We start from the raw sequence: 144,179 nt of genomic DNA, 5'->3' as shown, positions 1-144,179 counted from the left end.
TTTAGAAGTCAAGCATCTGGATGAAGTAGACCAAAGCAAATCAGCGCGCTTTGCCAGGGAAGCAAGCTGTTCTCTGAGCAGGGCAGCAACCGAAGCCCAGGGTCCTGGGGGGCTGGCAGCCAGTGGCACTCTGGACACTCTTTAGACACATCAGGGCATGTGATTAGCAGAGGACAACGAGCCTCAGGGCTGTCAGCATGGGATGCTGTGGCATCCCTCTAAGAGATGATGGTCACTCATGATGAGTGCCATGTGTACGCCTTCCTGCATTTGGATGACCACCGCGCTTGGGCACGACCGTCCAAAACCAGACACCTGAATTCAACTGCCCTGGTGGTCACACAGTGAGGAACATATTGGGAACAGTGGAAACATGACACTATAATATCAACCTCTCCTTTTCTTTTAAATTAAGAAAACAAAACAAAAACCCACAACCCTTTCCTTAGATTCCTCTCCCTGCCAAAAGATGAGACAAGTTGAAGCCAATTTTATAGCATCCCAGTGAATATTTCAAAGATGAGTGTTTCCATAAGCTAATTGGTGCCCCTTATCATGGAATTAAAAGGCAAATGGATTAAAGGCAATTGAGCATCATCACTTTCATTATTACCTTTTCCCCAAAGACATCTCAGACTTCCAACTCTGTTGACACTTAGGCTTGCTTTTAGACAGGTTGCCTGCTGGCCCTGACACATTTTTGTCACAGGAAAAGACCTCAAAGAAAGGTCCAAAGAATGGCAGAGGGCAGAAGGGACAGCTGGAAAGGCAGCACCTGTGATGAACAGGTCCAGAGGTAGTCAGCAATGCAGCATTAAAGCACCCTTGGAGCATGCTTCCACCAGCCTGCACCCAGCCTCCATCCCCTGCCTTCCCCCATCTTTGTAACCCAGAACATGGGTCTATTGAGCCCACAGCCTCGGTCCACTTGTACTCGCCACACACTTCACTGCTGCTTTCTGGCTGGTTCCTTGCTAAATCCCATGCTACGATTGCTGTTAGCTTCCAAGCCAACATACTGGATTCTCAAACAGACCAACATCTCTGCTACCCAAAAAACATGACTGGCTGAACATTGCTTAAGTAGGACAGACACAATCATCTGATGCAAACTACATAAGCTTCACTTTGCAATAATCTCCAAAATATAGCTGAAGGACCCCTGGGGTTTTATTAGTTTAAAACCTAAAAAGTTTCAGTTTAAAAACTTGAGACTGACACAAGCAGAAGATGAAAAATTAAATCTGCCCTTTCCTTTTGTCACAGCTATTCCACCTATCCAGAGTCACCAAGTTTTTTTTTTCCTTCAGGTCCCCCCTTCCCCCATTTGTATTCTGCCTTTTTTCTGTGGCTGACTTCTCATTCCAAGCAAAACCAAAGCCACCCAAGATACCAGCACTGAACAGCTGCTTGCTTGCTTACTTAACAGCCCAAGCATGGATTGGCACCTCTTACAAACACTGCCAAAGAGAACAATTTGTTACTCATCTGTAAGGTTCCCAAGGAAGCCTTCCTGACCGACATGTAACTTTCCCTCTTTACCTTCCACAAAGGAAAAAAACAAGACAAAACAACTACTGCAGACTTCCCTTTTATTGTCACTTCCTCTAGCGGTGTGCAGGGCGCACTGGGGACTGCTGTGAATAATTACGTGCATTGGGAAGAATTTTCTACCTTTGCTACCCGGACTCAGGCACCAGCCACTGCACAACAAACTAAATGGGGCTGTTGGTCTGTTCTGGTAATGGCATCTCCTTTGGGAAGGCTGTCATGCTAATAAGAGTCCATAATGAACACACAGGTCTTTGAAGCAGGCTTGACTAGTGATTGCAAGGAATGCCAGTCATCCTGAGCTCAGGTTTAATTCCCTCCCACACGTGGCTTTTGTTAGCTTGCTGTTTACAGCTTAACATTATTGACATCATAAATGTTGAATCATGAGGCTGAAATGAAAAGAAAGGATTTCCGCTTTGCTTGTGGTTCCCTCCTTTGCTGCATACCTCTCTCCTCCCCTGCTTTGGTTGCGTACCTCATTCAGCTTATGCGACACGTTTAAGTCTCAGAGTGACGAAAGCTATGGCAACAGGATTTGTGCATCTAATCCCTGATGCAGAGTGCTAAAAACATACCATGCAGCATCACATTTCCTATTCACAAGATCGTTCATGTTTTCATTCACGTTAAACTTGGGAGAGAAGTTACAGAAATTCTGTATAAGGAGAAAAACTCAGGGCAGCAGGTCCCTCATGGGATCAGGGCACTTGGTTTATAATGCTGAAGCAGGTTCATGGGGGCAGGTGGAAACGGGGCTCATGCCTGGAAGCACGGTAACAGCCTGGAAGCATAACAAGAAATAGCATAGCCAGTAGAAGTGTCTGGAATTTGCTAAGGTCTTGCTTATTGGATTTTTGTTCTAAGTCACTATTTCTGCTCATGTGTAGAGGTTGCCAATTCAGTATCACACACCTGGCCAACACTCTCTAAAACGTGATTTGCTTCTGCTGCTCTCACATGCTAGCCACCACCTGAAGCAACACCCTCAGGTGACAATGCCACCAGCTGCCACAGCTGGGACAGACGCCCTCACCCACAGGTAAGAAACAGCTGCTCCACCAAGGACCAGACCCAAAGAGCTTGCTGGGCACAGAGCACTGGCCACTGAGCCCCAGCTCAGTACTGCTACCACCACCAGAAGCTGGGCAGAAACTCCACAGAACACTTACGGTTTCTGGAGAGCCCCTCTGTTCTCTTTCCACTTGGGCAGAAGTGGCATGGGCCCACCTCTCCTGTCTTCAGTAACCAGGATGGTTCCACCTTCCCCAGGTGAGCACTCGCTTTGTGTGCCCAGTGAAAGCACAGCAGAGGCTGCCAGCTAGTGGAACACCAGAAGCCCACTCTGGCCAGACCAGGAGAATCCTGCCAACAAAAAATGATGACTTAGACAAGCAGTTTGAAATACCTAAACACTACAAGCATTTTAAAAAAACCCAAACCACCAACAACCAAAAAACCAAACCTTGAGTGTGCTCACCATTCAGCTCTATACTGGGAATTAATAGATTCACAGTTTCCTGTCTGTGGGCTGAAAAGCTGCTACTGATGAATGAATTTTTGCAACCCAAAGGAAGAGCAGGGCCCGCTCTGGGAGCATGTCCAGGCCGGGACCCCCCCCACCCCCCAGCACAGCCATAATGGCGATGCACAGGCCCCACCTCAGCACATAGCTGAAAAGGCTTCTCCCTGAGGGAGGTTCAGCCACCCCGGGAGGACAGAGCCAGGACCTACAGGATGAGTGAGAACATGGAGGCCTTGTGGAGCTGCAGGACTGCCAGCTCTAAAAGCCCCCCTGCCCCTCCCCCCGGCCTCCCTTCCCGCCCCCCGGCTGGATCGAGGCCTCGGTGCCACCAGGTGCCGGCAGGCCGCGGGGGGCGGGGTTAAAGCACAAGGCTTTTGTAATTAGAGACAGGTTTGAGTAAAGGGCAGCTACGGAGGAAATTATCAGAACAGATGGGATAATAAATAATTTTTAAACAGTTTTCCTGTTTAAGGAAAGAAGTAAAGCTTTGAGGCGCCGGCATCAGGAGCTGCCTCAGTGAGGCCCCCTGCCTCCGCGGCTGCCCCGGCCCACCTGCGGGGGGCGGCTGGGCCCTGGGCGGGCTGGGCCGGGCCCTGAGTGACTGGGCCGGGCCGTCACCTCGGGTGGGCCGCGGCTGGGCCCAGAGTGACTTGGGTGGGCTGGGCTGGGCCGGGCCGGCCTGGCACCTCGGGTGGGCCTCGGCTGGGCCTGAGTGACTGCGGTGGACTAGGCCAGGCCAAGCCTGAGTGACTGGGGTGGGCCCTCCTGCCTAAAGGAGAGAGGGGAAGGAGCTCTGTGGTGGTGGGTGCTGGGGAGCTGCTAGTCACACCATGGCTGGTAGGTGGGGTGACTCCGGAAGAGTTGGAGTGCTGAGCTGGTATGAAGCAACACTGTAAGCTTAGCAGGGGATGGTCCCAGCAGTTCTTCTGAAGCTTAAAGGTATGTTTTATGCACTATTTTTACTTTGGCATAGTTGGTTGGTTTTGTTTTTTGGGTTTTTTTGGTTTTTTTTTTCTCTGATGCTGGTCCCTGTGGTAGCTGCTTGTAGCATCCGTGTTGTCCTACCTACAGTGCCGATCCTGTTAGCAGATTCCTCACCTCTTGCTTGAGGTTGTTACACCTCGTGGGGAGGTCTGTTGTCATTTATGTATGCGGTGCGTTTTCTTTGGAAAACCAGTAACTTAATAATGAAAATCATCCGTGTCACCTCAAGCTGTGTAGTCACATCTTCTGGCCTCAGGTGTGTTCATTATGCAGGAGCGAATTCAGAGCAGTGGGGACTCCCGAGGAGCCTGGTCTGCTCCTGGCCTTGCTGAGCAAGTACCTGCTTACCCAGCCCCGGCCCTGGCCAGCCTCCCTGCTCTGCTGGAAGGCGCTTCTTTTCTCTGCTGCTCTTGAACGGTGTCCAGGGATGCCTCACTCACTAGAGTAGATTACAGGGTTGTTAGTATGCATGCACCATGGCACCCTCTCCAAACACGCACCCCAAGTGTTAATAAGCAAAGTAAACAGCACAAGCCTCCGCGTCCAGCTGCTGAAACTCTTAATAACCAAATCCTTTCCGAGTTAATGTTTGCTATCAAAACAATGTGCTGACTGTGGCTCTCATTCTTTCTTTCTCCCCCTGCCCCCCTCCAGTCTCATTGATGAACCGGTGATGCTGTTATTTGCTTACAGCCAATATTCCGGTGCTGTTCACTCATCGTTCATAGTTTTAACTTGATAAATGCTGTATCTTTTTGCTTATAGTGTGAGTCTTGTCTCAGTCAGCAGGGCAAATGCCTGTCTGTTGGGGGCAAAAGTTAATAAAAGAGTTAACGAGGAAGAACAACAGACTTGTGGCATCTCTTGGAGGGGGAGCACAAAGACAGGCCCTCTAATAATCCCCTGGATGCATAATGGGGTCATTGCGGTTTTTCTGAGGACATCTGTTCTGTGCCCTGAATGAGGAGCACAATCGTTCACCATTAAAATTAGTGAGAGGTGAGAGTATTGATGTGGGCTCTAAATCAATGCTGAGCAAACACAGCACACAGAGCAAATCTTCTCTTAGCTGTGTGAAGTGCTTCCCGGCAGCGCAAGGGAAACAGGACAGAAGTGGCCATGCAGGTATTATTTGGTAATAAACTTTAAGCTGGAGTTGGATGTGAAAAAAACACCTAATGCTGATTTAGCCTTTGTAATTTTCTGTATTGAGATGTTGCTTGCCTTAATTCCAGTTTTGACTGGACAGCTGGAAGAGAAGGGAAGTTCTTCCACTTTAAATGGGAAATAAAGCCAGCAGTGCAGTTTGTCTTACTCCGGTGGTGGAAACTTGGGAGGAGGAAGTTGTGAACATCTGAAAGAATCCCTGATGAACATTTCAGTTTGCATAGAAACATGCAAACAAGGTGGGTTTTGAAGCCATATGGAGAATCCCACTTTGTTCAGGCTGCATCTGAACATCTGCTGGTCACCTCTTAATGGCTAAAACCATAGATTGCCAGCATTATGTTTCTTCTGTGTATTTTGCAATCTTGCTGTTCTCTGTATAAGTGGTGTATTTCTGTTTATATCCAGTGTACCACAGGCACTCCTGGAATACATAGATTTACAAGTATACATGAAAATTTTCAAAAGAGCTGGTGTCACGTAGAAATACATTCCCATAAAGATCATAATGGCATCTTCAAAGAAAGCTTGAACACTTAATTCATTTGTGAACAGAAATGAGACTTGGGGGAAGTGTAGCCACTCGTACACCTTTCAGAGGCACTTAAAACAAGGACAGTTATGATTAAGGTGAGTGATGAGGAACAAGGCTCTCATCCTGAGGCGGTCTCTGTTACAAAGCTGACTTGGGCTGTAAGCAAAGTGAGCAATGGCTAGGGCTTGTGGAGTGGTCCCTTGCAGGAGTGGTTTGTCCTTGCCTGGCCCTTAGTCTTTGGGTCAGGAAAACTAAATTTTACTTATGCTACTGATAATCTTTGAGTTAGCTCTGTATGGTCGTTTTACAAGTGTCAGGATTTGTCTGGGTAGGGAACATTGCAGGTACTGCAAGGCAAGGTACTCTAGACTGTATATTTGCAAACAGCTCTATGTGGGCTCTCTTTTGGAGTAGCGGGGAAATAGCTTGGTTAGTTTACCTGTGTAGGCGAGGCCAAAAGTGCACAACTCGCTTCCTGCTGATGGCAGAGAAGTGCTCTGTGTAATTCAGGCTGTAGTATGTTTGACAGCTTGCATACATTGTGAAGCACCTCTCCTAAATTTTCAGGTGATGAGGCTGTGGTGAGCAAAATGGGCTGGCTTCCTTTACAAGGACTGTTTGAACGTTTTGTTAGATGAAGTCTATAGTTGTGACTGAGATGTTTGTAGCTGCACAAACCTGGCAATGCATCTGTAGGCAATGAAAGTGCTAAGTTACAGAAAAGCATCTCTTCTTCCTGGTACATGTTGGTCCTGAGAGAATCCATTCGAGGAAGCTTCGTTAATCAAGAGAACCCCCAACCAGTCTGAAGATACTTTAATGGAATAGTTAGAGCTAATGTAACGAGACATATTTCAACCCAGAAAGTACGAACTAAATCCAGACATGGGAGTTAACTGAGAGTATATGAGGTAGCTTAATTACTTACCTAATTCTGTGCTTTGGATGTACCTGGGGGCTCTCACTGTTTCCCCATAAGCAAAGAGCAGCTTTGAGTCTGTGTAGCATTTACTTCAGGTTGAGTGAAATGAGAATAAATATAGCAACAGAATTAAAAGCTTTACTAGAGAGCAGGTGTGCTGATGTCCTCTTTAACATGCCACGTTAATTTGGCCTGCAGCAATTGCAGCTGCCCTCGCTGAAGTGGGGCAGTCTGTGGGAGGTATTTCCCATTGGTATTTTTTAGTGCTTTGGTTATTTTGATGCAGTTTTCATTTTAAAGGGGTTGCCGAACAGTTGTACTCGGGCTACTTCAAAGCAACACTCAGAAAAGGAAGGTTCTTTCTTCTCATGTCCTAGAGGAGGTGAGGGAGAGGCTGTTTGGGCAGTGATCATGATCTGCAGCTGAATGTCTCCTCATGCAGTCTGCTATTGCCAGCACTGCTGTGATACAGGATGCCTTTTATTCTATGTTGGGAGTCTGTGAGCAAATTAAGCTTAGGAAACCTCAGTCCCCCCCTAACATCTGTTGTGGGGCAGTCCCCTTTATTGACTCGTATGAGGACTTTGTCCAACACTGTGGTCCCTGGTTCTGATTTACACTTTGAAAATCAGTCGAAAACTGTGTAAGTACTGAAGTGCGGCTTTTGAGGGAAGCCAGACCAGTTGTGCTTGCAGGAAAAAGAGGGTGATGAAGGATACTTTCTTATCTTCTGGTAGGAACCAAAACTACTGGCCAAAATCTTGTTGAAACCTACTAACGGATCGCTTATTTTATTAAGAAACTTTATCAAGGTGTTTTAAGAAACCTTTTACTGTTCCAAGATGAATTATTTAAGCTGGGATCTGGCACTGGGGAGAGGTGTTGGTTGTTTTTTGGCTTTGTTCTTGCTGACCATGTCTGTTATCTAAACTGGTCAGCGAAAGAGGTACCTTTATTTCTGTTGCACGTGATTCCTTGCATTGTAGCTCTTTAGGCTAGAGTTTATTTCCAAAGGGCATTGTTCTGGATAAAGGTGCAGAAGGGCTTTTGTCTCTTCTGTTGTGATGAGTAATTAGAGCAGTAATACACCATGAGAAGGGGTTTCTTGGGAAGTGCAAAGGGTAGGAGAAGCATTTCTGCTTGAGCAGAGAAGAGGAGGGGTATCAGAAAAGGGGTAAGCTTTGTTTACGGGCTCCTGAGCAGAGGTGATGGATATGAGTAGTGAAAAGGTCAGCAATGATAGACTTGTTGAAAGTTGCCCTTGACTGCTTACAGGCATAATTTTAATTTAAATGTAATAAAAAACCTAAAAGGGAAAATTAAGATGCAGAAAGCAGTTTAAAAGCCTGTCTGAAGACCTCTGCAAAATGGTTTTATTCCAAGCAAATACAAGAAAACAGTTTGGGTTTTTTATTGTCAAACAATAATAGTGCCTCCATTTATACAATGCGTTTACAACCAAATCTTTTTCATAGCTTACTTCCAAAACAACACAAAGGTTGATTTATTTTTAAACCCTGTCCTCATAACCCTTTTCTTCCCAGCGGCATAGCGTCTCTTCATCGTGGCAGTGAGCTATCAGAGCTGAGCGCAAGGTTATGTAGCAAATGGGGGGCCTGTTTGGTTGGGTCAAAAGGAAGCAGGGACTCCACTTCTGCTCATCAGCTGGTTTCCCTTTGGGCTGAGCCCAGTGGCAATGCTCTGATGTGAAATCATTTGCTCTGTGGGGCCCAGTGTAACACAAGTTACATTAAGGGTGAGGGAGGCTTGTTCTGCTCAAGGTAAGCTTTATCTCGGGTGGTGTGTTTTTCTTTTTTTTTCTAGGCAGCTCCTTTTCCAGCTGTTTGTCAGTTTTTTCCCAATCCATGTTACGTCCAGATGCTATGTGCTCTCGGCGTTCACAACTCCTGTAGTTATTTCAGCATAGATGGATTGTTAGGAGGTCTCTGGATTCCACTTCACTTGACTTCCCTAGCAGGCCTGGAGATTATCTGCTTGCTGCTGTTGCAGCGGAGACAAAAGCAGAGGTATCTGTTTCCCACAGTAAACCCTCTAAAAATCCCACTGCCCTCCCCAGAGGGTAAAGAATACTTCTGCTGTGACACAAGTCACATAGACACAACCCTATTCAGATCTTAGGATGTGGCAGTATTTTGAAAGGTTAGCTGGCATAATTGTTGGGAGTGGGGAAATATAGGTGTATGAGCTCTCTCAGCTGTGCATGGGTAAATCCTATTGACTTCAGCTGGAGATGTAAGGCCACAGGCTCAGCTGTGCACAGTATAAAGGATTTTGTGTGTAGCTGTGAAATGGCCACTGGTCTAAAGATCTGGATTTTTCTGTCCTCTCCTGTGATGGGAGGTCAGAGCACTGTGAAATAAGGAGGTTTATCTGTTCTGTTTGTTTGGACCGTCTTGGCTTTCTGCTCCGATTTGTAGATGGGAATGAACAAGAAGGTTCTTGATGTGGGGAGGAGCAAGAGAAGCATAAAGGGTACAGGTGGGGGTCGGAGATAAAGTCAGTGTAGTTGCGATGCATCGGGGAGCCTGATCTTCCTTGGCCCTCGCTGTGCTAAGTCTTGTACAGTAGGTGAAGCCTGACTCCTGGGGACTCATCAGATGGCATCAGGGGACGGGACTGGGCCAAGAGGCTTGATAGTATCTGTGTCTTGTAGCTCGGAACATAAGGACAAATAACCTTCCAGTTGTGTGATCACCGTGTAGACAAATCAAGACAAGAAGGGCAAGATGAAGGTTGCCAGCACAATTAGAAACAGAGCAGTTGCGGTATGTCAGACCACGCAAACAAAAAGTTAGTCCTGAACGATTCAGACATGAGAGGCTATAGCAGGTATGCTGCCAGTTGTTCTTGGGTACCTTTTTTAATTCCTTGGGTGTCTGCTGTACGTCTCAGCCAGCCCGAGGGAGCAGCTGGGTGGATGAGCAGTGGTTGAATGCCTAATGTCAGGAAAGCAAATCAATGGCAGAACCTAAAACCAGAACCCCCGAGAAGCCTGACTTCAAGCTTGGTGCTTGAAAGGCAGGAGTTGCCTCTTTCTCTGGGTGAGGAACTTGAAACCTACAGCTAATTAATAACTGCTCTAAAAATAGTGCTTTAGTCTAAAAATGCTGACAGAGAATTTAATGCACCTTATGGAGGGCAGGGGGTTACAGCTTGCTTAATAAGTTGTAGGATGTCTGTAATCCTTGGACAAAGGGCTCTGTGTAGGTGTAATGTGCAACGACTACTACTAATGAAAGCTGTTCTAGTTTTGTATGGACTGGGGACATGAGGTCCTTCTTAAAAGAGAATCGCTATGGTGATGCTTTTTAAAAAGGGAGGGACTGGGAACCTGGCTTACGATGTGGTCACGGTCAAGCCAGAAGACTCAAAGACCTCTGCCGCCTCTGGCGTACGTGAGACTTGGGCTTTTGAGCCTCTTTCCCTGCTGCTTGAGAGTGATCAAACTACTATAGCTGTCAGTCTGTGTCTGTTATTTTCAGCCCCTCAGTTAACTGGCAGTTGGTTGATGTGCGTTCGTTACTAAACAGTATGAGCTTAATCTGTGAGAGGGTGGCTTTACTGCACTAGTGCAACATGCTAGCAGCATATGCACGGTTAAACTTCAGCTGATCAAGCGGTGCCTCATCCGTGACTGTCCACGTACAGCTTTGTCATCTGGTGGCCTGATGGCAATGACAGGTTTGAGTTACAGGAGGCCTCCTGTGTCCTGCTGTGACATCAGCAAGGATGTTGTGGAGACCTGAAGCTTCGTAACCTTGTGCTGAGCAAGTGTGAAGGACGTGAGCTGCTGCGGACCTGGCTGGGGAGCTGCCTTCCTCCTTGGGCAGCTACCTCTCCGCGCTGAGGCGCGGTGATTTGGGTCACCAAGAGATGTCTGTTGGTGCTGGCATAAACAACGCAGGGGCTTAGGACCTCTCTGGAGAGGAGCTCTTCTGTAGTGCCATTGATGTTAACGTGTGTGCTGCTCAAGGAGCTCTCGTGCTGCACATCATAAAGGCTGCTTTTTATCCTCTCTGTTCCCTGGCTGGGGGGTATTAAGTCATGTCACTTCACCCCAGCATGGTGGCCTATTTGTCCCAGGCTGCCCTGCTGCCTGGATTTGAAGGAAGCTGGCTCTGAGCATCGTTTGCTTAACTCTGAGTACATCTTCCCCACTGAGCTAGAGCAGAGAGAGATCACACACACCTGAAGCTTTATATCCCTGCTGCCTCCTGCAAGTGACACTTGGCAGCTACTTTGAAAGCTAGAGGGACAGAAAGATTTGGGGGTGGCCGTCTTCCCGAGATCCCTGTCCTCTGCAGGGTTAGTGCTGTGAGCATGGGGTGCCTCTTGGAGCTGCTTGGAGAACAGTGGGAAGTGGCAGAACTTCCCAGAGCTCCTCGCTGGGGCTAGGCAGGAGCACATGGGCCTGGCATGCATGGGTTGTCTCTGTCTGTTGTTGGAGTAATTGCTCATCTGTCTAAAAGCCATTCCAATTCAGATGTTGAAAAGAAGCTGCTGGTGACACTTTCCAGGTTTCAGTCCTCCCTCTCTCACCACCTCCTTGCTGTCCTAATTAAATTTAATATTAAAGTAAAACATTACAGACATTATCATAGAGCTTTAATCTGACCCACAAGCCTCCTTCTAATTTGTGAGCTTATTAGCAAGGCAAAACAAATACAAATGAGTTTATGGAGGCTAGAGTGTTTGAGGATTCAGCATTTTGAGGATGGGGCTATTCTTTAAGTGAGCGCGTGCTCCGCTGAGTGGGCTTGGCAGCGTGATGATGTCTAAAAGTGGCATTTTAACAGCATCGCGCGCAGCAGTGCCAAATGTGGCAGTTGTACTCGTTGGTGCTCTGGGAGTTTGCAATGCCAATCCAAGAGCTGGGATTCCCTGTTATCCTTCCAACATCTGAGAGTTTCTTAATGTATATCTGAATTTGACTTGTGGGTTTTCTGAGCCTTTTAACTCTTTGCATCTCTTCCCTGCAGTTGTGAGGATTTAGTCTGTCCTGCTCAATGAAAGCAGTAATCGTTTGATTAGAGGAACTGAGGCTTCCAATAAAGCAGAAGGAGCACAGTCAGCTGTAGCGATAGTTGTCTTTCTCCCGCACAGGTCTTATATAATCACTCTGCCACCAACTCCTCAAAAAGACCTTTCAAATGGCACTGAGGCTTATCAGAAAAAAAGGACTGCACAACCTGTGAGGTGGGAATTGCTCTGTTTTTGTCAGTGGCGTGGGAGTGAGCTGCTCCCTTCAAAGCAGCCGTCATGCCAAATGCTTTATCAGAATACTGGGTGATCCTTCAGGAGAGCATTTTGCTATGTGCTAACTCTGAGCCTTCTTGACTGTCTCTCAAAGAATTGTAGAGACAAGACTACTGTCACGTTAATTCCAGGTACTGCTGCCCGCCCTTCAAATGCAGGGGGGAAGCTTGGGGGAGTAAAGGAATGAGGACCCTGCCAGGACTCCCTGAAGTCTTGAACAAATGGCCTGTTCTGTGCGGTTTGGTGTTTAATTTTAGAGTGGAGGTGATGGTGCTTTTTCTGTCTCCGAGGGTTAAAGGCTTGAGGTGATTAACGGTTTGAGTACCACAGGATTTACATGATTCAAAGGAAGGCTTAGATGTGCAGATGAAGGCTTGGACCTTGTTTTACCTACTTAACATTTAACTCTTGTGTAAAACCGCTCTGATTATTGGCTGTAAAGGTGCTAATGCTATGAACGACTTGGTACTACTAGGTTTGATTCATGCCATTCTCCCTGACTTGTATATTAGACTGAGAATAACTAAAGGGTGGAAGAATTGCTGTGTATTTTACAGGAGCATGCAGCATTCCTGCAGTCAGAACAGTTAGAAGGACTAAGGAACTGCAAATCACTTCCAGCTTAATTTACAAAATAAGGCCTTGCTGTGTAGGTTGCCCTGGCTTGAGAGCTATTTTAAAACTTGAAGTTTGGAGTAGAAGTTCAGTTGCAGGTGTGTTGAGAGGTTCACTAGGTCTTTGAACAGGCTGGGGACCAGTAGGTCTAACTCTCCGGTTCAGGGGAGGCTAAAATGTTTGGCTCTGAATTTTCATAGGTTTGTCCTGCTGTATCACAGTCCAGAAAAGATGAAATACTGAGGTGTTATATGGAATAGATGTTGTTATTTCGCCTTACGTTGCAGTGGGCATGTAGTGGAACTGAGCTACAGTGTTCACAGGGTACTGCAGTAGCTGGTGTGAATCTAAACATCATCCTGTCTTGTAAAGAAAAAATGAGCTCTCCAGGAAAGTGGATTTTTTTTCTTTTTGAAACCTTTAATAACAATTCCTGCTGAAAATAGGGAAAAAAAAAAAACAAACCCAACACCCACCCAAACCACCCCAAAACCAGCAGCAAACCTATTTCTGGGGTGAATATCTGCTTCACCAGCCCCTCTGACTCTGTGAAGACTTGGCCATGCTATCACTCAGGTTCAGGCAAGAGAAGGTAACACTTTTCTAGAAGGCAAAAACTTGAGCAGTAGTTTTGCATTTGCTTGATGAATCTTCTCAGCATATGTTCAATGCTTGGATGAATGAGTTATTTAAGTGTATCTGAAGGTTATGACAGACACCTGTAAACAGACAGATATTGATAAAATGTCATTTGGAACCAGATATCTGCCTTTCTTGCAATCCAATTGCTACTGATGGCGAACAGCCCAGAACTAGCAGCAAAGTGCATTAACCAACCCGTGATGGGCAGGCTGTCCTTAGAGGGAACATGGTGAGGGCCTTATTTACCTCTTGCTTTGATGTAACTCCGGGAGTTAGTGGAGGTATTTGTAATTTACACCAGAGCAAAACGACTGACTCCAGATGTGTATCTATAGGCTTATTATGGACTTACTAATGTACAATATATCAGCTAAATGGTGCTAAGGCTGGTAGCTGAAGGGTCCGGTCTTACCTGCTCCTGCAATCGTCCTTCTGTAAGGCTTGCGCCAACCAAGTCAGTTCACCGTGGAAGAAAATTCCTTGGTTTTTGCTGCACTGTAAGTCATGCAGAGAGAGCAGAAGTGCCTAAGCTGTGTGTTCTTCACTATACACACATGAAAAAAAAACCTGTGAGGCTGTGCTTTGATCAGGGGTGCTGCCGTCTTTTGAGTGAAGTCAAACATAAACAGATGTGGGTCATTAACATCTGAATTCTTTGCTACGTAAGCCTCTCAAGATCTCCTCAAAGCTTGTGGATAGGGTTGTTTTCTGCTGTGGGGTGAATTGCTTGTGGTGACTGTAAGTGTTTGATACACTGGAACTACTAACGTACTTCTTCATAGGAAACAGACGCTGGAAGCTTTTGTTATTGAATTTGTATGGAATAAGTTAGCAGAGCTCACAGTCCGGGGAAAACGCCCGTTTAATTTTAAAGTACTGGTAAATGTACTGAAAAGATGCCTGCCTCTGCCAAGACCAGCATCAGTGGTGGGGGGATGGGGAGGAAAGGACAAAATTTGCTGTGCGGAGCACAGGAGTCCCTAGTGGCAGCTTTAGTGGAGGGATATCCCAGAGAGGCATCCTCTGGTAAATGCGTCTGCCCATCGCCTGCTGCTGTGATCAAGGGGAGGGAAGGCATGCATGTGAGCTGTCCTGAAGCTGGAGGGTGACTGTCCTAGCGTAATGAATCCTGTGTTGGGACTGCAAGAGTTTGTGTGTGTCTGAGAATGTGTAGGAGGTGTAGAGTCTAAAATTGCCACTGTCTGAGCTGACTTGACCCACACCTATATTTTTCCTGTTCCCCTCCTAGCTTTTCGAAGAGTAGCAGGCTCCATGAGTGGCAATTTCAGTGAATATCTTTTGGAAGTGATGTCCCCACTCCCCCCCCCCCCCCCCCTCCCATTTTTACAAGATGCTTTCTATCTCAGCGAATGGCTCGACTTCAGCTTACAAAATATGAAGGGAAAAGTACTAAGTCAAGAAATTCTTCATTTGCACACATTTAGTTCCCAACGCGTTGATAACTGCATGCTTCTGAGAGTGAGGCAAAGAATGGATGTAGCAGAGAAGTCATGTTAAAAAAGAAAGCTCAAAAAACCGAATGCTATTTACAGGACTCTGTGCCTGTGGTTAATAAATAGTCATTCATGAAATCACACAATAAATCATAACCTGCATTGTCAAGCTCTGTCAGAATGACATTGAAATGTGGCAAGGTGATGTACAGCAGGTTCAGGTTACACCTTGGGAGTTAACAGTATATTAGGGTAAAATTAGGCTTTGGTTTTCCTCTTCAAACAGAAGGTAATACAGGCTGGAGCAAAGGAAAGATTGTAGCAGTATTTCTTATCCTGACAAAATCAAGTTAATTAAGACCTAACTGTTCTGTTCTTTCTGGCAGAAGGATCTAGCCACTTACCGTGATTGTTTTTACTAGTATAAGCTGTATCTCTGTTAGGCTAGGGTTCACTAAGAGGTTGTTTCAGCAAGCCTGTAAACGGAAGACCAAAGCTAGGCCCAAACCTGAATTCAGAAGCGTCCTGACGCTTATGGCAATTGTGCTGTAGGATACCCGTACGGCTTTGTAGCTCTTGTTTGTCCCTAGCTTTTGTGGATGATGTAAATAGCTACTCAAGTCCGTGTGAATCGAAGGGGGCTTTAGGTGGTTGTAAATGAAGCCAGTGTCACCACTTGGCCCTAAACTGGCAGCGTACCCTTCAATGTTCAACTTGGTAAGTGGGTGCTGGCACAGGGACCTGAGGAGTTCCCACATGCTAAATAAGTGCTCGGGATGCTGCTAGGAAGATGTTTCTTTCAGACTTTCCTGTGTTCACATGTACTAGGTTTTGGCCAAACACCACTTTTAGTAAATGAACACTTTAATCAAATGTAAAATTGAACTGAGTGACTCTAATTGTCTTAGTGTGGGGCATCTTGATCACAAAGGCTTTTCCTCACTTGATGGGGTGGATGACTCTTGCGTTTCTGGCTTTGGTATTCTTGGTTTGCTCAGCCCACTCTATAAAACATTTCTACGCTTTCACTTTGTAAAAGGGTATTACAGTTTGTTCTTGCCATAATGTGTTTATTTTTTGCTTCCTTCTAACAGATGTTAAGCAATTAGAAAACATGGCAGAGCAACGTATTTATACAAATGAAAGGAAGTAAGGAATAAATGCTCTGAATATTATACTTCCTAACAGGATTAATTTGGTAGCGTACAAATGGTGAAGCACAGCCAGAGCAGCAAGTGAGCATTTATCAGTTACTTGTGTAATACGTAAGATATCTTACTGAGGCAGGGTAGTAACGGAACGCACCCACCTCCTGAATCTCAGTTTTAAGCACACACAAGTGAGTGGCAGAACGCATCCACTGGAAGAGGATGAGTGGTAACAGATTGTATAGAATGGTTAAAAAAAAGCCCACAGAGGTAAAGTGGCAAGACCAGCTGACCTGGTTTTTTCTGAGCTTACCGTTCCATTGCCTACAGTGATGTCACACTGTCTCGTGAAGCTTTTTTGCTCCTCGAGGCTTGTGCTTTACTGTAAAACTAATATCTTACTGATGTGTACGTTAAGAATTATTAGCAGTCTGAGCTAGTTCTTTTTCACGTGTAGCCAAACTTTTCAATTTTTCAATTCCAGGCCCTGGAAGGGAAGTCTTGGAACAGGCGTGGATCCTGTGCTGAGCACAACGGAGGGGTGAGCTGGGGGAGAGAAGCTGAGACAGTCAGCCCTTCAGCCTCCTACTGCTACTAAAGGTGTGATGCAGTCTGTTGCAATCCGTTTACAATGTGTTAGAACGCATGGGTGTTACAGTGAGCTGCTGGAGTAAACCTGTGTATGAGCAATTTTAGCAAGGAAAGAGATCATGGAGTTAAAGAGCTCTGGAGAGAAAGCTAAAGAGCAGAGAGGGCTTGGAAGAGTGCCTGCAGCCTGTATAGGTTTATGTCACTTCGGAGTTGTGTGTTTGCGTTAGTGTTGTGTGCTAGCTGAAGTCTTGGGAAAGACTTTGTGACAAAGGCAATTTCCTGGCTTGGGAAGAGTAACGTAGCGGTTTCTGCCAGAACAAATCCGGGAGTACTGCAGTACGTCTCCCTATCCCTGAGCCGTGCCAGTATCTGTGAAGATGTGCAGAGAACTGGAATGCTTAAGTGCCCATGATTAAAAAACCCTCCTTCCCCTCTTCATTCTTTGGAATCCATGCCAGGTTCTTCATAACCAGTGGCAAGAAAGTTCTAACAGTTTCTCATCAATGCAAGAAGGTGGCATCAAAATCTTTCTTTATGGGCCAGGAGTCTGAAGTGAAGCTGGTAGTAAGCTTTCAACTGAAATTCATCTGCTTCCATTTGAACAAATGAACTAGCGAAAACAAGAGCATTAGGGGTGTATTGAGAGCACTGAATTCTGCATGAAAAGTAGGGCTTGAATTAGAAACCTACTATTTCTATTACAGAAGATGCTATAGGAAATAGGTGGACAAACCACTGAACTATTAATCCCTAACTGAGTTCCCTTTAAGAAAAATACCTAGTCTTGTTTTAATTTTAAAAAGCCCCCAAACCAAGCCAGTGTTCCCCAATTAATTGCAGCCTTTGGTAAAATGCTTGTGGGAGGATGTGTGCCTAGTTTAGTTAACTGTTCCGTAAACAGGCAGATTACAAGACCTGTGGGGGGAAATTGCACAGAGAGGGTAGAAGTTGGTCTGAACAGTCACATGGGCGGTAAAGTCTAATAGCAATGGCAGTGAATGTTTGGAAAGGGATGCTTCGGTGAACAGTTGGTCTCCTTTTTGGTAGTCTCTCTCCTTTTGTTAAGAAGACATGCCATATAAACATGAATAGCTTCTATGTGCAATAAACTATCTAGTCAATCTCTTCGCCCAAGGCAGGGTCAGCTCTACCTGTGTCAACCATGTATACATCATCTAGGCAGAAGTTTCATGTAACATTGATCCTGCCTTAGGGTAGGAGATGGACTAAGGGACCTTTGTAGTTTTCTTCTAGCCTTACGTTCTGTGTCTGTCTGAATGCTGAAGCAGAGAGCACCGTAGATCATGCCAAAAAGAACAGGAAAGCCCAGTGTGAAACGTTAAAATATATAGAGACTGCTTCCTGCTGCTCGCTTCCTCAGCAGGATACTTCCTTCATCCCAGGAGACAAAATCTGCTCTCAGAGGTGAGAGAGGAGTGGGTGTTCAATAAGACACTTCATTCCTGATGAGCTCTGCTTTTGCAGAAGCATCTGTGAAAGATTAACAGGGCCATGTTTTGAGAGGTGTATGAAGAGGAGATTAAATCCACATGCCAGCACATTGGATTTGTTCCTAACTATGTTTCTCCTAACCTTGGGCTGTGCCTAACCATAGCGTTCTGCCAGATGGATTTACCTGGTGAATAGCATAGACACCCCCCATGCAATTGCTGTTAAATTGATAAATACAGACTTCATGTAGTCTGCTCCCTACCAGAGATCCTATAGTACAATGTACTTATCAATGTCTGTCTTTGCAAGACAGTTTTTTTGAGCACAGTATATAAAGCACAGCTGAGAGACTGAAGGAATGTCACGTGGAAACTGGCTTCTGGTTCATCAACATAAATGAGCCATCTCAAACACGTAAGCCTTACTGCTTGTGGCATTCTTAAGGGTACGGGTTCAGAATTTCACGTTTATTTGCTACATGCTAGACATGCCACATGTTAAATCGCAGCACAGTATCTCTTGGTAGCGTTCTTGAGTCTTGTTCCCAGAGGAAAGAAATTCAGTTCATCAGCAGTATTTGGGCATTTTCTGTGGAAGCTTTCCATCCAGATAACGCGCATCAATTGGCAGCTTGCAAAAGCTGGGATGGGTGTGCTTATGCGGAATCACAGGGAAGTCTTGGCGATTGAGAGGAAGTAGGACGGTGGGAGAATAATAAAAAATGAGGTAGTGTTGGATTCTGGTGGGCCTGGGGCTATGCAGAGGGATGCTTCTTGACCTGTTAATTAAGAGGTAGAAACAGCTGAAGAGGCTAAGCAGAAGGCGGCTGTCCCTGCTGAAAGGGTGGATAGTGAGCAGCGACGTTCTTCATGTAAGGTTTCACACGAGCTGTCTGGCCTTGGAGATGCTAGTAATGCATCTCCTAGTTCTTGGGATGGGCTGCATCTTGGTGCAGGGCAGGGGTTTCTGGCCAAGTTCCCCCCTCCTCTAGACACCGCTGCTGACCTGTGACCTGCTGCTGCAGTCCGTAGGCAGCCTGGTACTCTGCTGCTTTAGTAGCATCTGCTAGACTTGGGTGCTGCGGTGAGCCCAGGCTGTGAGGGTGGTGGTGGAGCGCTGACAAGGTGTGCTAGCCAGAGAGCTTTCGCCCTCAAAGACGGGCCTGCCTGTATGAGACATCTGGGTTTTTGATATTCTTTCTTAGCTAATTCATGTGAGCTTTTAAGCTTAGAGACGGTTTCTTATCTTGGAATTATCCCCCTTCCTCTCCCGTAGGCTCTGAACTACGGTAATCTCACACGTTAGCAAAAGAAAAAACTTTTTAGCCTAGAATAATTGTATTCTCTATCAGTGACAGAATCTATTTTGGTTTTTTCTCCTTTTAAACAGAAATTTTATACAGTAGAAAACTTTTTAATTCTCTTCTGCAAGCTACATATAAAATGTAACAGATAGCTTTAATAATACATTTTTGCCTATCTATTTTTCTTGGCATTCCTGTAATTTAATAAACTGCTAGAGCTCTATTTCTGCAGTTTATGACACCACAAGAATAAAACCCCTCCTTTGATTAATAGCTATTCAATCAATCCCCCTTCCTCACATTATCTTAAGTTTAATGGACTTGGGACCATGCAAGCTAATTTTGTAAAGGTTTTTTGCGTAGCTGGACTAAATTACTTGGGTGAAACTGCAGTGGTAGCAGCACAAGCTGTGTGAGGCTTTTGGAAGAAGCAAAGCAAGAGAGAGGCTGTTTTTGTGCCTGCAGATGGAGATGGTTCTGCCTCCAAAATAGTATTGCAGCTCCGGGTATCTGCGGCTCCTACAAACGTCTGTTGCATCCTCCAGTTGATTCTGTCTTTAGCAGAGCAGCAAGGGTAGGATTTTTACCCAGGAGGGAGGTGATCTTCAGCACACCTTTTTATTAGTCAGTGGGGCGTTCTGCAAATCTGATCAGCAGGGCAATACAAGGGCATGTTTGAAAGGGGAAAAACTGTGTCTGAAGTCAGTGACGGCAATGGCTTCTGGCCGGTAATGAACACAGCCAGGTTCTAGAGAATCTGATAATGCTGATGTGGTTTTGCATACTAAAAATCAATGCCAGTTATTGTATGTGTAAACAAATACTTTCATGATACAGAGTTTTTGTAAAGTAATACAAATTGCAAAAACGGTTCACTTCCCCCTTTACAGTGAGGGAAGATGACCTAGGGCAAAAGAGAGGAATTCTATTTTGCTATGATTAAGCAAAATAATAGCAGCAGATAGATAAGAAGTTTTTACAACCCCAGATACAAGGTTTCCATTTTCACTGTCATCCCATCTGTAAGTAATTGGGATCAATAGAAGTTGAACATGAGTCTTCAGATTTTTAAAGGACGTCAGGTAAGCTTAGACTATTTGAAAACACTTTTGAGGAGACTGATGCTAAAGAAAGAGAAGGAGGGGAAACAGCATGCTCAGCTAGGCCCTGGGTTTCTGACTCGTATAGGCATGATCAGTCTTGAAATTATCTTTCTTAGGGCAGCATTTGCCTGTATATGTCAGTTCTTTGAAAAGCTGTATGAAGCTTGTGTTGGGACTTGGTTCAAAAGCAGTAAGGCTGGCTTAGGACATGGGAGCAGCTCCTGGTAATAATCCAGGTAGGAGTTTGGTAAGGAGCGGTGGCAGATCCATGCTCACTGTACTTTCAGGTCTGGTAAAGCTCTGAAGGTCTGCCTGGACCAGAGGTGCGGCTAGGCGGACTCCACCATCACCATGCTGGGCCTGGAGTTTCCATCCTCGCTGTGTTGCAACGTGAGGCTTTCAAAGATAGAACAGCATAGCAGATTATTTTTGACATTCATAACTAGTTTGGGTTGGTTAATTGCCTGAGAAGGGTCCAGTTGAGTAGAGGCCACAACAGGGCTTCTACATCTATTCTGCTCTGAGATTTATTAAAGCCCTGTGTAAATCTGCTGTCTACAACTTTTGTGGATATGTGGAAGAATAGGACCACTAAGAATGTGTCTTGGACTAAATCTGTAAATGGTGAAGAGTCAACGAGAATAAAATTGAACTGACCCTTTTGAAGCGGGGTTGCTCTTCTGAGACTTGTGTTAAACACATGCAAGAAGGGCACCGTAGGTTCATAGCAATGCCGTGTTACGGATGACCTTTACTCCCAACGAGCTCTCTCTGTGGCACTGAATGTTACCTGGAGTAATCTTCCTCTTAAGTGCCGTGTTACGAGACTTGAAGGATCTTGGAACAAATCCCTTGAGCCAAGGCAGTGCAGATGGTTTGCCTGGATTTTGGTTACTCAGCAAGTGAGCTGGATGCAGAAAGGGAGGCACGTTTTCTGTCAGGAGCCAATATGGCTTGTTTAGAGCAAAGGACTAACACTGATCCTTCTGCTCTCTCTTCCCAGAGTTGCTGCTGAGAGCACAGACTCTGCAAGTCAGAAGAGCCTTTATATTTGGGATTCCTGGTTGGCGAGGCTGGGAGCAGCGATGCTCCTCCACTAGGATATAGTAGTGCTGCTTCAGCCTTGTGCATGGAAGCTGGGGGCAGAAAATGCAGCCCCGCTCCCATCATCATCATCACGGACCATTTGATATGTTGGAGTGAGGTAGATATTCAGGTCCCCTGATGATACTCTGGCTGCTGAAGCATCTCATGGTCTGTCACACCCTTAGCCTCATCATCCTTTTCCTGGGAAAAGAGCTATTGCAACCGCTATAATGAGGGAGAAACGGGGCTACCGTGGGCATAATCTTACTTCGGTCATGCTACAACTGCGTCTAAGACAAGGGTCTTGAAATTGGCTTAGCATGCTGGTATCTGAAACGTTCCTAACTTCCCCTTTTCTCAGTCCTTCTCCTTGCTCATATTGACTGTTTGAGCTATAGAGGGCTCTAGAAAATAACCAGCTTTTTCGTTAAGTGGATTTGGTCTATCCTTCAAGCTGACAGGCGATTCTTATTATGTGCTATTACTTAATGAACTCTTTTGTGGCAAATGTAATTCAATACAGATTCTGATTCCCGGTTTGTCATTAGTCCTTTTATAAAGGAAGAAAAAAGGAAAAGGACTTGATTCCTTTATCTCGTTATGCTAATTGCATTAGGAATATGGGAGAAAAACAGCCAGTGGATTTAACTGTAGGAAAATCTAAGCTTCTATTTTACTTAAGAGAAAGGGAATTTACTGGGGCAGAACATACCTGACTTTAGCCAAAGCAAATTCTGATCCAAGTTTAGGGTTTGAAAAACCTAAGTAAATAATTATATTGTTCTGTAAAATTCTTTTTGAAAGGAAGCCTGTAACAGCTATGGTAGAAGATACGTAGTGTTGCAACAGGAACTCGGGACGAACTCAGGACTAAGTTATGGAAGAAATAAGGGTTTGGCTGGAAAGTTGCATATGACATCAAGTAGTAGCGGTATGTCCTGGAAAGGTGTTGCAAAAAGGGTCAAGTATACGTGAATTTTGTGCCCTCTAGATTCTGGTTTGTGTTCCTGAGTATCTGTTTGACTGCCTGTAGCTAGTGTCCTTAAACTGCATGGATGAAATCTTTGAGCTCTTACTTCCCAGAATTCAGCTTTTTTGTTTGCAAAATGGGGATAATTTCCTTTCCGATCTCTTCTAGAGGTTTGGGAGAAGTGTGCTGTGAAAGGCCGGAACAGTGGATTTCCAAGTAGGAGCAAAAAGCTCTTGAAAACTGGAATACTTCTGCAGCTATACATGGGGCCCACAGCCACTTCTTGCGTAATGAGGAAGAAATAAAAATATTGACAAGCATCTTCGTTGAATATCTTTGATTCTGGGCTGAAAACAAGCATTTTGGGTAGAAAAACGATGCAGTCTGCCTTACTGTGCTAGCGTTACTGACAGAGGGATGCAGCTGTGGTTTACACCGCTTGTGCCTTGATGATCTTACAGCCCCCATTCCTGACGGGACTCTGGAGGTAGCTCATTTTTGCATCTTGGCTAATCTTCAGTTCCCTGATTTCTAGACTGAACTGTGGTACAGTAGTGGTATGTCTGGCCCAGATTGCTTATCTCCAACAAATCGAGTGTTGGTGGAAAGATATAGGTGGTCTCTGTACTAGCGTCCCCTTTTCTTCGGGTATGAGATGCATTGGACTGTAAGATCGTTGTTGCTGGTAGTGCTGGGAGTTCGTAAGCAATACACGGGCTTTGGCTTTGATTTCTTCTGTCTGCCTTGGTATTACTTTAACAGTCTTTCAGACTGTGTTATGTTGTCAGCCTGTCACCTTACCCACAAGGCAAGGAGAGTGAAGAACGTTGATGCTTTGTGGAAACACTAGAGGTTCCTAATTGCTTGTCTGGCTTTTCTTAGTTGAAATTTTGGCCTACAGCAGTACGTAGAGAAAACAGGGCTAGTTGGCACATCTTGCCAAGGTATGAATTTCTTATTACAAATTATCCTAGATCACCTCGGCCATCTGGGTAACCCAAAATAGATGTTGATGCAGTGTGGAAAGAGGAACACTGAGGAGCAGACTAGTTATAATGTGCAAAGTGTCACCTGAAGGATCGCTGTAAAATTGCTTAACAACCTTATAGGGAGTAAACGTACCCTGTGAATTCTTTACTAGCTACAGCTAAGTCTATACAACTAGGTTGTATTATTTACATTAAATACAATTAAAGGGAAGGAGGAGCTAATTTTTTAAAAGTGACAGGACTATTGTTATTTACCAGGAGAGGAAAAAAAGCTGGTATTTATGTATCTGGGGCCAAGTCTAAAGCTCGGTGAATGGACGTGTGCTCCATTTTTTGCTTGTATTGTGAGCTGCTATTCAAGCCTGTCCTCTTAGAAAGAGCTTTGCCCACAGAGGTTAAGCGTATTTGGTCCTCTTGGCTCCTCCAGGAATGCGTGGTGCTTTGTATTTCTTAGGACCTATAACTATTTGTGAAATACCCAGGCTTTTGTTAAGCGGTGTAGAGTTAGTTTCAAATCTTGACTTGTATGGGTGCAATATCCTTCTTAAGCAAAGTGTAAATACGTCTCCTTGAATGTAAAAGCAGACTGACTCGCATACTGCTGGGTGTAGGGCTGGATGATTGCAAACTGTCAGATCTTTGTGGCTTGGCACCTTATTCACTAGTTTTAAGGCTGGGAGAGACTTTTGTGATAATTTGTTCTGACGTGTATCATGCAGGCTGTAGAATCCTGTCTAATCACTCTTCTACTTCCAAACCAGCAAAGTGTGGCTGAAATGGAGCAGACAGATGGCCACAGCCATTCTCTAGAGACTCCTTGCTGCTCTCCCTTCGCAGGAAGGGTGCAGGCTCCAGACAAAGCAGAAGCTGTTTTGCAGGGGCAAAGGCTCCTTGTCAAAAGTTAGAGCCTTGAAATTCCTGAGTTAAATAACCAAGGGAATATAGTTAAGCAGGATTCTCCATACAAGCTATATGGCTTGATCTTCTTTACTATTAAGAGTCAAATTAGCATCTGGATTAGCGTTAAGAGTTTGAGGTAATAAGACAGGAACATGTCATGCATGGAGCTGCACCACTCAGCTGTTAATCTCACTTTGAATATACAACTGAAGTTAGTATCTCTGAAATTTGTGGCCAAGACTCTTCTATCAACCATCTTTACTGCACCAACACTCAATTCAAAGCAACTTGGGCGGCATTTGTCGTATATAAACATTTTTTATTATTTGTCTCAGTCTTCCAAAACAAAAAAAGCCCCTTCTTATTCTGTCATCCTAAAAAAAAAAATATTTCAGTTGAATTGTCATGCAGCTGTTTCTTACCCTATAAATCATAGGGGATTATTCTAGATGGGAATGTTCACATCGGGCAAAACATGAAATCTGTATAGGACCATAGAACCTATAATAAATAGACAGTAGGTCTTCCTCTGAATGCTAGGATAGGAAAACTCTGTTCACTTAAAATTTTACGTAGCACTTGCTGGAAGGTAGTTGAGGTTAGTTGTCGCAGATCCTCCAGGTACAGAACTAAACCTAAAACAGAAAATGTAAGTTAGTCAAGCTTCAGGAGATTACATCTAACTTCAAATTAATTGTTCTTCCTAATAATGGAGCTCTTGGAAGCATTTATATGCTGGGGTTTTTTTTTTTTTTGGTTGGTTGGTTGGTTTTTTTTTTTTTAATGTGTAATCTGGTTTCTGGGAAGGTGATCTAGGGGGGAAGTATGTGCTATTCCTGTCTATCCCATAAGCATTGAACAGAAGATGATATATAGAACTTGAATCTCCAGAGATCATTTTACCAGATTTTGCCATTATTTTAGCAACCTCGGAATATGTTGATTTGAACTACAGTTTTCATAAGAAGGTATCAAAATGAATCCTTTAGTTTCATTCTGACAGTGTTAGAATATTTTGGTTTCTAGCCTGTTGAAGCGTTTCCTTTTTAAGTTAAGGGTGTTTATACTTTTGATCCATAATATTGATTGGAAGTTGTAGGTGGCATCTCGTATAGCACAGTGTTTCAGCTTCATTCACCCAAAACTAATTACCTTGGTTTTGTACCAAAATTTTAGAATTTAGACCTTATAGTAAAATCTTGTATTTTGTTCAGATTTGGAATTTGGTGAGAATGTAACTGGGAAAGCCACTGCTGAGTAAGTCTTTAGCCTCACGCAGGTTCACTGTCCTTAACTCTCCTTAAAGTACTGAAAAAACCAGAAAGCAAATCTGCATCGCCATACCCATAGGAAAGAGAAAATGGATTCTGGATCCCATTGCCTGCCATTGGTGGTAGATCCTGGATGTTGCTGGATGTTGCTGGTAAGGTCATCTGCTGGTATGGATAACCAGGTGGATGTAGTTCAACATTGGAGTGTAAGGTGGCTGGAAAACGTGCTGTGGGCTGTATAGAGCTACCTGGGGAGGAAAAAGAAATAACATCGATTTAAAACAAAAAACAAAACAAAAAAGGTGGGACGGGAATACTGACAAGGTCGTAGCCCCATAAATGGAAACTGGAGTTGTTGAAAATGTTTTTTTCAGACACACACAGTGGTCTCTGCCAATTTTGTACAAAACTGGAGTGTAAGCAATCAATGTTTTCAGTTAGAGGCTCAAGGCCATCTCCTGAGCTCTTGGGAGTGCACGGTGCTCCAGCACGCTGTATGAACTTTATACCGGTTCAGCATCTTGTCCCCAAATCTATTTTTGCAGTGGCACCAATGTCAATCTGGGCACTTGACAAACTGCTCTGACTAATCTATTGTGCTTAGCATCTGTGTTCTGCAAATTAAAGCATATTCATAACCATTTAAACACACCTGTCTTGAATACCATCCAAGGAAAGAGTGCGGAGCTTGCTGACATGGCATCCTTGTGCTCTGGTGATGTGGACCCTGTTAAGCATACGTAAAGCATGATTTTTTTTAAAACAGTCTGAATTGGTCCATTAATTACTTTTGTGTAAGCTTTTTAGGGGTATGTTATGCTCAAAGAAACCAGGTTGAGATAAGTATTTCTTAGCTTTGGGCGAACTTCTCTTTGTCTCCTTAATCTGAGACCTCTGCAATAGGAATCTGCTTTCCACTCTGTAGCTCTGTTCTGCCCGGGGAAAAATTCATGTGTTTTTGCTATGCTAAGTAAGTATCTGTTGTGCTAACTAATCCTTGACATAATGGAAAAAGGGAAAATTCTTGGACTGTAAACTTCCGAGGGAGCTCAGCCCAGCAAAACGCCTGTGCTCTGGGTTGTGTGTCTCCACCCTCTTTCTTTTTTTATAGCAGGCTGCTGACAACTTTTGACAGCCTGTAGGATGAACTGAGTCCTGCTATAGAACCATAGCTTTGTTTCTGGTACAGTTTTGTGGATTGCTTTTTTTAGTGGACGCAAAGGAAACTAGGGGAGCATAGCCCATAGAAAACCATGGCTACGTGGCTTTCCCAGTATTCATTCTTTTATTTCTTTCAACTGGAGTATTGGGCTTCTTCCTGATCTTAGTTGGCTTTTTTACTTTGCTGTGCGGTCCTGTTTCACTAGACTAAGAAAGTAGTATCGCAGTCTGTAAACAGGGAGTGACATTAAGCATTTGTCCTAAGTTATTATGTCAAAATATTTGTAAATACAAGATAAAATATTTGTAAGTACAAGATAAAAATGGAAACTAATGAAGCCTAAGAGAGATCAGCATTCAGTATCTGTGTCAATAATACACCATCCTTTGATACCATCACAGCCATCTCAGAGGACTACACTACGTGTCCTGTTAAAGCTTTGTTTGTGACCCCAAAGCCACTTAGTGTAACTTACTGTAGTAGAATAGCAATCTGGTTTCTTGCTCTACCCTACAAATCAGAAAGCAGCTGTCAAAATAGGAGCAGGTGGTGCCCTGTGTCTGTCAATATAGACCTGGGGGTGTTCTACTATCTTCTCACAAAATGAGGGTCCATTTTATGTTACCTGAAACTGTGGAAAAAAGTTTGAGTGGTTGGTAAAGATGGAAAATGGAGGGAAGCTCAGGCTCTGCTGCGCCAGCTGATGTGATGCTGTGGTCAGTGAAGTAGTAGAAAAGCCTGAAGTACTTGCATTGCGTTCAGCATTTTTTTTTTTTTTTTTATCCAGTGCTGTAGTAGTTACTGCAAAACAAAACAAGGTTAAAGATATTAAGAAACACGCATTCTGTAGAACATTTGCAATTAAGAGGATGTGATTTGCCTGTAAAGCAAAATCTGTTTAAGATACCGGTTACTTTTGCAGGCTGTAGTTCTGTACCGCAGCAACCCAAACTCAACAATTAGCAGTTCAAATTCACTTGTAGGGCCGTTAAACTCTTGACCCACAGGGCCTGGAATAAAGCTAATTACCTGAGCCGTAAGAATGAATGAAACTGTAAGACCAGAACAAGAACCTTTGCCCCTAGTTCAAAACTCTGAGATAACAATCAGCTTATTCTCTGTTGTAGTATCCTTATCTTAAGTCTCCAGACAGATAAATCTAATCTATAAATTTAAACAGGAGATCTGAATATACCATTGCTTTTGTCTGTTCTAAGATATCCTTCAAGGAACGTAGTTACGAATACTCTGTGAAAATCAGGTTCTTTTTAAATGTCTCACAAACAGAACCCAAAAATCATGATGCTACAAAAAAACACACCACCCTGCCAAAACCCCCAACTACTCAAAACCTAAAGAACCCCCAAAACCCCAACAACGCAACCCCCCCACACCCCAAACCCAAAACCCCAGCTCCTAGAAAATACTGACCAAACAGAAATGGTCATGACCTTCCTATATGTACTTGTATTCCCGCATGTGAGAAGGACATTGGGTAGGTGCTAGTTAGAGGGGAGATACCAACATCCTAGTGTAACACGGGAATTCTTGAATGGAGAGGATTAGTTCGGTCTCTTACACAGGGCTTGGAAAGGACATCACCATCGAGCAAACGATGCAGTGATGCCGGACCAGCTCCTGCCACGTGCTTTTCAACAGCTTTGAGTTTACGCTTGGGTTTTCCCGTGGCTCCCAGCTGATGTTCAAGGACCATGCCCAGCTCCATACCTGGATTCTTTGTGACTGCATCAGAATCTGTTTTGGAGCAAATCTCAGCAGATGGTAGGAGCTGCTGCTTCTGTCCTGGAGCTTGACTTTGTGCTGCTGTTGTTAATGACACAGTTGTACTACTGTTGGCAGAGCTGGACGTGCTGTTCTGTATCAACTGCTTCGCTTCCTTTGTTTCCTCAGCTGTTACCTGATTGTCTGCACCTTGGCAGAGTCTGTGTGTTTCAGTAGAAATGGCAACTCCAGCTTGCTGCCCTCCACGCTGTGAGCGCCTGTCACGCTGCCACCCTCCAGCCCCTTGGAATTCTTCTGGGAATTTACTGAACGCAGAAGGCTGGGGATCATGGGTTTAGCAGAAAGCTGAGCATTGCAGAGAGCTCTTAATTTCATCTCCCTTTCTCTGTTTCCAATCGTTGCTTTGCGTATACTTTTGAGTCCCTCTGGTTCATCTGGCAAGTAGTTGCTGTAAGAAGATAGAAGATGGCTGCTGTTAAAAGAGGTTTGATTTAAGATTGAGCTCTGCTGCTCTTGACTCCTCCTAAACCCCGCATTCCTATCTCATTAGTGTTCTATGTAAAACTCAAGTATTCCTTCTTAACCAGAATAAAATTTCCTAATTTCAGCTTTGATACTGTTCTTTTCCAAGAACCACATAAAGGGGGGAGGGGAAATATCTTAACTTAGTTAATGCGTTTATCCAAGAATGACTAAAGCAAAGCTGGATGATAGCATTATAGGTGTGCAAAGAATCATTATAGAATATATGCTTAAAAATATTTGTGGGTCAGAATATATTTTGATTGTAAACAAAAATCTAAGGGTTTTTTGTGTCAAACAAGGTGATTCTTTGCAGGCACTGGGTGTGAATGAAGTAAACAAGCTTCGAGGTGGGTTACACTTGCCACAAGGCAGAACTAAAAGGCTTCCTCTGCCATTGCATTAGAGCAGCTGGTAATAACTAAGTTCCCTCACAACAGTTTGTGGAGAAGCCTTACCTGCACAGTTAAGCCCTGTGGTGGTTTTCATGTTGTTTGTCAAACACTGTAAAATTAACCCAACGATTCTGGATGTGGAAAACAGTTTTCTGGTTTGTGCCTTGTATCCCAGTGTCCCTAATGGGAGAGACCTTGTTTGTTCTCCAGGTTCCAGCTATTTTCAACCTTCAAGACTCAGTGGAGCCTTAAATCTTTGCAGGGTGAGGGCCTGAGTTTCCTTGGACTGACTGGTCGTTACGATTCCCTTATCCCCTGTAAGGCTTTAACAGAGCTGGGTGTTGTATTTGTAACTCGTCAACCATTTTTGATACAGGGAGATAAGACTGTCAGATGGTGTAATTGTAGGGTGCATCACAAGGCACCTCTGTAGCCCCCCAAGGTCCTCTGGGACCTTACTGTGGGGCTGCTGTCAGAGCTGAACAATTTTGTCTTCTTTTAAGGCACACCTAAGTACCTGTAATGGTTACCTGCCCAAAATACTGATCAGTGCCGATTGTGGTCACCTACTCAAAACTCTGCTTTAAATTCCAGTTTGCCCTTTCACATCCAGCTATGTTCAATAACTTTATTATCACTTTACTCCTCTTAGTTTGAGAAAAGACTGATGCTTTGTGCAGACACTATATAGATACATAGATGGTTCACAAACAGCTAAAATTAGGAAATTCTAAATTGTAAATGTATCTAATTATCTCTAATCATAGGATTACTATAATTAGTATGGTGCTGCTTCCCTCCTATTTTTAAAGAACATAGATACTCTCTTTACCAAAAACCTCAACAGATTTATACTGTAGATATGAAAACAGAAAATCGTTAGGCTATTTCTGACTACAGCTTATTTCACACAAGTTTTTGCCTCCTCTTTCAGTGGGATTCCTGTCTCTGATGGCTTCACAGGCTGCAGCCTTGATTCTGCAGCTTCTCACTCAAATCTTGTACTGCTCAAATCTCGCGGGTTTTTTTGGCTCCACTCTTGCTGCCTTGCAGAACCTGTTGATATTTGTGCTCTGACTGTAGTTAGAGAGACTTAAAGTTGAGGTGGCTACTATGCTCCTTGTCTCTCTCTTGGACTTACATGTTAGGTTATTGGAGCCCCTGTATTTGAATGTGTTTGAAGATGCTGCATGTCGTGTTGCTAGCTCTGATGCTTGCCTATGAAGCTTGTCCTCTTCTCCTGGAAGATTGTAAGCTCCTTATGTGGTAAATAGTGACCCCTCAACAAACGAGGTTCCTCATGTCACCACCTGCTCTGGGTGTTCTTAATAACTTGCTCTTCTGTATCCAGATGCTCCAGAATGAAACCAGGAAGGTGAAACTTGTTGTTTGTTCAAAAGATTCCAGATACATTTTCAAATGAGCATAATAGCAATTTGCATAAGTCAATATTTTAAAATAATTAAGGATTGCTAAACTGAGCAAGGTCATGTGGTATCATTTTGGCCACTGATGCTATGGCAGCTGGTGAATTGGGTAACACCTTTTATTGACAGTTGGTATATACGGAAAGGCTTTTCTCAATCGGTCTTTCTGTAAGTCTTTCAGGACTATTACTAGAGGTAGCCGAGGTAGGGTATGGAAGCTTCTACCTCAAAGGTAAAACCCAGACCTGGGGCTGTCTCACCTGAACTGCTTCCATTTTAAAGCAGTTCATTGAGTTCTGTACAGTAATTTGGTTTTAGCACTTCAGTTTGGCTGTTGTTGGAAGGTTCAATGACTCTGATCCCAGTTGCTCAAAGACCCTAATGTCCTCTGCTGTACGAGTGTGTGTGCAGAGAGTACTTCTGTCCTGAAGAGCCTGCTAGCTAATTACAGCAAAACGTTGCTGAGAAATGGCCAGATGAATTGCCAGAGGTAACTCAGCTCAGTAGATCAGCAGATGAACAAGGAGTAGAGGATCGTTACTTTGAACCCAGAGATAGTCCTTTAACCACTGGACTTTGCAGCCTTTTTAATTTCGTCTCAACTGAAGTTGCTGAGCTTGTCTCAGGTCCTTGTAGTTGCGTCTTGGCTGCTGCCTTCATTCCGGGGGTCCTAAAGTTCACACCCTCCCGCTAAAGCAGCAAAAAGGAAACTATTTTCATCTGCTGGCTCTGCCCAGTTGCACTGGCTTCAGGGTAATTGCAGGTTGAGTGGGCTAGAAATCATGTCCGTTAGGCTGGCCTTGCTGCAGTAGACTTACTGCTGAAGACCAGATCTATATTCCTGTAAGAGTAAAATACGTTGCTGAAGAATGTAGTTAAGATTGTTAGTAGTTCATAGTTCCTCAGTGGTGTGTGTAGTGCCTTTTTTCCTAAGACTTCTTAGCAGCTGGCAGGACCAAAATATGTGGTTAACTGAGCATGTGCTAATTGTAAAGATATCTCGGCTGTATAATTTCATCTACTGCTATAGGCAACTCCTTGGGCTTCACTGGTTATTCTTGATTCAGCTGGTTTTCCTCTCTTACGATTTTAGCTTCTTTAAGACATGGAGGAAAAAGGAAAGGAGCCAGGAGTCCAAGATGTAATTCCTAGGTTTCTACCTGACGTAGTGTTAGGTAATTCCCCTTCTGTGCCTTGGTGTCTTCGTCTGTAAAATCATCAGTTTCCTCAAGTGTGAGGTTATTTTTCAAAAAGCTGGAATAACTGTTGACGCTTTTGTGTACCAAGCAAGACGGGCCAGGTTCGCATGGTGTTTTGTTTGGACTTTAAGAGCTGGACATGTACTAATGCTTGCTGATTGTTTGCTGGATTTATGAATTTTACTTTTTCTCTTTTGGGAGCATAGAGTAAATATTATCCTATTAATCTGAAGAGCCTGCTTCCTTCTCTGACTGTTATTTGTCCTGTGAAACATGACTTGGCATAAATTTTTCTGTGCGAAATCCAGCCTTTCTTTGTAAAGATCAGCTGTTTACAGTAGCTTCCTTACAACACTTTAATTTTCGATTTTGCTCTTTTTGAATGCTGCTTTCACTTCCCTGTAAATATTTTGATGTGTGTACGGTTGTTTTTTCTTTAAAATGTTGTGGGGAAGCAAATGCAGCAGCCACTTAGGGTGCTTCAGAATTTGAAGTAGTCGGACTTCATGGGCAAAGAAATTTTCTTGGGGAAAAAAAAAAAATATCGTGGAAAAAGTGGGAATAATTTGCCTCATTGGGAGGCTGTCAGACAGCAGTTGGTGTACCCTGCGCCCCGGGCTTTCAATTCGACGGGTTACAGGAGTGTAGTTTGGGAAGGTGTGAAAAGGGAAGCAGCAGCCGCCTTTGCTAGAGCTTGGGCGATGCTTGAAGGTCCCTTACCTGCTCAGGGAGTCGATGCGGTGTTTTTGAAAGGTCGCAGACAGCTCGGAGCAGAGGATGTGCTGCAGCGGCGGCACCAGCACCGGCGCGTGCAGCCTGTCAGCGAGCAGTTGAACCCGTTTCCAGATCTCGTGGCAGGCCTCGTCCAGGCTGTCCGGGGGAGTGTCCTCATGGATCCAGGTGTGCCTAGGGACAGGTCCCAGGGGGAGCTGACCCTCAGATATGATGACTGGAGTTGGAGCCATGTTCGTACCGGGGAGCATCTTGCGGGCTCTGGGTGCTCACCCATGGTCTGTCTCCCTGGAGGAGGCGGTTTGTGTTGGTAACGAAGAGCCATGGCAACCGCGGGGCCTGGCAGCAGGGCAGGGTGACAGGTGGCAACGGCCACTGGGCTCCCAGCAGCAGGCATGGAAACGGCAGCGGTGCGGCCTTCCACACGGTTGGGAGCCTTCCCCCGCGTCAATCTCTAAAGAACTCGGGTCATCTTCAGGCAGCTGTCCCTGCCTCCCCGTGGCTGGGCTCTGTGCCGCTTCCCGGGTGTCTGCCGGCGGCCGAGCCCTGTGGAGTGCACCCAGCACTGTCCCTCTGGGCCTTCTGCCTCCTCCTGCCCTCGGTCCCTCGTCTTTCAGTGACACCAGATGAGGGGCAGGGGCTTTGTGTGCGGGAGGTAGTACAGGCAGGAGGGGTGGCCCTGCCCATTTACTCTTGCTTTTCCACAGCCCCAAAAGGAGGAGCTACATCCCTGTCCGAGGCCCATCTAGCGACACGTTCCATGTCTGCTCGAGCGATTTGTGGCCCTGAAACTCTTCATGGCCCACTCCAGATCCGCCATCGCTCGCGGCGAGCGGCACAAAGCCTGCTTAGCTGGGCCCGCAGCGCTGCTGCTGCTGCAGTGTTTCTAGTCATGAGCGTTTCCATGCTTCCAGAAGCACGGTGGCACTTCTGCCCCACTGTCATGGAGGGCAAAAATACGTCTTGCCACCTTGTAAGCCCTTCCACTGCCGTGGAAAATAAGCTCGTTTTCAGTTTTGGAGCTTGCATATTTTTTCAGCGTCAGGGCTATAGAATTTTGCTCTGTGTACTGTTTCTTTTCAGCATCCTCTGAGGCATTTTGGGTGCTGGGCTATAAAACTCGATTCAGGTATGAAAATACAAGACATGTTAAATATAAGGGAGGTGCAAACCTTCAGATATAACAGCTGTGTATTGAATTCTTTGCTACCAAAATCATTACTCTGTACACTAAGATCTTGGCTCTGTACTGATCTCCTTTCAGATAATCCAGAGCTGGACTCTCCTGTCATGTAAGTGAAATAGTGACTGCAGTTTCTTGCTGATAGAGGTAGTATTCATAGCTACCTCTCTCTCGACTCATGGTTATGCCTGGGTAAATGCTCTTTCCCCCCCCAATAGTGATAATACATGATTAAGAGAATAAACCAAATAAATTGTGGGGCATTCAGTAGGACGTTTTGGGGTTTTTTTCCCCCATACCAAAGTACTAATTGTGGTACTTAGAATTTTAGGGAATGCGATGATGCTCCCCAGTGTGAATACCTTCTACGGTTCCTCCTATCACCAGAGTGGTTGTATTTGCGAGCAGCCAGGGTACTGTCCGCATTCTTTGGAGCGTGATGCATGTAGGAGAGAGGAGGGAGAGAGAAAGAGCCCCGTGGATGTGGCTTTGTGTCAAAACTTGAGGGAAAACCAGGTTTTGGCACTCTGTTTAGTAAGTCCTTGATTTTTGTCCGAGTCTGTTTCCCTTTCTCCAGGAAGGTACTGTGAAGACTTGGTTCAGACCTGTGAATTGCTCTGGGCTCCGTGGATTAAACTGAAATTCGGGGATGCTGCAATCGCTGTTGTTTTGTTTTGGAGGAATCGCAAAACAGATCAGACTCTTCTGGCATGGAGGGTGAGGTGCTGTGTGATAAATGGAGTATCAAAATGTTGGCTAAGTGTCTGCAGAGAGGTGGAAGGCCGTGAAGTCTGAAGGCAGCGGACTCCTTTCAGCGCGGGCTCTGACTGCGGGTGGCATTGCAGAGCAGAATTTGTCTCCTGGTGGGTGCCTGCGCTGAAGACAAGATTTCTCTTGTAGTAGAGAGGTAGTTTTGCAAGGTGAAAAGCAAAGTGAGCGGTAGGGGTTAGAAATGGCCTGTTGACCAGAACCTGCGCGCGCTTCCCCGTTGGAGATGGGTTGTAATCGAAGCAGCGGGCGATTGGAGTGATGGTTTCTGCTGTAGTCATCGGTCTTGTCCATTTAACAAACAAATGCAGTATTTTTTGGAGGGAGTTAGACCCTGAAACTTAGTGGTTTTGAGAAGGAAACTTACTTGGGAGGAAACCCTTGATTTGAAATAGATATGATTTTGTTAACCAGGAATAAAGTGGGTTTGTATCTCCTCAATGACTTTACGATGCCTGTGGATTGTTCTTGATGCAGGGCTAGCTGACTTTGGCTCAGCCGATACTGTGCGGGTGTGCAGCAACCAAGTCGCATCTTCAGCTGAATGCAAATTCAGGGGGATGGGGGGGATGCTTGGAGGCGAATAGCTGTATAAGGGAAAGCCAATGGATGGAGCCGTGAAGTGTGGTACCCTGTTCTCCGATCCTTTTATATTTGGATCTGTGCCTTTGAACAATAAGGTCTCTTTGAATAGGATACTGCAGTTTAAACGGACATGAAGCAACTCTGTCATGTAACAGCCCTGGTCGCCTTGGCTCTTGGCATCGGTGCACGATGTAGGCACTGGAAGGATTGAAATGCAGAGGGGACACAGGGAAAGTGAGTGAGAAAGGAGATTGATGTGGGGGTGGAGGGGCAGATTTGCAAGCCCTCGATATAATTTGGTTTTGAGCTGTCAGATAAGCTCATTGAAGGCAACCGGAACAAGACTGAAGAAGGGGGTTTTGCAGCAAATGCCAAACACTCGGGCAGGGGGATGGGCGGCGAGTGGAGGCGCCGCCTTGGCTAGTGCACGGCTGGGCGAGCCGGGCTGCTGGAGCGGCCCCGCCCCGCCCGGGCTGCCCCGCCCGCCCGGGGAGCGAAGGGGGGTGGGGGCAGGGCTGGAGGGGGGCGCTCGGGCTGCTGGGCACCCCCAGCTCCGCGGGCAGGACGGGCGGGTCGGGGCGAGGGGCTGCTCTTTGGCTGTCAAAAGGGAAACGGCGAAGCAGGTTCTGGCCGAGAAGGGCGGGGGGGGATATTCGAGTTTTTTTGTGTTGTTTTTGGTTTTTTTTTTTTTAAAGCTTTGCTGTCATGTTGGAGTTAATTTTGTTGTCCGTAGGATATAAGCATCATTACCAAGAGAATTAAGTTCCTGAATGTGGCTTTAGCGGACTGCATTTTTTTCCCCCATCTTGCACGCAGCTGCAGGGACAAATGTACTAATAGATGTTTTTTAGTTTTTCTTTTTAAAAAAAAGGGGGCGGTGGGGGTTGGGGGCGTGGAGAAATACTGCGCTCGCCAGCCCTGCGAAGGGGTAGCAACACTACAGCCAAGCGTGCCTGGTGGCTTGGAGGGGGCACAGCCGTCCCCACCTTCAGCCGAACCTGCCCCACCAGTCTCGGGGTATCACTCTTGCTGGGGATCCGACAAGGCACAGGCTGGGGAAGGGGAGGGTGGCTCTTTCGTGATCTTTCTTGGATTTGTAACCATTTCCTTCATCACAAAAATTGTGTCAATATCATCAAGTTGTTTAGGGGGGGGGGGGGGGGCACTCCGGGAGGCTGCATTGCTCTGGCAGATGTCTTAATAGCAGAGATGCTACCGGTGTGTGTACGTATGCATACTGTGCTGTGGTCCACGCACAACAGGGGGCTGTGGGACTTGGATTCCTGTACGAGAAACGTGTAGTGTGCATTAAAAAGAAATACAATGCTAAAGCACAATTTGTGGTTTGTAGGTTCTGGTGGGGCGGGTGCTGCTGGGAGGATTGTGCTCGGTTTGGGGAAGCAAAACTGAGGCAGATCTATTCGGTGGCTGCACAGCAGCCCCTTACCACGCTGCCTGTACCCTCGCCCCTCCGCAGCGTTTAGTGAAGAGGAGGACAAAGATATGGGAGCAATTAATCAACTGGCTAATAAAAAAGTATAAATCCCTGAGGACTGCGTGCTGCTAATGCCGAGGAGCTGGCTCTGAGCCACCGGGAGGGACAAGCCAGCCCTCCTCTCCTTTCCTTGCCTCTCCTCTCCCCGAGCTGCTGCCACACTTGGTTCATTCCATCTGCAGAAGCTCTATCTTCCCCAGATAGCCCATCGGTAAATCTCTCTCTTTTACACAGAAGAGTTCAGTATATAATTACCTATAGCACCAAAAGGGGAAGCAGCCAAGGTGACACACCAGGCTGATGGCCCAGAGCCCAGGTCCCCAAGCCCCAATCAGGTGGTTTGTGTTGTTGGTTTTTTGGTGTGTGTGGGGTTTTTTTGTTTTGTTTTTTTTTTTTATTCGTGTGCAAGCTGCTTAAAAGTCTAGACGAGCCTGTGGTAAGACCTTGTTCTGGAAGAGTCTTATATACACACAGATTTATTTGTTCTCATGCTTCCTGTATTTTGTATAGTATACAAAATATTTCTCTCCCCAGCTTCTTCTAGGTGTAGAACTGTATTCGCCCAGAGATGAGGGGCTGAAGAATAGATCAGTTCAGCATGTGAATGCTGAACATTTCAGGAACTCCTCACAATTTACCAATGCCATCAACCACATCAGCCCTTTCCACTCACCTGTGACCCAGCTGGGTTCCACGTAGCATCAGGCATGAAGGCTCCTCTCACCCCAGCTCCCTCTTCCCTTCTCCCCCAAGTACATCAATCCTGCCCTTATAAAAAGCCAGTCTTTTCCAGACCTCCTTCCTCCTCTCCAGAACGGCAGCACTGTCACTGCTCGGCTACGCTAATAAATAAAAGACAGGCAACAAAAAAGATTATCTGTGGAATCGCTGAGAGGAATTTTTATGAGGGAGCAAAGATTCAGTAATGATGATGTTGAAGAAGCAGTTGTTTGTGCAGAGTGGTCCCCCTGGTAATTTCCACAGTGACTACAGAAGTATAATATATAGTATTATTGCAGGGAAATCTCTCATAATGAAGCAGATCCTTAACTTGGTTTGACGTTGTCATTTTATACCACGCTATTCAGTGAGAGACCTACGAAGTAATAAATACTTATTTGGCTGGGATGTCGGAAGCCCTGTGAGAGATGCCAGCTACCAGCTACGGCAACTAATTGTGAAGTCAGTTCCCATTTTTGCACTGAGTTCTGCCTTGCTCCCATCACCTCTGCAGAAAGAAAAGGAGTTCCCTCCTTCAACTGTGCGGGATGCTCTGAGATTGCGTTCACTGATCGACTGATGCTTGAGCTTTATTGTAATCCAGCTGCCGAGACAAGAAAGCCCCTTCAGTAACGTGCAGTCAACAAAGCAAGGGAAGAAATGAGACTTGTTTTCTCTCTTTGCTCACCCCAACACTTTCTTTCCCAAGCCCACATTAACGGCTTTAGCTCCTCCTGTCAACAGCGGTGTTGTGAAAAGGCACATGCAGCATCAGGTCTATTTACTTAGCAAGCAACTGAATAATTGGAGCAGAAGAGCATAAAATAAGCCTGTCCCTATCCTTTCTGGTGAATTATTTAAAAAAATCCATTTTCAAGGAGCTGGTGAACAGAATAGTTGGTTGCTGAGAGAATTCCTAGCATTCGATCCAAGTAAATACTTGTTTCTGAGGATCAAGTGGCACATTCTCACCAGCAAAGCAAGGGCTCTGGCATCCACCTTAACGTGCCAGCATATCCAATAACTCAGTAGTAGCTACTTCAGGCATCCCCTTGGTGAAAGCTTTCAGAAAAGGAAAACAAGTTCATTTTAAATGCCACCTGCTGCTGTACTCCCACCTTTAGCCAGCAAGATACTCACAGTTCGGTTAACCCAGTCACCAGTGATGCCCGCTGACTACTCGGATAAGAGGCCACCCCTCGCTGGGGTGTACTCCGGCCCTCATCTGGCCCTAGAAAGGACCAGTTTGTCCTTCAGAAATCCCAACACACGGGGCTTTGCTGGGCATCTGCTGGTATTGCTTTATTTTTGCTCTCTGCACATCACCTCCACTGATAAACGGGGCATTTGTTCTCAGGACTGGCCAGCCTACGGTCGTCACGTGCAACACTTTCATCTTAAGAAAGATCAAAACCTTTACTTCTGTGCTGTATCGTTCTTGTCAAAGACATTATGGTATTAGCTTCAAGAGGAAGAAAGGGCTGGATGCTGTTGTTGCAGTATTTATTAGCCCCAAGTACTCAAAGCCGTGAGTGGGTTTTGAAGAAAAAAGAAGTCTTGATGGATGTTGGAAAACACTGACAACCGGGTTGTTGCCAGTATCATTTTATCATGCAAATCACAGCACTAAACCCAGATCTCAGCCCTTGAAAATTCAACACCTGCAGAAGTCATTTGACTTGCTGAATCGACTGTATTTAAGAAAACATTGCAAAATTATCATAAAAAACCTCCATCATATGAGCAATTCCTAATACAATCTAGATGGTCCATCGCAACAGACCCCATGGCTACAGGCCGTGAGCAAACGGCAATGGCACAACCTGCTGTGTCCCCATGGAACTCGCATCCTCCACAGGCAAAACAAGAGAAGTAGGAACTGAATTAGCCAAGGTCACAGAAATGGCTTATAACAAGCTGTACAGTAGTAGTGAACCAATTACGTGACTTCTAAAATTTATGTACAGAATATACAGTACAACCATGCAACGGTCCTGTGAAAAGCATCTGATGTTATAAAATACTGTGCTCAGTCAAGAATTTGGAGGAGGGAGAAGGATTGTTAATTTAGTTTGTTTCATGCTGTCTGCTCAATATCAATGGATTTCGCTTGTGTTGGACAGAGAGAGTAACAGAGATTTAATTGGCATGGATCCCACGGCAGCCTCTGCCAGGAACAGCTGCTATCTGTCTGGGAGAAAAGCCATTCTTTTTCCCAGAGTCCTATAGTACCAGGATATAAAAGACTCGGGGCGGGGGGGGAGGGGGGAAGATAAAAAAAGGAAAAAACACAAAACCAACAAAACCTCACAAACCTGTGTGGTGCATTCCTTACCTTACAGACTATCTCAGGGTTATCAGGCGAGGGATGAGGCTGCGGAGAGGGAGCCCTATTCGGCCCCAGGGTGTAGGATGCTCTTAGGAAGCACAGGGCTCAGCACCGCGCTGCTGGCAGGGCTACGGACCAGCACCGGCACATCCACTAACGGGATCTGCGGCAAATCTGCCTGAGCCCAACTAACCAGCAACCACTGGTAGCAGGCAGGACACCCCAGGGAGGGGGAGCAAAGGCCAAACATCTCCACTAACATGATTCCATACCCACTTCCCATCCCCCTTCTCTTCCAGTAAAGTCCCGCCACACACCGCATGGAAAAACTTCCTGAATGGGGAAAAGCTTCACAGAACACGTCAAGGTTGGCTAAATGTTGCCTTATATCTAAATTAATTATATAATCCATACCATTATTATATTATCCATAACATAACAAATATGAATGATAACATCCAGCACCTTGTCCCTGGGCTACAGCAAAAAACCATCACTGCAGGGAACCCCGATGTCCGACAGCGATGGTGGGGAGGCAGCAGGGCATTGAGGGAAAGATGTGCAGTGGCCACCTTCCAGCGGGACTTGCCACCATCGATACAGGGGTTACTCCCCAGCATCACCCAACCGGCTCGAGATCACACTAGAGCCAACCTGCTGGAACTGCCAGTTGGTAGCGTCAGATTAGGACCGGTGATCACAGACGCCTTGAAAGATCCTGCTCGCCTGATGTCTAGATTTCCAAGGTACCACACACAGCGCCAGCCATCCAAGCTTGCAATTCCTCCATATGCTTAAAAAGTCTCTATCTTTACACACCCAGTCATACAAACACACCCTCCTATACAGGTACCCCAAGGTACCAATTTCACAAGGTACCCAGACATCAGCCCGACAGATGAAAACATCAAATCTTTGGTTCTGTTGCAAGTGATAATTTCTGTTCCTTTTCTAACAACAAGAATCCTAGATCTCCTCCCAGTACCCAAAGATTTCATCTGAACTCCTGAAACCAGCTGATGACAAGACCCCAGCCACAGAGGTATGTTCTAGCTCTGCCCTAGAAATTCCTTGGAAGAAATCCACCCTGCATTACTGATATTTTTTCCTTCTCTCTAGATATTATGTCTGTTCCAAAACTGATCCATTCCAGGTCTTTCACCTCTTGTTAGTTTTTCTTTTCTTAAAACAAACCCAGTATTGTTTAATGGAGCCTTGGCCAACTGTAGGCGAAAGTACTACAGAGAAGGCAGTTGTTAAAAACAAAGTAAATCTGAGTGATGTTGGGGCAGAGGGGAAATATCAATATAAGAGAATAACTGGGAAACAAACCCGATTGTCAAAGTTGTTCATAAGATGTACAAACTTTGAGCAATTTTCTCTATCTGTTGGTATACATCAAACTTTGTTATGATAACTCCATTAAAGTGCAGTTGATAATATTAAATATTTGCTGTGACACAGTTAAATTATCAATAAGTACAACCAGGAATGGATTTTTACAGCTGCAAGATTAAATTACACACCCTCACTTTGTTCCCCTGGAGGACTCACTTTCATGAACTGAAAAACTGTAGTAAGAACAAACAACAGGTGCTTTTTTTTTAAAAAAAATAATATCAAGGCAGGGATGGCAGCAGCATTTTGTCTGTTTTGATGATAAATATTACCAAAATATAAAATACAAACCACAGTGGGAATGAGAGGAAGGTGATCTCAATATCAAGGAAGAACAGGCAGCGTATTCAATCCAAACACAACTGCTATCAAGAAATATTCCAGAGATCAGTACTCCTTGAACTTTTGTTATCTTATCTGGGGATGCACAGCTCTTCAGCATTTACATAGGGCATTTAAATAATTCCTGTAAAATAAACTGCTTATCAGTTCCACACTATCCCTTTCCCCTCACTTACAAGACAGCTTTGCAGCCTGTCCTTTATTTTTCCCTGTATGACCCAGCGGAGCTGTACTTCACGTGAAGAGAAGCCATGTCTCAGGCAAAGGCAGCAAAAGGCTCCTGACAAAGCACAGGCAGCGCCAGCCCATGGCAGGGCTGCCCCAGCGCCGGCAGCCACGTCATTGCGACGATAAAGCGAGCGACCAGCTTCACGTCTGAGTGTGTCACCTCCCCCGACGGCTTCACGTTGGCTGACACAGAGAACAGGGGACAGTCGGGAGCATTTGTGATCCTAGTAACCCAGCAAGATGATGTCCTCGGTGATGCCACCAAGAGAACGCAGTAAAATGAGTATATTCCCACAAATTAACCCAGGGTAAAAAGGAGAAAGAGCTTTATAACACCGTCATCTGGGCATCAGGCAAATGTACCTATTTGGGGGAGATGAATTGTTCAGTTCTCACTGAAGTCAACACCTAGATCCCAGCTGATGCCAGCCAGGCCGTGTGAAGACCCTCCTCCATTCACCCCTTGGTCAGAGCAGAGATGCAGGGGTCAGAAGATCAGGAGAGCCCTTGCTACCTTCCCCCAGGCACCCTGGGTGGGGTCAATAACAATAAAACACGCCTACAGAGGTTTTCACCTAAAACCCAATTCTCTATGCGGTATCATGCAGTTACTCTTTAATAGCATTTTTTTTTTTTACGGCATGGAGGAAAGAACTTAATATTGCAATTACTTCATTTAATACCATGTAATGGCTGAACAAGCTTGTCAGCTACCTGGAAAAGAGAAAAGGCAAAGTATAGTATAATTGCATTAAAGTGGAAAACATGAGTAACTACTCATATTAAAAAGGACCAGAAATAAAAGGCAACATAGCGTGAATTATGGAGAAAATAAATAGTTTATGACATGCAGCTGAAGATCTGGCATCTTTTAGCAGCATTGTGAAAGCCAATTCAGCACGTGAGAGACCATTCTCCTCCCAGTCACCTCTGCTTGCCAGAGGCAGGACACCAAGGGGGGGGGGCGCTGAAGGCACACACGGCACAGGGCATGCGAAGGGGACACACTGGGCTCATGTACAGAGTTAGGAGGTCGGGGACGAGGCACCTGAGGAAATGATCTGCCTGTGATGTCGTCGGAGAGGTGGTGCATTGCAGCACCAACGTCCGCTGCGAGCCCAGCACCAGCGCTTTGCATTCTGATAGTCTGGCAGCCTGTCTTAAAACCCTTCAACCACCAGCACCCCCCCCACTTACACAGCCCCCCCGCCAGCTGTGACGGGACCAGCCCGCTCTCCTGATTTTATGGCAGGAGAGAGACTAAAAAAAAAGCAATAAAGGCTATCCCTTGGAAAAACACCTGCGATGACCCTTGGTACTGCTGATGGCAAGCATGCCAGCACATTTCATGGACACATTTCATGTGTTCCTGAGGGTAAGTACTCCTTACTCCAGCTTGCAAAAGCCAGAAATCAAGTCTCCCAGAGTCTGGAATTAAGGCATGATGATGATCGCTGCCGCTTTCAAAGACTGGAGTGAAAGCGCTTCACCTGAACAAAAGAAGAAAAGGGCAGAAGTGGCAAGAACGGGTCCTATCCCCAGCTGCTTGGCCAACATCTGTGCACCAGGGAAGGCAGCAATATTTGCCACCACAGAAATAGCTTCTGCGTGAATATTTTGCTAGGAGGACCTATGTGCACGTCAGCTAAAAAGGGAGCCATTCCAATGGAGTCTTTGACCTTAGCTTTATACAGCCGGGAATACCTGTAGCTCTAATAAATGCAAAACGTTGACCAAAATGTCATCAGATGATGAAAGGTAAGTATCGCTTCTATTTGCCTTGCGACTTTTAAAATAACATTACCTGGTTGGGACCTTCTTCTGCAATCGCAAACCAGAGTCCCAAGAAAGTCTCCAAGAGATGAAGCCTTTGTATCTCCAGATTCACACGGTATAATTACAGGAGCCAACAAAGACAGGCAGCGCTGAACCTTTTACTTTCTTCTGCCCTTACATAAATGGTAAGCTTTCAGACATTACACAACTTTTCTTCTCCCTACATCATACTTTACATAGATCCTCTACACCTTAGTGCGTGTCTGATCTTTTCAGCTGAACTTTCAAAATGTCAACATTCATCTAACTTATAATGAACATCATTATGGGCAGTGACATTTTTCTCATCTTCCTGCTTTTTTTGTGTCTTGATAGCTTCTGTCAAGGGGCTGGTGAGACTTTCAGGTTTTTTTAAAGAAACAGTAAAAAATTGTTATTTCAAATTAACAGCTAATGAATATTACAAAGATTACCACTGTTGAGGCAGCAACTTTGAGCGCTGCTGGAAGCACTCCGGCAGCAGGTTTACCTTTACATTAATTGCAGTTCATGTAGAGTCTTCTACTTTTGTTAATTTTCCTGTGTTGCCTTTACATTATTCCTTCCAGCATGAAATTTTCATGCACCATGGGAAATTGGAACCAATTTCATACCTTAATCGACTCTCATTAGCTAATAGGCAGAGAGGTAAGGTGTTAGATGAGTGAGCCATTTCAGTGGCTGAAGTCTGTGAGGGTTTTATTTGGTTTTGTATTTTTTTTCCAAATGAAAAAAATTTGTGTTACATGCAAACTTCATAAGATTCTGCTTTTCACTGGAAACCTGAACAGGTCCCCAACAAAAATTTTCTCCTGCCAGGACTGACAGCAAAATCTTTTCATTTTTAAGCATCTGCAGTCTCAGGACATGTTTCTATCTACTGCGCTGAGTAGATAATGACACTAAGCAGGCACCTTGAAACAGCCAGAGGCCTTGTTCAGGTTCGGTTAGAAAAACGGACAAAAATCCACTTTAAGGAACAATTTCAGCATGCCTTCACATTTAATCATACAAGAAAACAAACACCCCCACCCCAACCACTCTGCAGTCTCCTGACTGCTCTGAAAACCACCGTTTTACACCAGGAGACATATCAAACACTCCGTACCGGCGTGTAGGGGTTCATCCCCAGACTTTCCATTAAATTATTTGAGAAATCTATGCACAAGCGCATAAGGACAGCAACACATTTACCTTGGAGATGTTTGTGATCATCAGGCAAAGCAGCTTCCACCGGATTATCCCAGTAGCCAAGCTGCAGGAAGGAGCAGCTTGGAGCAAAGTGTGCTTAAAAGGGGTTTGAAGCATGAGAATCTCATTTTGTGTGCTGGCTATACTCATGTGCCAAATGCACATGCTAAAAATCTTGACCGAGGGAATTCAGGATGAATTATTCCTTTCTGATGAGCAGAGCAAGCCAACAGAACACCCACCTGCCACTACAAGCATAACAATTGCCCTTCGAAGGTAAGGAAAATAACGCTATTTTTGAAGGCTTAAAAATCCCACCTACTTTGCAAAAATATGCTTTAAACTAGCAGCATCCACAACCTCAGTGATACCCAAAGGAATTTCTGCAAGAACGGTGCCACCTTACACCTCAACTGTTTTCCAGCCACACACCACTAAGAAGCAGCAAAACCACCAAATACCAGCTCAAGGTGAGATGTTGAAACAAGAGCAGCGTAGGAAAGCTCCGATATTTTACCTAGGGTGAAATTAAGTCATGTTTTTTTGGTTTTGGTTTTTTTTTGTTTGTTGGTTTGGTTTGGTTTGGGTTTTTTTCCAAGCTACATGACATGCTTTTGGTGCACCTTTATGTACTGCCCCCCCCCCGGGAGCCCCTTCAGCCTGCTGACCTGCAGGCACTGCCCAGGACCGTAGGGATGCTCGCAACCAGGAGGAAGGCAAGAACTGCCCATCAGGAGTGCAACAGCTAGGAAGCTTCCATATCCCAGGTCCCTGAAAGAAATTTATCCTGAAATAAAAAGTCAGGTTGCTAACAGAGACAGAGCAGAGCTTTTAGGTAAATGCTGTCAGGTGAAAATAAAGACTGGAAGCTTAGTAAGGCATGGAGTATCTCTGCTATTGCACTGGAGTTTCCCTCAGCAACACTAAATTGATGTACCGTGCTGTGTTATCAGGAAGGGACAGTCGTTTTTAAGTTCTAACTCCTATAAACTCATCAGATAACTGGATGGAGCACTGGAAGGGAAGGGATGCTTTGCTTTCCCAGGGGAGCACTGCTCCAGCTCTGAGGGATGAGTTGCAGAGGACCAGGAATCCGCTGCCTCTGCAACTGGGAGCAGGAGAACCAGCCGGGCTTTGCCATCCCCCCCATGCTCAGCAAGGGCACAGCCTTCAGTCCCAGGCTCTGCTCAGGAGGATGACACCGGCTGGATCAAGCAGGCACCGACAACTTTGCTCTTCCATCAGACTTAGCCAAATACTTGACCTTTTCAGCTCAAGTCAGGATGGAGCAACAAGCCTGCTCCGTTAGCTTTCCACAGCGAGCAAGCCCGCGCCGGGACAACAGGGCTCCTGGCTCCGCCAGCACCCCCCCGGCACGCTTCCCAGGGCTCTGAGCCCCTCAGCCTCTCTAAGGTTCTAAAAACCACGCTGTGTAGTGGAGGGCAGATGCTCGATACACCCAGGAGGAAAAGGTTTTGCCATCAGACCCCGGGGAGAAGAGCAGCGGCCACAGGCGCATGCAAAGCCGGGCTTTCCTGCCTGCAAATAATTTGCTCTTAACCATTACTTTTCCGCTTGAAAACCCTCTATACTAAGGGAAGTTACCGTAATAAAGCCACTTTGTTATAGTATATTTGCCCGCAGGGGCCCCATGGAAGCGGCAGCGTATTAAACCCTACTACAACTCTCCACGCTGGAGAAGAGAGGGACAAGACGGATGGTTGTGTCCCCACGCCAGCACTGACCTGTGTTTATTCCTCACTCCAATCCCAAGATTTATCTGAACAGAGTTGGCCTATTTTGATGAATTATGTAGGTAATTCAGGGACATGAGCAAACATTCTACGGAGTTCAGATTAATGGCCTCAATTCAAAGTGAATTTTATAAATGACCTAAACCAAGCGGGACACACACTGTCTCATGTGCATTTTAACACAATGCACTCCTGTTGGGGCTCTTGCTGTATTGAATGATTATGCTGAACTCTGAAGCAAGTGGAAAAATACTGAAGAAATAAGACGAGGTTACGGCCAGAACAGTGGGATGAAGAAAAAGGAGCAAATTGCAGATGTTTGCACAAAACCAAGGCCAACGGGACGTGATAAGAGGAGCTGGGAAACCGCAGAAAGGAGCCTACATGCCAGAACAAGCAGAAACAGAAATCTTCCCAGTAAACAATTGTTAACCAATCATATTATTATACGCTTGTAAAATAGCCAATCACATTATTGCATGCTTATAGAATGCCTTATAAAAGTCTACCTGGTTTGTACAATAAACGGATCAGATCTTGAACTCTGTGAGTATTTGAATCTGACTCCCGCTCGCCCGAAATGCCCGCAGCATCTGGTGACCCCGACGTGATCCGATGAGGGTCGACAGGATCGGTTAAAAGGTCAGGAGGATTCATTAAGGATCGTGTTACGAGCTGCGGAGCCAGCGAGGATCCTGCTGCCAGCGGAGAGAGAGCTGGGCGCCCGAAGAAAGGCGGAACGTGCACGGCTGACCGGTGAGTCAGGACATTTAAGCAGGATGGGAATCACTGCATCAGTGGTGGAAAAAGCAATCGTAGACAGTTTGATGAAACTGGCAGAAAAAACTGAAACGCCAGTCTCACGGCAGGCAGTAGTTGATCTGCTATGTTGGAGTCGCCGCCGTGGTTACCTTGCTTCTACGCAAGATGTATATAATAATGAAACATGGAAGAAAGTAGGAGAGGACTTATGGGAATCTGTGCAAGTTGGGACTAAGGGGGTAAAGACTTTGGCTCGCACGTATCGAGCTGTACGGGGTATGGTCGCGCAGTTACACGGCGAGGCTCAAGTCGCTGCAGCTGTTAAGGCTGCAGTGTGGTCTCCCGGCGATCCTACTGCTCAGTCGGAGGAAGAGCCAGAGGGACAACCTCCGTGTGAAAATCCCCCCGATTATACATCCAAAGCTTATCCAGTACTGACCACTGCTGAACGAATAGCGTGGGGATTAGATGATGAATTACCACCCTGGTGTCCTGAAAAGGAACAAGCGGCGAGCGGCGGCGTGCGGCCCGGCAGGCCCCGTCCCGGCCGCGGTTTCTCTCCAAGGCGGCACCCCCCCCCCTCCACCCCCCCCCCCCCTCCGATCGGCGCCATGGCAATGCAAGCGGCCAAGCGAGCTAACATCTGGCTGCCCCCAGAGGTCAATCGGATCCTTTATATTCGGAACCTGCCGTATAAATCACAGCGGAGGAATGTATGATTTTTGGGAAATACGGACCTATTCGACAAATCAGAGTTGGAAACTCTCCTGAAACAAGAGAAACAGCTTAAGCTTCTCAAGGAAAAATACGGACTTGATTACAAACCCCCCCCCCAAAAAAAAAAAAAAAAAAAAAAAAAAAAAAAAAAAGAAAAAAAAAAAAAAAAAAAAAAAAAAAAAAAAAAAAAAAAAAAAAAAGAAAAAAAAAAAAAAAAAAAAAAAAAAAAAAAAAAAAAAAAAAAAAAAAAAAAAAAAAAAAAAAAAAAAAAAAAAAAAAAAAAAAAAAAAAAAAAAAAAAAAAAAAAAAAAAAAAAAAAAAAAAAAAAAAAAAAAAAAAAAAAAAAAAAAAAAAAAAAAAAGAAAAAGAAAAAAAAAAAAAAAAAAAAAAAGAAAAAAAAAAAAAAAAGAAAAAAAAAAAAAAAAGAAAAAAAAGAAAGAAAAAAAGGAAAAAAAAAAGAAAGAAAAAAAAAGGAAAAAAAAAAGAAAAAAAGAAAGAAAAAAAAAAAGAAAAAAGAAAAAAAAAGGAAAAAAAAAGAAAAAAAAAAAGTGCTTCAGATGTCACCTACAAGAAATGCGTTTCTGCTTTGAACTAGCTTTTGAGCCTTTGGGAGTAAACTATACGGCTATAAATCAATCATATTGGGGTTGGTTAGATAAGAAGTATAATGACACGAATTTTGGCTTTGGAGATAACTGTACCTGGTAGAATACTACACTTGTTAAAAATACGTATTTTTTGCAACAGTTGATTTACCGTTTAAATGTATCAATTTATTTACCTCAACAAGAATTGAGGGTGGTTGAGGGATTTATTGAAACAAGGTCTGTCTATATTGTTGTTTGTTATTCTTTTGTTACTTTTAGTGCCTTGCCTTTTACAATGTTTTCAGAGCTGTGTGGAACGCAGTATTAATGCTGTATTTAAAAAGAAAGGGGGAGGTGTTGGGGCTCTTGCTGTATTGAATGATTATGCTGAACTCTGAAGCAAGTGGAAAAATACTGAAGAAATAAGACGAGGTTACGGCCAGAACAGTGGGATGAAGAAAAAGGAGCAAATTGCAGATGTTTGCACAAAACCAAGGCCAACGGGACGTGATAAGAGGAGCTGGGAAACCGCAGAAAGGAGCCTACATGCCAGAACAAGCAGAAACAGAAATCTTCCCAGTAAACAATTGTTAACCAATCATATTATTATACGCTTGTAAAATAGCCAATCACATTATTGCACGCTTATAGAATGCCTTATAAAAGTCTACCTGGTTTGTACAATAAACGGATCAGATCTTGAACTCTGTGAGTATTTGAATCTGACTCCCGCTCGCCCGAAATGCCCGCAGCACACTCCTTAAGGCAATTTTACAGAATATCATCAATTCCACATTTAAATGAAATTCCTGGGGAAGATCTGGAAAGAACGCAGATAAATGAGGCTAAATAAACCAAGTCAGGGAAAAAAGACGAAGAGTTTTATTTGTAGCTCCTGAACTCTGGGAATTGGGGAATCTGAAAAGTCTCTTGGGCTGAATTATTGAGATAATAAAGCACCTGCTGAAGATACCGCTGAATGCTGTAATGAAATTATTTCATTGCCCCAGAATAATCACAAATGGAGGTTCTCTTCTGAGAGTAAAAGAAACAATGGAAGGGAAAGTGGGATAGATAAATGGAATGCACATCACCCTCTCCACTCAGGGAAAGCAAAAAGGAGCCGTGACATGAAAGGAACAAGCCTTATGGTACTACAAACAGGCTGAGTTTGTTCCAATTTTATCTGCTGTCGTGGGGTCACTTGAAAACAACTGAGAGTAAACACCGAGGGGGAAGGGATGAGCACAGAAGTGCCACCACACTGAATTTATTTCATCCCAGGCTAAGGTTTACCCAGTCTCCCTCTCAACCCAAGACTTCAAACCCAGTTCCTCCACCTTACATACTGCACACACACAAAAGCAAACAGTGAAAGTCTCAACGAAAGCAGCACTCCAGAACATTTCCACATTATCCATTACGGAGCATAACACACCAGAGAGCCGTCGTTAAATGCCACCTTCCTACCTCCTGTGCACAGCAAGGGGAACGCTGCAGCTCAGAAGTCACAAGCAAACTAGACTCCAAAGATGTGCTTGTCCCTTAGTCCACAGGCTGGATTTTGTCAGGGTCTTAGCACCATCTACTGTAGTACCTGGAGATGAAGTCAGTGGTCAGCAGCTCTCACTGCTGGGAAACTTTACACACCCAGGATACACCCCTTAGTAAGCGATCAGTACAAATGCTGACAGCATTAAGTAAAAAAAAATAATTAAAAAATACTCTGCTATGACTTGGTAGCGGAGTGTTTAAGTGAGCAGAGACAAGAAATATCACTTTAATGGTTCTCATGACTGCATGGCCGCTAACATCTTGACAGCATCCATCAATTAAAATCTATTCCCAGCTGCACTAGTGATGGTCACAGCAGACTGCGCACCTATTTTTGGCACATTAAAAATCTGAAGTGGTTAAAAAAAGACGCATCAAAAAGGCCAAATATTACCCATCCAATTATACTTTTAATGACATCTTTGTGCCTTCCATTCCTCAACCTGCATACTTCATAAACAACTGGCATTCAAGCAAAATCATGCTCTATGAAGTTGGCACACAGATTCTACTCAATTTAGCACATCGCAGTCTGTTCATTAGGAATGTCTTCAAATACCTGCAGCGCTGCCTCAAAACTTACACGTCTTTGCAAACATACACGTCTTTGCAAACACACATGCCAATAAACCCCCGCTATGGCTATTTCTGCCAGCCTCTTCGGCTGACACGCAGCCTGAGAGGCTGAAGGACAACTCTGACTGCCAGCTCACAATATACAATAAATTTCCCGTTACCCACAGTGGGAAATCTTGGACTGAGAGGGAACAGGAGAGTCTGGAAAACAGCATGCTTGAAATCGGCAGTTTTTCACCTGTATCTGATTTCACGCAAATGGTGTATAGACTACAGATGGAAATAATTGTTAGAGCTGAGCATTAACAATGAAAAATTGACACTTTTGGAGGTGCCTTACAGTAGCAGCAGGGAAGCTACCGGCTTTGAAGAGCCCATGGGCAACTGATGGAGAAAGGGTGTATGTGAAGAATTAATGCAGTTATCATGGGGGTAAGATGTCCAAGAGGCCTGGGGTAGGCTCCTTCACCTGCTTTCCATGCTGTAGTGAAAGCATGCAAAGAAACCAACTGACGCCTATGGTTTCTTTCAGTATTAGAACAATTTAGGCTCACTGCGAGCCTGTGCACACTCATGTACTCAAAACTAGTATTAATGACATTATAACACATCTAGGAACATAATTTTTATTGTGATGCTACCTGTGTTGTCACTGCAGAGGGAAAGATGAGTAAAGAACACCTCATAAATTCTGTGGGAGAAAATTAGCTGGACTACCTTCCCTTCAAGCCAGCTAAATGGATCCATCTGGGTAGCGGACAGAGAGGGACAGGGCTTGCTTTCCCTGTCACCCCGATGGGGGGGCTTCAAAGGGGCTGAATTTCAGAGTGGAAGAGAATACCCAGAAGTGTTAGATCTTTAGCCAAAGCCTTCAGGAATCTGCTTCCCTCTGCTCTGAGCAGGAGCAAACACGGATCTGACACTGCAGCCACAGCGGCACTTCCACACATGGTACCAGACACATCACATGCTCGGGTCAGACTTCAAAGTCTGACTAAACAAGCAAACCCCAAAGCCAAAATATCACTATGCCCCTACTGTCGTAAAAGTACCCCAACAAAATAAAACACACCCCCAACCACTCTGTAATCTGAGCATAGAAGCATAAAGGATTTGTAAGGAGACGTGGATGCTATGCTCACACTGCTGCTGACATCAAGAAAAGTCTATCACTGTAGATATTCCCTATTTTACGTGTTAAATGGGAACAACAGCAGTTCATCCTACCTCCACCATCTCACCTCCACTCTCCTTATGCCAGCAATTTTCTTCTGTGTGTGTAGAAGACATAGTCCAGAACATCTCGTATTGCAGCAGTAGTACTGGAAGCACTACAAGTATTTCTGAATAGCTGTTTTACTTAACAGATGTTCTCTGCAGCAATACTTCTACACCCTTGCCTTATCTGCTGTGTAACACAACCACGAGAAATCATGTTCACAGAAGCTTACCGATGCACTGGATGTGTCACACAGGTGGGGAGTAACAGCAAAACAAAACCCAGAAAACAAAACACTGCAATTCTTTCCAGATGTTGCAGTGAGGAGCTGAGCCTTTCAATGTACTTGTTTGGGGCTTGTGTGGTTTGCACCCCTAAAAAGACGCACTGCTAAAAAGATCTGGCATCCCTCGGTGTGTTTAATAGAACAATCCACGGCAGCCTGACATCAGGCAAGCCTGGCAGAGACCTGCCCATAAACTCTGCTTAGTCAGGAACAGATTAATTCTTTATGACTTTGAGACTTTGTAGAAAGGGCCCTGTCATGAGTTAATTGAGATGTTACAGCCTAAACACTCGTACAAAAATCAGAAACTGGAATCATTCTTTGCTCGTTAACTGGCTAGCAAAGAATCTTTTTGTTTTACAGGATCAATAACTACATTTCTCCACAGTTCGATTTTAACATGACCAAAAAAGACACCAAGTTACTAGAAGCAAAAAAACAACAACAAAAACAAAATCAAAACCAAACCACACCACCAAAACAAACCACAAACCCACAACCTACCAGGACTGTAGTAAAGAGAGCAACAGCTTGCTTCTTTTAAGCCCATTTTACAACAAAGCACAGATTGAGCATTACAGAGCACATACCCATCTGTACAGATTTGAGAGAGAGGCAGTACATCCTGCCACCCTTGTTAACTTTGTTTAGATCACAAATCACTGCAGTAACAAACTCATCCTCTGCATGCCGGTACAACGCTTAGCACAGCAGAGCCCTGCTTTGCGGATGCTGGCTACTACAGTTTTAAGAGCTTCCCCCGTTCCCCCCCACCCCAAGGGAATGTGTTCAGCACAGATCATGCCCGCTGACCTTGCAGTTCTTGGGGAGAGGGAATCTTCATTCCACATTCCAGTGAAGATAATAAAACAGGTCTTCAAAAGGGTGCCACTCCCACCAAATGGCAAACCCATCTGTTTCTTTTATTTGCTAATAGTTAACAAAAAAAGCAGGTGCTAAGCGCAATTTGAGCAGCAGTTTGACAGAGCCAATTTTGTCTTTCGTGGAATTCATCATTTAGATTGATAAAATAAGTATTTGCTTGTGCTCTTCCTAACCTCACATAAAACCACAGCAGTTGTGTTCATTTGGGCAGACAGGTAAGACTTGCAATTCTCTAGGGGCGTGATACTATGCATAAAATACCAGAGAACACTGACATGCAAAATATGGTTAAAATATTATCTTTTTTTCTACATGAAAAATATATCATCAGACTACCATTTAGGAGACCACAACCACCAGCAAGATACATTGCTTGATTTGCCAGTCTATTTTCCATCACTTTCACCGCAAAAAGTTTTATGCTTCCTAGAACAGCAAATAATAAAAAAAGTACTCACCGAAGTTTAAGTAAATTAATAAATTAAAGATATTAATACCTACCTGGGAATCTACAAGACACCCAAGAACTTACTCAACAAAAACTGGCAATTAAACGTCAGCTGCAGAGTCCCAGTGGTTACTTGTAAAAGAGGACTTGACCGAGACAGGGATGGTAAAGCTGTCATCTCAAAACTGCCTATTACTTCTAATTAATTTATTGGATGATCCACCATATTGGCTAGATCAGGGGGATGAAGGTATTAATTCCTCTTCTGGGCACATGAATACTAGTAGTAGTAGAGGATGCTATTACATGTGCATGAAGAGAACGACACCACCCGCTTGGTTTCAGCCAGGCTTACGCTTTCAGGTGGGGAATCCCAGGATGACCCAACTCTTGGAGATATCAATGAAGAGTAGCTGCTCAGCTTCATCCCAATGCTGAATGAAATGCAGCCTCGCATCCAACACAGCTAAGACAAAGCAAACGTAAACCGTTCCTCGCTGCACTCCCGAGCAGCTGTCCTCGGTGGGACGAGCCCCGCTTTGCTGTGGGACCTTGGGCCAGTCCCTTCCAGCACCGATGCCGGCAGCGCTGCTCAACATGCTTCCTCGGGAAGATGAAGAGGCTTGTAACCTGAGCAACAGCCAAGTTGCCCAGACAGCAGAATAAGAACCTACAAGGGCAAAACGTCCCTTTTTTATAAAAAGCCCGTGCGTGACCTTAACGTGACGTGTCCAACTGCAGAAACTGTAGACTACTTGAAAGCACTGCCGGTGGGTTTTACTTCATTATGTTTTATTTTTTAAACCTACCTTCTAGGTGCTCTTTGCAGTTCCTCTGCCTCTTCCAGATTCTCCGAGGAGATCAACCTGCATCTTTTCTGCTCAATCTTCAACTGATGTGAATCGTGTCACCGGAGCCGATCGCTCCATGCTGCCTATCATTCTGTACTTCCAAGTGGTTCATCAGATAAAAAATCCTGAAACACAGGCTTCAGTCTGACATTAAACAGACTATGACAGCAGAAAGGCAGCATATTAAGAGTCCACTTTCTATTGGGGAAAAAAATAATAATAATCCACCTTGGCTCAGCCGTTAACATGGGGCTGACACTGCTCCGTACCTTCGTCAGCGATCCAGATGATGGGATGGAGCACAGGCTCAGCAAGCCCACGGCCAACACAAAACTTGGGGGGCAGCTGCCACGCCAGATAGGTGCCCTGCCATCCCGAGGGACCTCAGCAGGCTGGAGAAATATGGGGACAGGAATGTAGGGTTCCCAGGGAAGCGCAGAGCACTGCCCCAGGGGGGGGGGGGCAGCCCCACACACCAGCAGAGGCGCAGGTAAGCAACAACCTGGGCTGCAGCCAGCCCTCATTTTGTGAAATCCCACTATTTAGGAGGACCTGAGCACCTCCCTCACAGGAGTTCAATGTCAAATGAGCCAAGACAGCTGAAGGACTGACCCACTAAGTGGTACAAAGACACCTTGCAGCTTGACCACCCAAAGCAGCAACGTATGTTAACGGGTTCATTAGCATTGCTGCTTGTAAGTCAAAGCTCGGTGCAGCAATTACAGCTACACAGCACTCAAACTCGCAAGGAAATTACCAGAACTATCCACAGCTTAGATGAACTTTCTACCCTTTCAATCAATACAGTGCCATTAAGAACCCATTCCAAGCCCTACATTGTTTATAGCGTTAGAGGCATGGCAGAGCCTGCAGCCTGTTAAAGATATTCTCGCTTGAACATATTAAACTTCAGTTCAATAGGACTTTGCTGGGAAAAGCCTGACAAACCACTAACTCTGCAAACTCCGGCATCTTCTAACCTGCAAGCCAAAGGGCATTTCAAAGCTCTGCTGAGGTCGGGTTCTGGTCTTAGATTTATTACGGCAACCACATACTCAGAAATAGCTTCCATTACTTTTATTGCTACCTATAAAAATGCTTAAGAAAAGAATCCCGGGGAAAACAATGTTTAGGAGAGGAACAAACATGAAGTTCACAATTCCAAATGTTTCAGACTGGTTTATGTCTCAGTTAATGAAACAACAGCACTTCGGGGTGGATGTCAGGATACAGCCTCCAGTCCACCCCAGACTTCTACACGTCCAGATGCAAGTGTCTGTTAATGGAATGTTAGAAGGAAAATTTAAAAAATCAATTTGAAATCTCCTGAACTTCACAGCCACAAATGCTGTGGAGTCAGCGGAGGTAAGCAAGCATCAAGTCCTTACCAAAAACTCCTTGCAGTCTTTCAGAGATTTCAAAACATGGTCTTGATTCCATGGCATAAAATTTGGCATAAAAAGCAAAACACTTACTTTTTTGGCAACTTATTAAAATCAGAACTTGTGTAAAGAAAGAGGAAAAGCACTAAAGCAAAGCAAGAGCTAACATCCACAGCAAATGCAGAACCTATTATTTCATCTCTTTGGACTCAATTAGTCCAAATTTTACAAAGAACGGCACCTTAAGATGTTAAACATTAACAAAACTTCACTAACTTGCTTCAAAATTAATTTTAATTGCAAGCTCTGCTTTATACACATTCAGGGTTGCGAAATTTAACGAGCATCTTATTCTTCCCACAAAAATCCAATATATTAATTTCATGCTAAAAATCTATAGTTCCTTAAGAGGTCTAAGATTAAAAAAATAATAAATCAATGACAACATGCTTTGGATGATGGGTACTTGAGGTCCTTCTACTTTTAAAGTTTCTTGTTGGGGCAGTGGGGGCAGGCAGACAGATATGAGCAGCAATATACAGACCTCCTGCTTAAACAGAAACATTTTAAAACGTCTTTTTAGAGATGTGACAATACAGATGCGACAAGCTTTCTCTTTTCTAAACTGGAGGCGAAGCCGAAATCAAGTGTGCATTACCCTGTTTAAAAAGACCAGAAGTTTTTTACCGTGAGCTTCCTCCACCTGCAATGACCGTCCTCACGTCGAGCGGCGCAGACGGAACTGCCCAAGCTTTTCACACCGGCTGCTCTGACTGTCAGGATCCACCTCCCATAGCCCCCGGTAACCACAACAAGAGAGCCACCCCAAGTTCCTCGGAATAAAGGGCAGCAGCTTGAATTAAGTGCTTGTCAACCCATCCCCACTGCCACTGCTCCCCTGGGACTTCACCCACCCACACCAAGTCAGTTTTCAGCACCCAATATCCAACACCGCATGGGGCTGGCTTTGAAACGTCTGTCAAGACTTTCCTTTCATTCTCCTTTCCCTTTGACTTTTTTCCAGGCTCCAGAAATTCCAGGGTGGCTTTGAACAAATACCCTGTTGGTTTCTAAAGTCACACAAAGTCACACACTGTGACTGGGGAAAAAAAAATAAATAAAAAAAGAAAAGAAAAGAAAAGGAAAAAGAGCACTGCCCTGCCCATCAGGCTGTTTGGAGCACCGGGCACCCCTCCAGGATCAATGGTGTTAATTTATTCTGTTACATTACAGAGCAAACAACCTTATTTCAAAATTCCTTCATGCCAGATTCCAGCCTGAAGCACTTTTTTTTCCCCCCCCCTTTTAAGAACAGCTGACTTATCAAAAACAGGTTTTTCTAACAGAAAGCCAGAAGCTAAGCCACATTATTATAATTGAAGCAATTAATTTCTTTTATGCCTGCCTTTTTAAGGGAGATCTTTAATGCAGGTAATTCTGACTAAAAGAGCTAATTTGAGCAGCTCCATCATTTAAGAGATGATTATAAAAATTAATACAGAAAGTGTAGAAAGAAGACAAAGGCAAGCAGGCGGAGATGGGTATTCGCCCTGTGCCCCAACTGGGCAGTATCAAACTAAAAATGCCTATTTTAAAAGCGTGGGAAGCTGATTGAGTTTTCAGGTCTCTGGTGAACAGCAGCTCATGACCACGTGCTGACACGGACGGTCGGTGGGCCGCTGCAGCGCAGGGGGGGAGCCTGCTCCCGTTTGCCTTTTTGGACTTCCAAAGGCAGAATCGCCCTTTACCCAAAACCACATCAGCGAGCACTGTACGCCTCTGGTTTTCCAGAGCCTTGGAAAACTCCCGCTAGCTGCACCCAGGGAGACGGTCGTTAGATGTTGGCTGTTGACAGCATTTTTGTCTATTACTAATCCTCTGATATTTACTGGTGCCCTGGCATCGTCCTGATCCCTGCTACAAAGCCCGCCGCAAGAAAGGTCCCTGTGAAGAAGAATCCAAACATCCACACTGCAAAACAGCCAAGGCTGTCAAAAATAAACTCAGCAGGAGCTGAAAAGATCACGATCTGCCATGACAAATCAAAATGCCACCAAGAAGCAGCAGCAAAACACAGTAGCCACACGAATCCAGAAACATCATTTCCTGCCCCCACCTGAGCTTTGGGAAGGCTGATCAGACCTCCATGCAAGATAGTGGAGACATTAAGAGGCAAGATATTTCAGATTAAGTGTCTGTATTTAATAACTGATATTACTAGATTTGCAGCCTGTGCTGGAGTCAAGGAGCATGCAAGACAGAAAAACATCCCCGTGCCAAACCCCATCCCTGTGCGGAAAGAAACCACTGGACTGGGAAGCACTGGGAAGCACAGATAACCCAGGTGCAAGAAAACTTGTAGAATTCATTATTTTCTTCTTCTGTCCCACAACAGAAATCATTCACATTTCTGCCTATCAGCTCATTCTTGTCCCCTGAGCTCAGCACCAGGTTTTGGACTAACTTCTTGAAGAGCCTTTGAGCCCTCGGCAGGAACATCTCACCCTGAGGATGAGTTTCCACAGTTCAGGTTTCCACAACTTTGATCTCAGACAGCACTTCACGAGCAGATCCTGCACTAACCGGCACAGAGCTGCTATTAGCCCTTTCGCCAACGCTTTTTGCTTCCAGCTCCCTTTCTGAAAATCCATTTCTGACTTCGGGAGCCCCTCCACGCATAGCTCACTCCCAGAAGCATCGCACAGATCTGGAATGGAAAATAGCCTCTGTGCTCTCCTGCTTATCCCGTCCGCTCCTGATCCTGGCTGGGGCATCTTTATTTTTTGAAGGAGCAGCAGGTCCGGCCAGCAGTAAACAAACCACAGGAACAGAAGTTAGTTTTTCCCACTTTTGCTGAAAGGTTGTTACTCAAGGACAAGAGGCTTCCAGGACTGCACTACAGCTATTAAATTGCCAAAGTTTGGCTAACCTAAAACTATATATATGGGTTTTTGTGCTCCATTGTATTTGTCAGGACATGTCGCAGATATAGAGATATATTTTAACAAATACAACAGACCAGCTGTGAAAACACACTTTCTCATTCTTCACCGGAATAGTTCTTCCATTTCTATGGCTGTAGTAACACTTTATTTAATCTGTCCTGTTGAGAGCAAGTGTAACAAAACACATTAGTGTTCCTCTAATCTTTGAAACACTGAAATTTTCCTCCCTTCACATCTACTCCCCGTCTCAGCCTGTTTCTAAGAATACCCGGGGAAGGACGATGGAGCTGCTCAAGTGTGAGCATGCAGGGGCCACTTACATTTCTCTGCCGCAATTTGTCACGACTGGAAGGTGCTGATCCCACCCGTCTATCTTGCTGGAGGGCTACACTTGGTCTAAAAAGCAGAAATTAACACACATGTACTTCGCATTACTCTCAGCAGCCAACAAACGTCTCCTAAAGCAGGCTCTCTATAGGTATTTCTTCCCTGTATTTTATGCACTTCAATATTTCTAGAGACAAGTGGAAAGATCAGGTTGAAGAGATGCCCGTGACCTGAAAATTACCAAAGAATAAATGACGCTTCTCCACAGCTTGAGCTTATACAAGCCGTGCTAAATGCAGTTCTTGCTCAACTTCAATAAATTAGCGTGTATTGCAAATTAGAAGGGAGTTGTAGTTTAATCACAGGAAATGAGATATGTTAGCATTAGACATGCAAAAAAAAATATTTAAACACAAAAGATGAATTCAGCACCAAAAGGCATCTATCAGCTGCAGAAACTGAACGCAGGTGAGCAAACACCCACCTTCACACGAGCAGCAGCTGCAGGGAACCTCGGGAAGGAAACCCAGCAGGCAAAGACCATTTGAAATGTATTTCGTAAAACAGGTGACATCTGAAAACAAAGTACTTACATTATTTAACACAACTTGTAAATATAAGCAAGCACCCCTGGACAGGCCCACAAAGGAACCCCCAAAGAAAGAGGCCTCTGAGAGGATGGAAACAGCTGCAGAGCTGCCTCCTCACTTGCACTTTGAAGCTGTAGGTAAGGGTGAGCGGTGTAAAACACGACTATTACCAGCTCTGGCAGACGGATTCTGACACATAAATGCAACTGTGGAGGATAGAGGGAATACGTCTGTGCAGGCAGACCCCACTGCATCTGCATATCCCCCGGCAGCTTCAGTGACGGTGAAGCCCTGCACCGAAAATGACACGAACCATTTTCTGAACACACACAAAACCCCCCAAAAACGCCATGGGAAGGCAAAGACACCTCCTAGAAGGACCTTGAAGTCAAGTCCGTCGTCTTTCCCACCAACATCTATTTGTCCAAACCCTTGCCTCTCCTGGGGAAGCTCAGTGTCCCACTCTTAACAGTGGAAGAGGAGACACGGTGTTTCAAAGAGGACCCCAGGTGTCCAACTTTTTACAACCTGTGACATCAATTGCACTTACGTACAGTCTCCATCCCCTGCCAAATAGAAGTATTATTCACCATTTTACAATCTAAATGGTCACTTAGATTTTTGGGTTACATCCAGAAGGTACTCTTGAGATTACCAATATTTTTTTCAGCTTTCAGCCCATTGTGTTATACTAATTTTCACGAGGTCTGTCTTTCAAAAAAATTCCTTAGCTTGCAGGTATTGAGTGTTCTTGCAAACAAGCCTGTCTTTTTTACTTCCAATACATGCTTGCATCCAGGACAGAAATACCTAAATATTACTTTCTTCATTTAGTAACCCTCAAGGATTTTTCGCACACCCCACAGGTCTTCCTGCACCTCATCCCTTGAGGAGCAGGAGCCTCCACATCGGGTTCTCTCTGCCTCAGAGGTGATCAGCAACAAAGAAGAACAAATTGGGATAAAAAGGACAATTAAAACATGATCAGGGTAATTTTCAGCCTGAAAGTATCTTCTTCCTTGGCTTAAAAAGCTAGCCTGAATATTCATGAAAAGCTCTCTACTATCTAGCAAACAGAATTAATCATATTAATGCATGGGAAAAATAAGATTAGCAAGGAAGTGGTATACGAAATCTAATCATGTTTTATTGAATGAAACATGAGTGGGAGAGGTTGTGAGACCCTTTTGGTGTAATTTGTCACCGAAGCCTCCCTCCCTGGCAGACTGCTGGCAGCAGCACAGCTCAGGCTTTTGGAAGCACGCAGCTCGCGCCTCACAGGAGCAGGATGGACAGCTGGAGCAAGGGAAGGGGAGTTCTGCTGCCAAGTGACCTCGGGAAGGTCTTGCACGCGCTGTCACAGCTACATCCTGAGCTGATGAGAGCTAATGTAATCTGCACATTCTTCTTCTCAGCCGGGGTACAGTCAAGATCTTCCCTTCCCTACCAGAAACACACATACAAACCACAGAGCATCTTTTAACATCTTGCCCTGATCAGCCCTTTCTTCCAGAATTTCCCAGTTATTTCTGCGGTACAACTGGCCAAGGAGCTCTAGGACAATGTGCAATACTATATATTGTATATTATATAATATATTATAGAAACCACAAAGCATCACCAATCCTTTTAACTTCAAACCAGCCATCAATACACTCCCGGATCATTCGCATCCAGGAGGGAAGCAATCAGCTCTCCCTCTCAGCCACCACCAGGAACCGAGGGCTCCCAATGACTATTTCCCACCAAAGCAGTATTTTGCAGCTTAAAGCCTTTGTAGAATATTTTTCCAATTAAAAGCACTATAATGCTTAGGAAGAAAGAAAAAACCCAACCGTACCAGTCACTACAGAAGGCTATTCCCAGATCCCAACGAAGATGTAACAGAAATTTAAATAAGTATTTCAAAAGCCACTTCATACACATCTTTTATTCATTCCCAGTCCTATGGAAAATATTACCATGGAAGAAAAACATCTAAGTATTACAGATAAATTATCTGTAGGTAACTAGCTCTTACAATAAGGAAGCTTAATTAATCACACAGGAAAATAAAAGTTTCACACTTGCATTATCTAGGCTTTAACTAGTGATGGAATAAGTTATTTCAAGACACAATAATCTTCAAGCCTTCAGCCTCACACATGCACCAGGGCAGGATAATGCTTATCAACTTGCAAATAAAAGCAATTACTGACTGGAAAGAATTCAAAAAGTGGCAAGTGTGAGCTGAAAATCGTTTGAAAGCAGTCACCAGGCAACCTGTTCTACAGAACCGCTGCAAAGAACCAGGCAGCTGCAGGGGAACGGGGGGGAGGACCCCTTCTAGGCTCCCACGCAGGTCGGGGGGCATCGGAGTTTCACCCCAGCTGGCAACCACAGACCACGCAGCCAGCACTAACCTGGAGTGGGAGCAGCATCGGTGTAAGCGGCAGCAACATCAGCGGGAGACCCAGGGCTCCCGAGCTGCAATACAGCCAGAACGCATGGCAGCGAGTGCCAACATGCCAAAGCCTGACTCGGCAGCCCTCTGCAGCCAAAGCCTGCCCGTTGACTTCAGCAGGCGTCGACTGAGGTCTGAGATGAAAATACAGGCTGAAAGTTCCACAACAACTACCCAAGGATCAGAAGCTGCTTTGATATAAAGAAAATAGGTTGGTTCATTAGAAGCACATACAGGGAAGAGTTTTTCACCACCAACATTATCATTGTCTGAACCAGCCACCTTCAAGGACGCCGGTACTCTAATCTCTTAACGGTAGAGCAGAAGATGTGCGAACAGATTAGCCTGGCCGGTGGCACAAAATAACTGGCATCAAGAGGGAAGCACAAAGCCGATCTCACATAGGAGAACTTTAATGAGTATTAGAAACCACTCAGCAGATAGCCAAGGCTAGTGAGGAGGGAAGGGTCAACTGCAGATAATGACAAGGAAAGAAATGAAGTCAGTTAAGAGGTGATTCTCATAACCATCCTTCCCTCTGACTCAACTCCCCGCAGAAACGCAGCAAGAGAAAACTTGGGAAATCCTTTTCCAGAAAGAGTTGATGTCCAAAAGGGGTCTCCCCTGGGATCAGCTCCAGAAAAGAAGATATTACAGAATTAACCAGAGGAACCTTGAACTCAGAGGTCCTCAGTTCTCCTTCCAGGAGAGCTGAAGCAGAGCAAGATGCCTGCGTTGCCTTCACATCAGGCACAGTTGTGCTAGAAAAGTAATGCCAAATAGCACACACGTACACGTTAAGGCATGCTCCCCCACTTCTAGGAAATCAAGAGACAAAGCTAAACCCAAATTCTACCAAAATTCAGTGCAAAAACAGCCCTAAGGAGGAGAAGGAAAACATTTGTGCAAGACAGACATGCAAAACATAGCTCCAAGGCTGAAAAGGCAAAACGAAGATGAGACACTGAAGAGGAGGAACCAGATTCAGACAGAAATAAACTCCATCGATTTGGCAGTTACTTGCAGCCTTGCTTCTCCCACTGCATTTGCTTCGCACGGGATTATTAACAGGAAGGGGGGAAACGTTTCACGGGGGAAAGCACTGGGGAAGGCTCAAAGAGTGGGAGGGCAGCAGAGGGGCAACTTGACAGATGATGCAACCCCCCCTGCTAAAATAAGACTTCTGTTCCAGAACGTGGAATAATTAAGTCAAGAGGAGGATCATCGGGAAGAAAAATACCAACGACCCAAGACTCTGCATTAATACAGCAATTCAGTATGTGCTCATGTCCTCTTGGAACAAAATATAGAATTAAGGAAGTTGAGAAGAAAGCAGTTTCTAAAGGTCCATGAACCAGATTTAAAAATAATAATAATAAATAAATAAGGGAGTGAGTGGCAGCTTCATTTCTTTTGAAGATAAGCATGTGAATTTTAAAAAATGTAGCCACATTCAGTAAATAAAGAATAAAGAAACCTAATTAAGTTCAAGAAGAAATGCACCATTACTGGTTTGTCATTCAGAAGGGTAGACACAGCCTGGATTGCTCCAAGGAAATCGATAAAGCAGCTGTAGCACTTTCCATTCCCAAATTAGGGTGGGATTTTATAGGTCAGGCTAAACAGGCTCAACATTTGGACAGAAACCCAAGGATCCAGTGGCAAACGAAGGAATACAAAAGCAAATCATATTCCCAGGTCACCATACAACTTCTCAGTGCAGGACTATGAGGTGCTTTGCCAGGTAACATTCTGTTGCAGCCCGGTTCAAGCAAAAAGATTATGTGAAATGAGGTTATGGAGGGCAAGAGGTTAATTGCTACACTAGAACCTAATACAAGGCTAAAAAACAACTCAAAAAGGTTCTGAACCTTCACATATTGAAGTATTTTTTGATCTGAAAAAACCACCATATGACTATGTAACAGCAACAGGAGCACCTTTCCCAACTAAAATCCCAGTCTCTCTGACCAATTTGGATTCCGATAATCTACCATACGCAGCTGCAAAACGCAACATAGTTATGAAGGATTTGAAAAGCTTCATTATTAAAGAAGTCATCTGCACCTCAAAGTAAACGTCCCATCGGAAAATTAGAAACATCTAATGAACTTCAAAACATGCCAGACAGGCTGTCACAGACAAACGAGATACTTGTTAAGATTTATCTCATAGAATTAATTCATCTGGCAGGAGCAGAGGTTTCTAGTTTCATCAGTGGAATGAACAGCTATGGAGCCCCACACATCGTCTGAGGGGAAAGGCTATCGCTAGCCACTGACCTGGCCAGCAGATGGGCTGAAGCTTACAGCATCTCCACTTTCTCCCGGTCTTCCAAATCAACAGCACAAAATAAGCTTTTTATATGGCAAATATTAGACCGTCTTCCTACGTTTCCACAACTTTGAAGATCCCTGCTCTAGAGGAACTTAGTTGCAGGCGGCTCTGCATAGCCTGTGAACAAGGCTTTGATCTTTTACCTATTCTGCCCGCTTCAGCTGTATTGGAATGGCTGCAAAAACCTTCTTTTCTAAATATCTGCATCATACCCAGCAAAAAGCACATTTGATCTTAGTCAATCCCTGTAAACACACACAAATAAACTGGATTATTAGTCATCTCCTCCATCACCACCTTCTCTGACAACGGCACCATAATGCTTTAATAATTGTAATCCAAGCCATTACACCTAATATTAGATACAGGTCCCAGACCAGCTAGGTGGGATCTAAACAGATGACAGAAGTGCAAGAGACAGACAACCCCATTTTCATTGTCTGCATGTAAACTGCAGCAGCCAGGCACAAACACGGGAAATCCAGACCTCTTCCACCACAGGCAAAGTAAAAAGTTACCCCCTCTGAAGTGTGCTCAGAGTGCAGCCACGCAATTGCTGCACCACACACTGCTCCTTTCTCTAAACCTTGGGGGGGGGGGGGGGGGGGCAGGGCAGGCATGGAGGTACGACAGGAGGGTACGGCCACCAGTCCTGAGCTGTGGTACCCAGGCTCCCACCACCCCTGCTGGAGTCCCCATCCTGTCACCCCAGGCATCCCCCAAGCAACTTCTCTAAGGACTCACGGAAGAACAGGCAGGGGATCAAAGACAGTATTTTACACCAAGTCGAACCCTACCCAAAGCTTCAGAGCAACCCCCGAGCTGTTAAAGGGAAGCTGAGGCTGGGAGGCATCTGCCCCAGAGCAGGTTCAGTGCCAGCCAGGACCACCTTGGAGGTTTCCTTATCATCACAGTCTTGGGATGGTTTAGGTGCTCAGCTTGAAACACTTTGGTATTTTCAGCATAGCTGAGCACCCACGGGGATGCTTGCCACCAAATAAAGCTTTAAAGTGGGTACCACAACAGCCATAATCAACAGATATTCCTGAGAGGTGTTAGCCAAGGGATTTAGTCTGCTCCGAGCAGACACTGACACAAAGCACATGATCAGCAGAGCTCAGTCGCCTTAAGGGCTGCAGCCCAAGCTGCTTGCAGGGGGTTTCTTTTTTTACATGTAATTATAGAGAAAAAATTAATTAGTTCTTTCAGATCCCTCAGAGCTAGTAGAAAATAAGGGGGGAAAGAACCCCAAGCCTTGAAGACAAGAAAAAGTCTGGGGATAACGATGCAAGAGACCACATCACTGCGTATCCTGCTCCAGTTCCAGTGCATCCTTGTAGAGAAGGGATGTGATACGGATGTGATAAGGATGGCCACTCCAGCTAACCTCCAAGGAGAACAGGGCAGCTACTGCCATCCTTCCCATTTTTCTTTTTAGCCTGGAGACCCCCCCCATTGTCATTTCCAATCTGACAGGCTCTTTTTCATACTGCTACTTTTTTTCCCCTTCCTCTTCTTCGCTCAGTAGAGTTTTATTTCTCACCTGTCAAGGAAATCTAGGCCCAAGCTCTCCTGAGAGAAACCACGATAGCGGTTAGAAGAGCTGTAAATGTGTTATTTTATTAATACGTCTCAAATAGCTACTGAGCTCTATTGCTCGGCTTGACGTATGGATGCTTAGACCTGCGATGCCCTTTCCCTTTCAAGACTTTACTGCAGGATTTGCATCCAGCAGGTCAAGGACCAAACGCAACCCGTTGGGGGATTCCCCAGGGAGCAGTTGTGCGCGCCGAGATCAGCGTGCAGCGCGGCTGATCCAGCCGGGGCGACCGCCCAAGGCAGGAGGGTTAAGGGAACCCGGCTCATAAAAAAGCAAAGCAGCATCTATTTTTAAAGAGGGGAGGGTAAATGACCACACAGGAGATTTTTAGTAAGCCTGCTTGCTGCGCTGAGCTGTACTGCTGCTGTGGTCTCATAAACACCATCGTTAGATAACATTCCACAGCTTGAAAACACGTACAAATTACACTCCAGATGAAATTTAGTTTTGGTTGGGTTTTTTTTTTTTTTTGAGTACATCTCTGGACAAGATTAAAACTATTTATAGTGCTTAGGAAATGAAATATTTAGCTGCAAGATACTTCAATAGAATGGTTTATTTGGTCACTAGTCTCTCTGCCACATTACAAATAATTAAAACTAGGTTTGGGGGGGGGGGAAAGGGTTTTAGCTATATTTTCAAGCTGAATCATATCAACATGTTTAAAGAGGAGATAGGAGCTCCAGTTTTTTCCCCCTATGGGCAAAAATTATTAAAAAATGGGAAAAATGAGTCATCTGAATTTAATTACCAAGCTTTGAGTTGTGAAGGCTGGCTTTGAAAAATGCAATTCAAAACAAGACTCTTTGTAATTCTGTTTATGGGACTGAAAAGTTTCCTTCTCAAGAATACTAAATGAGATCCCTTTGAATTGACTGCCATGTTTATCTCGCCCATGTGTATTTCACGGGACTATAAAAATGCAGGATGAACCTCAAAATGCAGGAACAGCTTCTTCCGGCTGCAATGTGTTTGTGTGACCTGTTTCACTCATTAACACAGCGCAGCTCACCTGGGCTGCTCCACCAGCCGATTCAAACAGGAGTCCACTGCTGCTACAGCTTGCAGAGTTCATCCAACTCCCAGTGAAAATCCATTTGAAAGAAAGGCATCATTAAAGATGCAGCACATGGGCACCTGGGGGGCAAGGGGGAAGGAGGAAAGCAAATATATCATTATTCCCTCTGACAAGGCCCCCAAACCCATGTCTGTAACTTCAAAACTCCATAGCTACTAAATCTCCTTTTTTAAAAAGAATCCATGTGCATGTACGTGTGCTACTGAAAGTCAAAGGGCTTAATTTTCTAAGACACATTTGCCATTTTTAAAGGTCTACCATGCTGTATTTATGGGGAGTTTACTAATTTATTTTTTTCCCCCCAGCAGTTCACTCTGACAGGCATTGTTGTATTTTTGATATGACAAGGCACAGCACTGCAGTGGCAACAACTCCAGGCTGAATAATGTTTCTTAACTAGCGACATTCATCTTTACCACACACCACAGATGACTGATCCTCACTGCAGTACGTAATGGCTAAAATCTAACAGTGCCCTAAAATATTAATGCATGCTAATAAACAAGGGTTTTTTTCCACGAAACAGCAACATCTAATTTTCAAAGGGGTCCTGGGCACAGTAAACAACTGGTACATGGTAAATGGCAAGTTCTCTCACATCAATACATTCTAGACATTCAAATCCTATTCCCCCATAATTGCCAGGCAAGTATAAATCACTTAAATGAATGTTATTTGTGGCTGTGACAGAATCCTCATAAATAATTGTAATTTAACTTCCTGCTGATAATCCCAGGCAACACCTAATTATTTCAAACGCTTAATTCTTCCCTTCTGGAGGGATGTTGGGTTTAAGACTACTCCCTTCCATTTGCTGCTAGTTAGGACTTCTAACCATTTGTTAAGTGCTACCACAGTGCAGAAGATCACAGTGTCTAGATTGACTAGAGGCAGAGGTGTCCTTTGCTGTAAAAGCAACATAAGCAATACATCACATTCCTTCTGGAAGCTCTCACTTCAGACTACACAGCACTGATCATTTGGGTAGCTCTTTTATATCTGGGGGAAAAAAATATCAGTGTGGCATTTATTATACGTAAAAGCAATATTTCTGAAAGCAGTGCTCTAACGATGGGATGAGAGGTATTGAAATTCTATACGCAGCCTTCTGTCTAAAGGACAGACTGTCTCTAGAAACATTTGCCAAAAGTTCATTAACAGTAAAGCCAACCTGTCAGCAACATATTTAGCAATAATCAGAAAACAATTCAGGAAAAACAAGGTTTGAGCAGGGTTTCCTGGGTTTTGAAGTATTGGGTCTTCCGTGGTGAGGTTTTTTTTTTTTTTAATTCTTTATTTCTTCTAACCAACTAAACTATGAAATCTTATTGCAGAGAATATGATTTAAAGTAGATTAAAACAGCCACTGCAAAGTTTACCAAGCAAATAAGCATCCCAGGGAGTTTCATTAGAAGGCAGCAACAACCTGTGCCTGGGGATAACCACAAACTACCCTCATTCTGGCACAAACCCTCTTCACTCCCAACACCCTGTGAAGTCTGGATCTACGCACACAAACACCAGCAGGTACGACACGACTATACAGATAATAACGAAGTATGGCCAGCAGCAACCTACCAGGGTGAAGATCCCTCCGTTCCAGCAACTTCTAAAACATCGTATCCATCTTCCAGCTGAAAATCCATGAAAACCAGAGCAATAGTGTCTCCAGGTTCAGCAAGGATAGTCCACGTGCAGTCCGCGTTACTGCCGTACTCCAAAGGAAAATGAGGGCTTGAGATAATTCCACTCTGTCCCCGCAAAGTCCCTCCACAAGCATCATCAGCTGGAAAGAGAACGCAAGTTACCAGATTTTGTTGGAATGTGCAAAGCAGTACATGAAAAAAAGAATGAGCCCGAATTCAAAGCAAAGCTTTAAAACACCCATTGCTTTTGTCAGGATGTGTTTTACTACATACTATTATTAAGAGACAAATACATTGCAGGATGCAAAATCCTATTAGGTCAGCCAGTGTCCCCTGGCAAGTGCCAGCTTATTCCCCACTGTACACTTACTTGTGATTTGTTTAGTCTCACTCTAAACACCCAAAGTGACAGTTTCCACCACCTCCCTGGGGAGGCAGCTATCGGCGTAATGCCTCTCGCTATCAAGACACACTTTCCTCACATGCTCTTGGCCAAGTTTTCTGTTTCACCCCTTTATTCCTGAGCAGGATCCTCCCCAGTGTTTCCCACAAGTTTCCTCACATCCGCGCAGCCAGCCAAGCTGGAGGAAAACCAGCAGAAAGGCAGCGACTGAGAGGGTTTTGCAAACCTCACGTCACAGCGGGGAGAGGCTGGTCTCCACCTCACGTAGATCTCAGCACCTTCATCAGCCACAGAAACATCCCCAACATCCCGGGACAATAGGACTTAAGAGTACAAACACTGTGTATATATATATATATATATATGTGTGTATATATATATGTAATAGAAAAGGAGTGGAGTTCCCACACATCTGCCTCATGGGTCTTTGTTGACTCTGTTTTCTTAAGGAAGTATGCGGTTACCAGAACCATAGTGGTAAAAATTTAACACTTTGTTCAAAAACCTAGCAGGCACGTTTCCTGGGCATTTGCCTGGTCATACACTGGATTTCAACTTTGCTGCAGGTTCCTTCGTTTTTACAACCTGACTTTTAGCAGCAGGTGCAGTTAGAGCAATTAAAGGAGGAGGATCTAAAGAAAACATGGGCAGGAAGATAAAGGAAACCAAGAATTAATGTAACCAGCATTGGGGCAGCTCACTGCTCTTGTACATGCAGCATCAGCTCAGCATTTATTTGGAAAGCTGCTAAGAAAAGCCGGTTAACTTTACAACATGTATTACTGAGCATTTCAGATGCTTTAGTCAAGGGGCTTGGGGCTTTACATCACGAACACTTATTTTCATTACAAATATTTTTTTTAAAAAAAACCTTCCAAACTGAAATTTAACACAGGTGAGAACAGGAGTTAAGTGCAATGGGTCATTGGCACCTAAGGAAAGGGCAGGATGGCGCTGCAGGCCTGCTCGAGAGGACCCTTCAGCTTTTAGACCCATTCAGGACTTGGGGTCTTGTGCTGTCAGGTTTTCTCAGCAGAGCTGAAACCTGCAGTCTCTAACTCATGAAACTTGAAAGACAAAGTCAGACAAATACACATGCCAGCTCTTCTCTCCCCCGGCCATCTGCTGTCCCAGCACAGCCAGCCACCCGAGCAAGCAGAAGGCACAGGCAGGCACAGGCTTCCCAGTGACAGATGGCAAGCGATGGTGATAGGAACACCCCAGGCTATAACGTCTTGTTTGTGTGGCATTAACACACCGCGCAGGTTGCACCGGCACCTCTGAGCCTCAGCAGAGACCACGGCCCTTCGCAACCGCTGCTGTGCTTAGTTGGGGATGGCACATCGCTCGTTATGGCGGAGCTCCCAGCAAGACAGAAAAAAATAGGATAAAAATCCCCAGACCTGTAGGCACACATGCAACTGCTTCTGGACCATTCCAGCAGCCAAAACTAGGACTGAAAAAGGCCGCTGAAATCCAAGCATAATGCTCTATTCCTGGTATTCTCTTACGACAAAGTTGTTTATCTGCTGCAGTTATAATGTCAGTGAATTGCAGTTTTTCAGACACTGAAGTACAGTTAGAATCCTCAATAAATTTAGGCTGAAAGATCTCTCGTCTAGTCCAAGCACCAGAAAACCCTTCAAACTTCAAGGCATCATCCACAAGATTCACAGTGGAACCTCCAAAGGAGGTCCACGAAAAAAAGTAAAAGGGCTATTTCAACCCCGCCCCCCCCCCCCCCGTCGAGCAGAATGCAAATGCTTTTCAGAGGATGAATGGATCCTAGCCAGAGAGGATAAGCACAATTCACCAGTTTACTGGTATGTTCAAATGTAATTTCTCATGAGTAAGTGCCCTTGCAGATGCTAGAGAGAACCAGATGCAAATAAGATTCTGGGGCCGCGAACTCAGACCACACGCCCAGCAGCAAGACAGAGCAAGAGCAAGGTCATCAGCTGCTTCAGCAACACACGGGGATCTGAAGAGGCAATTTATCCTTAAGACAGACTTAACTCCAGAGGGGCAGCTATCTCCTGCATGACGTGTTAAAACATTGTCTGCTGCTGCTGCTGGCCCTGGGCAACCATTCCAAGCATCTTTGCAAATAAGGTCCCGCACCGCTACCACGAGACATCCTCAAGCAACCCAGCCACTGGATGCGAACCCCGCGGGGTCAAAGGGCACAGGGGCTCTTGGCCAAACACTTGCTCCTAACTACAACCATGCATTCCTGCAGCTCAGGTCTACACAGACCCCCTAAACACACACCCCCAACAGCAAACACAACAACGTTTTCAAAGAAGCAACTCCTAATGCCAAGTTCTCAGCCACGTTCACCATCAGAGCCTGATCTGGTCCATGAAAGCTGCTGTCGTACTAGAAAGAATGCAGGAGGGGACAGCGAATACGCTCAAGAATTTTGACTCAGTGCTATAATTAGATTTCTTAACTATATATAATTTTTTTTTTTACAGGACTAACCTAATTTTAAAGGAGAAATTTACACAGATGTGGGTACCACTAGGCTTGCTTTAATCACAACTCAGAATTGGGCCACTCATGTCTGTGTAGATTTTTCCTTGAACACTAACTTAGAGTAGCTGAAGATCTAGCCAAAGGTATGGTGATTTTGGCTTTTTTTTTTTTTAATTGAAGGGGAGTTTTTAATTCCTTGAAAATTTTTCATTGCAAAAGGCATTTAATGGAAAATGTATTCTTCCTATCCATCTCTAAATACACACTTCCTAAGTTTGTAGAGGTTGTTACTGTGTAAATATATCCTACAATCTTGTAAAATCTTCTTGAACAGCCCTTCAATTATTTTGGGCACAGTGCAGTCTAAGCAGCTGTGTGAGTTAGGAAGACAGACCACTTTTAATGAGATTATGCATATTTGATATGCTTAAAACATAGCTTCACAAATTTTCTCAACTTCTCAGCTGGCTTACTAAATTTTTACTCAACTGCCTACCAGAATCATAAACCTATCAGTTCTACTTAAATTCAGCAAACAACCTGGGCAAGACTTCTCTCCGCATGCGTGAAAGAGCTTTACAGAACAGATTCAGATGTTTCCAGATATTGTTTTGGTGCTTCAAATGCACCATTTTGCTTTATTTGAAATTAAATGACCCAAGCAAGGGTTGTTCCTTCTGTGGCTACAGCGTAACAGAAGACAGCATTCTGAGTCCACAGGGGTTTTTGCCTCCAGCGCACCAACTGTCAAGATAAAAACCCAGCTAGACTGGCAGGACTGGGCTTAAGGCCCCATTTAGATCAAGATAAAGGTCTTGGTTTGTTCTGTGAATACAGAACAATTGTGCAGAAAGCGTTTCCAAAAAACCAAGATGCAACGAGGAAACCATTCCAGATATTTCTGACACACATTATTATAGCTGGGATAAATGTCAGCTTAGCCCAGGTTTTACAGTCTGACCCAGACTCGCTGAGGACTCTCAGTCCTCCAGGTGAATTTCCAAGTTACACACGGTCCACCAGGCCCAGCCCAGCTCCTCTGCTGGGCAGCCACAGCTGCCACCCAGTTCTGCGCGCTCCTCCTTCACCGATCAGCATGGAGATGTCACTTCTGCTGCTTTGGTGCTCCCTGAATGAGATCACGCAATTTTAATCCTTCCTGCCACGTAAGCAAGAAACATAACTCACCAGAGCAGAGTCTGTGCAGACTGAATTTATAGTCTCTTTTAGCTCAGAGTCCAAGAATCAATTTTGATATAACTGTGCTTTCAAAACCACTGGTGAGCCACAGCACTAGCTACTTTCACCGGCTCTGCAGAGACACATTTCTCCAAGCCATTCCTTCTGCATCTGGAATTCCTTCCTCCTTTCCTTTCTTAGTGAGATTACACTTAACTTATAAATCCCAACAAAAGGATGCTACACAGACCAAGAAAAATAACAAAAGCATTGACCTAAACTACTTGGCTCAGTCATCACCACACGCTCATTTCCAAATTAATCTCCACGATGCTTTGTTCATCTGTCTTCCCATTATCCTGCACTTGCAGTGGTAGTTGATGTCTTGACTTCCAAGGGAATAAACAGAAAGGTCTCTGCTGCTAGAGATCCAGGCTGAGCAGGGCGGTATTTCACTAAGACAATCTGCACTGTATTTGTTGCCTTCCTAGAAATTCAAGGCAAGAAACGGATTCTTTAAGAGGACACCTCCAAGACTGCCATCACAGCGTCAGAAGCAACCCCAACACCGGTGCACGACAGCGCGCCTTTGGCCAGCACAAATGCCAACGCCAGTGGGACGGGGAGATCCACGCAGACCGGTGTCCTCTCCCCTCTTCATCTATAACTTTTAGGCCAAGTACACAGGGATACTCCATGACCCTCAAATATCTTTCACCAGTGTTTTAGTGCAATCTGTTTTCATTCAGCAGAGTTTTAACCTTCAGAATAAGTGTCCAGTGTGTGCTACAGAAAAGGAAATAAATGGTGTCTTTTTCACTTCATTTTATCCTTTTTTATGTCATGATTCATTTCCAGCACAGCCAAAGATAAAGCTAAATGGAAATTATTTTTTCCCCTCTAATATTTTTTTGTTCACTAAAAAACAGCCAGATAGTTACTTTTGGATAAAAACAGACCAGAATGGTTCACCATCCATCATCTTTGTGGTAGTAGTTCTAGGGCTTTTTTTGAAATTAATTTTCAGTTTTCAATTTACCTTCCTGGAAATGTGCTACAGCAACTTCAGTGAAACTTCCAAGAGTACCATGTGAGCTGAGAGAGGATTACTTTAGATTTGATTTAGTAATCCCACTACAGAAATAGCAAAAGATTCAAAACATGAAAGCAGTAACATCACAGGAGATACAGCAACAAACAATCCCTCCTATCTTCAGAGATGCAGCGAGCAGGGATCCTTAACATTTGGGACTTTACACTGCTCATTTATTATTTTTTTTTATACTTTCAAATAAATGTTGTTACTTGCTGAGCACAGTAGAGGAAGCCTGGCTAGAATGAAGATACAGATACTGAAGCCTGGCTACAGAAATCTTTTGCCAGGCCCTGAAGAACAACATCAGACTGGCAGATGCTCAGACACCAGTAGGTGCTCACTTTGCAGAACCAGTGGTCCTCACATCCCCTCCCAACCTGGGATGCTCTCCTGCATCAGCAGCCTAATCAGCGAGGTACTTGAGAACGTGCTTTATCTTTTATCTCTAGTCCTGCTGCTTTTCAGTGCCACAACAGCTTAATTTAAAGTATATGGTTAAGTGTTTTGCTTAGCAGGAATGGATTTAAGTGTATGTTTAAAGGCTTCATTGAACTGGCATTTAACAGCTGCAGAGTAACTTGGAAAAAAAAAACAACTTCCCCAGGGAGGAGGGTGGTTTTACATTTGTTTTCTCCATCTTCCTCCCTGAACTGAGGTTAACCATTCCAAGGGAAACAAAGACCTGCATCTTTTTGTAACGTAAAAGACAAGCCAAGAAAAGCAATATTGCAGTGGTTATCAGCACCAGAAGACAACTGCAGGAACCAAATGAAAGCAGAATCAAAACTGCAGCCCCAGAGAGTTCGGGTGCTGTCCCAGATGAAGCAGCTTGCTCCACTGTGCACACCAAGACAGAAAGCCAAGGATCCGTGTGAAAAAAGGGTGTCAGACGTGCAAACCCTGATTCGAACTGATTCCATCTAGACACTGGGTGCCAGCGTTGATCCGCTCTGCATTTTGCTGGAGAGTGTCCCTGGCCAGGGAACGCTCTTTGTTCTTTAAAAAAACCCCGTGTCCAACTTTAGAGACCACATTGTTTATCCACTTATTGATCTTCTCTAGCTATTGGCTGATTACCCAGAAACAGAAATCGTAGCCAACTACATCTGTTTTAATAAATATTTCTCAGCAGAAGAAAGGCATTCACCACAACACATCATGCCTAGGTTTTTTTCAGCCGCTTCTCTGGAAGCAGCAGGTAGCAAAGCACAGGGCAGCAGCCCAAGCCCGCGGGGATCCCTGCGCTGCTGGTGCTCCTCGTGTCTCACCTACAGCACTGCCTGATCTCTGTGCCCAGACACACGGACCTGCCAAGTCTTCCCACCAGCATCACAGGCAGCTTGATTTTCTTTCTTCTAGCGGCTTCCACACTTCTCCCCCACCCCTCACTCCTGGCTTTCAGAAGCCTTTGGAGGGGCCGCAGGGGATCACACCCCACACTCCTGCTCCAAGCAGCAGCCCACCCATCTTCTCAAGCAAGACTGCCGGAGTTAGCGCCCAGAAGTATCAAGGTTAAACCATGAGTAACCCATTCTCTCAGAAGGAGGGCCAGAAACCATTAACTCACAGATTCCAGTTACTTCAGCTTCCACTCAAACCACAGAAGGTCTGGCTCACTCCCACAAAGATGCATGGACAAATGACTGTTTTCCTTTCTCATCTGCCTGCATAATGTATTCCTTCTAATTTATTCCCTCTTACAGTTAGCTTTCTGTACCTCCTTTAGGAAGCTTGCTTACTTGATCCCACATCACGGCCAATACCGTAGGCATAACTGAGCAGGACATCACCCTTAGGGAGCAGCACATGAACTAATCCCTGATATCACACAGTTTGTGGGGAAGCGCCCTTGAGAACAGGCAAGGAGAAATGCTATATATACCATCGAACGGCCAATAGTAAAAGCAACCAGGAATGCTGAGCTCGCAGCGTGGGCACCTCCTATCAATACCCAGAAAGCAAACACGTTTCAGCCATGGTACCACGGAAAGAGTCCACTGAGCTGCCGTAGCAATTAGGTAGTCTTCTGCTTCTGGCACTACAGATTCATTATTAATTTGCGGTCATAACTGATTAAAAAAAAATAATCTAGAAGGTAATTTTATCCTCCTTGCAGAAAACAAGGCAATAGTAATCTAATTATGTCACAAAAACATGCCTAGGGCTCAGTCCTGGTTCCTGAATTCACCGGTGCCTATCTTGCAAAATTATGCTTGTGGCAAGTTTTGCAAGCTATGCAATAACACGCACTCATCTCAGCGAACAAGTTTTTAGCCCCACATGGAATCTCCCCAATGCCTGAATACATTCTGAAGCAAAAGCTTATTCTGATTTCAGGGACCTTACTCTGATTTCAAGTCCTTGTCTGTTACTTAAAAGGTAGATTATGTAGATCTGGGTGCTCAGACCTGCCCTATCTTTTCTTTCATACATCCCAACCTGTGATGGACATTAAAAGGACATTTATGCAAGCTAAGGTTAAGGCAGGCAGGGAAGGTGAGAGGGGAAATGCCCATGAGACTAGGGTTTGGTGTGGTTTGTTTTTTTTAAAAAAGAAAAATAAAAAGAAAAGCAGCTGCCAAAAATCCTAACTTAGAGAGTTCAGAGTGGGTATCCAGAAAATATCCTTCAGTAGAAGGGAAGTACAACGTGCTGATGGGCTTCCCCGAGACCCTGCAGAATCACCATCCGTGGAGCTTTCCATGGTCCAGCCAAGCAGAAGCACAGGTGACCCCACCTAGTGCTGGTGGACACTTGGGCGTTGAGGGGGAGCCTGCAGCAGAGCCCCCCTGCAGTCCCCTTGTCACTGCCACCAGGAGAACATCTGCTGCTTCCAGATCCATCGGCTCATTACAGAACCACCAGACGCCCGCAGAACCAAAGCGTATCAATAAAAACACCCCACATACTTCCAGCGAGGAGTTCTTTTGCGTGTGATATAAAGACTAGTCACTTGAAGTAAACATCTCCAATTCAAGTCAGAAGGTGACTTGCCTGTCACTTCTGCGCATGTGGCCTGAAGGACGTGGGTGTAATTCTGTCCACTTTTGAGATGAGACGTGGCTGGGTTGCTCTGTACGCCTCTCACGCTGCCAAGCCATGCAAGACGAGCCCTACAGGGGCACTTGCAGCCTGCCTGCCAGTTTAGATCACTAACCTCCACCTTGGAGACCTTGGCACTGACTTATGGATTTGAGAGGGAGAGAGAAATGTCCAGCCACCCACTTAGCATGTCTCCAGCTGCAGTGGCTGCTGGCCATCCTTCACTGATGAAAAACCTGCCACAATCATCAGCATGAGTACACAGCTCCAAACAACCCCCAGCTTCTAGTTGAAGAAAACAAGATGGGGGATGCAGGGAAACCTGGAGACACCACCTATCAAGCCATGAATGTTCCTGTCCTTCCACGTGACTCATCAGCAAAATGGAAAAAAATTCACCTCGTGCACTCTTCTCGCTAGACAAGATGCTGTGAAGCTTTGCTCAAAGGTTAGGACTGTGCCAATCCAGAAATGCTCATTTAAGTTCTATCTAGAATAGCATGATGATCCCAGTACTTCAAGGAGACCTTAAATATACCAGGAATTGATGCAAAGAGACATTACAAATGAAAAATCCATATATACATGCTACAACAAAGCCATCTATTGTATAAGTATTGTCATGGAAACAAGACACGGCTTTGCTTTAAAGGACACTCACAGCCCATGAATAGCAAGGACTGGGACTAAACCAGGATAAAGCAGATACCTCAAGATCTTGGAACTGGCCTGAATCTTGCTCCACTACATGGGACAAACCTAGGCGTTGCATAGATTTCACAACACTGATCTAAAAGCTGAATGTTTGGGCTTTGATAATACAACTCTACACTGAGAAAGGTCACATTGAAAGAGCTGAAATGCAGCCACAGAAATACCACGTTGGGTTTCCACATGCAAATAACAAGGAGGAAAAAAGGTGCACTTCACTATTTCAACATGACATAGCTCAAAAATATTTTTTTTCCTCTTCCATTTTTCCATGCTACTTTAATTATGCTGTTTATATGCAACACAAATCTACCCTCTAAGGGCAAAGATGCAAACTCTACTTAAACTTCAGGTGGGGAAGTGCGAGAAACAGCCACACTCACCCACCCAACCTTGCATTCTCTACTGCAGATGCTATTGCTGCTGAGAGGAAGGCAAAGGAACAAAACCTGTTTATTAAGATAGTTCCCTTAACCTGTCTGCCACAGAAGAGAATACTACTCAGCTTCTGCCAGCAGTTTACGCCTTGAACATTTTCTATTAAGAAAACACTAAATCTTAATCTAAACAGTCTTCAGCTCTTGAACCCTGCAAGCAGGCAAAGCATGGAAGCTCAACCTCTTTGAGCAATCACGCTGGAAATAACATACACAGCACCTATTAGACATGCAATCCCATCTAAAAAAACCTAAAACCTCTTTTCTCTGGAGCTACGCACCAGGCACTGAGAGAGGAAACCCTAGGGAGTCAAAGCAACACGAGCAGCAAAAACAGGACCTGCTATGATCTCTAAAAGATCAACTAGAGCAAGGTGACACAGGAGCCTCACACTCAGCAATAGCTCACTAAAACTTGCAAGAGGTTCATGCAGTGGACTTCTCTGTGACTGCCACCACAGTCTTCATCATACTAGCTGAGCTGAAACAGTATTTTTAGACTAAAACCCTTTATGAGCTGTTCATCTTATTACTGCTTCATTCCATTCATTAAATTTTTAATCATGTCCAAACAACTGAGTTATTAAATAAATTCCAAAGCAGCACAGCAGGCTGTGGCTTATGCAAGCTAAGGATCAGAGAAGTAGGAGAGAAAGGCTACTTTGGCTGCAGATTAAACCTTCCCATTCTCACAAAGCAACTGCCACACATTCAGGATTACGGCCACTTCTCAGTCCTGTACCCTGCTGACATCTTAAAAGACATTCAGGATATGATTTACTTGATAAAAGTTACAGGCATCTCACAAAGGAAGGAGAAAGTTATATAAGTAACCTTTCGGTAATGAAGTCCCTGGTGCAAACGCTTTTGTTAGTCTCCACTGGAGTATTTTTAAGTGCAGCTTTGTACGCTGCAACACTTGAAGCTTTCCAGACAGCTTCAACATCTTTAAACTGTCTTGAAAAAAGCAACTCCACACTGCCGTGACCCCAGGAGAGATGCTAGACTTCACACCTCGCATCGCTTACAACAGATTAAATGGAAAACTTCTAGTGATGTTTGAAGACATCCATCCACCTGCTTCTGTAAATACCGAAAGGCTTCACTGAAATCAGGGAAATTGGTGGGCCACAACCAGCATTACACGGTAGAAGACCGGAAGGAATTTGATGTTGTCCTGCAGCACGATTCTTTCCGGCTTCACCAGGCAATTCCCACAGAGGCAAAAGGTGCGTCTCCCTTCTTGCAAACCCTGGAAAGGGAGTCCTTGGAACAAGGTTTGCTGCCTGTGACAGCACAAATACATCATAAGTCTTGTGCAATGTTTTGTTACAGGACACCTACACACAGATTAAACAACTAAAGAATACAGGAGAGAAAAAAAAAAAAAGCATTTCATAAGCCAGGATAAACATACTTTCCCAGTTACAGGATTACACCTGCCATTCAACCCCATCCCACCTCAGTTTTTCATCTGCCAAAGGCAAGTAAATTAATGCTGTTGGTTCTTACAGCATCCTTGCCCCACAGGCTAGTACCTTCACGCAAGAACCCCCACCTTCCTGTCCGAATCACTACCTGATTCTTCCAGAAAGGATCATTTTCCAGCAGATCATCTAAGGCCTACCAGATCTTCGCCTCCAGCCAAAAAATCTATTCTCTTGATCAAAGGCTTCAAACCCCCCTTCTACTCACGGGTTTTCCTCTGCCTCTTTCACCCACCCCAGGGCTCCCAGTGGCTCCCAGCCCCAGGGCTCCCGGGCTCTGGAACCAGAGCAAGAAGCCTCAGCTGGGCTTGGCCCAACACCCTTCCAGGGATGAGCGGCACAGGCGAGCCAGCAGTCAGTTTTTCTCTCGCTAGGATTACAGACTGCTGTCTGGTAGAATTTGAGCCATGACAATGTTTACTAGCACTGAAAAGCTACCCAAGGCTCAAGTGAAATTGGATATATTCCACAGTACAGAGACGTAACAGAAAGCTTAACAATATGTGGCATTTATATAATATTTTATATGTTCAAAGCATCACTCAGGCATTACCTGCAGCTCAGGGGACTGGTCAGCCAGGCTGGAAGTCTTTTTAGCATTAGTTCTCACAGGATTTTCTGATAATGGATTCTTCACTTGTGCCAGAAATGCCATAAAAAGATCTGTTTAGGGGGTAGCACAGCCTGCATGCTTTCAATGCAACCTGCAGTCCCAGAAGAATACCAGCCACCCTTTTACAAGCTTTGAAGTTCTCATTTTAATTGATTTCTAAACAACAGATTGTGATAGTCCTCCTTTTATCAAAGACACTCATTGACTTCCAGCACTATAGCCCGAGACAAAAAGCTGGGACAAACATTCCAGGGAGAATTAACAGCCATCATTTACGTACACACAAGTTGCACCAGGCTTCCTTGCACTTTGGTCCAATGCACTTTCAGCGATACAGATTTTTCTATAAAATATAAAAGTTACAGCTGGTTTGCGCACCGAGAATCTGCTTATACATAATTAAATACCTGGAACAAGAAAACTAACTTCCATTAAAGTTTTTGTTTCCACTGATTTTCTTACCTACCAGCTACCTGAGGCTACCAGCTCAGGAGGACACCAACATGCACCCACCATCATTAAAAGAACAAGAGATGAAGATGCTGGAAGATAGTTTAGGACAAACGCATCAAGAAAGCGCAATGCAGACAACTTGGTCATGTACCCATAACAGAGCTACCTGCTAATGAGATTACTACATGAAATATGCTAGCACAAACTCATTTTCCTCCCACTGCATGTTTCTGCAAGGCTGGTCTAATTTTATAGGATGAGAGTCTGGTGTGGGAAGAACAGGATAAAAGAGAGATCCACGACTGTAAGAAATTTTAATAGCATAAAGGTTATCCTGTGTTAGTTTACAGAACTGAAAACAACATAACAAAATGTCTGGGAGATTAATTTCAGGAGAGTCTGGGACCTGGATCTCTGTCCAAGACTCTGAAAAATGTATGTACAACATTTCTGACACAGCATGTAGAACAAACTGCTCTCTTTTCTACAGACCTACAGGACAATTTTGGAATCACCTTTATGTCATTTCCATTAGGACTATGGAAACTCTTGTGCATCAAATACAGTCTGTTTTCTTAGTGAGCGGGGCTTATGTAATTTTTAATATCACATAAGAGTTCACTGGATGCCAAACTACAGGATCTATTCTATTAAAATCCAGGACCATTCCAAATGCCCAGTCTCAGACATTTCTGAGCTCTAGCCAAGATGGATGAAGCGTAAGCTCTGAAGTGATTAGTCTGCAGGAGGTGAAAATTCATGGAATTTAATGACACCACTGAAAAGAAAGCTCCAGCAGCAAGTGCTCGGGCTGAGCAGAAAAAGCAAACGGTCTAAAAGGGATAGAGGGGTCGGCAGAAAGCTGAACCATCAGACATTCCCATGTTCAGAAGATAAATGGACAGCCATTTGCATCTTCAACTACAGACGGTCTTCAGTCGAACACACAGTCACATAAAAACATATCACCTTTGCTTACAGAGCAGAGATTTAAGTACAAATGGAAATAAAAGAGTAAAAAAAATTATTGTAATAAGGGCAAGGAAAATCATGAAATCAATGTGTTCTTCATCAAGCAAGTAGGAGATACCATTTTCACAGAAGCATTTCCAACAGGGCGCAGAAGAAAGTTATCAATCCTAACAGAGAAGTACACTAGTTATATTTCAGATGTGACATGGTACATAAATACATATTTGAAAGACTAATCTTAAAAACCATCAGACAGAAATAACAAAGAAAAAACGCTCAGAAACTAGCCACTTCTTGCAGCAATGAGCTCTAATGGATCAGTTGGAACCCACGGTTTTGTGCTTTTCATACCCACCATCTTTCTTTTCTTCAGCCTTTTTGTTCTAAGCTGAAAAGATGCAGCCATCCCATCCCTGCTGTTTATGGGAGCAGCAGCACAACTGCCAAATCCCCCACCCTCCATTCCCAATTGCTTATTATCAAGAATGGAGACCACAATATTGAAGAAGCAGTGTGTATTTATATCTCTTTGGCAGAAAGATCTATTTAGAATGCATCAGATCGTCTTCTTCCCAGTCTGAAATACACCAACAGCATGTGATTCGTCATCTGAATTCAGTGTTTCCTAATACAGAAATACCCGAGTAAGAAAATCTGACCCATCAGAGAAGAAACACTTTGATGTACACCAGTGCTATGAAACACTTCTCATAGCTAGAACGGTTAAGTTCCTTTATTAATTTTAAATAAAAGCTGCGTGTTGAACTGTTTTGGCCTTGAAACCAGTGGAAAAGTTGGGAAGAGACAGCTACAGCCTCTGGGGGGAAAACCCAGCACCGAAAACGCAGGGAAGAGGAGTCCAGTGCATCCCACCTGACCCACTCAGATGGTACCTCTCTGCTGCAAAAGCACAATGGGGCTGTAGCGAGAGACTCCTCCTGGCTGAGTCAAGTCAAAACAGGTGTACGCAAAGCGCATGAAAACAGTGCGAGTTAATCCTTCGAGTGAAAGTTATTTTCAAAGACCTGGTCTGTCAATCAGGGCAGAGGGAGGCTCCGGTGAGAGAAACAAAGAGGAGCAAGACCAACGGTTCAGTTATATCCTTGCAGATGCGATCTCTGACTGTGAAATTTCCAAGATAGAGCACAGCACAGCACTTCCCCAGGGGCAGAAGGCAGTCACCGTGACTTTATCAAGTAACTAGCTATAATTTTCATGCAAATAACAAGAATAATCAAGTGACCATCGCAGCTGTGTCAGCCTGAAGAAAGTAACATCTATGAGCTGATCAAAGCAAGCAGATGACCTCAGAGAAAGCATGTTCATGATGTTATCCATCCTTCTACAATTCATTTGCTTTGGTGTGAGCTAAATCTTAAAAAAAAAAAAAAAACAAAACACCACAAAACCCACAAGACCTCTCAGACTGCTTATAACCGCACTGTGAGACTGCCACAGTCTGTGCACACCAACCACCTTCCACAAGTGCAATTTATATTTACTGGTCAATATTCACGTGTAGCCACTTGATTATTTTTACTCAGTTTTTGCCAGCACAGAAATATAGGCAAAATGCATTCGCTGTCCCTCAAGGCAAAGCACCAGACAAGTCTGTGTGTTAAGGAATAGATGAAGCTGTTGAATAAATGAGGAAAAGATCAAATCATCACAAAGTGCTCTTCAACGGGGTTTGGTGTTTGGGTTTTTTGGGTTGGGTTTTTTTTTTTGGCTTCCAAAGCAGAGGTGGTTTCTTTCCTCCTCTGATTGTCAAACCTCAGGATAGCATGACACAAAGCTGAGCTTTCAGATGCTGGCAGATCTATTTTTCCTACTGGTTTCGTTAAAAAAAAAGCTTCATCTTTCCAAACTGGTCATGGCTGTGGTGTTTGTTCTATGTGGCATTGTTTTTAATGTAAAATTCACAGGACATGAATCTTCTTTTACACCACTTCATCTCTATTAAATTTAGTTGAAATACCGGGTTAAAAATTATGAGTCCACACACAGGGCATAATTGCATTCCTTCCATCTTTTGGAAACCAATCTATAAACAAAATGATGAATTTTATAAGAGAGGTACTCAGACACAACTAATAAAAATTTACACTTAAGGAAATAAATGCCGTAACACAATTTACTTTCCATCTATTGCATAAATTAAAGGTCACACACTTAACTCTTACAAGCTAAATGATTTCTCTTATAATGAAGTTTACACAGCATATTGCAGCGCTGGGCTGGGCCTGCAATGATGCAAATCAGGAACTTCAACTGAAATCATCCATTCTCACCAGCTACATTTGGCATAATTACATTCACTGCCCAGAAAAAAGGGAAAAAAAAAGTTTTCCAAAAGCATCCTCTTTAGTGAGCGCTATCTGGATAGCCGGTAATTTGATGTTAGGAGTTTCAGGATGCACAGAGATAGGCCTGTAAAGTTTACAGGGGGCAGTTCTCCAAAAAGTTTGGATCTGCTTTCACACTATCTGCATGAGGACATTCGGTGCTCCTGTCGTTTAAGCTCCCTCCACAAAATATGGCCCAAATGTGCACGATACTTTACATTAGAATCTGGTCTAATTCTCTGAGAGAGACAGTCTTGTTTCATTCCTTTCAAGTGGGCATTGGTCTTGTCAGACCAACATATGTAATCATTATGCACTGTTAAGTAATTAAAGTTTTTGCAGTAAAAATGCAGAATTACCAGACAATCATTAGGGATTAAATATTCCCGGTACAAAAGAGAATGTGTAAAAGCCATTTTTCAGGAACAAATTGGAACCTGTTGCAGTTTTTCCATATAAAATTAGGGAGGGCAGAGTCTTTATATTGAATTTTACTATTTTCTGTGACTTTCTCATTTTTCCACCAAAGTATTTCTCATTGACCAGAGCTATCTGGTAAATGAAGCAGGTTGAATCATTTTCCCTACATATTTTAATCTGGAGTACATTTAGTTCAGCTTTTCCATTCCATTTTATTTTTAATTGTTGGATTGCCCATTATTTTATAGCGGGCATCACTATCATCTAGAGAAAAACTGCACTTCCCAAGGCTCAGTACGGCAGAGCTACAAAGAAACATGGGTCAGATCTACTCGTATTTCCACAAGGTGAAAGCAAACCAAGCCCTGTTTATTTTGCTCTACAGTTCAGGGATTACTGATTGACAGACCCTATTCTTAATAACAATATCACTGAGCCTTTCTGTGCTTGAATAATCATTGTTTTTCCTCTCTAGTAACACGATAGGGTTTATATGGAAGATTCAAGGCATAAAGTTATGGTGACCTTCCCTACCTGAGAAGATGCTGCTGAAAGTGACAGCTGATTAAAAAAAACCAAACCCACAACAGACCAAATGAGATAATGCTCCAGCCATTTAATCTCCAGACACATCAGCCCATAATAAACAGAATGATAACCAACTCAGATGACACTCCCTCCTCCCCCCAGTTCTCCCCCTTCTTTAAAGAGCATTTCATCTTGCCATTGCTAATACTGGGGGAAAGAACCAATTAGCACTTTCTGCACCAGTTACATGCTCCGAGTCTCCCTGAACACAGCCCCAAACACCCCAAATATGAAGTCATCCCTGATCTGGATGCAGATATCCATGTAAAAGTATGTTTGCATCTAGATATTGACAGCGTTGCAGGCACTGTCTCCTGCTACCCTAAACCTGTTGTCAATGGTCTCCTCACAGCAGCAGCAGCTCATGCTCCGAATGAAGCATCGTTGCTTTTCCTCAGCCTCAAATAGCTGGATGGGGCATCTTCCAGATGCATGACCTGCAAGCACATTCAAGTAAATGCCTTTTCCCCTACCCATTTTTTAGATGCAGTAATGAATAGCAAGAATTGTAAAGGCAGTTGATACTTGGGACATGAAAAAAATAATAAGCCAGGAGAAAAAAAACCTTCTTACACATGCGCGCATACACCCTTTTTATTTATGTATAGGGAGCTGAACCACTCTCAACATAGCTTGTATCTGCACGAACAGCTTTTGTGCAGTGTGATACATAACACCTGGGTTCGAGTCAGGGAACAGAAAAAATTAGTATTACAGAAGCGAAGAATTACTCTGTGCACCACTACAACTGCTGGAGAGCCCTAGCAGGGACCAGGACCAGCATCATAAGGCAAACCCCAAGATCATTATTGAGCACCCTCCCATACAGGCGGTTTTGCCAGGCTCAGCCGCAGTAGTCAGTGTTTGACTGTGATTTGGGGACTCACTAACTCAAAGCAGAGTCATAGAGCGAAGGACTTTTTGCCACACCGATCCCTTAACACGCATCGTGGCCAGAACTACAACTTGATTTTCCTTTAAGCTCTATTCAGCTTTTGAGACTGAATTCCGAGCGCCTCTGCTGAAGGGACCACTGCATCCAAGCAAAGAGCAGCCCATACCCTCCCAGCTGCACACAGATGGAACGGCCCCATGCTCCCAGGTTTGAAAATTACCGATTTCAGTTGAACACAGCCTGCACAAAGGGAAGTGTTTTGAAGGAGAAGGGACTTTTTTTTTTTTTTCCACACATCTCAAATGGCTGACAGCTAATCATACTGCTTTCTTCATCAAAGTATTATTCAAGGTGAGAACGCATGGTAATCAGAGACACAGATCACCACGTAGCATGCGCATTCACTTCTGGAAGCAGAGATAAAGTTAATTAAATACTCATTTAATTTGAATTAAGATAGATTCACTCTACTTGAGTTGATCAAAACCCTAACCCAAAAGGTACACTGTACAGAGTAGTAGCCTTTTGTTACTTAAGCTTTCCCGAAGATGCATTAATTGTATAGCCTGGTACAAACGTATATCCCCTTTTCATACCATCTGCTGTAGCTCTCAACCTCTCTGCCTTCCCAAGGGCAGCCCAAGTGGCTGCACAACAGGAGAATCCTGCCCTGTTCCTCAGCAGACAGGACAAGTGCTTGAAGAGCTCTTCAGATGCACAAGGGACACCTATATGACACCAACTATTTTGCAAGTTCCACGCACACAGTAGTGACAAAAAGACCAAAGCGAAGCAATACAGCAGAGGCGGTAAGAGGTCAGAGCAGAGAAGTACAAAGCTAAGAATCACCCCCGTTCCTGCTGAGGGTCACTGCAAGAGCGAAGCTGACAGACCTGGACACCGACCTCCTTGTGCATGATCAGTCCCCCAGCCCAAACATGATGCTTCTGCTTAACGTAGGTCAGCTCTATGAACACCCAGGGGAGAACACCTCTGTCCTCCACCATGAAATCCCTCCTGCTGCTCTGCGTTCCCATCACCTGAAGAGGGGCTGGGGGGTCCTTCCACTTTTTTTTTTTTTCTTCCAAGAAGCCTCCAGGACTTGCCAGCAGTTCAAAGCTTAACCTACAGATAAAGCAGGGCTCTTCCAATAAGGTGAGCCCCAGCAAACTGCCTGGAAGTTATTTATTTATGTATAGTCAGGTTCTACTCCAGACAGATGACATTTTAATCTCAACACTGGAAAGAAATACCACCAGGTAAAGAAAAGGGGATGGAATTACCATCCAGGCTAGGTGGATTTGAATGTATTGAGAGGAGATGTCTCACAGGAGCTTAGATCCAATCTGCGCGTGTCAGAGAATTTTGTGGGATAGGTTCTGTTACTCAGCCAAGCAGGATTCCTTTTGGTGCCTGTGCAAACTGCTGTTTCCCAGCCATCACTGCTATGAACAGTCAGTCCAGTTCACAGCAACCACTAAAAGCAACACCGGTCAGCCAAACTGCCTCCTCTCCTCCTGCAGTAATTGCTTTGCCTACATAACCAAAAGCAACTGGGCTCCTGCTAATGGAAACCAGAGCTTAAGGCTAATTCTTCCCATTTAAAATGCTGCAGATAGCTTTAGTCTGTATTTTCAGCAATCCATGCACACATCTTCCTCTAAAGTATAACTCATCTGTGTATCAGATGAAAGATTTATTTATGTGCCTAAATCAAGATGTTGACACTCACATTCCCACTAAAGAAAAAAATATGGACCACTGAAAGCAGTTTAAGATTAAGAAGATGCTTGCTGAAACCCCAGCTGGTGCAGACGCAAACTGATCTCTCCAGCTAAGGACCAGCCCCAGTGTTCCTTTCTTTAAACACAAACATAAATTCTATAAACTGTTAGAGAGTGACCTCTAAAAGTGCATTAGTGAATCCTGCGGCACAAGAAACATTTCCCAGGCTGGTGGATTTCTACCGGCAGCTCCAGGACTGAACTAGTGTTCAAACCCCTGGTCACATCAGAAGCCCAAAATAATAAAACCTGTAGTTATAAATAGCTCCTTCCCCTGCCAAGGTGCACAGAGTTCTGTACCACATACTAAAAGCAAATGAAAGCATAATAAAAACCAATAAACATAACAACCTCTCGGAATGCAAGCAGATAGAGGAGTACAGTGAGGAGCCCCGACCTCAAGAACACAGAAACTGGCTCAGATGGTGACTGTGGACCCTTGGAAATGTCATTCCACAGAGGGAACACAGGATGGGCCAACAATTAAGACTGGAGACTGGGACTCAGGTCAGATGACTTACAACACTTTCCAAAGTGGGAAATGAAAGCCCAGGATTCAGACTTTGAAAGTTAACAGATTTTCAATGGCCATTGATTTGGAAGACAAACTGACCAAAAACCTCCTTAATATGGCTATAATCAGCAGCTGGATCAGCCAATTCTAACCATGAAAAGAAACTCCACAGCTCTGGGGAATAGCTGTCTTAATTCTCACAGCCTTGGTCCATTGATGAGGCAGCTGGGAAACCAACATACAGAGATAGAAAAAAAGAATAGTAGCCACACATGAGTAGCAACAAGGATTTTTTTGGAGATGTGACACTATCCTCAGCATCTCACCTTCCTTTTTATAGCTACCATGGCTGCACCTGCTTGAGCACGTTGTGCGTGTGTAAGGATCCAAATGGCAATGAAGGACAAACAAGCCTTTTAACCAAATTGGCTTGGCAGTAAGTCTGCAGTTTTCACACAGCTCATTAGCGGTGACTTTTTATGGAAATGTATGCTGAAACAAAACCAAACGCATCTAACAACCACATGTTCTGCAAATAGATTCCTTGATTGAAAAGAAATGTTTCTCTATTATATGCGAAAGAAAAAAGGGACAAGAAGGCAGGAAAATGAAGGTTTTCAGAAAAAAACACCACAACGAGAGTCCTTCATGATGTGCCCTCGCACTGCTGTGCTGACATCTTCAGGTACTGATTTTCAACACCTTTCACCGGTCCAGTCACATACAGCAACCCACAGGTCAGGCAAGCGCACCTCCAGCACAAACAACCCTCCATTTTCAAATGCCACAAAAGCAGAAGCAATATTATAATCTTGTAAATTCCTTCGTGTTTTCTACGCTACTTCTGTATTCTCTTCACTCAAATGGGCTGATCGGAGCAGCTGTACTGCCAGGGAGTAGCAGTGGGACCTCCTTGACAGCAAAGGGTCCCCACATTGTAGCTTAGCAACTGTCACTTGATGTTAGTTTAAATGCTTAATGCTCGATCCTATCTGCAAATCATTAGCATGCCTGCTCTCCTGCATCTGCACTGATTGATCTCATTTGCATATGCAAAACAAATGCCAGTATGAGACACTTAATATTCCCTCAACTTCATTCAGCGCTGCAGCAACAAGGGTCAATATCTCACACCATCCTCTAGCATTCGAGGAGGGTTCTAGCCGAGTCAGCAAATGCTAATAAGCCTTGCTGCTTTCAAGTCTTAAAATCAATTAGTAGTATATTAAGGCAGACTTGCTGGGAGCTCATTTAAGTAATAAAAATCTTTTGTATAGCTAAAAAGAAAAATAATAGGAAGGTTGACTCTTCCTTCCCCAGGGAGTTGCTTCCATCTGAAGTCACGGCACAAAGCAACACATCTGCCACAGCATCCACTGCAACCGGGAGTCGCTCTGCCGGTTTTGCTGGCATCAGAGGGGAAGTAAGGAAGGATATCCAAAACCCACCCAGTCTTTAGCACAAGTTTTTCCCCTAACCCTCGTTTGAACAATTTTTACACAGGCAGCAAGAGGAATTCAGAGCAGCATATCCACCGCCACCAACCCCTGCTCCTGTATTCATGACATGAATCCGACGCTGCAACAGCACCTCGCCTGTAACATTTACAGAGCGGTGACTCCAGGCTGTCACAGCACAAGATGTCCTACCAAGGAGCACAGGCTCTCCAGTACTAACACCGCAAGCTTCTTGGAACACAAACACTACCACAAGAAGCTGCACGATCAGCGTAGGCAAACAAATGGTCCAGCAAAAGCCCAGCCTGCAGCCTCCCCACTGCTACAGGCATCATCCACCTACAGCAGATCCACCGAACCCCCAAACCCACGTGCTCCAGGTTAGCTTTCCCACTCTGATGGGTGCTCAGCTCCAGAAATGCTCTGGCATTAAGGGACTGCACCAAGAAGATGCATTGAAATCAGAGCAAACACAATTTACACTGGCTGAGGGCCTGGCCCAGAACCTCTCTGCCCCTTACAGCCTCACCCTGACTGACAGCAGATCAAGTACAGACAAGACAACTGACTGATGTGAAGCTTTTAAGGTATTTCCCCTCACGCAGATGCAGCTTCTGCGCATGTCAGCAGGGCCCAGAGCTCGCTGCTTTTGCTGCTTTTACTCAGTGCTACAAACAGCACCAGCCAGCCACACCAGCACTTGACCTTGAGCACTCCCGAGGGGCTCTCACTACTCAAAGTGAGCACCAGAGCTCATTTCAGCTTTATGCACTGGGAGGTATTTGCACCTGAACGCTCCCCCCGCCTGAAGAAGTGCCCATTCATAAAAAAGCATGAGCATCCCCAGCCACACCACCCAGGGAAAGAGTGGCCAGCACAGCTATATACCTTTATTTCCTTCATCTACTAATCGAGGTTTGTTTTACAAGCACCTGACTACCTGATGTAGCACCGAGCTCATAAACACGGCAAGGGGCAAACACCTGGCTTATTTGCTTGATTTGCCTTCAGCAAATTTATTGGACATCATCTGCAGGCATTAGACTGAGCAGCACTTAACACCGGTTCCTGCCAAGGCTGCGAAAAATAATTGAATCGCCACTGTCATGCCAATTTGCCGTTCATTTCCCTTTCAAGGCTGAAATGCCACTAATGACTGGAATATGCTTCTGACCATGAGAAGTTTCCTCTGTGGAACAAAAAGGAGTAAACAAATACAGATTACTGGAAATAAATAGCAATAAAGGGTTCACAAGCCAACTTTAGATTTCTCAGGTGGTTTTTTGCCCTTTAAAAGTTGTTCATAAAACAACTGCTCTTGTCTAAACCACTGTCAAATTCTGAAGTAGTCTTTTTGATTGGTTGGTTTGGGTTTTTTTCTGAACATCACAGCTAAGACATCAAAGGTATGTGTTCACTGTCAGGCCAACAGCAGTTCTTCCAGCGCTAGCACAGGCCAGGAGCAAAGGGCAGCAAGAAGCACAGCAGGACTTCAGGCTAATCTGGGATCTAAAGACTAAAAAGCACTTAAGAGGTGACTGACTCCCACCAGCCAGATACTTCACTATTTGTCTCATCAAGTTTGGATCCGCCACTTCAAACACATGACTGAACACAACAGCTGACTGCGCAAAATCACTTGCTTCCAATATGCATATGGTACATTAAATGAAAGAGTAGCTGCACATTGCAAACAGCTGATGACAAACAGGGACACAGCTACAGAGCTGTGATATGGTAGAAAAATTCCAAAGAGCAGCCATAAAAAAAAATTCTGAAACCATATGATAGGGAAATTTACTGCCAACCGAATTTCTTTTGTGTTAGGTAGAAAACACTTACTTGGAGACAGAATCAATGCAATGCTTTGCTTTAAATCTAATTATAAAACTACTTCTCTTCCAGACACTACACTGTGTAAAACAATCCTGTCAGTCAATATTATTGACAATACTGTATTGCCTTACTGCTTATTTGGTATCTTGGTTTATCATGTAGTCCAAATAGTAATACCTTGCAAAAAAGAAGTGAATTAAAAGGCACTGTGCTGACTGAATAGCTGCATGGTCTGGCACAGCTTTGACAGCTCTACGTACACGTTCCTAAGCGTAGTGTTACGAACCCTAAAATGAGAGCAGCAAACACAGCAGTGCACAGTGTTCTCCTGCTCCTCACCTCCCCACCACACTCTGTCACAGTGACATCACGCCTGATGTACCAGCAGAGAGGAGCAGTAAGCCGCTGCACTGCCTCCCTCTTCCAGCAAAGACCCCGGCTCTTTCCGCTTCCCTCCAAGTTTATTGATGCTTAACAAGACAAGGGATAACGCCCCATTTCTGTTCCCATCCTTTCTTTCAGGCATGATGTTCATTGTGATCAATCATGCTTTTTTAATCACTGCATATTAAAATGGATTGGGATGTTTCAGACATAGGAATATCAACGTTCAAATGCAACCTGTGCAGTTCTTGCTTTTAGAGTCGTTTGGAAACAGCAATGTGACTCAAAACAAGTCAACTCATCCACAAACCTGTTAAGATACAAACATTATCAGTAAGATACAGTGACAATAGGTATTATTAAGAAGTGCACGAGGCCACCAGAGCCAATTTAGGATCTCAGCTGCTGATCTCTTTGGCTGGTTTGAATGCTCTAAGCAAGTTACCACAGCAAAATAAACTAATAAAACAATTTTTGGTATATAGGATTAGATGAAAACTCACGGGCCATCTGCTACTGTACTGCGCTGTTTCATTGCTTCTCCGTATGTTGGGCCTACAGGCAAAATATGGTTAATTTCTCTTTACAGCACTCCACATAATCTGCAACAATCAGGACTTAAACTCTTTGGGAAGGTTTTTAGGTTCTGCAGTTCCACAATACAACAGATGGGAAGTTTTCTAAAACTTAAGATTAATTATAACTTTGAAAAAATTGCCTATAAAAAGAATACTATGTAACGAGCACAGAAGTCTTGACATTAATATTTCGTCATCAGTTCAACACAACTAATTCCATCAGCATGTTTCCAGACCGGTAATGGCATTCTGTACCAACATTGCAGAAGATGCTGGAGTTCAGGCGGCTGCTCCCAGATAGCAGCATGAACCATAGCCAGGTTTCCCTGTTTGCAAACAGACCAGAGACAGCTGAAAAATGCTGAAAGGAACAAACCAACTATGCAACTCCATGCAGTCATCTCCTGTGAATTACTTTAAAGCAGTAATGAACATCTCAAAGTTACAGTGTTAAAGCCTCTTAGAGACAAAGGGGCATTTTGAAGTGTTGGCACATTCAGAGAACCACTATTTTATGGCTTCCCAGGCTGTTCTTGTCCATAGCGTTATCTGAACTGTAGGGGCTACAAACTTCTTTTAATTAAAAACTTCAATCCTTGAGCACAGCTCTCTAACAATGAAAAGTAACAGGGTGGATTCAGCATGGAGCTCTGGCCATCTGTGTATTTAGGAATCATTTCACCAGTTACAACCACCACTGAAGCAGAATGTCAAGCAGTACAGTCCAATACAGAGCACTTCACCCAAAACTCAGAAGAAATTTTAAAACAATAAATATTGTCTAAATGTGAAGACAACATCACTATGCTAGAGTCACACTCAAATTTGGTACACACCCTTTAATATTCACAGACACCAAGCCACTTGGATTGTGCACCTTAAGCTAAAGAAAGCACCTGCAGAAGCAAACCAGCACCGATTGTCACCACATTCCTCAGCCCAATATGAATTTTCTTCATTCTTTTTAAAGGAAACATGCAATGCCGTTAGATTCACTACTAACTCAGTACTACGTGCCGACTCACCAAACCTACCTCGACCAGCTCACGAGATTTCCCGGGGAGGTCTCCCATCCAAGCACCGACTCCAGCATCACCCTAACTCAGCTTGTGAGACACAGCAGGAGGAGGGAGACAAAGCTAAGTCTTCCTCAGGTCACAACTGATACTAAAATTAGGAGGCATAGTTTTTTTAAAATAAAACAAAAAAAAAATTAAAAACCACTAAGGGAAGGTACATTGAGCACAGCTGGGAAGGATGAAGTGGCAAAAATTGTAGGAGCAGCTGACTGAACGGGAGGTAAAGAACTACGTCTATTATAACAAAGATGTCCTGAAAAGTATTGCACATCCTTGAAAGCTTTATGCCACACAGTCAACGTGCCCAATATTCAGCAGACCAAAGTAAAAGTAGCTGTTAAAAAGTCCATACACTCTAGCATCCAGATCCATGCACCCAACTGCAAAGCCACTTTAATTTTGAATACATTAAATCATCTCTTGCAGAGATTGAATCATCAGATAAACAAAGCAACTTCCAGGAAAAAAAAGGAGCAGCAGAGCAAGACTCAGAGCTGTCATCCTTCCCACTGCCAGCAGAACAAGGGTTAATCCGTACTTCGCTGCAACTCAGGATTCATATTGCTTTGTTTTGGTTTGAAAAAGGAGAAAAGCATCAAGCCCGTAAATTTACCAAGAACCCCGTGTGTTCAAGTTATGATTTAGGTACTGAGAGAATTGGGACACAGCTGGATCTTTAAATGAACCCAATATGGTGCTTGCACAGAAGGCAAATTGGCATAAAAAGCACATTTGATTATGGCTTTAAAAATTTTCGCCTATTCAGTACTAGTCTGGCAGTTCTGAAATTTATTTACACAGATGGAGAATATGCTTTGAGCAGCCGCTGGACAGGCACGGGTCCCCACGTAACCACTGACAGCCCACACACCATCTCTGGGAGGCTGCTCCCAGCTGGTTTACCACCCTTTCACTCCAGCATCTCCTGAAGCCTTAGAGACTCTCTAGTCCCCCTAACAGCTTTGACCCCCAGTGTCAGCTGCAAGCAGGCAGGACTGAAACCTAAACTGTTACTCAAGAACTTTCTTGCAGCCCAGTGAATCTCATCCAAACCATCACAGCCCAAGTCATATGCATAGCACAAGCAAATTAGAGCCAATTCTTCAGAAACTCTTCCCAGAGTTTACATTGAAGACTTTTTTTCAGAAAACAGCAGGTTTGTGTATCCAAATTCCTCCACTCTTTCAGTTGAAAAATGGGATCATTTTTTCCCAGTTTGTCAGAGGACTTCCAAAAAAAGGCCCATTGCCCAAGGCCTGGGGGAATCCCCGTTTTTTTGTAGGGGATTTTCGCCCTCAAGAATAGTGTTGGTCTTCATAATCAGAAGCTGATCTGGACAGTTACCTGCTTTTACAAAAATTTTGAACACTCTATTTCCAAAGACAGAGAGTGCTCAAACTGATCTGTCTGTCTTCCATTAATGGGGCAACTGTTACTGTAAAGTCAAATGACAGATGGGAAAACTGAGAAACGAAGCAGTTTCACAGCTGGTGCACAGTGGCAGCACATCCACAGAGCAGCACCGGATCAGGAAACCTCATTTGGGTTTAACAAAAGGAACGGTCAAGGAGGGCTAGGAACCAGTTTTTAATTGTATTTTCTAAATATGTATGCACAACTTCACAAAGAACCCTCTAAAGAATGAGATATTTGTGCTTGAGAAAGAGGACGGTATTAGGAAAACAGCACCATTTACTTGGGGCTGTTTCCCTCAGTATTTAAATGCTTCTAATTTCTTAAAATAAGCAGTGTTCTTCTAGGCATAATTGTTTCTTTTCAATCAGAAATTCAGTGTTTGCAGCTATCAAGTTTGTTGCAGCTGTAATCAAACTCAATGTCTTGGGAAGGAATCTTCACCTCATGTTCAATTTTGCTGCATCACACAGCACTGCTTCTGCAGCAGAGTCCAGAGTCCAAAACACCATCGCTCTCTGTGGAGGTTTCTAACTGAGCTTTGCTTTTGGAGGGAAAAATTAAAAAAATAATAATAACATTAAAACTCTGGAAGTTACATAGATGAGGATTCCTAAAAAAGGTATTCAACATCATCACATCGCTCTTCTTTTATATAGCGCCTCCCTTGTTAGAACACAAACACCACAAATGAAAATACAATCCTATTTGAGAGAGAAACCGAGGCACAGGGCAAAACTGTGACTTGAGAACATCAATACAGCAGGACTAAGTTAACACGACAATCCAATTCCTTCCCGTTCCTGCTAGAAATCCCCCGGACAACACTGCCCTAGCTGCAGCAGGACAAGTCTCAAGCGAGAGCACTGTGCCTCTGATGGATTTCTGCAGGTGAAGGAAACACCTGGCTAGCAGGCTAAGGAAATATCAGCTATCCCCCCTGAGATGGAGAATAAAACTGTTTTCAGCCTGCTGTGTTCCTGAAACTCAGCCAGCCACTGGTCCTTCCTCTGCTTCAGCATCTCATCTTGGTGCTACCTGTCCTCCTTGTCTGCTGCTTCTTTTGTCTGCATCCTGAGCACAAGATCCAGCCGTGGGTCCAAGGCCAGCATAAGGGGCCCACTGCACTGTTCTCCTCCTCAGCCCCATCCTGTGCAGCCAGGATTAAACCCCTGCACAAGCACCCTGTCCCCGCCAGCTGCCACAGCACCCCCAGTCCTGGCAGCAGCTGTAACACACACCACCGGAGCAGAAAGACATTTTATGCTAGACACCCAGGCCCTGGCTGCTTGCTTAGTGTTCAACGAATGCTCCAGAGCCTCAGAAAGAAGGACCAGTGCAGCCTCGAGCATCATTAAGCTCACCAGCCTCAGCAGTTTCTAGAACTGTTCTGTACTCATGTATGATAAAGAGGAGGTTCTGCAGTGGAAACAAAATGCAAGACTCTACAATGGCTCATTAGGATTTTTGAGAAGAATCATTTAGTCTTAAAAAAGGAAAAAATCCCACAGTCTGAGGGTGAACAAGGCTAATTGTGAAATCATGTTGAATTCAAGGGACAGTGGAACAGGGAAACACAAACTTAAGGATGCTAAAAGCATGAAAGCACCTAATTTAAATAATTTCTAAATTATACGTTCTGAAACTGAGCTTCATAAAAACTGCTTGTATTTAGGAAAAGAAATTCTTAAGTAAAAAAAATTACCTTCAGATCAAAATACTATACTTAAATGGAAATGAAATTTTCTGTTCTTCCAATTCAGCATGAAAAAGCTGACAATTTTTCACTCCCAGCCATCCTGCAATGGTTTCCCCCATTTCTTTTTCCAGATCATCCACTTAACAACAGTTACTTGTAATAATCTAATCACGTCCCCTCTCAAACTGCGCTATTGCTGCAGGTTTTCCCACAGCCACAGGGCCATACAGTAGCTCCTGAATGCTCTGCGTGCGTTCATGAATGCAAATTCCTAATGGCACGTAGGACAAGGAGCCGTTCTGACCTGGTTTTGCAGCTGGGAAGCTGGGAACCCAGGAACCCAGACTACAGAGCCAACGTGAGACCACGCAGAACCATCTGCACCACAACCAGGAAGAGAAATCAGATCTCTGAGGCTGTGACCTGGTGTCTTAAACCCAGAGATGCTGCAGCCTCAGCACCATCATCCTCAGTCGCAGCCATGCCCGCTGCTCGAGAGATGGCTGGGCTGGGGAAGGACAATAGCAGCTTCTCTGCTCAGTCTCAAACAGCCTTCCACAGCAGAATCACGGAAGAATTATCCCTGCTGTTTCCTGAGCTTTGAAACAATTTTTAGCATCTAGAGAAAAATCACAACAAACAGTAAGAGATGAGAGAACATGAAGAATCAGACAACGAGAGCAGACAGAAGCAAGCTGGCAACACACACCAAACCAAATGAAGAAAGATGAGCAAGTCAGACAACGAGGAAAAGAGGATTAAGGAAGATCTAGCAGCCAGGCACAATAACATATAATGAATTCAGAAGACTGTGAGGTCAAGAAGGAGACAGCACAGCACAGTAGCCCTGGAGCTGGCTATTCCCGTATTTCCACGGCCACTGCTGGCACCTGGCTTACCTGGGGCTTGAAAAAAAATCTCTGCAGACTTTCAGAAACTCACTCTGCCTGTCTGTTATTAAAGCATCTCTAACTTCTCGTAGCAGAAATGTTATTTAATAGATTCCACCACCACTGTGTGCAAGCTTTCCCTTTTTAAGCCAGTGAAATGTACAGCTGAACTGTATGTCCTGAAACAACCAGAAATTAAGAAACATACAAACAGGTATCAGCAGATGTCTGCTGTTTTCAAGAAACTGCTTGTAAGAGATCTTATCGTGCAGGCGTCATGCTAACTAGATAAGCTAGGAAGATGTTAACTTAGATAAAGCCAACCTCAATTTATGTATTTCCCAGAGGATCAGGGGAGAGCAGGCATCAGTGTAAGCACAACGTTTTTGTGTCACTTTGATGCCTCCAACTACATACTTTCTTCCTGTCCTCCTTTTTAAAAAGAGTTCCTGAGATCTTTTGTTCCAATTTTAAAATTCTGTTTCTTTTGGTGCTTTTCCTAACGATTGCTTAAAGAGAGAAGAATAATGAGCATGCTTTGATAGCAGATCATAAAGGAATCATTTACTGCAAGGACTCCAATGCATTGTTCTGTCTTTAAACATGAATTATCAAATCACAAGCTATTCACTGAGTTGTAGATTACCAATTAACTGAAACAGCATTACAGCAGCCGTGTGTCCCTTTGATCAAAAAACACACTTACCTCCTTCTTCAGTCTTAGTTAACAACAATCCAAACAGCAAGCAAGCAGCTTGTTTCAAGGAAGGCTCAGAGCAGCACTTCCAGCAAGTTTGCCCCTCTCTTCCTCAAAATGAAGCTTTCATTTACACCAGCGCCCTGGGTCGCCCTCTTACACCAGCGCCCTAGGTCACTCAGTGGCTCAGATTAAGTTTTAAGTATATTTTGTTTTTCCCCCCTACAGATGCACTCAAGTTACCTGCTTGAAAGCCTCCTAAACACCAGCAAAACTTCAGGTAATCTAAAATACATGTGACTAAAGGGTAGCCCTGGAACAAGCCTTTGTTCAAGATTACCAGCTGCATCAAAGTAACAATAAAAAATTAAAAAGTGTGCAAGTAATTGTGTGTAAATGCCAAAAAATGAACTCTAAATGTCAAGAACTACAAAACCAGCTACATGTCCTCTATCACACAATTTGGGAGCAACGTACTGTCATCTCCACGAGACACAGCAACTGACATATGTTCTAGCAGAGGTTTTGCCAACAGGCACTAGGATCTGCCTTTCCTCACCACACTGCTGTGCTCAACTGTCCTGCCAGCCAGCACACACCACCAGCAGGCACTTACCCAGCAAACAACAGAGCATGGTCTCCGACTGCGATGAACTTTAACACCATCGCCTAGCCGTATGGAACACCTGCTCACACACTGATCACTTCCAGACTAATAAAAAAAAAAGCCTTAATGCCACTGGCACCTCCAGGCAGAGCAAAGGTTTTAATCAGAAATTAGAGGGTATTTAAACAGAGCTCCCCTGAACAATTGTCAAGTGCAGAAAATGTTGAGAGACTTCAACATCATCTAAATGAAGGCACCTGCTTGGTTTAATGCACTGGGTAATTGGCCAGTAGTACTTACTAGCAAAAAATACCATTAAGGCCGAGGAACTTCCACAGACTTCAAAGAAGAACTTTTATGCAGATACAAACAGCTTCCTAGGTGCAATAATCAACATAAACGTAACTTGAATTTTAACATGGTTTAGCTGCCATTTGCCCAGCCGTACCAGGTCATATCACAGCCCTGACCTGCCTACTACTATGAACAGCTCTTTCACGTATATGAGACTTCCACTGTCCAAGATTTTCTGAAGCCACCAAGCCTTCACATAGAATCCTTTACTTCTACAATCACCAACCACTGGCCATTATTTATGACCAGAAACACAGGAGGCGAATTTATGTACTTGGGAAGGAAGGTGCAGGGCAAAGAAAAACAACGCATAAGCAAAGAGACTATAAAAGAAAAATGCAGTAATCTGAGCATCCTATGCACTGCTCCACAGTCCCCAGTGTCTCAGCTGTAAATCCCAGTAACTATGCAGGGTGCTGCGCTTGCTGCAACCCTGCACACTCCACAAATCCCACATTACCCCTCCTTCTCAGTCATTCCAGCTTTGCTGTTAGAATAAGCCTTCAAAGAGGTTTTAAGCACAGATGCCGAGAGGAAAAATTAACATTTCACTTGAAAGGAACCAGCAATTTGAATTCTGTATTCTGAAGAAATGAATCAAATTATACAAGAACCAGACACTCCTGTCTTGGATTAAATGTCTGCATATGTATATATCCCGGTGGAAAACTCTGCACCTTCATTTTGCATCCTGTCACATGCCAAATGCAGATACAATTCAAGACAATTACTGAACTGAGCAGGCTTACCTTCATAGTTAGCCTGGAAGCCTTGAGCACTGACTGCGTAATCACTCACAAGCCACAAGGACAGCCCAACCCCTGTACTCACAATAGGAGCAGGCAGCTGGAAACCCGTTAACCTGGAAGAAATCAAGGGGAAGGTTACACTCACCACTTCTGCCTTTGACCTGACAGCAAATCCAAGAGATGCCACTCTGGCCAGTACACACCACAGCCTGAAGCAGGGAGCATCAGAGCTGAAGGAAACAAACCGGTACAGCTTCAACAAATCCTGGTCTTTTAACACCTTCTGGCTTACCAGAGTAACTACTAATGTAGTTCTTTGTAAGCTGGTTTCAAATAGGGTCAATCTGCTTCACACCTCGTTCAGTAACAACACTGGCTCTGCAGTGCTCTGCTAACCCCAGCCCTGTGATCTCAGAGCAGTCACTGAGCCCTTCAGAGAAACTTTCCCTGTCCATGAAATGGAAGCAATATTTAAGGTTGTTGTGTGAGCCCAAGACATTTTTCAAAAATGCCTGTAACGTGTTTTGAAAACCTTGGAGTAAGAATATCAGGTAAGGGTCTGAAATACTACACAAGCTATGTTAAATTGAACACAACCTAAAATAGCATAAGAGAACAGGCAAAAAACCTGATGTCCCAATTAAAGCCCATCAAGGTGGCTGTCTTCAGAGTATTTGTTCTGTATTTTACAATGGATAAGGTTTGAAGTTTCTAGGAATCCTCCCCAACCCCCACCCAACTGTCCCTGCGAGAGCAATCCCAAGGATGGCACTTTTCATCCTGCTACCTAATATGTGCCACAGCAAAGATTGCAATGGTTAACACCTCTTCACTCACTGAGGAAATCAAAGCACAGGGACACGAAATCATTTGCACAAGATGATCTAATAGATGTACTGCAGGAATTGCCTAGAACACAGACACGTGCCCACCGGTCAGGGTAGAAAGAACTACAGAGAAATGGGACAAGCCTAGCGAACAGACCAAACCCAGCACTGCAGAAGCCCCTCACCCAGGTGTCCTGCCGTCCCACCCACTCTCCTTGAGCTCCTAGAGCTAAATGACAGCTGTTAATTTTATTACAAAAGTCTGTTCAGTAAGGATTTTAAACCCACATTATGAGATTCTAAACACTAAGTCCCGATACTGCGTTGACATAGCCCAAGAACAGCTAATGTACATTTCTCACAAACAATTACCGTTTTATAACTTACAAGCCTTCGCCTTACACTCAGCTACAGTGATTTACATAATTGCTTTAAAACAAATGTTCCTTATGTAAAACTCTCATATTAGATTCTTGCCTGCCATTATCAAGGACAAATTCAGATGCAATCCCCCTTGCCTGCTAACTGTCCTAAACCCAGACTTTTACAAAACCACAGAAGCAGCAGCAACTGAAGGTGCCCACTGCCACGAGGTCTCATTTGAGATCAAGAGTGTTCAAGCCGGGAACCAGATGATCTTCAAGGTCCCTTCCAACCAAAACCATTCTACGAGTCTATGATGAGGTAGCACGAGATAAACTGGCTACAGTAAGGCAGTTTGAAGCTTCTTACATCCTCAGAGGTTTATCCCACATCTTTTTATACAGCAGCTAGCCTTTCTTACAGAAAGAGCAAAAGATTACTTGTGACACAAAGCACTCTGACCTCTTAAGAAATACCTGTAAGCCTGTGTTTGATTCAGAGTATCTCCTCTCCTCGTATATTACATGGAATGAAAAAAGCACCCATAGAACAAAAATCAGATCTTTAATTCTGGGGGGCCACCACCCTCTCCCTGACCATGGGCTCAGGTACTAGCACACTGCAGTTCCCAGCCCAAGCAATTTCTCCTTCAAGCAGCCACCAGCCCCTGGCAACTTCCAGAGACAGCGACTGTACTTCCCTGCAGTTCTTCCTCTCACCTTAATTTAGTAAGCCTAAAAATTATTTAAAATAGATTTAACACTGACAAATGAAAGCTGACATGCGCTACCCAAGAACCTTATTAAAGCAAAATTTCCAAACTGGCAAAGTTCACACAGTTCCTAGTCAATGATGGAAGTCAAATTTTATGTCAGCAAAGTAGTACGTTACTGGCTGTCAGCATAAAATCCACTGTCTGTACAAGCTGGAAGGACAATTGTTCCTGTTTATTAAAAAAGAAAAGGTTCCAGGATGTTTTAAGGATCCAAGATAATTTTACCATGCACAGAACTGAGGAAGAGCGCCATAGTTTTTATTAATTTATTTTGCAGTTTAATTAAACCGCTCTACTGAAACCTTCATGCACTCAAAAAAATCCAGGTAAGGCATGGACCAGATTAATAAAAACACACAATGGACAGCAGAACCTGTCAGTTGTTTTTCCTCTAATCACCATCCACTGCTTTATCATTATCTAGGAATTAGTTAACAATAGGCTGTGCTTTTTATATCCAAAATAGATCTGTTCCCTCTGCACTAAGCTTCCTGCATCACGGATTCTGTTCACAGTCTATGTACCAAGAGGACCTCGCTTCACAGGTGTTTCTTTTAATTCCGGGCAACATTTATACATCTGTTTACCTGTAAGCAACTGCACATTTCCCATAGGAGTCAGTGGGAATTAACTGCTACCTGGAACAACACTGCCCTCAAGCATGTATTCATATTTTCTAGTTACAGGGCCTTAAAAGAAAAGGATGGCCTGTGCATAAGGGCATGAAATTGTAAGTGAGGGTTTGCTCTCAGTCCTTCTACAGATTCCACATTGACTGAAGACACAATTTTCATGGGAACCTCTGGGCTTCCTGAACCTCTAAAAATTAATAAACCCATCCATCTCTCCAGGCCCTTAACTTCAGAGGTTCATTTGTGTCTATCGAGTGTCCCTGGAGCAAGCAGAAGAAAATGGGCTGCCTGCCTGCACAGATGGTGACCAAACACTGTCTTCCCCTTCAGATCAAACAGCCTTTCTGCCCACAGATGATGAAAAGTGCCCCATTAGCGCTAAAACCATACTTGTTCAGAAGGAAGCAGGAAATACTGCTTCAAAAAGAAAAAAAGAAGAAAAAAAAAGAAAAAAATTCTATGTAGCAGCTCCTACCCTCTAGGCCACTAATTTCTGTATCTTCGTGTGCAGTGAAAACCTGCACTGGAAATGGGACTGAATTCCTCCCGTTCCTCACTGGAAGCAGCTTCAGTCAAAATAAAAGGTATTCCTCCTCTTAGGCCTTCAAAAACGCACACAATTAAAAATTTTCTGATGTTCTCTTCTCCAAGCAGGAGCACAGGCAGCGTCCTCTTTAAGAAACACTAATTTAACCAGGCTCATGCTCAAATCACTCCCGTAAAACCTCAGTGCTCCTGTTCCAAAGACCCAGAACAGCCAAAAGCTTAGCAAGGCACCCTGCCTTGTTTTGACCTGGGTGGTAAACCCTTCCTCCTGCCTTCCTCCCTAAACCTGCATCCCAGGCAAATTTAAAGCACAGGAATCAACCTGATGGCAGACAGAATGTGAAACCATTCCCCTACAGCCTCACGCAGGAAGCAGCAATTCTGACATTGCTGTTATTTAGTGTAGCAAAAAAAAAATATATATGCTAATGAGAAAGAAAAGCAACAAACCCTGTTTCTTGTTTTTATTAAGGGCGATAACAAGAAGGTGAGGGCAGTAATAACAACACAAACACCCAGAAAAAAGAAATCATCTTCCATTTCCTTCCGTACCTCTGGCCAAATGGATTATTGAGTCATTACTCCCTTAAGTTGCTCGGAGCCAACACTGATTGTGTGAGATTTTCAATGTGTTTTTCATTGGCTTAATTCTGCTCCTACTGCGAGGCACCAAACTAAACCAGTGCCAGAAATACCACTTCATAAGCTTGCCCTTGCTTCACAGTACGGCAAAAATCAGTATACCAAAACAAATCAGCACAGAAATCCTCTCTTTTCTTTGCATCCTTCTTCATTCTTCACCTCTGGTTTGCCACCAACATGGCAATATTTCTGGTGCATGGCTCCACGTTTGCAGAACAGCTTTGCTAGGACCAGTGTCAGTAAAAAATAGCTGCTGTTGTAACCACCATCCCTTCACAGGTTCTCCGTAGTGCCACCAGCACCAGTGCCTCCCAGCACACCAGCAGGTGCTGAGGCTCAAGGATCATGCACTGGGTTCTAGGTGTGCTGCTCTCCACTCCTCACCGAGCCCAGCTGGCTTGCCTCTGTGACCTACCACCACTGTCCCTAATGCCACAAAGTCCTTCCCCAGTGGCAAATTATCCCACTGAGCACCAGAGACCCACTGACTGCTGGGCTCAGCAGGCTCAACCCACAACTGAACACTTCTCTTGCCCTAGGAAAGGAACAGTCAGACAGGACAGCCCACCTCTTAGTCCTGTTGCAAATGCTCTCACCTCCTTCTGTTGCATATTATACTGTTCCACTGCCTCAAGTACAACTGTATCATAAACTGTGACGCAGGCTCCTGTTTTGGAGTGCAGGTGCCATAATTAAAACACAGCACATTATTTTTCTGGTAGGATGCCCACCATCAGCTCAGGCTGCAATCAAAATAGTTATTGCAGCTGGCAATCCAACAGCCTTTAAAGCATAAATGCTAGAGAAGAGTCTCAGAACATCTAATGAAAATGCACTGGATTGCATCGTTTAACCCAGCATTAAATTACACTACACCATACTTCAGTGATTTTTTTCCTGCATGTAATTTAAAGGCACCTATTAAAGAAAATTTCCCATCAAATGAACCACACTCATCACTATATACAGTTTAAATGACATCATTCTGTTAAGTACTAGTCTGACACCACTGCACTATCCCAGGACAACAGTCGAGCCAAGTCAGGTGTAAGGGACTCATTGAGAAAACAGCAGCTCTGAGTGGGAGCGGAGGGGTCTTCCGAAGGAGCCAGTGAGCCCCTTGCACACTGCGCACCCAGCTAACAAGGCAGCAAGTCAACCTGAAGTCATGTGAAAGGTGCATTCATGAAGTATTCAGCTAATCCACTTTCAACCGGGGTCAACAGAAAGAGCCCAGTAACTCCCAATTGCCTTTCAATCAAGTTTTATATGCCTTATTCAGCTAGATGACTGGCTTGTGCACGCAGAAATGAGGAAACTCACTGGCTTCAGTGAAAAGCCAGCTGTATGCTCAGCTATTTTTCAGAGGAAAGACTATGAGTGAGAATTACTACTTGCAACTTCCTCAATGTTGATGAAAAGGATGTGTAAGCATCGTACTCCAGTTGCTGCAGGCAGAACACCATCAGAAATACGTATGTATGTATGTTTAAAAATTAAATGTCTTAGGGGAAACTAGAAACAGCCACATGCAAAGTTAGTGGTCGCTCACAAGTGTCCTCCTCAAGGCTGCCTCATGGAACGTAGATCAAGACTAAGAGAACAAATGTAAGAGATGAGGGAATTTACCACAGCAATCCATCTCATCTCGGACCTCGTTACAGGTAGCAGAATTTTTCTTTAAAGACGCAGTTGCTGGTGGGTGTGGGGTAAAGTAGTCTAACAGGGAATAAAACATCTTGTCACTCCTATTAATATCTTAGTTTTAGAAATCATCTTTCATCCTGAAGAAGTTTAACGTCTGCTCCAAATCACGGGCCAAATCCCGAAAGAACCACTATGCATTTCAAATACTACTTTACAAAGCTGGAAAAAAGCGACCTGCAGATGCCCTAGGCACACGGACTTATCTGCAGTAAAACTGAAGCTGACAGGTCTTTGTTCGTCACATATCATTGTCTGCAAGATTCAGTGGTAGCCCTGACTCCAGGAGGGCTTTCTCTGCCACCTCACTGCTGTCCCAGCCTCCTCCTCCTCCCAGTGCCCCAGTACGCCTCCGCCTCGCTCATCCCCTGTGGCTGTACCACAGGCTGCTGCTGCCACGGCCCCTTCCACACATCTCATCCCTTCTATTTTCAGCAGGGAGAACTGTGCAGATCTTTTCCCCCATTTTCAATAAGCATGGATGAAAGGCACACGCGAGGAGGCAGCTAACTCTCTGCTAGCATTTCCACAAGCTTGTTTGGTTCAGAATTTTTTTTCCTCAGTGGTTCTGTTAGTTTTTCTCTCTTTCTCTCTTTATTTATTAACAAAACAAGGAGTTACACTAAGATATGAGCTTTTAAAAAAAAAAACCCACAAAACTATATTGGCAGAATAACTGGTACTATGAATGTTCTCATTAATCATCAATAAACCAAGCAGAGCATATTCTGAGAATACTTCCAGCTCATTCATGCTGCAGACACTTAAAAGCCAGTTTTGTCTGCAAGGTAGAACTCACTGGTGTTACTAAGACAGTTGTCCTTTGATTTTAATCCCTGTAAGGCTGAAATGATGCTCTGGACCAAAAAAAAGACTCAGCCAGCTTAAAAGGGTACTGTAATGATGTAAGAAAAACTGTATCAGTTCACATTTGGATTTACTCAACTTGCTGGAATGATATATGCTCAAAGTCACGCTGTTTTTATTTTCAAGTCAAGCTACACACGTAAGGACAGTCCCTAAATATTTGCTGTTTACACCAGAAATAAACTTCAGTCCATAGATATGATTTTGCTACAAGGGCAGTTGTGGAAACTAGGGAGGAGACATAGGCAAACTCCCCCCAAATTCTAGTTATCTTTTGCTATCTTTCAAGTCAATAAGCACGTATTTCACAAAAAAACATGATGCTGAGGCCGAAGAGCTCATATGAAGAGATAATCAACTTGAAAGGTAGGAGAAATAAGAGAAAAGTGCTTCCATCTTCACGCAAGGCACCCTACATCTATTTCATCAGCTATGGGCAGATACTGGGGTACTGAAATATTGAGTTAAGATGCAAGGCAAAGATAGAAGGGGAAACCATGATGGCATTTTTCAGAGTGATCTTGCATATTATACAGCAACTGTGCCCAAATGATTTGACCCACGAGAGAAGGGGAATGAGATCAAATAAAGCCACCTTTTATCACCCCATTGCTTAATATTGCTACTCCCAGAGGATACAGAGGAAAACTATCTTGTACGAAGCTACAAAAGTCTGAAGAAAATATACTCCTTATTGAACACTACAGGGAAGCATGTGCTGACATACAAGTGCATGCACACACACAGAGTGTCATATCCCCCACACACACACACCACACCACCCCGAGGAGATTAACACTGGGTCCTTTGATCTAAGGAGTAGATCAAAAAATCATCCTCAAGTTGCCAGCTTTCTCCATTACACTTACCAGTCACCGAGACAGCCAGCAGCCCCACGGAGAGCAGCAGCACCTGGCTCCAGGAGCTCACTTCCACCTTCATGAGAGCAAAGATCCCCCATTTTCCCCAGTTCCTTCCAAAGCCGCAGCTGCATCCCGACTTGTCCCATCTCAAGGAAGGTTGCATGTCAAAGGGCAGCAGGAATGGGCGTGCTGGGGGTTGGTTGTTGTTGGTGGGTTTTGCCCCCTTTTTCCCCTTAGCAATTGGGATAGTCCTTAGCTTGGCTGGATGAAGAGGAGAAAGGAAAGGAGGGAAAAAAGCAGGTCAGGCTTGAGATTATTTCTATTTTATTTTATTTTTTCAGCCCAGAAAAAAATCCCACCGCATGGAAGGCTCTGAGCTTCTGCAGCTGGAATGAACCAAGTGTGGCAGCAGCTCGGGGAGAGGAGAGGCAAGGAAAGGAGAGGAGGGCTGGCTCGTCCCTCCCGGTGGCTGTCTCAGAGCCAGCTCCTCGGCATTAGCAGCACGCAGTCCTCAGGGATTTATACTTTTTTATTAGCCAGTTGATTAATTGCTCCCATATCTTTGTCCTCCTCTTCACTAAACGCTGCGGAGGGGAGAGGGTACAGGCAGCGTGGTAAGGGGCTGCTGTGCAGCCACCGAATAGATCTGCCTCAGTTTTGCTTCCCCAAACCGAGCACAATCCTCCCAGCAGCACCCGCCCCACCAGAACCTACAAACCACAAATTGTGCTTTAGCATTGTATTTCTTTTTAATGCACACTACACGTTTCTCGTACAGGAATCCAAGTCCCACAGCCCCCTGTTGTGCGTGGACCACAGCACAGTATGCATACGTACACACACCGGTAGCATCTCTGCTATTAAGACATCTGCCAGAGCAATGCAGCCTCCCGGAGTGCCCCCCCCCCGTAAACAACTTGATGATATTGACACAATTTTTGTGATGAAGGAAATGGTTACAAATCCAAGAAAGATCACGAAAGAGCCACCCTCCCCTTCCCCAGCCTGTGCCTTGTCGGATCCCCAGCAAGAGTGATACCCCGAGACTGGTGGGGCAGGTTCGGCTGAAGGTGGGGACGGCTGTGCCCCCTCCAAGCCACCAGGCACGCTTGGCTGTAGTGTTGCTACCCCTTCGCAGGGCTGGCGAGCGCAGTATTTCTCCACGCCCCCAACCCCCACCGCCCCCTTTTTTTAAAAAAAAAAAAACAACAAAAAAACAAAACCCAAAAACATCTATTAGTACATTTGTCCCTGCAGCTGCGTGCAAGATGGGGGAAAAAAATGCAGCCCGCTAAAGCCACATTCAGGAACTTAATTCTCTTGGTAATGATGCTCATATCTTACGGACAACAAAATTAACTCCAACATGACAGCAAAGCTTTAAAAAAAAAAACAAAACAAAAACAACACAAAAAAACTCGAATATCCCCCCCCGCCCTTCTCGGCCAGAACCTGCTTCGCCGTTTCCCTTTTGACAGCCAAAGAGCAGCCCCTCGCCCCGACCCGCCCGTCCTGCCCGCGGAGCTGGGGGTGCCCAGCAGCCCGAGCGCCCCCCTCCAGCCCTGCCCCCACCCCCCTTCGCTCCCCGGGCGGGCGGGGCAGCCCGGGCGGGGCGGGGCCGCTCCAGCAGCCCGGCTCGCCCAGCCGTGCACTAGCCAAGGCGGCGCCTCCACTCGCCGCCCATCCCCCTGCCCGAGTGTTTGGCATTTGCTGCAAAACCCCCTTCTTCAGTCTTGTTCCGGTTGCCTTCAATGAGCTTATCTGACAGCTCAAAACCAAATTATATCGAGGGCTTGCAAATCTGCCCCTCCACCCCCAAATCAATCTCCTTTCTCACTCACTTTCCCTGTGTCCCCTCTGCATTTCAATCCTTCCAGTGCCTACATCGTGCACCGATGCCAAGAGCCAAGGCGACCAGGGCTGTTACATGACAGAGTTGCTTCATGTCCGTTTAAACTGCAGTATCCTATTCAAAGAGACCTTATTGTTCAAAGGCACAGATCCAAATATAAAAGGATCGGAGAACAGGGTACCACACTTCACGGCTCCATCCATTGGCTTTCCCTTATACAGCTATTCGCCTCCAAGCATCCCCCCCCATCCCCCTGAATTTGCATTCAGCTGAAGATGCGACTTGGTTGCTGCACACCCGCACAGTATCGGCAGAGCCAAAGTCAGCTAGCCCTGCATCAAGAACAATCCACAGGCATCGTAAAGTCATTGAGGAGATACAAACCCACTTTATTCCTGGTTAACAAAATCATATCTATTTCAAATCAAGGGTTTCCTCCCAAGTAAGTTTCCTTCTCAAAACCACTAAGTTTCAGGGTCTAACTCCCTCCAAAAAATACTGCATTTGTTTGTTAAATGGACAAGACCGATGACTACAGCAGAAACCATCACTCCAATCGCCCGCTGCTTCGATTACAACCCATCTCCAACGGGGAAGCGCGCGCAGGTTCTGGTCAACAGGCCATTTCTAACCCCTACCGCTCACTTTGCTTTTCACCTTGCAAAACTACCTCTCTACTACAAGAGAAATCTTGTCTTCAGCGCAGGCACCCACCAGGAGACAAATTCTGCTCTGCAATGCCACCCGCAGTCAGAGCCCGCGCTGAAAGGAGTCCGCTGCCTTCAGACTTCACGGCCTTCCACCTCTCTGCAGACACTTAGCCAACATTTTGATACTCCATTTATCACACAGCACCTCACCCTCCATGCCAGAAGAGTCTGATCTGTTTTGCGATTCCTCCAAAACAAAACAAAACAACAGCGATTGCAGCATCCCCGAATTTCAGTTTAATCCACGGAGCCCAGAGCAATTCACAGGTCTGAACCAAGTCCTCACAGTACCTTCCTGGAGGAAGGGAAACAGACTCGGACAAAAATCAAGGACTTACTAAACAGAGTGCCAAAACCTGGTTTTCCCTCAAGTTTTGACACAAAGCCACATCCACGGGGCTCTTTCTCTCTCCCTCCTCTCTCCTACATGCATCACGCTCCAAAGAATGCGGACAGTACCCTGGCTGCTCGCAAATACAACCACTCTGGTGATAGGAGGAACCGTAGAAGGTATTCACACTGGGGAGCATCATCGCATTCCCTAAAATTCTAAGTACCACAATTAGTACTTTGGTATGGGGGAAAAAAACCCCAAAACGTCCTACTGAATGCCCCACAATTTATTTGGTTTATTCTCTTAATCATGTATTATCACTATTGGGGGGGGAAAGAGCATTTACCCAGGCATAACCATGAGTCGAGAGAGAGGTAGCTATGAATACTACCTCTATCAGCAAGAAACTGCAGTCACTATTTCACTTACATGACAGGAGAGTCCAGCTCTGGATTATCTGAAAGGAGATCAGTACAGAGCCAAGATCTTAGTGTACAGAGTAATGATTTTGGTAGCAAAGAATTCAATACACAGCTGTTATATCTGAAGGTTTGCACCTCCCTTATATTTAACATGTCTTGTATTTTCATACCTGAATCGAGTTTTATAGCCCAGCACCCAAAATGCCTCAGAGGATGCTGAAAAGAAACAGTACACAGAGCAAAATTCTATAGCCCTGACGCTGAAAAAATATGCAAGCTCCAAAACTGAAAACGAGCTCTTTTTCCACGGCAGTGGAAGGGCTTACAAGGTGGCAAGACGTATTTTTGCCCTCCATGACAGTGGGGCAGAAGTGCCACCGTGCTTCTGGAAGCATGGAAACGCTCATGACTAGAAACACTGCAGCAGCAGCAGCGCTGCGGGCCCAGCTAAGCAGGCTTTGTGCCGCTCGCCGCGAGCGATGGCGGATCTGGAGTGGGCCGTGAAGAGTTTCAGGGCCACAAATCGCTCGAGCAGACATGGAACGTGTCGCTAGATGGGCCTCGGACAGGGATGTAGCTCCTCCTTTTGGGGCTGTGGAAAAGCAAGAGTAAATGGGCAGGGCCACCCCTCCTGCCTGTACTACCTCCCGCACACAAAGCCCCTGCCCCTCATCTGGTGTCACTGAAAGACGAGGGACCGAGGGCAGGAGGAGGCAGAAGGCCCAGAGGGACAGTGCTGGGTGCACTCCACAGGGCTCGGCCACCGGCAGACACCCGGGAAGCGGCACAGAGCCCAGCCACGGGGAGGCAGGGACAGCTGCCTGAAGATGACCCGAGTTCTTTAGAGATTGACGCGGGGGAAGGCTCCCAACCGTGTGGAAGGCCGCACCGCTGCCGTTTCCATGCCTGCTGCTGGGAGCCCAGTGGCCGTTGCCACCTGTCACCCTGCCCTGCTGCCAGGCCCCGCGGTTGCCATGGCTCTTCGTTACCAACACAAACCGCCTCCTCCAGGGAGACAGACCATGGGTGAGCACCCAGAGCCCGCAAGATGCTCCCCGGTACGAACATGGCTCCAACTCCAGTCATCATATCTGAGGGTCAGCTCCCCCTGGGACCTGTCCCTAGGCACACCTGGATCCATGAGGACACTCCCCCGGACAGCCTGGACGAGGCCTGCCACGAGATCTGGAAACGGGTTCAACTGCTCGCTGACAGGCTGCACGCGCCGGTGCTGGTGCCGCCGCTGCAGCACATCCTCTGCTCCGAGCTGTCTGCGACCTTTCAAAAACACCGCATCGACTCCCTGAGCAGGTAAGGGACCTTCAAGCATCGCCCAAGCTCTAGCAAAGGCGGCTGCTGCTTCCCTTTTCACACCTTCCCAAACTACACTCCTGTAACCCGTCGAATTGAAAGCCCGGGGCGCAGGGTACACCAACTGCTGTCTGACAGCCTCCCAATGAGGCAAATTATTCCCACTTTTTCCACGATATTTTTTTTTTTTCCCCAAAGAAAATTTCTTTGCCCATGAAGTCCGACTACTTCAAATTCTGAAGCACCCTAAGTGGCTGCTGCATTTGCTTCCCCACAACATTTTAAAGAAAAAACAACCGTACACACATCAAAATATTTACAGGGAAGTGAAAGCAGCATTCAAAAAGAGCAAAATCGAAAATTAAAGTGTTGTAAGGAAGCTACTGTAAACAGCTGATCTTTACAAAGAAAGGCTGGATTTCGCACAGAAAAATTTATGCCAAGTCATGTTTCACAGGACAAATAACAGTCAGAGAAGGAAGCAGGCTCTTCAGATTAATAGGATAATATTTACTCTATGCTCCCAAAAGAGAAAAAGTAAAATTCATAAATCCAGCAAACAATCAGCAAGCATTAGTACATGTCCAGCTCTTAAAGTCCAAACAAAACACCATGCGAACCTGGCCCGTCTTGCTTGGTACACAAAAGCGTCAACAGTTATTCCAGCTTTTTGAAAAAATAACCTCACACTTGAGGAAACTGATGATTTTACAGACGAAGACACCAAGGCACAGAAGGGGAATTACCTAACACTACGTCAGGTAGAAACCTAGGAATTACATCTTGGACTCCTGGCTCCTTTCCTTTTTCCTCCATGTCTTAAAGAAGCTAAAATCGTAAGAGAGGAAAACCAGCTGAATCAAGAATAACCAGTGAAGCCCAAGGAGTTGCCTATAGCAGTAGATGAAATTATACAGCCGAGATATCTTTACAATTAGCACATGCTCAGTTAACCACATATTTTGGTCCTGCCAGCTGCTAAGAAGTCTTAGGAAAAAAGGCACTACACACACCACTGAGGAACTATGAACTACTAACAATCTTAACTACATTCTTCAGCAACGTATTTTACTCTTACAGGAATATAGATCTGGTCTTCAGCAGTAAGTCTACTGCAGCAAGGCCAGCCTAACGGACATGATTTCTAGCCCACTCAACCTGCAATTACCCTGAAGCCAGTGCAACTGGGCAGAGCCAGCAGATGAAAATAGTTTCCTTTTTGCTGCTTTAGCGGGAGGGTGTGAACTTTAGGACCCCCGGAATGAAGGCAGCAGCCAAGACGCAACTACAAGGACCTGAGACAAGCTCAGCAACTTCAGTTGAGACGAAATTAAAAAGGCTGCAAAGTCCAGTGGTTAAAGGACTATCTCTGGGTTCAAAGTAACGATCCTCTACTCCTTGTTCATCTGCTGATCTACTGAGCTGAGTTACCTCTGGCAATTCATCTGGCCATTTCTCAGCAACGTTTTGCTGTAATTAGCTAGCAGGCTCTTCAGGACAGAAGTACTCTCTGCACACACACTCGTACAGCAGAGGACATTAGGGTCTTTGAGCAACTGGGATCAGAGTCATTGAACCTTCCAACAACAGCCAAACTGAAGTGCTAAAACCAAATTACTGTACAGAACTCAATGAACTGCTTTAAAATGGAAGCAGTTCAGGTGAGACAGCCCCAGGTCTGGGTTTTACCTTTGAGGTAGAAGCTTCCATACCCTACCTCGGCTACCTCTAGTAATAGTCCTGAAAGACTTACAGAAAGACCGATTGAGAAAAGCCTTTCCGTATATACCAACTGTCAATAAAAGGTGTTACCCAATTCACCAGCTGCCATAGCATCAGTGGCCAAAATGATACCACATGACCTTGCTCAGTTTAGCAATCCTTAATTATTTTAAAATATTGACTTATGCAAATTGCTATTATGCTCATTTGAAAATGTATCTGGAATCTTTTGAACAAACAACAAGTTTCACCTTCCTGGTTTCATTCTGGAGCATCTGGATACAGAAGAGCAAGTTATTAAGAACACCCAGAGCAGGTGGTGACATGAGGAACCTCGTTTGTTGAGGGGTCACTATTTACCACATAAGGAGCTTACAATCTTCCAGGAGAAGAGGACAAAGCTTCATAGGCAAGCATCAGAGCTAGCAACACGACATGCAGCATCTTCAAACACATTCAAATACAGGGGCTCCAATAACCTAACATGTAAGTCCAAGAGAGAGACAAGGAGCATAGTAGCCACCTCAACTTTAAGTCTCTCTAACTACAGTCAGAGCACAAATATCAACAGGTTCTGCAAGGCAGCAAGAGTGGAGCCAAAAAAACCCGCGAGATTTGAGCAGTACAAGATTTGAGTGAGAAGCTGCAGAATCAAGGCTGCAGCCTGTGAAGCCATCAGAGACAGGAATCCCACTGAAAGAGGAGGCAAAAACTTGTGTGAAATAAGCTGTAGTCAGAAATAGCCTAACGATTTTCTGTTTTCATATCTACAGTATAAATCTGTTGAGGTTTTTGGTAAAGAGAGTATCTATGTTCTTTAAAAATAGGAGGGAAGCAGCACCATACTAATTATAGTAATCCTATGATTAGAGATAATTAGATACATTTACAATTTAGAATTTCCTAATTTTAGCTGTTTGTGAACCATCTATGTATCTATATAGTGTCTGCACAAAGCATCAGTCTTTTCTCAAACTAAGAGGCGTAAAGTGATAATAAAGTTATTGAACATAGCTGGATGTGAAAGGGCAAACTGGAATTTAAAGCAGAGTTTTGAGTAGGTGACCACAATCGGCACTGATCAGTATTTTGGGCAGGTAACCATTACAGGTACTTAGGTGTGCCTTAAAAGAAGACAAAATTGTTCAGCTCTGACAGCAGCCCCACAGTAAGGTCCCAGAGGACCTTGGGGGGCTACAGAGGTGCCTTGTGATGCACCCTACAATTACACCATCTGACAGTCTTATCTCCCTGTATCAAAAATGGTTGACGAGTTACAAATACAACACCCAGCTCTGTTAAAGCCTTACAGGGGATAAGGGAATCGTAATGACCAGTCAGTCCAAGGAAACTCAGGCCCTCACCCTGCAAAGATTTAAGGCTCCACTGAGTCTTGAAGGTTGAAAATAGCTGGAACCTGGAGAACAAACAAGGTCTCTCCCATTAGGGACACTGGGATACAAGGCACAAACCAGAAAACTGTTTTCCACATCCAGAATCGTTGGGTTAATTTTACAGTGTTTGACAAACAACATGAAAACCACCACAGGGCTTAACTGTGCAGGTAAGGCTTCTCCACAAACTGTTGTGAGGGAACTTAGTTATTACCAGCTGCTCTAATGCAATGGCAGAGGAAGCCTTTTAGTTCTGCCTTGTGGCAAGTGTAACCCACCTCGAAGCTTGTTTACTTCATTCACACCCAGTGCCTGCAAAGAATCACCTTGTTTGACACAAAAAACCCTTAGATTTTTGTTTACAATCAAAATATATTCTGACCCACAAATATTTTTAAGCATATATTCTATAATGATTCTTTGCACACCTATAATGCTATCATCCAGCTTTGCTTTAGTCATTCTTGGATAAACGCATTAACTAAGTTAAGATATTTCCCCTCCCCCCTTTATGTGGTTCTTGGAAAAGAACAGTATCAAAGCTGAAATTAGGAAATTTTATTCTGGTTAAGAAGGAATACTTGAGTTTTACATAGAACACTAATGAGATAGGAATGCGGGGTTTAGGAGGAGTCAAGAGCAGCAGAGCTCAATCTTAAATCAAACCTCTTTTAACAGCAGCCATCTTCTATCTTCTTACAGCAACTACTTGCCAGATGAACCAGAGGGACTCAAAAGTATACGCAAAGCAACGATTGGAAACAGAGAAAGGGAGATGAAATTAAGAGCTCTCTGCAATGCTCAGCTTTCTGCTAAACCCATGATCCCCAGCCTTCTGCGTTCAGTAAATTCCCAGAAGAATTCCAAGGGGCTGGAGGGTGGCAGCGTGACAGGCGCTCACAGCGTGGAGGGCAGCAAGCTGGAGTTGCCATTTCTACTGAAACACACAGACTCTGCCAAAGGTGCAGACAATCAGGTAACAGCTGAGGAAACAAAGGAAGCGAAGCAGTTGATACAGAACAGCACGTCCAGCTCTGCCAACAGTAGTACAACTGTGTCATTAACAACAGCAGCACAAAGTCAAGCTCCAGGACAGAAGCAGCAGCTCCTACCATCTGCTGAGATTTGCTCCAAAACAGATTCTGATGCAGTCACAAAGAATCCAGGTATGGAGCTGGGCATGGTCCTTGAACATCAGCTGGGAGCCACGGGAAAACCCAAGCGTAAACTCAAAGCTGTTGAAAAGCACGTGGCAGGAGCTGGTCCGGCATCACTGCATCGTTTGCTCGATGGTGATGTCCTTTCCAAGCCCTGTGTAAGAGACCGAACTAATCCTCTCCATTCAAGAATTCCCGTGTTACACTAGGATGTTGGTATCTCCCCTCTAACTAGCACCTACCCAATGTCCTTCTCACATGCGGGAATACAAGTACATATAGGAAGGTCATGACCATTTCTGTTTGGTCAGTATTTTCTAGGAGCTGGGGTTTTGGGTTTGGGGTGTGGGGGGGTTGCGTTGTTGGGGTTTTGGGGGTTCTTTAGGTTTTGAGTAGTTGGGGGTTTTGGCAGGGTGGTGTGTTTTTTTGTAGCATCATGATTTTTGGGTTCTGTTTGTGAGACATTTAAAAAGAACCTGATTTTCACAGAGTATTCGTAACTACGTTCCTTGAAGGATATCTTAGAACAGACAAAAGCAATGGTATATTCAGATCTCCTGTTTAAATTTATAGATTAGATTTATCTGTCTGGAGACTTAAGATAAGGATACTACAACAGAGAATAAGCTGATTGTTATCTCAGAGTTTTGAACTAGGGGCAAAGGTTCTTGTTCTGGTCTTACAGTTTCATTCATTCTTACGGCTCAGGTAATTAGCTTTATTCCAGGCCCTGTGGGTCAAGAGTTTAACGGCCCTACAAGTGAATTTGAACTGCTAATTGTTGAGTTTGGGTTGCTGCGGTACAGAACTACAGCCTGCAAAAGTAACCGGTATCTTAAACAGATTTTGCTTTACAGGCAAATCACATCCTCTTAATTGCAAATGTTCTACAGAATGCGTGTTTCTTAATATCTTTAACCTTGTTTTGTTTTGCAGTAACTACTACAGCACTGGATAAAAAAAAAAAAAAAAAATGCTGAACGCAATGCAAGTACTTCAGGCTTTTCTACTACTTCACTGACCACAGCATCACATCAGCTGGCGCAGCAGAGCCTGAGCTTCCCTCCATTTTCCATCTTTACCAACCACTCAAACTTTTTTCCACAGTTTCAGGTAACATAAAATGGACCCTCATTTTGTGAGAAGATAGTAGAACACCCCCAGGTCTATATTGACAGACACAGGGCACCACCTGCTCCTATTTTGACAGCTGCTTTCTGATTTGTAGGGTAGAGCAAGAAACCAGATTGCTATTCTACTACAGTAAGTTACACTAAGTGGCTTTGGGGTCACAAACAAAGCTTTAACAGGACACGTAGTGTAGTCCTCTGAGATGGCTGTGATGGTATCAAAGGATGGTGTATTATTGACACAGATACTGAATGCTGATCTCTCTCAGGCTTCATTAGTTTCCATTTTTATCTTGTACTTACAAATACTTTATCTTGTATTTACAAATATTTTGACATAATAACTTAGGACAAATGCTTAATGTCACTCCCTGTTTACAGACTGGGATACTACTTTCTTAGTCTAGTGAAACAGGACCGCACAGCAAAGTAAAAAAGCCAACTAAGATCAGGAAGAAGCCCAATACTCCAGTTGAAAGAAATAAAAGAATGAATACTGGGAAAGCCACGTAGCCATGGTTTTCTATGGGCTATGCTCCCCTAGTTTCCTTTGCGTCCACTAAAAAAAGCAATCCACAAAACTGTACCAGAAACAAAGCTATGGTTCTATAGCAGGACTCAGTTCATCCTACAGGCTGTCAAAAGTTGTCAGCAGCCTGCTATAAAAAAAGAAAGAGGGTGGAGACACACAACCCAGAGCACAGGCGTTTTGCTGGGCTGAGCTCCGAGGTTGCTGGGCTGAGCTCCCTCGGAAGTTTACAGTCCAAGAATTTTCCCTTTTTCCATTATGTCAAGGATTAGTTAGCACAACAGATACTTACTTAGCATAGCAAAAACACATGAATTTTTCCCCGGGCAGAACAGAGCTACAGAGTGGAAAGCAGATTCCTATTGCAGAGGTCTCAGATTAAGGAGACAAAGAGAAGTTCGCCCAAAGCTAAGAAATACTTATCTCAACCTGGTTTCTTTGAGCATAACATACCCCTAAAAAACTTACACAAAAGTAATTAATGGACCAATTCAGACTGTTTTAAAAAAAATCATGCTTTACGTGTGCTTAACAGGGTCCACATCACCAGAGCACAAGGATGCCATATCAGCAAGCTCCACACTCTTTCCTTGGATGGTATTCAAGACAGGTGTGTTTAAATGGTTATGAATATGCTTTAATTTGCAGAACACAGATGCTAAGCACAATAGATTAGTCAGAGCAGTTTGTCAAGTGCCCAGATTGACATTGGTGCCACTGCAAAAACAGATTTGGGGACAAGATGCTGAACCGGTATAAAGTTCATACAGCGTGCTGGAGCACCGTGCACTCCCAAGAGCTCAGGAGATGGCCTTGAGCCTCTAACTGAAAACATTGATTGCTTACACTCCAGTTTTGTACAAAATTGGCAGAGACCACTGTGTGTGTCTGAAAAAAACATTTTCAACAACTCCAGTTTCCATTTATGGGGCTACGACCTTGTCAGTATTCCCGTCCCACCTTTTTTGTTTTGTTTTTTGTTTTAAATCGATGTTATTTCTTTTTCCTCCCCAGGTAGCTCTATACAGCCCACAGCACGTTTTCCAGCCACCTTACACTCCAATGTTGAACTACATCCACCTGGTTATCCATACCAGCAGATGACCTTACCAGCAACATCCAGCAACATCCAGGATCTACCACCAATGGCAGGCAATGGGATCCAGAATCCATTTTCTCTTTCCTATGGGTATGGCGATGCAGATTTGCTTTCTGGTTTTTTCAGTACTTTAAGGAGAGTTAAGGACAGTGAACCTGCGTGAGGCTAAAGACTTACTCAGCAGTGGCTTTCCCAGTTACATTCTCACCAAATTCCAAATCTGAACAAAATACAAGATTTTACTATAAGGTCTAAATTCTAAAATTTTGGTACAAAACCAAGGTAATTAGTTTTGGGTGAATGAAGCTGAAACACTGTGCTATACGAGATGCCACCTACAACTTCCAATCAATATTATGGATCAAAAGTATAAACACCCTTAACTTAAAAAGGAAACGCTTCAACAGGCTAGAAACCAAAATATTCTAACACTGTCAGAATGAAACTAAAGGATTCATTTTGATACCTTCTTACGAAAACTGTAGTTCAAATCAACATATTCCGAGGTTGCTAAAATAATGGCAAAATCTGGTAAAACGATCTCTGGAGATTCAAGTTCTATATATCATCTTCTGTTCAATGCTTATGGGATAGACAGGAATAGCACATACTTCCCCCCTAGATCACCTTCCCAGAAACCAGATTACACATTAAAAAAAAAAAAACCAACCAACCAACCAACCAAAAAAAAACCCCAGCATATAAATGCTTCCAAGAGCTCCATTATTAGGAAGAACAATTAATTTGAAGTTAGATGTAATCTCCTGAAGCTTGACTAACTTACATTTTCTGTTTTAGGTTTAGTTCTGTACCTGGAGGATCTGCGACAACTAACCTCAACTACCTTCCAGCAAGTGCTATGTAAAATTTTAAGTGAACAGAGTTTTCCTATCCTAGCATTCAGAGGAAGACCTACTGTCTATTTATTATAGGTTCTATGGTCCTATACAGATTTCATGTTTTGCCCGATGTGAACATTCCCATCTAGAATAATCCCCTATGATTTATAGGGTAAGAAACAGCTGCATGACAATTCAACTGAAATATTTTTTTTTTTAGGATGACAGAATAAGAAGGGGCTTTTTTTGTTTTGGAAGACTGAGACAAATAATAAAAAATGTTTATATACGACAAATGCCGCCCAAGTTGCTTTGAATTGAGTGTTGGTGCAGTAAAGATGGTTGATAGAAGAGTCTTGGCCACAAATTTCAGAGATACTAACTTCAGTTGTATATTCAAAGTGAGATTAACAGCTGAGTGGTGCAGCTCCATGCATGACATGTTCCTGTCTTATTACCTCAAACTCTTAACGCTAATCCAGATGCTAATTTGACTCTTAATAGTAAAGAAGATCAAGCCATATAGCTTGTATGGAGAATCCTGCTTAACTATATTCCCTTGGTTATTTAACTCAGGAATTTCAAGGCTCTAACTTTTGACAAGGAGCCTTTGCCCCTGCAAAACAGCTTCTGCTTTGTCTGGAGCCTGCACCCTTCCTGCGAAGGGAGAGCAGCAAGGAGTCTCTAGAGAATGGCTGTGGCCATCTGTCTGCTCCATTTCAGCCACACTTTGCTGGTTTGGAAGTAGAAGAGTGATTAGACAGGATTCTACAGCCTGCATGATACACGTCAGAACAAATTATCACAAAAGTCTCTCCCAGCCTTAAAACCAGTGAATAAGGTGCCAAGCCACAAAGATCTGACAGTTTGCAATCATCCAGCCCTACACCCAGCAGTATGCGAGTCAGTCTGCTTTTACATTCAAGGAGACGTATTTACACTTTGCTTAAGAAGGATATTGCACCCATACAAGTCAAGATTTGAAACTAACTCTACACCGCTTAACAAAAGCCTGGGTATTTCACAAATAGTTATAGGTCCTAAGAAATACAAAGCACCACGCATTCCTGGAGGAGCCAAGAGGACCAAATACGCTTAACCTCTGTGGGCAAAGCTCTTTCTAAGAGGACAGGCTTGAATAGCAGCTCACAATACAAGCAAAAAATGGAGCACACGTCCATTCACCGAGCTTTAGACTTGGCCCCAGATACATAAATACCAGCTTTTTTTCCTCTCCTGGTAAATAACAATAGTCCTGTCACTTTTAAAAAATTAGCTCCTCCTTCCCTTTAATTGTATTTAATGTAAATAATACAACCTAGTTGTATAGACTTAGCTGTAGCTAGTAAAGAATTCACAGGGTACGTTTACTCCCTATAAGGTTGTTAAGCAATTTTACAGCGATCCTTCAGGTGACACTTTGCACATTATAACTAGTCTGCTCCTCAGTGTTCCTCTTTCCACACTGCATCAACATCTATTTTGGGTTACCCAGATGGCCGAGGTGATCTAGGATAATTTGTAATAAGAAATTCATACCTTGGCAAGATGTGCCAACTAGCCCTGTTTTCTCTACGTACTGCTGTAGGCCAAAATTTCAACTAAGAAAAGCCAGACAAGCAATTAGGAACCTCTAGTGTTTCCACAAAGCATCAACGTTCTTCACTCTCCTTGCCTTGTGGGTAAGGTGACAGGCTGACAACATAACACAGTCTGAAAGACTGTTAAAGTAATACCAAGGCAGACAGAAGAAATCAAAGCCAAAGCCCGTGTATTGCTTACGAACTCCCAGCACTACCAGCAACAACGATCTTACAGTCCAATGCATCTCATACCCGAAGAAAAGGGGACGCTAGTACAGAGACCACCTATATCTTTCCACCAACACTCGATTTGTTGGAGATAAGCAATCTGGGCCAGACATACCACTACTGTACCACAGTTCAGTCTAGAAATCAGGGAACTGAAGATTAGCCAAGATGCAAAAATGAGCTACCTCCAGAGTCCCGTCAGGAATGGGGGCTGTAAGATCATCAAGGCACAAGCGGTGTAAACCACAGCTGCATCCCTCTGTCAGTAACGCTAGCACAGTAAGGCAGACTGCATCGTTTTTCTACCCAAAATGCTTGTTTTCAGCCCAGAATCAAAGATATTCAACGAAGATGCTTGTCAATATTTTTATTTCTTCCTCATTACGCAAGAAGTGGCTGTGGGCCCCATGTATAGCTGCAGAAGTATTCCAGTTTTCAAGAGCTTTTTGCTCCTACTTGGAAATCCACTGTTCCGGCCTTTCACAGCACACTTCTCCCAAACCTCTAGAAGAGATCGGAAAGGAAATTATCCCCATTTTGCAAACAAAAAAGCTGAATTCTGGGAAGTAAGAGCTCAAAGATTTCATCCATGCAGTTTAAGGACACTAGCTACAGGCAGTCAAACAGATACTCAGGAACACAAACCAGAATCTAGAGGGCACAAAATTCACGTATACTTTCCCTCTAGCTTGACCCTTTTTGCAACACCTTTCCAGGACATACCGCTACTACTTGATGTCATATGCAACTTTCCAGCCAAACCCTTATTTCTTCCATAACTTAGTCCTGAGTTCGTCCCGAGTTCCTGTTGCAACACTACGTATCTTCTACCATAGCTGTTAGAGGCTTCCTTTCAAAAAGAATTTTACAGAACAATATAATTATTTACTTAGGTTTTTCAAACCCTAAACTTGGATCAGAATTTGCTTTGGCTAAAGTCAGGTATGTTCTGCCCCAGTAAATTCCCTTTCTCTTAAGTAAAATAGAAGCTTAGATTTTCCTACAGTTAAATCCACTGGCTGTTTTTCTCCCATATTCCTAATGCAATTAGCATAACGAGATAAAGGAATCAAGTCCTTTTCCTTTTTTCTTCCTTTATAAAAGGACTAATGACAAACCGGGAATCAGAATCTGTATTGAATTACATTTGCCACAAAAGAGTTCATTAAGTAATAGCACATAATAAGAATCGCCTGTCAGCTTGAAGGATAGACCAAATCCACTTAACGAAAAAGCTGGTTATTTTCTAGAGCCCTCTATAGCTCAAACAGTCAATATGAGCAAGGAGAAGGACTGAGAAAAGGGGAAGTTAGGAACGTTTCAGATACCAGCATGCTAAGCCAATTTCAAGACCCTTGTCTTAGACGCAGTTGTAGCATGACCGAAGTAAGATTATGCCCACGGTAGCCCCGTTTCTCCCTCATTATAGCGGTTGCAATAGCTCTTTTCCCAGGAAAAGGATGATGAGGCTAAGGGTGTGACAGACCATGAGATGCTTCAGCAGCCAGAGTATCATCAGGGGACCTGAATATCTACCTCACTCCAACATATCAAATGGTCCGTGATGATGATGATGGGAGCGGGGCTGCATTTTCTGCCCCCAGCTTCCATGCACAAGGCTGAAGCAGCACTACTATATCCTAGTGGAGGAGCATCGCTGCTCCCAGCCTCGCCAACCAGGAATCCCAAATATAAAGGCTCTTCTGACTTGCAGAGTCTGTGCTCTCAGCAGCAACTCTGGGAAGAGAGAGCAGAAGGATCAGTGTTAGTCCTTTGCTCTAAACAAGCCATATTGGCTCCTGACAGAAAACGTGCCTCCCTTTCTGCATCCAGCTCACTTGCTGAGTAACCAAAATCCAGGCAAACCATCTGCACTGCCTTGGCTCAAGGGATTTGTTCCAAGATCCTTCAAGTCTCGTAACACGGCACTTAAGAGGAAGATTACTCCAGGTAACATTCAGTGCCACAGAGAGAGCTCGTTGGGAGTAAAGGTCATCCGTAACACGGCATTGCTATGAACCTACGGTGCCCTTCTTGCATGTGTTTAACACAAGTCTCAGAAGAGCAACCCCGCTTCAAAAGGGTCAGTTCAATTTTATTCTCGTTGACTCTTCACCATTTACAGATTTAGTCCAAGACACATTCTTAGTGGTCCTATTCTTCCACATATCCACAAAAGTTGTAGACAGCAGATTTACACAGGGCTTTAATAAATCTCAGAGCAGAATAGATGTAGAAGCCCTGTTGTGGCCTCTACTCAACTGGACCCTTCTCAGGCAATTAACCAACCCAAACTAGTTATGAATGTCAAAAATAATCTGCTATGCTGTTCTATCTTTGAAAGCCTCACGTTGCAACACAGCGAGGATGGAAACTCCAGGCCCAGCATGGTGATGGTGGAGTCCGCCTAGCCGCACCTCTGGTCCAGGCAGACCTTCAGAGCTTTACCAGACCTGAAAGTACAGTGAGCATGGATCTGCCACCGCTCCTTACCAAACTCCTACCTGGATTATTACCAGGAGCTGCTCCCATGTCCTAAGCCAGCCTTACTGCTTTTGAACCAAGTCCCAACACAAGCTTCATACAGCTTTTCAAAGAACTGACATATACAGGCAAATGCTGCCCTAAGAAAGATAATTTCAAGACTGATCATGCCTATACGAGTCAGAAACCCAGGGCCTAGCTGAGCATGCTGTTTCCCCTCCTTCTCTTTCTTTAGCATCAGTCTCCTCAAAAGTGTTTTCAAATAGTCTAAGCTTACCTGACGTCCTTTAAAAATCTGAAGACTCATGTTCAACTTCTATTGATCCCAATTACTTACAGATGGGATGACAGTGAAAATGGAAACCTTGTATCTGGGGTTGTACAAACTTCTTATCTATCTGCTGCTATTATTTTGCTTAATCATAGCAAAATAGAATTCCTCTCTTTTGCCCTAGGTCATCTTCCCTCACTGTAAAGGGGGAAGTGAACCGTTTTTGCAATTTGTATTACTTTACAAAAACTCTGTATCATGAAAGTATTTGTTTACACATACAATAACTGGCATTGATTTTTAGTATGCAAAACCACATCAGCATTATCAGATTCTCTAGAACACCTGGCTGTGTTCATTACCGGCCAGAAGCCATTGCCGTCACTGACTTCAGACACAGTTTTTCCCCTTTCAAACATGCCCTTGTATTGCCCTGCTGATCAGATTTGCAGAACGCCCCACTGACTAATAAAAAGGTTTGCTGAAGATCACCTCCCTCCTGGGTAAAAATCCTACCCTTGCTGCTCTGCTAAAGACAGAATCAACTGGAGGATGCAACAGACGTTTGTAGGAGCTGCAGATACCCGGAGCTGCAATACTATTTTGGAGGCAGAACCATCTCCATCTGCAGGCACAAAAACAGCCTCTCTCTTGCTTCTTGCTTTCTTCCAAAAGCCTCACACAGCTTGTGCTGCTACCACTGCAGTTTCACCCAAGTAATTTAGTCCAGCTACGCAAAAGAAACCTTTACAAAATTAGCTTGCATGGTCCCCAAGTCCATTAAACTTAAGATAATGTGAGGAAGGGGGATTGATTGAATAGCTATTAATCAAAGGAGGGGTTTTATTCTTGTGGTGTCATAAACTGCAGAAATAGAGCTCTAGCAGTTTATTAAATTACAGGAATGCCAAGAAAAATAGATAGCTTTAATAATATATTTTTGCCTATCTGTTACATTTTATATGTAGCTTGCAGAAGAGAATTAAAAAGTTTTCTACTGTATAAAATTTCTGTTTAAAAGGAGAAAAAACCAAAATAGATTCTGTCACTGATAGAGAATACAATTATTCTAGGCTAAAAAGTTTTTTCTTTTGCTAACGTGTGAGATTACCGTAGTTCAGAGCCTACGGGAGAGGAGGGGGGATAATTCCAAGATAAGAAACCGTCTCTAAGCTTAAAAGCTCACATGAATTAGCTAAGAAAGAATATCAAAAACCCAGATGTCTCATACAGGCAGGCCCGTCTTTGAGGGCGAAAGCTCTCTGGCTAGCACACCTTGTCAGCGCTCCACCACCACCCTCACAGCCTGGGCTCACCGCAGCACCCAAGTCTAGCAGATGCTACTAAAGCAGCAGAGTACCAGGCTGCCTACGGACTGCAGCAGCAGGTCACAGGTCAGCAGCGGTGTCTAGAGGAGGGGGGAACTTGGCCAGAAACCCCTGCCCTGCACCAAGATGCAGCCCATCCCAAGAACTAGGAGATGCATTACTAGCATCTCCAAGGCCAGACAGCTCGTGTGAAACCTTACATGAAGAACGTCGCTGCTCACTATCCACCCTTTCAGCAGGGACAGCCGCCTTCTGCTTAGCCTCTTCAGCTGTTTCTACCTCTTAATTAACAGGTCAAGAAGCATCCCTCTGCATAGCCCCAGGCCCACCAGAATCCAACACTACCTCATTTTTTATTATTCTCCCACCGTCCTACTTCCTCTCAATCGCCAAGACTTCCCTGTGATTCCGCATAAGCACACCCATCCCAGCTTTTGCAAGCTGCCAATTGATGCGCGTTATCTGGATGGAAAGCTTCCACAGAAAATGCCCAAATACTGCTGATGAACTGAATTTCTTTCCTCTGGGAACAAGACTCAAGAACGCTACCAAGAGATACTGTGCTGCGATTTAACATGTGGCATGTCTAGCATGTAGCAAATAAACGTGAAATTCTGAACCCGTACCCTTAAGAATGCCACAAGCAGTAAGGCTTACGTGTTTGAGATGGCTCATTTATGTTGATGAACCAGAAGCCAGTTTCCACGTGACATTCCTTCAGTCTCTCAGCTGTGCTTTATATACTGTGCTCAAAAAAACTGTCTTGCAAAGACAGACATTGATAAGTACATTGTACTAGTAGGATCTCTTGGTAGGGAGCAGACTACATGAAGTCTGTATTTATCAATTTAACAGCAATTGCATGGGGGGTGTCTATGCTATTCACCAGGTAAATCCATCTGGCAGAACGCTATGGTTAGGCACAGCCCAAGGTTAGGAGAAACATACTTAGGAACAAATCCAATGTGCTGGCATGTGGATTTAATCTCCTCTTCATACTCACCTCTCAAAACATGGCCCTGTTAATCTTTCACAGATGCTTCTGCAAAAGCAGAGCTCATCAGGAATGAAGTGTCTTATTGAACACCCACTCCTCTCTCACCTCTGAGAGCAGATTTTGTCTCCTGGGATGAAGGAAGTATCCTGCTGAGGAAGCGAGCAGCAGGAAGCAGTCTCTATATATTTTAACGTTTCACACTGGGCTTTCCTGTTCTTTTTGGCATGATCTACGGTGCTCTCTGCTTCAGCATTCAGACAGACACAGAACGTAAGGCTAGAAGAAAACTACAAAGGTCCCTTAGTCCATCTCCTACCCTAAGGCAGGATCAATGTTACATGAAACTTCTGCCTAGATGATGTATACATGGTTGACACAGGTAGAGCTGACCCTGCCTTGGGCGAAGAGATTGACTAGATAGTTTATTGCACATAGAAGCTATTCATGTTTATATGGCATGTCTTCTTAACAAAAAGGAGAGAGACTACCAAAAAGGAGACCAACTGTTCACCGAAGCATCCCTTTCCAAACATTCACTGCCATTGCTATTAGACTTTACCGCCCATGTGACTGTTCAGACCAACTTCTACCCTCTCTGTGCAATTTCCCCCCACAGGTCTTGTAATCTGCCTGTTTACGGAACAGTTAACTAAACTAGGCACACATCCTCCCACAAGCATTTTACCAAAGGCTGCAATTAATTGGGGAACACTGGCTTGGTTTGGGGGCTTTTTAAAATTAAAACAAGACTAGGTATTTTTCTTAAAGGGAACTCAGTTAGGGATTAATAGTTCAGTGGTTTGTCCACCTATTTCCTATAGCATCTTCTGTAATAGAAATAGTAGGTTTCTAATTCAAGCCCTACTTTTCATGCAGAATTCAGTGCTCTCAATACACCCCTAATGCTCTTGTTTTCGCTAGTTCATTTGTTCAAATGGAAGCAGATGAATTTCAGTTGAAAGCTTACTACCAGCTTCACTTCAGACTCCTGGCCCATAAAGAAAGATTTTGATGCCACCTTCTTGCATTGATGAGAAACTGTTAGAACTTTCTTGCCACTGGTTATGAAGAACCTGGCATGGATTCCAAAGAATGAAGAGGGGAAGGAGGGTTTTTTAATCATGGGCACTTAAGCATTCCAGTTCTCTGCACATCTTCACAGATACTGGCACGGCTCAGGGATAGGGAGACGTACTGCAGTACTCCCGGATTTGTTCTGGCAGAAACCGCTACGTTACTCTTCCCAAGCCAGGAAATTGCCTTTGTCACAAAGTCTTTCCCAAGACTTCAGCTAGCACACAACACTAACGCAAACACACAACTCCGAAGTGACATAAACCTATACAGGCTGCAGGCACTCTTCCAAGCCCTCTCTGCTCTTTAGCTTTCTCTCCAGAGCTCTTTAACTCCATGATCTCTTTCCTTGCTAAAATTGCTCATACACAGGTTTACTCCAGCAGCTCACTGTAACACCCATGCGTTCTAACACATTGTAAACGGATTGCAACAGACTGCATCACACCTTTAGTAGCAGTAGGAGGCTGAAGGGCTGACTGTCTCAGCTTCTCTCCCCCAGCTCACCCCTCCGTTGTGCTCAGCACAGGATCCACGCCTGTTCCAAGACTTCCCTTCCAGGGCCTGGAATTGAAAAATTGAAAAGTTTGGCTACACGTGAAAAAGAACTAGCTCAGACTGCTAATAATTCTTAACGTACACATCAGTAAGATATTAGTTTTACAGTAAAGCACAAGCCTCGAGGAGCAAAAAAGCTTCACGAGACAGTGTGACATCACTGTAGGCAATGGAACGGTAAGCTCAGAAAAAACCAGGTCAGCTGGTCTTGCCACTTTACCTCTGTGGGCTTTTTTTTAACCATTCTATACAATCTGTTACCCACTCATCCTCTTCCAGTGGATGCGTTCTGCCACTCACTTGTGTGTGCTTAAAACTGAGATTCAGGAGGTGGGTGCGTTCCGTTACTACCCTGCCTCAGTAAGATATCTTACGTATTACACAAGTAACTGATAAATGCTCACTTGCTGCTCTGGCTGTGCTTCACCATTTGTACGCTACCAAATTAATCCTGTTAGGAAGTATAATATTCAGAGCATTTATTCCTTACTTCCTTTCATTTGTATAAATACGTTGCTCTGCCATGTTTTCTAATTGCTTAACATCTGTTAGAAGGAAGCAAAAAATAAACACATTATGGCAAGAACAAACTGTAATACCCTTTTACAAAGTGAAAGCGTAGAAATGTTTTATAGAGTGGGCTGAGCAAACCAAGAATACCAAAGCCAGAAACGCAAGAGTCATCCACCCCATCAAGTGAGGAAAAGCCTTTGTGATCAAGATGCCCCACACTAAGACAATTAGAGTCACTCAGTTCAATTTTACATTTGATTAAAGTGTTCATTTACTAAAAGTGGTGTTTGGCCAAAACCTAGTACATGTGAACACAGGAAAGTCTGAAAGAAACATCTTCCTAGCAGCATCCCGAGCACTTATTTAGCATGTGGGAACTCCTCAGGTCCCTGTGCCAGCACCCACTTACCAAGTTGAACATTGAAGGGTACGCTGCCAGTTTAGGGCCAAGTGGTGACACTGGCTTCATTTACAACCACCAAAGCCCCCTTCGATTCACACTGACTTTGAGTAGCATTTACATCATCCCACAAAAGCTAGGGACAAACAAGAGCTACAAAGCCGTACGGGTATCCTACAGCACAATTGCCATAAAGCGTCAGGACGCTTCTGAATTTCAGGTTTGGGCTAGCTTTGGTCTTCCGTTTACAGGCTTGCTGAAACAACCTCTTAGTGAACCCCGCCTAACAGAGATACAGCTTATACTAGTAAAAACGAATCACGGTAAGTGGCTAGATCCTTCTGCCAGAAAGAACAGAACAGTTAGAGTCTTAATTAACTTGATTTTGTCAGGATAAGAAATACTGCTACAATCTTTCCTTTGCTCCAGCCTGTATTTACCTTCTGTTTAGAAGAGGAAAACCAAAGCCTAATTTTACCTAATATACTGTTAACTCCCAAGGTGTAACCTGAACCTGCTGTACATCACTTGCACATTTCAATGTCATTCTGACAGAGCTGACAATGCAGTTAGATTTTATTGTGTGATTTCATGAATGACTATTTATTAACCACAGGCACAGAGTCCTGTAAATAGCATTTCGGTTTTGTGAGCTTTTCTTTTTTAAATGACTTCTCTGCTACATCCATTCTTTGCCTCACTCTCAGAAGCATGCCAGTTATCAACTTGGGACTAAATTGTGTGCAAATGAAGAATTTCTTGACTTTAGTACTTTCCCTTCCATATTTTGTAAGCTGAAGTCGAGCCATTCGCTGAGATAGAAGCATCTTGTAAAAAGGGGGGGGGGGGGGGGGGGGGGGGGGGGAGTGGGGAAATCACTTCCAAAAGATATTTCACTGAAATTGCCACTCATGGAGCCTGATACTCTTCGAAAAAGCTAGGAGGGGAACAGGAAAAATATAGGTGTGGTGTAAGTCAGCTCAGACAGTGGCAATTTTAGACTCTACACCTCCTACACATTCTCAAGACACACACAAAACTCTTGCAGTCCCAACACAGGATTCATTCAGCTAGGACAGTCACCTCCAGCTTCAGGACAGCTCACATGCTCCTTCCCTCCCCTTGATCACAGCAGCAGGGATGGGCAGAAGCATTTACCAGAGGGATGCCTCTCTGGGAATATCCCTCCACTAAAGCTGCCACTCAGGGACTCCTGTGCTCCGCACAGCAAATTTTGTACTTTCTCCCCCATCCACCACTGGATGCTGGCTATTGGCAGAGGCAGGCATCTTTTCAGTACATTTACCCAGTACTTTAAAATAAAAAGGGCTTTTTCCCAGGACTGTGAGCTCCTGATAATTATTCAATACAAATTTCAATACAAAACTTCCAGCGTCTGTTTCCTATGAAGAAGTACGTTAGTAGTTCCAGTGTATCCAAACACTACAGTCACCACAAGCAATTCACACCACAGCAGAAAACAACCCTATCCACAAGCTTTGAGGAGATCTTGGAGAGCTAGTAGGCAAAAGAATTCAGTTGTTAATGACCACATCTGTTTATGTTTGACTTCACTCAAAGAAGGCAGCACCCTGATCAAGAGCACAGCCTCACAGGTTTTTTTTCATGTGTGTATAGTGAAGAACACACAGCTATAGGCACTTCTGCTCTCTCTGCATGACTTACAGTGCAGCAAAAACCAAGGAATTTTCTTCCACGGTGAACTGACTTGGTTGGCGCAAGCCTTACAGAAGGACGATTGCAGGAGCAGGTAAGACCGGACCCTTCAGCTACCAGCCTTAGCACCATTTAGCTGATATATTGTACATTAGTAAGTCCATAATAAGCCTATAGATACACATCTGGAGTCAGTCGTTTTGCTCTGGTGTAAATTACAAATACCTCCACTAACTCCCGGAGTTACATCAAAGCAAGAGGTAAATAAGGCCCTCACCATGTTCCCTCTAAGGACAGCCTGCCCATCACGGGTTGGTTAATGCACTTTGCTGCTAGTTCTGGGCTGTTCGCCGTCAGTAGCAATTGGATTGCAAGAAAGGCAGATATCTGGTTCCAAATGACATTTTATCAATATCTGTCTGTTTACAGGTGTCTGTCATAACCTTCAGATACACTTAAATAACTCATTCATCCAAGCATTGAACATATGCTGAGAAGATTCATCAAGCAAATGCAAAACTACTGCTCAAGTTTTTGCCTTCTAGAAAAGTGTTACCTTCTCTTGCCTGAACCTGAGTGATAGCATGGCCAAGTCTTCACAGAGTCAGAGGGGCTGGTGAAGCAGATATTCACCCCAGAAATAGGTTTGCTGCTGGTTTTGGGGTGGTTTGGGTGGGTGTTGGGTTTGTTTTTTTTTTTTCCCTATTTTCAGCAGGAATTGTTATTAAAGGTTTCAAAAAGAAAAAAAATCCACTTTCCTGGAGAGCTCATTTTTTCTTTACAAGACAGGATGATGTTTAGATTCACACCAGCTACTGCAGTACCCTGTGAACACTGTAGCTCAGTTCCAGTACATGCCCACTGCAACGTAAGGCGAAATAACAACATCTATTCCATATAACACCTCAGTATTTCATCTTTTCTGGACTGTGATACAGCAGGACAAACCTATGAAAATTCAGAGCCAAACATTTTAGCCTCCCCTGAACCGGAGAGTTAGACCTACTGGTCCCCAGCCTGTTCAAAGACCTAGTGAACCTCTCAACACACCTGCAACTGAACTTCTACTCCAAACTTCAAGTTTTAAAATAGCTCTCAAGCCAGGGCAACCTACACAGCAAGGCCTTATTTTGTAAATTAAGCTGGAAGTGATTTGCAGTTCCTTAGTCCTTCTAACTGTTCTGACTGCAGGAATGCTGCATGCTCCTGTAAAATACACAGCAATTCTTCCACCCTTTAGTTATTCTCAGTCTAATATACAAGTCAGGGAGAATGGCATGAATCAAACCTAGTAGTACCAAGTCGTTCATAGCATTAGCACCTTTACAGCCAATAATCAGAGCGGTTTTACACAAGAGTTAAATGTTAAGTAGGTAAAACAAGGTCCAAGCCTTCATCTGCACATCTAAGCCTTCCTTTGAATCATGTAAATCCTGTGGTACTCAAACCGTTAATCACCTCAAGCCTTTAACCCTCGGAGACAGAAAAAGCACCATCACCTCCACTCTAAAATTAAACACCAAACCGCACAGAACAGGCCATTTGTTCAAGACTTCAGGGAGTCCTGGCAGGGTCCTCATTCCTTTACTCCCCCAAGCTTCCCCCCTGCATTTGAAGGGCGGGCAGCAGTACCTGGAATTAACGTGACAGTAGTCTTGTCTCTACAATTCTTTGAGAGACAGTCAAGAAGGCTCAGAGTTAGCACATAGCAAAATGCTCTCCTGAAGGATCACCCAGTATTCTGATAAAGCATTTGGCATGACGGCTGCTTTGAAGGGAGCAGCTCACTCCCATGGCTGCTTTGAAGGGAGCAGCTCACTCCCACGCCACTGACAAAAACAGAGCAATTCCCACCTCACAGGTTGTGCAGTCCTTTTTTTCTGATAAGCCTCAGTGCCATTTGAAAGGTCTTTTTGAGGAGTTGGTGGCAGAGTGATTATATAAGACCTGTGCGGGAGAAAGACAACTATCGCTACAGCTGACTGTGCTCCTTCTGCTTTATTGGAAGCCTCAGTTCCTCTAATCAAACGATTACTGCTTTCATTGAGCAGGACAGACTAAATCCTCACAACTGCAGGGAAGAGATGCAAAGAGTTAAAAGGCTCAAAAAACCCACAAGTCAAATTCAGATATACATTAAGAAACGCTCAGATGTTGGAAGGATAACAGGGAATCCCAGCTCTTGGATTGGCATTGCAAACTCCCAGAGCACCAACGAGTACAACTGCCACATTTGGCACTGCTGCGCGCGATGCTGTTAAAATGCCACTTTTAGACATCATCACGCTGCCAAGCCCACTCAGCGGAGCACGCGCTCACTTAAAGAATAGCCCCATCCTCAAAATGCTGAATCCTCAAACACTCTAGCCTCCATAAACTCATTTGTATTTGTTTTGCCTTGCTAATAAGCTCACAAATTAGAAGGAGGCTTGTGGGTCAGATTAAAGCTCTATGATAATGTCTGTAATGTTTTACTTTAATATTAAATTTAATTAGGACAGCAAGGAGGTGGTGAGAGAGGGAGGACTGAAACCTGGAAAGTGTCACCAGCAGCTTCTTTTCAACATCTGAATTGGAATGGCTTTTAGACAGATGAGCAATTACTCCAACAACAGACAGAGACAACCCATGCATGCCAGGCCCATGTGCTCCTGCCTAGCCCCAGCGAGGAGCTCTGGGAAGTTCTGCCACTTCCCACTGTTCTCCAAGCAGCTCCAAGAGGCACCCCATGCTCACAGCACTAACCCTGCAGAGGACAGGGATCTCGGGAAGACGGCCACCCCCAAATCTTTCTGTCCCTCTAGCTTTCAAAGTAGCTGCCAAGTGTCACTTGCAGGAGGCAGCAGGGATATAAAGCTTCAGGTGTGTGTGATCTCTCTCTGCTCTAGCTCAGTGGGGAAGATGTACTCAGAGTTAAGCAAACGATGCTCAGAGCCAGCTTCCTTCAAATCCAGGCAGCAGGGCAGCCTGGGACAAATAGGCCACCATGCTGGGGTGAAGTGACATGACTTAATACCCCCCAGCCAGGGAACAGAGAGGATAAAAAGCAGCCTTTATGATGTGCAGCACGAGAGCTCCTTGAGCAGCACACACGTTAACATCAATGGCACTACAGAAGAGCTCCTCTCCAGAGAGGTCCTAAGCCCCTGCGTTGTTTATGCCAGCACCAACAGACATCTCTTGGTGACCCAAATCACCGCGCCTCAGCGCGGAGAGGTAGCTGCCCAAGGAGGAAGGCAGCTCCCCAGCCAGGTCCGCAGCAGCTCACGTCCTTCACACTTGCTCAGCACAAGGTTACGAAGCTTCAGGTCTCCACAACGTCCTTGCTGATGTCACAGCAGGACACAGGAGGCCTCCTGTAACTCAAACCTGTCATTGCCATCAGGCCACCAGATGACAAAGCTGTACGTGGACAGTCACGGATGAGGCACCGCTTGATCAGCTGAAGTTTAACCGTGCATATGCTGCTAGCATGTTGCACTAGTGCAGTAAAGCCACCCTCTCACAGATTAAGCTCATACTGTTTAGTAACGAACGCACATCAACCAACTGCCAGTTAACTGAGGGGCTGAAAATAACAGACACAGACTGACAGCTATAGTAGTTTGATCACTCTCAAGCAGCAGGGAAAGAGGCTCAAAAGCCCAAGTCTCACGTACGCCAGAGGCGGCAGAGGTCTTTGAGTCTTCTGGCTTGACCGTGACCACATCGTAAGCCAGGTTCCCAGTCCCTCCCTTTTAAAAAAGCATCACCACAGCGATTCTCTTTTAAGAAGGACCTCATGTCCCCAGTCCATACAAAACTAGAACAGCTTTCATTAGTAGTAGTCGTTGCACATTACACCTACACAGAGCCCTTTGTCCAAGGATTACAGACATCCTACAACTTATTAAGCAAGCTGTAACCCCCTGCCCTCCATAAGGTGCATTAAATTCTCTGTCAGCATTTTTAGACTAAAGCACTATTGTTATAGCAGTTATTAATTAGCTGTAGGTTTCAAGTTCCTCACCCAGGGAAAGAGGCAACTCCTGCCTTTCAAGCACCAAGCTTGAAGTCAGGCTTCTCGGGGGTTCTGGTTTTAGGTTCTGCCATTGATTTGCTTTCCTGACATTAGGCATTCAACCACTGCTCATCCACCCAGCTGCTCCCTCGGGCTGGCTGAGACGTACAGCAGACACCCAAGGAATTAAAAAAGGTACCCAAGAACAACTGGCAGCATACCTGCTATAGCCTCTCATGTCTGAATCGTTCAGGACTAACTTTTTGTTTGCGTGGTCTGACATACCGCAACTGCTCTGTTTCTAATTGTGCTGGCAACCTTCATCTTGCCCTTCTTGTCTTGATTTGTCTACACGGTGATCACACAACTGGAAGGTTATTTGTCCTTATGTTCCGAGCTACAAGACACAGATACTATCAAGCCTCTTGGCCCAGTCCCGTCCCCTGATGCCATCTGATGAGTCCCCAGGAGTCAGGCTTCACCTACTGTACAAGACTTAGCACAGCGAGGGCCAAGGAAGATCAGGCTCCCCGATGCATCGCAACTACACTGACTTTATCTCCGACCCCCACCTGTACCCTTTATGCTTCTCTTGCTCCTCCCCACATCAAGAACCTTCTTGTTCATTCCCATCTACAAATCGGAGCAGAAAGCCAAGACGGTCCAAACAAACAGAACAGATAAACCTCCTTATTTCACAGTGCTCTGACCTCCCATCACAGGAGAGGACAGAAAAATCCAGATCTTTAGACCAGTGGCCATTTCACAGCTACACACAAAATCCTTTATACTGTGCACAGCTGAGCCTGTGGCCTTACATCTCCAGCTGAAGTCAATAGGATTTACCCATGCACAGCTGAGAGAGCTCATACACCTATATTTCCCCACCCCCAACAATTATGCCAGCTAACCTTTCAAAATACTGCCACATCCTAAGATCTGAATAGGGTTGTGTCTATGTGACTTGTGTCACAGCAGAAGTATTCTTTACCCTCTGGGGAGGGCAGTGGGATTTTTAGAGGGTTTACTGTGGGAAACAGATACCTCTGCTTTTGTCTCCGCTGCAACAGCAGCAAGCAGATAATCTCCAGGCCTGCTAGGGAAGTCAAGTGAAGTGGAATCCAGAGACCTCCTAACAATCCATCTATGCTGAAATAACTACAGGAGTTGTGAACGCCAAGAGCACATAGCATCTGGACGTAACATGGATTGGGAAAAAACTGACAAACAGCTGGAAAAGGAGCTGCCTAGAAAAAAAAAGAAAAACACACCACCCGAGATAAAGCTTACCTTGAGCAGAACAAGCCTCCCTCACCCTTAATGTAACTTGTGTTACACTGGGCCCCACAGAGCAAATGATTTCACATCAGAGCATTGCCACTGGGCTCAGCCCAAAGGGAAACCAGCTGATGAGCAGAAGTGGAGTCCCTGCTTCCTTTTGACCCAACCAAACAGGCCCCCCATTTGCTACATAACCTTGCGCTCAGCTCTGATAGCTCACTGCCACGATGAAGAGACGCTATGCCGCTGGGAAGAAAAGGGTTATGAGGACAGGGTTTAAAAATAAATCAACCTTTGTGTTGTTTTGGAAGTAAGCTATGAAAAAGATTTGGTTGTAAACGCATTGTATAAATGGAGGCACTATTATTGTTTGACAATAAAAAACCCAAACTGTTTTCTTGTATTTGCTTGGAATAAAACCATTTTGCAGAGGTCTTCAGACAGGCTTTTAAACTGCTTTCTGCATCTTAATTTTCCCTTTTAGGTTTTTTATTACATTTAAATTAAAATTATGCCTGTAAGCAGTCAAGGGCAACTTTCAACAAGTCTATCATTGCTGACCTTTTCACTACTCATATCCATCACCTCTGCTCAGGAGCCCGTAAACAAAGCTTACCCCTTTTCTGATACCCCTCCTCTTCTCTGCTCAAGCAGAAATGCTCCTCCTACCCTTTGCACTTCCCAAGAAACCCCTTCTCATGGTGTATTACTGCTCTAATTACTCATCACAACAGAAGAGACAAAAGCCCTTCTGCACCTTTATCCAGAACAATGCCCTTTGGAAATAAACTCTAGCCTAAAGAGCTACAATGCAAGGAATCACGTGCAACAGAAATAAAGGTACCTCTTTCGCTGACCAGTTTAGATAACAGACATGGTCAGCAAGAACAAAGCCAAAAAACAACCAACACCTCTCCCCAGTGCCAGATCCCAGCTTAAATAATTCATCTTGGAACAGTAAAAGGTTTCTTAAAACACCTTGATAAAGTTTCTTAATAAAATAAGCGATCCGTTAGTAGGTTTCAACAAGATTTTGGCCAGTAGTTTTGGTTCCTACCAGAAGATAAGAAAGTATCCTTCATCACCCTCTTCTTCCTGCAAGCACAACTGGTCTGGCTTCCCTCAAAAGCCGCACTTCAGTACTTACACAGTTTTCGACTGATTTTCAAAGTGTAAATCAGAACCAGGGACCACAGTGCTGGACAAAGTCCTCATACGAGTCAATAAAGGGGACTGCCCCACAACAGATGTTAGGGGGGGACTGAGGTTTCCTAAGCTTAATTTGCTCACAGACTCCCAACATAGAATAAAAGGCATCCTGTATCACAGCAGTGCTGGCAATAGCAGACTGCATGAGGAGACATTCAGCTGCAGATCATGATCACTGCCCAAACAGCCTCTCCCTCACCTCCTCTAGGACATGAGAAGAAAGAACCTTCCTTTTCTGAGTGTTGCTTTGAAGTAGCCCGAGTACAACTGTTCGGCAACCCCTTTAAAATGAAAACTGCATCAAAATAACCAAAGCACTAAAAAATACCAATGGGAAATACCTCCCACAGACTGCCCCACTTCAGCGAGGGCAGCTGCAATTGCTGCAGGCCAAATTAACGTGGCATGTTAAAGAGGACATCAGCACACCTGCTCTCTAGTAAAGCTTTTAATTCTGTTGCTATATTTATTCTCATTTCACTCAACCTGAAGTAAATGCTACACAGACTCAAAGCTGCTCTTTGCTTATGGGGAAACAGTGAGAGCCCCCAGGTACATCCAAAGCACAGAATTAGGTAAGTAATTAAGCTACCTCATATACTCTCAGTTAACTCCCATGTCTGGATTTAGTTCGTACTTTCTGGGTTGAAATATGTCTCGTTACATTAGCTCTAACTATTCCATTAAAGTATCTTCAGACTGGTTGGGGGTTCTCTTGATTAACGAAGCTTCCTCGAATGGATTCTCTCAGGACCAACATGTACCAGGAAGAAGAGATGCTTTTCTGTAACTTAGCACTTTCATTGCCTACAGATGCATTGCCAGGTTTGTGCAGCTACAAACATCTCAGTCACAACTATAGACTTCATCTAACAAAACGTTCAAACAGTCCTTGTAAAGGAAGCCAGCCCATTTTGCTCACCACAGCCTCGTCACCTGAAAATTTAGGAGAGGTGCTTCACAATGTATGCAAGCTGTCAAACATACTACAGCCTGAATTACACAGAGCACTTCTCTGCCATCAGCAGGAAGCGAGTTGTGCACTTTTGGCCTCGCCTACACAGGTAAACTAACCAAGCTATTTCCCCGCTACTCCAAAAGAGAGCCCACATAGAGCTGTTTGCAAATATACAGTCTAGAGTACCTTGCCTTGCAGTACCTGCAATGTTCCCTACCCAGACAAATCCTGACACTTGTAAAACGACCGTACAGAGCTAACTCAAAGATTATCAGTAGCATAAGTAAAATTTAGTTTTCCTGACCCAAAGACTAAGGGCCAGGCAAGGACAAACCACTCCTGCAAGGGACCACTCCACAAGCCCTAGCCATTGCTCACTTTGCTTACAGCCCAAGTCAGCTTTGTAACAGAGACCGCCTCAGGATGAGAGCCTTGTTCCTCATCACTCACCTTAATCATAACTGTCCTTGTTTTAAGTGCCTCTGAAAGGTGTACGAGTGGCTACACTTCCCCCAAGTCTCATTTCTGTTCACAAATGAATTAAGTGTTCAAGCTTTCTTTGAAGATGCCATTATGATCTTTATGGGAATGTATTTCTATGTGACACCAGCTCTTTTGAAAATTTTCATGTATACTTGTAAATCTATGTATTCCAGGAGTGCCTGTGGTACACTGGATATAAACAGAAATACACCACTTATACAGAGAACAGCAAGATTGCAAAATACACAGAAGAAACATAATGCTGGCAATCTATGGTTTTAGCCATTAAGAGGTGACCAGCAGATGTTCAGATGCAGCCTGAACAAAGTGGGATTCTCCATATGGCTTCAAAACCCACCTTGTTTGCATGTTTCTATGCAAACTGAAATGTTCATCAGGGATTCTTTCAGATGTTCACAACTTCCTCCTCCCAAGTTTCCACCACCGGAGTAAGACAAACTGCACTGCTGGCTTTATTTCCCATTTAAAGTGGAAGAACTTCCCTTCTCTTCCAGCTGTCCAGTCAAAACTGGAATTAAGGCAAGCAACATCTCAATACAGAAAATTACAAAGGCTAAATCAGCATTAGGTGTTTTTTTCACATCCAACTCCAGCTTAAAGTTTATTACCAAATAATACCTGCATGGCCACTTCTGTCCTGTTTCCCTTGCGCTGCCGGGAAGCACTTCACACAGCTAAGAGAAGATTTGCTCTGTGTGCTGTGTTTGCTCAGCATTGACTTAGAGCCCACATCAATACTCTCACCTCTCACTAATTTTAATGGTGAACGATTGTGCTCCTCATTCAGGGCACAGAACAGATGTCCTCAGAAAAACCGCAATGACCCCATTATGCATCCAGGGGATTATTAGAGGGCCTGTCTTTGTGCTCCCCCTCCAAGAGATGCCACAAGTCTGTTGTTCTTCCTCGTTAACTCTTTTATTAACTTTTGCCCCCAACAGACAGGCATTTGCCCTGCTGACTGAGACAAGACTCACACTATAAGCAAAAAGATACAGCATTTATCAAGTTAAAACTATGAACGATGAGTGAACAGCACCGGAATATTGGCTGTAAGCAAATAACAGCATCACCGGTTCATCAATGAGACTGGAGGGGGGCAGGGGGAGAAAGAAAGAATGAGAGCCACAGTCAGCACATTGTTTTGATAGCAAACATTAACTCGGAAAGGATTTGGTTATTAAGAGTTTCAGCAGCTGGACACGGAGGCTTGTGCTGTTTACTTTGCTTATTAACGCTTGGGGAGCGTGTTTGGAGAGGGTGCCACGGTGCATGCATACTAACAACCCTGTAATCTACTCTAGTGAGTGAGGCATCCCTGGACACCGTTCAAGAGCAGCAGAGAAAAGAAGCGCCTTCCAGCAGAGCAGGGAGGCTGGCCAGGGCCGGGGCTGGGTAAGCAGGTACTTGCTCAGCAAGGCCAGGAGCAGACCAGGCTCCTCGGGAGTCCCCCACTGCTCTGAATTCGCTCCTGCATAATGAACACACCTGAGGCCAGAAGATGTGACTACACAGCTTGAGGTGACACGGATGATTTTCATTATTAAGTTACTGGTTTTCCAAAGAAAACGCACCGCATACATAAATGACAACAGACCTCCCCACGAGGTGTAACAACCTCAAGCAAGAGGTGAGGAACCTGCTAACAGGATCGGCACTGTAGGTAGGACAACACGGATGCTACAAGCAGCTACCACAGGGACCAGCATCAGAGAAAAAAAACCACAAAAAAACAAAAAACAAAACCATCCAACTATGCCAAAGTAAAAATAGTGCATAAAACATACCTTTAAGCTTCAGAAGAACTGCTGGGACCATCCCCTGCTAAGCTTACAGTGTTGCTTCATACCAGCTCAGCACTCCAACTCTTCCGGAGTCACCCCACCTACCAGCCATGGTGTGGCTAGCAGCCCCCCAGCACCCACCACCACAGAACTCCTTCCCCTCTCTCCTTTAGGCAGGAGGGCCCACCCCAGTCACTCAGGCTCGGCCCGGCCCACCGCAGTCACTCAGGCCCAGCCGAGGCCCACCCGAGGTGCCCAGGCCTGGCCCACCCGAATCACTCAGGGCCCGGCCCAGCCGACGTGGTCAGGCGCGGGCCCAGCCGCCCACCCGAGTCACTCAGGGCCCAGCCGCGGCCCACCCGAGGTGACGGCCCGGCCCAGTCACTCAGGGCCCAGCCCAGCCCGCCCAGGGCCCAGCCGCCCCCCGCAGGTGGGCCGGGGCAGCCGCGGAGGCAGGGGGCCTCACTGAGGCAGCTCCTGACGCCGGCGCCTCAAAGCTTTACTTCTTTCCTTAAACAGGAAAACTGTTTAAAAATTATTATCCCATCTGTTCTGATAATTTCCTCCGTAGCTGCCCTTTACTCAAACCTGTCTCTAATTACAAAAGCCTTGTGCTTTAACCCCGCCCCCCGCGGCCTGCCGGCACCTGGTGGCACCGAGGCCTCGATCCAGCCGGGGGGCGGGAAGGGAGGCCGGGGGGAGGGGCAGGGGGGCTTTTAGAGCTGGCAGTCCTGCAGCTCCACAAGGCCTCCATGTTCTCACTCATCCTGTAGGTCCTGGCTCTGTCCTCCTGGGGTGGCTGAACCTCCCTCAGGGAGAAGCCTTTTCAGCTATGTGCCGAGGTGGGGCCTGTGCATCGCCATTATGGCTGTGCTGGCGGGTGGGGGGGGTCCCGGCCTGGACATGCTCCCAGAGCGGGCCCTGCTCTTCCTTTGGGTTGCAAAAATTCATTCATCAGTAGCAGCTTTTCAGCTCACAGATGGGAAACTGTGAACTACTAATTCCCATTTTACAGCTGAGTGGTGAGCACACTCAAGGTTTGTTTTTTTGGTTGTTGGTGCTTTGTTTTTTTTTTTTTAAATGCTTGTAGTGTTCAGGTATTTCAAACTGCTTGTTGAATCCTAACCAATTCCTTGTTGAATCCAGTATGTTGGCTTGGAACCTAACAGCAATCGTAGCATGGGATTTAGCAAGGAACCAGCCAGAAAGCAGCAGTGAAGTGTGTGGCGAGTACAAGTGGACCGAGGCTGTGGGCTCAATAGACCCATGTTCTGGGTTACAAAGATGGGGGAAGGCAGGGGATGGAGGCTGGGTGCAGGCTGGTGGAAGCATGCTCCAAGGGTGCTTTAATGCTGCATTGCTGACTACCTCTGGACCTGTTCATCACAGGTGCTGCCTTTCCAGCTGTCCCTTCTGCCCTCTGCCATTCTTTGGACCTTTCTTTGAGGTCTTTTCCTGTGACAAAAATGTGTCAGGGCCAGCAGGCAACCTGTCTAAAAGCAAGCCTAAGTGTCAACAGAGTTGGAAGTCTGAGATGTCTTTGGGGAAAAGGTAATAATGAAAGTGATGATGCTCAATTGCCTTTAATCCATTTGCCTTTTAATTCCATGATAAGGGGCACCAATTAGCTTATGGAAACACTCATCTTTGAAATATTCACTGGGATGCTATAAAATTGGCTTCAACTTGTCTCATCTTTTGGCAGGGAGAGGAATCTAAGGAAAGGGTTGTGTGTTTTTGTTGTTTTTTTTAATTTAAAAGAAAAGGAGAGGTTGATATTATAGTGTCATGTTTCCACTGTTCCAAATATATTTCTCCCAAAATTAATGTCATCTTTTGTAGATATAGCTTCCTATCCTGAATAGCTCGATCCCAAGGCAAAACATTGCAGCTTTATCGGCACTGTGGGTATGGAGTTTGAACTCTGCTGTTTTATTTAGCTGATTTGATGCAGGACTCCATAATCTGGAGCTGGGGAGGAAAAGCAATTATTTCCAATCTGAGAGGCTGGTTTCTTGGACTCTTAAATGAGCTGCCTTTAGAAAGTGATGTCCAGTAACTGCATTGGCCAGGCAACAGAGAGCTTCTAGTCACTTCTTTCTCTCTTTTTTTTTTTTTCCTTTCCAAAATCAAAAATCTACCTGGAAAATGTCCTTGCCAAAGAGTTTCTACTGATGGCTTCATTTGACCCGTCACCCTGCTGTTGCAGACAAGTTGTACATTCTTTGGGTTGGAAAGCGGTTGCTTGAGATCAGTTCTCAGCTCTTCTATACAGTTTCAGACAAACCTGTGAGGGTTCATTGGAGTTGATGGTGGTAGAGCTCCAGGATTTGTTCCCTCCCCCTCAGCAAAAGTCGTGGCTGGCCATGGTGTCAGGAGAAAATGTCAATTTCAGAGGGTCTTTCTCTGGTGAGGATAGATTGCCTCGTTCCTTGATAACAGAGAGCACTGCCCAGAGGACCAGCCAGCCAAGTTCCTCTGAACCTCACTTGAATGAATGTGTGATGCATTTCATTTGTATTTTTCTTGCAGTTTCCTAATTTGGCTCCCTCTAGCTTTAGGCTGGTCTCCCTATTACAGTATTTAATTGCAATAGAACATGTGCAACACCAGTTACGTTTGGACTCTGAGCTCACCTGGGGTCTCTGCCACAACATAAATAATAGCATCCAACTATATTTTTTAATAATTTGCGTTACATATCTGTAACACTATGTAATTGATAAGGGCTGTATATAGGTGGTTTTTCTGGTACAAAAAATGGCAATTGTGCAGGTTAATTCAGTTTTTAATAAGATGGCGGAAAACTGCATGAAGGAAATGTCAGTACGTTATCCCACATGTTCAGGCTTTTGTACATCTTGAGCAAATTGGCTCAGATTTGCTACTATGGCTCAGAATCAGGTTTTGACCTGGGAGATCTGCAGGGAATATCAAGACTCCTGTGCTGTGACTTCTTGTTAGCATCTGACTGCAACGTAGTAGATGTTAATGATGCAGCTACAGGCTGGATACCCTTACTTAGATATGTTTCGTGCTTCAGGTTCTGAGGATCAACATGTAGTAGTGCATCTCAGCCCTCAAGAGCTACCACTCCTAAACAGAGGTGCCCCCTTGCACATCTGTCTTCCCTGCTGCCCCTGCCTTTCAAAATGAAGCTCTGGCTGTCAAAAGAGAAGGCTGTGAACTAGAGAGGAGGAACATGTACCTCATTCCAGTCCTCCCCAGACAACAGCCATGCTCGGGCAAGCAGAGTCACCATCACTGTCCTAACTGAATATTTTGTTTTCCCTTCACAGCAGCTTCCTTTCAGGTACCAGTGCAAACAAGAGATGGCAGCACGTGCATATTTACACCTTGTTCTCATTTCAGCTACCCTCTTGGTGGCTTTTGTGCCTGAAGTAAATGCAGGAAGGGAAGGTGATAATAGAGCTACTGATTAACGAGCCCAGTGTGGCTGGCTGAGGTGCAAGCTGAGTGGAACAACAATGCTGCTAAGAAGCTTCCCTGCCCCTGCCCCCCCCCCCCCCTCCACATCATATGTTTTTCAAGTTCACATCAATTACTTCCGTTTCCAACTGGATAAACTTGAATGAGAAGTTTTTCTGTAATTTGCTGACAAGACTGTGAAGCCCTTTTTGTTAGCTCCTCCTGATGCTGTCTAAATTGGGTGTCTGCAGGAAAGAAATCTAGTGTGGAGCTAGAAAAGAGTTAAAAAAACAGAGAGAAACAAAAGGAAGGAAAGG

At 44.4% G+C, this 144,179-nt stretch overlaps 2 protein-coding genes across 2 annotated transcripts; one reads left to right on the top strand and one right to left on the bottom strand.

Annotated features, from left to right (window-relative positions):
• Positions 1-24,782: 24,782 nt before the first annotated feature.
• On the bottom strand, positions 24,783-107,426 carry LOC119144153 (CUB and sushi domain-containing protein 1-like). Its single transcript, XM_037379108.1, has 8 exons — positions 107,092-107,426; positions 99,867-99,979; positions 68,639-68,846; positions 32,654-32,839; positions 31,553-31,575; positions 26,138-26,212; positions 25,559-25,733; positions 24,783-24,849 (listed from the first exon to the last, which is right to left on the bottom strand). The coding sequence occupies exons 1-8, from the start codon at positions 107,229-107,231 to the stop codon at positions 24,783-24,785; spliced, it is 987 nt and encodes a 328-aa protein (XP_037235005.1). The 5' UTR covers positions 107,232-107,426.
• A 10,761-nt stretch (positions 107,427-118,187) lies between these two features.
• LOC119145591 (uncharacterized protein C1orf94-like) lies at positions 118,188-119,818 on the top strand. Its single transcript, XM_037382218.1, has 3 exons — positions 118,188-118,256; positions 118,661-118,835; positions 119,544-119,818. Exons 1-3 carry the CDS (start codon positions 118,241-118,243, stop codon positions 119,608-119,610), a joined length of 258 nt encoding a protein of 85 aa, XP_037238115.1. The 5' UTR covers positions 118,188-118,240; the 3' UTR covers positions 119,611-119,818.
• Positions 119,819-144,179: the final 24,361 nt, after the last annotated feature.

The sequence above is a fragment of the Falco rusticolus genome, chromosome 3 (assembly GCF_015220075.1).
Source record: "Falco rusticolus isolate bFalRus1 chromosome 3, bFalRus1.pri, whole genome shotgun sequence".
Lineage (NCBI taxonomy): Eukaryota > Metazoa > Chordata > Aves > Falconiformes > Falconidae > Falco > Falco rusticolus.
Note: the sequence above shows the minus strand (reverse complement) of the source record. Positions and strands in the feature narration are given on the sequence as shown.

Excerpts from the sequence above, each read along its gene's own strand:
- LOC119144153 (XM_037379108.1), bottom strand. The coding sequence starts at position 107,231 with ATGGGACAAGTCGGGATGCAGCTGCGGCTTTGGAAGGAACTGGGGAAA. Across the intron at positions 25,734-26,137 it reads TTGGATGGTATTCAAGACAG|GTAGCTCTATACAGCCCACA; the intron begins GTGTGTTTAAAT and ends TTTCCTCCCCAG. Across the intron at positions 24,850-25,558 it reads CCATTTTCTCTTTCCTATGG|GTTTAGTTCTGTACCTGGAG; the intron begins GTATGGCGATGC and ends TTTCTGTTTTAG.
- LOC119145591 (XM_037382218.1), top strand. Across the intron at positions 118,836-119,543 it reads CCATTTTCTCTTTCCTATGG|GTTTAGTTCTGTACCTGGAG; the intron begins GTATGGCGATGC and ends TTTCTGTTTTAG.